Genomic DNA, 144,179 nt, shown 5'->3' with positions numbered 1-144,179 from the left:
ACAAACTCATCCAACACTTCACTTGAGGTCATGAAGTGGAAGTCCGGTCTTTGACGAATGACAGAGGACATGGCCTTGTTGTAGGGCATCATGGCCTTGAGGAACTTGCGTTTGATCAAATTGTCATCCGTGTCCTTGCTCCCATGATCTCGGAGCGAGACCGCAAGTTTGGTTACCCTCCAAAAAAGCTCACGAGGTTCTTCATCTTCCTTCATACCAAACTCATCGGCTTCATCTTGCACCACTTCATAGTTGGAGCGTTGAATGCTCGCACTTCCTCGATATAGAGACACAACACAATGCCATGCATCTTTGGCCATGGCGTAGGGTCGAAGATGAGGGAGATCTTCGGGGAGAATTGCCTCTTGGATGATGAAGAGAGCATTCTCATTGAATTGATTATCCACGGCTTCTCGAGGGGTGAAGTTGCTCGGGTCATGAGGATAGAAACCTTCTTCAATGATTCTCCAAAGATTAGTATTAACATGCTTTAAGTGACGCTTGAAGCGATAGACCCAAGAATCAAAATCCTCATTTTTCACAATCTTAGGAGGAGGACCGGCATGATTTAAATGAGTAGATGGAATCGGTCCTCCATAAACTGGAGGTTCCACATGGGCAAAGATACCGGTGCCATTTCTACCGCTAGAAGAAGGACCCTTTTCACTGTTAGCTTCCCCCTTGTTGGAGGTAGCATCCGTCACCTTGTTAGTGGGATCACCCACTTTCATCAGTGAGGTGGACAGTTTAAGTCCTTCAAGAAATTTAGTAAACATGCTTTCGACCTTGGTCGTCATAGTCCTTCAATGTGTCTAGAGACACATTGAATTCCCACGAGAGACCGAGGTCCACCCATCGGCCGTAGACGAGATAGGATTCACACTGGAGTGTTCCTCCGCACCGTCTGTGGTGTCAACCATACGCTTCGGACGGCAAAGTCCTTAATAAAGAGATGAGGCTCTGATACCAATTGAAAGGATCGATATAGTTGACTAGAGGGGGGGGGTGAATAGGCAAGTAACAATTTTTAAGCTTTTCTTTACCAATTTAAACTTTGCAACAAAATAGGTTGTCTAGATATGCAACTATGTTTGCAACCTATATGATGCAATAACAACTAGCACAAAAGCAAGCAAGGGATACAACACAAGTAAGCTTGCAAAAATAAAGGCACGAAATAACCAAGAGTGGAGCCGGTGGAGACGAGGATGTGTTAGCGAAGTTCCTTCGTTTTAAGGGGAAGTACGTCTCCGTTAGAGTGGTGTGGAGGCACAATGCTCCCCAAGAAGCCACTAGGGCCACCGTATTCTCCTCACGCCCTCACACAATGCGAGATGCCATGAATCCACTATTGGTGCCCTTGAAGGCGGCGACCGAACCTTTACAAACAAGGTTGGGGAAATCTCCACAACTTAATTGGAGGCTCCCAACGACACCACGAAGCTTCACCACGATGGATTATGGCTCCGAGGTGACCTCAACCGTCTAGGGTGCTCAAACACCCAAGAGTAACAAGATCCACTAGGGATTAGTGGGGGAATCAAATTTCTCTTGGTGGAAGTGTAGATCGGGGCCTTCTCAACCAATCCTAAGCAAATCAACAAGTTTGATTAGCTAGGGAGAGAGATCGGGCAAAAATGGAGCTTGGAGCAACAATGGAGCTTTTGGGGGAAGAGGTAAGTCAACTTTGGGGAAGAAGACACCTTTATATAGTGTGGGAAACAATCCAACCATTACCCCCCCCCCCCAAACAGCCACGCACAGAGCGGTACTACTGCTTCGGCAGGACGGTACTAGCACTGATAAGCGGTACTACCACTCCCTCCCAGTGGTACTGCCGCGCTGACGAGGGATGCAGGGTCCTGGCCCCAGAACGGTACTACCACGGAAGTATTGGCGGTACTACCGCTTGGAGTGGTACTACCGCCAATACTGCCGCTACTAGTACCGTAAAACCCGACATGAAAAACAGCGGTCTCGAGTCGAGGCGGTAGTAGCCCAGAACCACTGTGGTACTACGGCCGAACACCGCAAGCGGTACTACCTCTTGACGTTCTTCGGCGGTATTACCACTGAGGACCGCGGTACTACCGCTGGGACAGGACAGGGCAGACACAGATAGGAAAGGTAGCTCCAATGAAGCGGAAAGAAACATCAGGTGTGATAAGGATGTGTACGTGTTGATTCCACCCTAGCCTTACCAAAGCGGATCCCCACTTGATAGTACGGTGACTCCTACGAAACTAGTCCACCAACAGAGAAACAAAGGAGCTACACCGTCTTGAATAAAACACCGAGGGGAGGTAATCGTCTCGTGCCAAAGGATGAATCTCTGAAAGAACTCAACGCACACGATTAGTCCGCAAAAGCATTGTCATCAATCACCAAAACATCTTGGGGATAAATGTGCCCTTACAATTGTGTAGATGGCGATGGTGATGATGACGTCCATGACGTGGAGGGTAATCATCCTCATGTTGCTGTTGGCGTGGAGGAAGTCCATGATCAACTTGCTCTTGTTGAACTTGAGGTTGAGGTGGAGCTTGACGAGCTTGTGAAGGAACTTGAGGAACTTGACGTTGCACACGCAGTTGGTAGTTCCTCTCTTGGATTTCTTCTCGGAGGGCTTCCTGTTGATTGCACCGTTCGCGATTGTGGTTTGCAATGGCTCGACTTGATTCTTGAAGGTCATGTTGCGCCTCAAGAGCTTGCGCTTCACTTTGTTGTTTTTGAAGATGTTGAGCCTCGGCGTCTTGTTCCTCTTGATGGAGACGCGCTCATTCTTCCTCTTGGCAATGTACACATTGTCGTTCTTGAGCTTGACCAAATGCGACTTGTTGTGGTTGAGGAGGAGGTACTTTCTCATCGACTTGCTCTTGAGAATGCTTGTCGTGTAGCGGATTGCGAGATGCATGACGACCTTGACGCGCGGCTCATCGAAGAGTGTTCGATGACGGTGTACTTGAGCCAGAGAAGGTGTCATCGGAGTGTCGACCTGAGTGGCTCCATCGTGAGTATGACAATGTAGAAGGAGGACGGTTCACCAACAAAGCGCGGATCTCATCCATCCTTGCATCGTTCTCTTGCTTGTGCGCGTCGAGCTTGTTGTCGAAGTAGTCCTTGGTACGTTGCTCGGAGAGTCGCAAGTTGGTGGCGAGGTTGTCGATGCATTCGTTCATAGCTTGTTGCTCTTGATGCAACGCTCGTTGTGCACCAAAGAGGTGGCTCTTGGTGACGTATGATGACATGTCATCGTCTTGCTCGATAAAGAGTGGGTTGGTAGAGGTACTTGTCCTATCCATCATTCGAAACAAAAAATGTGAGTGGTAGAAAGGATAAGAACTTATACCAATGTACCTTGACCGATGTTGACGATGAATCAAGTTCACACAAATGTGGACAATGAAATAGCACTATTGGTACCAATTATTGTCAGTTCTCACACCTACACAAGTAAAAGCTTATGGTGGAGCTTGGTTAGGATGGTGGCACAAAATTTGATGCAATTGTAAGTCAGCTTCAATAATGTTGGAAAAGATTCACAAATTTGCAAATGCAACAAGTGGACCATGCAAAAAGTGGTACACGGAAACACAGACGCAAATAGATAAGTGGGATTGTGCAAACCAAAAGTGAGTCAAAATGTGGAATCCACGAAAGTGCTCTTGTTGCACAATACACGAGAGACACTAGCATGATTGCACAATATACGGATACGAAACTTGTGCACAACCTACTAGGAAAAAATGCAACGATCTCTATCCCAAGTATGCTATATGTATGGTATTTCGGTGCTATGATCCAAGATGATCCGATATGGCAATCTTAATGTAGTATGATGCTATGGTTCTTGCTTATAAGCTCTTTGCTTATCTTTCCTCTTTCCTTAAAAGCTTGGGTGGCTCTTTCACTTTTGAGCTCTTTTCTCATGCAATACTTCACGAACCAAGATAGCAATTGTGTATGCGATGACAACTTTGTGACACACACATGGATGCCAAGATATGCACCACTATGGTATGGTATGTATGCTATGGAGTATGATCACTAATGTGCACAAGTCACGTTGCTGGCAATAGTCAATGGCTAGTCTCGATGGGTAAGCTACGCAAAAGTAAGGCCATGTGGGTATCAATGCAATTGCAAGGTTTGACAAAGATGTCGTCGAGGTTACCGTCCTTGGAGATGATGAGACCTTTGCGAAGATGAGCCGCGGTGATGATGATGTCGAATCGTACCTATATAGCCGAAACACAATAGGACACAGGAGCCACAACTCAAAATCTCAAAGACCAAAACGTATCAAAATCGTCATAGGAGGTAGTGGGGAATGATGGTGAAAGTGGGTTCGAAAGATGTGGTGGAAGGTGGGGATGTGGTGATGGCCGAACTGAACAAAATTCAGTTTCGTCAGAGTTGCCGGACGTCTGGGTGGTCACGGTCGTCCGGAGGTCGTCGGATGTCCGGCTGGTTCCGGTCGTCCGTGTCCTGGGTGAAAATCGGGCACGGGATGAACAACACGATTTCGGGGTGGAAGGAAGTGGTGAAGTCGAAATCGAGCGGATTTGTGGATGGAGAAGGGTGGGGAGGGTGGGGAAAGCTAGATCCACATGTGGAAACACAAATCCATGGACCAAATCCAACAAAATTTCAACTCACCAACAAATCACAAAAAAAATTGGGGCTATTTTTGGTGGGGAATTTTCGGATTTAGGAAGAAAACAACAAAATCAAGCTAGAAAACATGGGGTAGGGGCTCCAAAAACGTGATCAACGTGGCTCATGATACCAAGATGATGTAGGGCGGAACCCTAGGGGCCGATCTTTCATGTTTGGAGTGGATCCTACGGGGAAACACGAAGAACGCGCGGAATAACACGAGGGAGATCACAAAGGGAAAACGAGAGAAACAGTCAACCGACAAGGGTTCGATCACACAAGGGCTAGATCACCGAGGCACAAAGTAACACGAGATCCAAAGTCAACAAAGGGCGATACAAGAGTAACCATCTTCTTCATGAGAAGGTCTTGATTGTCTTCTCCGGATGGAGGCCCTGAATCCGGATGGATCTTCTCCGAAGAGGTGCGGTCCCTCACGAGGAGTAGATCTGGTACGGATGAGCAATGCTCTATCTCAAATGAGCTAAACCAATGCTAACCCTATCTAGGAGGTGGGAGTGGTCTCTATATAGTCTTAGTGCAAAAGACGGGCAAAGTGAAGGGGTACATGGGCCTCAGTCCGCAGCTGGCCGCAGCCAGGGTCCGGACGTCCGTGGGGCGCCGGTCGTACAGAGGCTCGCGGGGTCCCGGACGTCCGGGGTTCCTCGGATGTCCGGGGTTCCTCGGATGTCCGCAGATTCTGTTCTGTGGTCGCTGGCACGTTCATCCGGACGCCTTCAGATTTCCATAATTTCCGTTCTGTGGTCGCTAGCACGGACGTCCGTAAGGGCTCGGTCGTCCGGTGCCTGGGAGTGTCCGGTCGTACGTAGCCTGGAGCTCGGGTCTGCCTCTCCTCTCTTGGCTGTAGCACCTTCCAGGGGTCGGACGTCTGTGCCTGGCCGGTCATCTGGGTCCTGGAGCTTCCAAAGTAGTCCTTCCTCTTGATCATCACGCTTAGTGTCAACGCCATCTTGGCCATTGCGTGTAGCTGTCTCATGGCTCTCCTCCAAGTACCTGATCACACACAGAGTCTCCGCAAGACGTAGTAGCCATGTCTCGTGAGTAGAGAGAGGGGGTTTGGAGAGGACCGAGTTCACCTTATCTTCAATAGCCTTTTCTCGAGCTCTTGTGATGCGGAGCATCCCACGGTCATCCCCATGTACACTCCGACTACTCTCCAAGCCCCAAGAGGACATATGACGAGACCTCGAATATACACCATTGGACGGAAGGTGAACTCGCTCCTCTCCGAACCTTCACTTTCTACATGTGAGACATGGCTACTACCTCATGCATGGATCTTGCATATACTCAGGTACAACCAAGACGACCATGGAGAATCCAAGGACCAAGGCCAAGCATGGAAGAGAAGGAGGAAGAGAACCTGGCCGCTCCAGAACGAGCTATACTACCGCCCACTACAAGCGGTACTACCGCCTCTCCAAGCGGTACTACCGCTGAAGCTCTATAAGCGGCACTACCGCCCTGTCTGCGCATAGTGTAATGGGCCGAGCACATGTACCCCTTCGCCCTCTCTTACCCCTTCATGTCTCTAGACTATATATACTCATCCACCTCCTCCTAGTTAGGGTTAGCATTGGGTTAGCTCATATTTTGTGTGAGAGCCTTGCTCATCCACTTGGTTACTTCTCCTCGGAGCTCACGACCTCTTTGGAGAAGATCCCCCAAGCGGATTCAAGACCCCTTCAAGGGAAGACAATCAAGACCTCCTCACAGAGAAGAACGGCTACCTTTGTATCTTTCCTTTGTTGATTTTGAATCTTGTGCTACCTTATGTGTTCGGTGATCTAGCCCTTGTGTGATCAATTACTTGACGGTTGAGTTTCTCTCGTTCCTCCCCGTGTTTTTCCTCGTGTTCTTCCGCTCGTTCGTCGTGTTCCCCGTAGGATCCACTCCAAACGTGAAAGATCGTCCACATAGGGTTCCGCCCTACATCATCTATGGTATCATGAGCCAAGTTGATCACGTTTTTGGAGCCCCTACCCCGTGTTTTCTAGTTTGATTTTGTTGTTTTCGTCCTAAATCCGAAAATCCCCACCAAAAATAGCCCCCAATTTTTTTGTGATTTGTTGGTTTGATGATGTTTTGTTGATTTTGATCTGTGGATTTGCTTGGTTTCGAGTGGATCTAGGATTCCCTCAAGTTTCCCCTCTTCCCATCCACGAAATCCATCCAATTTTGGCCCCGAAATCATCCATTTCCGCCCCAAAATCCCGCCCCGATTCGATCTGCGAAGAATCCTGTCACGAGCGGTACTTCCGCCCCTACAAGCGGTACTACCGCTGAGTACCACAAGCGGTACTACCGCCATCGCAAGCGGTACTACCGCCCCTCTCAGTTTCAGCGTTCTGAGTTTCACCGTTTCGGCCATAACTAATTCATCCGAACTCCGATTTTGACGTTCTTTAGCTCGTTTTGAAGCTATTGACATCCCCCATCCCACAAAAATACTACCAACACCATTTGACTCCATCAAATTTTCGAAAACTTGGCAAGTTTGCCTAGGCCTTCCACCATATCATCCGCATAGCCACCACCGACTTCCGCAACCTAACCCATTTTGTTCTATATAGCATTAGTGGTTGCTTGAGTAGTGATTCGAGTCTCCTAAGGTGTTTCGGCTAGTTAGGGACAATTTCTTCTTCATCAACCATGACCACCACTTCCGCATTGCCTAGTGCAAAACCACCACCGCTTTCCGCTACCACCATTTGACATTTGTCATTTGAGATTTAGAGTTCGCGGTTTTTGCGTTTCCTAAGGTGTTTCGGCTACTTAGGTACGAGTTCCATCATCTTGGTATCTACATCAAGGACGGTAACTTCGACGACACCATTGTATATTCCCCTTGCAAATTGCATTGATAAACCCTAGCCCATTTTGCGTTACTTGCCTATCGAGACTAGCCATTTGAGTATTGCCGGCAAGGTAACTTGTGCACATTAGTGATCATACTTCCCATAGCATACATACCATATCATCGTCGTGCATATATTGGTATCATATCTTGTGTCACAAGTTGGTTCCCGCATATACACAATTGCTATCTTGGTTTGTACATTGTGCAAAAGTGGCCGTAGAAAAAAAAGAGAATAAGCATTTAAGCAAAGAAAAAGAGTGAGCAAAGAGCTTGTAAGCAAGTGCCATAGCATCATACCACATTGCATATAAGATTGTCATATCCGATCATCTTGGGTCATCTTGAGGGAACACCGGGAACCTTACATACATAGCATACTTGGGATAGAAAGTTTATCCATTTTGCATCTTATAGGTTGTGCACAAGTGTCGTATCCGCCTATTGAGCAATCGTCCTAGCGTCTCTCTTGAGTTGTGCAACACGAGCGTTGTCTGTGGATTCCACATTTTGTGCTCATTCCTTGGTTGCACGACCCCATTTATCTATCTGTGTGTGTTTCCGTGTGCCACATATTGTTATTGGTCCATTTGTTTCGCTTGCGAATTTATGAATCTCTTTCAACATTATTGACTCTTGCTAACATTTTGCATCAATTTTTTTTGCCACTATCCTCACCGAGCTGCACTATAAGCCTTACTTGTGTAGGTGTGAGAACCGACAAGGATTGGTACCAATAGTGCTATTTCATTGTCCGCATTTGAGTGAACTTGATTCATCGTCAACATCGGTCAAGGTACATTGGTATAAGTTCTTCTCTTTCTCCCACTCATATTTGCTCGAGTCTTGTGATGGATAGGCAAGGCATTTCCTCTCCGGTCTACGACAACAACGATGGAGTGAACAACAACATCTCCAAAGCGTCCATTTTCGATCTACAACGACAAATGCAAGGCGCACAATCAAGATTGCGAGAGCGCATCGAGAACATCTCCATCGACGTTCATCACTCCGAAGCAAGGAAAAGGGACTACATTGACAAGAAGCTTTCCGCACATAAAGAGGAGAAAGATGCAAGGATGGAGGAGATTAGAGCCTTGATGAAGTCTTCTTCCCCTACGTCATCTTCAAGGCGGCGACATTCAAGAAACAAGTCTTCGGAGCGCAGAAACGATGCAAGTGCAAATTGTCCTCGTCCACATCTACATGGCGATCACCATCACATTCGTGATCAACATCGTCATGAAGGGAAAGTCACCTCCAAGAATCATGTGCACGATCACGACGAACGACATCTACTACGAGCTCAAGCACGATAACGACATCATCATCATGAAGATGCTCCACAAGCACAAGTGCACAAGTCCCAACAAGCGCTACTTCACGCCAAGTCCAAGCTTCAAGAGCACAAAAGAAGACCGCGAGACGACCACCACCAAGACGGTGCTACGGCTACATCAACCACTTAGGCATCTTCGCCAAGTGTTCTCAAGGCATCTTCGCCTTTGGACGTACGGCATCTTCGCCTACTTCCCATGATTTCGCCTACATCGACATCCTCAACAACAAGGCGACCACCTACAAGCGAGGGCGACACTTCCATCTTCGGAAGCCCCTCAAGGAAGATGGCCGAGCATGGGAAACTCCCTTCGGTCATGGAGACGAGCTATGAGGTGCCAAATCATATGGGCCTCCAACACCAAGACGGTGACAAGAAGGTCGACCAAGGGCCATCCCCTTCGACCACGGCGACGAGGGCGAACCTCCTCAACAACATGAAGACGGCGCCCACATTGGACTCATACTCCGAGTCAAGCTACGCGACCGCGCATGTTGACATTTGCACCTATACCTCTCCGACACCCACATATGTTGAGCTGCCCCATTTGTCATGTGAGGAGAGCCACCACCCCATGAGAGAGATGAGTGACTCCACCATACGTGACATTGAGAGCATTTCCTATGAGAGGATGAGTGTGACCACCACTAGCCCCACACATGAGAGCATGCCACACATCCTATGTGAGGTTGAGCGCCATTTGAGTGACTCCACCAACCATATGAGTGAGAGCATCCTTGAGGGAGTGAGTGAGCCACAACACTTAGAGAGTGAGGTAGTTGACACGACACCTGAGGCCACTATGATTTCTAACGAATTAACCTCTACTCCTATTGTGTTTTCTTCTTTGGTGCTAGGTCTCCTACATGACGACATGCCTATCCTCGATGAGTCCATCCCTCCAAAGGAGACACCGAGGGCCATGTTGGACGATGATGCACCCCCACATGGTTCCATCAAGATGAAGATGACAACGAGACGATCTTCAACACCTCACCTACAACACATGAGCGACGCTCCAAAGGTAACATAGGTGATGGTGCTTCTCTTGTCCCACTAGTGGACTATTCTGATGCTTCATGCTAGTGAGACTTCTTCATGCCTTGACTTACCTATTTATGATGAATATGATGATGAGCATGTTGAGTTGCCTAGTTGTGATGCTATGCTCCATAGGATATCATGTGAAAATTCTATTGGTCACATCATGTTTGACAATCCATTGAACTTGTCATATGCTATGAGTGAGATCTCCCATATTGCATCATTTCAATCTCAACATAGTAACTATGCATGCCCCATTAAAATCAATACCATTTGCACTTATGGCATAGATGACGAGATGATGGTCATTGGCTTTTGTTTTTCATGTGATGATATTGCCATACTTCATTTACATGATTTGCGCAATTCATCTACTATGCCATGCCATGATCACATTGAACCAAATATGCATTGTTTTGGATATTGTCAATATTCTCCACGTGATGTTTCTACTCTTGCTCATGAGGAGACCCCCATAGTTTCCCCATACATATTAGGAGATTTTGATGTGTTTCATACTTTGCATGATTCCCATGATAGTGTACACCATATGCATTCCATGAATAACAATGCTCTAGATATTTCTCATGATGCATTACAACCTTTGAGTCTCCATTATGCCATACATAACAACAAACCTCTCATGATGGATGAGATGTTTCTATATCACGCATCTCATTTATTTGAGCATTGGATATTTTGTGCCAACCGACACACGCACGTGCGCATCATGATGGATGATGTGTACATATACCATGCACACACAATTTTTCCTTTGTCTTTGTTTTGTGTAGGTACTCATGTATACACCTCAACCTCTCAATCCCAAGAGTTGACGAAACAAGCTCTTGAGAGCAACTATGCTTTGGGATCCCGTGGACTATCCTTACCACTGTTCCCTTTGCGCAAGGACTACACGCATCTCTTCTACTTGGCTCTCACACGACTATGGGCTATCCACCACTTGTCACCTTATGCCCATTCTAGCGTGTTCAATTTGTATGTTATGCTTGTTTCTATGCCTTTGCCATGCAATTGTGACCCTTGTTTGCATCTACCCATGATTCACCATTATGCTACTTCCATGTGTATTTGCATGCTTGGTGGAGATCCTTGTTGCTATTGCCATGTTTATCATGTGCCCCATGCCATTGATGCTTGTTGTGTTGGGAGAGTCATGATGCCCCATTGCTATTTACATATGGCCTCTCGCCAATACATTGATGATATTTTTCTCATATCTTGCTTTCATGCTTGTGATATGTCATGTGCATTATTCATGCCCACTATTTGCACACATGACATGCTTACCATTATTCCCTCTAGTATGTTGCATCTTCGCACTACTAGCTTGCTTGACTTGATCGCTATGATTGCTTGCTATGTTGCATCACCCATGTTCCACTATCACATGCTTTCTTGGGTTGATGACATATATGTTCATGCCTCTCACTTGATTTGCCATGATAATTGTCTCTTGTCTCCATTAGTTGCATCTCTCATATCACCTTGTATTGAGTGCAACCATACTATGCTTATTGATCCTAGAGACTTTGACAACTTACATGTGCATGCTTGTTTACTTGAGCCTATTGTATTTGGTTGTTCTTGCATCATATGCCTCCATACTATGAAATGCACCCTTGTACTTTCTTATGATGAGCATGATGCATACACTTGTTGGGTATCTTACCACTCGAATGATAGGTTTTGCATTTTCTCTAACCTCATTTGTTTTTCCGAGTGTTTATCATGTTCTTTCATTTTGGAGGGTTCACAAGGTGGTGCCGTTATGCGACATATTGGTTATGTGAAGGCATACATGATGTACAACTCCAACATCTTTGGGAACTTTCTTGAGGTGAACTCCTTCTCTTGGAGCCATCCTCAAATACGCATATTGGATGGGTCAATCTTTCATTGTTGTTTCCTTCTTGTTGTCTACATGATACATCTCGTGAACGGAGGAGCGACATTGGAGATTGGCTACATGGACCTTCACATTGAGGAGCGCTCGCACTTATTGGATGCACCTTAAGAACTCCACTCATGCCTAGACATCGAGATTTGGTACACCAACACCTCCATATTTGTTGATCATCCTCATACATGTCATGCTCGATGTACATATCATAGTCACCACAAGTTTGCACCCCATGCATGGATTGACACTTGTTATGCTTGTCTTGTTGCATCTATTTCCATGTCATCCATGATATATGAGCTTGTGCACTTCCTTAGCAAATTTGTGTGCTCTACCTTGATGGCATATTCATACATCATGATCATTTTGTCCACCATCAATTGCATGATAACATACACATGTTGAGCATCCATTGCCATATTCATGCTATTGATAAACCATCTCACTATGACATCATTTTGCACCGTGGTTGCATTAATCATATTTACAACACATTTGTGTGCACAATGATTGCATTTCCTCCCATGAATGTTTTGCATATCATTCTAGATCATCTTGATAAGCTTCATGCGCTTTGTCACAACCAATCTTGCCGCACGGACTCATTCTTACATGATGGACACTTTGTGTGCGCTAACCATTGTATTTCCGAGTGTTGCTTGTGTTTGCTCTTTTTGCATGTCTATCACTCCGGCGACACCTTGGACTACTTGGATTGCGCCATGTCTTCAACTTCGTCCAACTACAAGTCCGTCTACGACAACCGTTTCCATGGTGATGAGGATCACGATCCGAGGTCGGATCTTTCCCAGGGGGGGGGGGGAGATGATGCGGAGCATCCCACGGTCATCCCCATGTACACTCCGACTACTCTCCAAGCCCCAAGAGGACATATGACGAGACCTCGAATATACACCATTGGACAGAAGGTGAACTCGCTCCTCTCCGGACCTTCACTTTCTACATGTGAGACATAGCTACTACCTCATGCATGGATCTTGCATATACTCAGGTACAACCGAGACGACCATGGAGAATCCAAGGACCAAGGCTAATCATGGAAGAGAAGGAGGAAGAGAACCTGGCCGCTCCAGAACGAGCGGTACTACCGCCCACTCCAAGCGGTACTACTGCTGAGGCCACCCAAGCGGTACTACCGCCTCTCCAAGCGGTACTATCGCTGAAGCTCTACAAGCGGCACTACTGCCCTGTCTACGCACAGTGTAATGGGCCGAGCCCATGTACCCCTTCGCCCTCTCTTACCCCTTCATGGCTCCAGACTATAAATACTCCTCCACCTCCTCCTTGTTAGGGTTAGCATTGGGTTAGCTCATATTTTGTGTGAGAGCCTTGCTCATCCACTTGGTTACTTCTCCTCCGAGCTCATGACCTCTTCGGAGAAGATCCCCCAAGCGGATTCAAGACCCCTTCAAGGGAAGACAATCAAGACCTCCTCATGGATAAGAACGGCTACCTTTGTATCTTTCCTTTTTTGATTTTGAATCTTGTGCTACCTTATGTGTTCGGTGATCTAGCCCTTGTGTGATCAATTACTTGTCGGTTGAATTTCTCTCGTTCCTCCCCGTGTTTTTCCTCGTGTTCTTCCGCTCGTTCATTGTGTTCCCCGTAGGATCCACTCCAAACGTGAAAGGTCGTCCACATAGGGTTCCACCCTACATCATCTTCTCATCAGTCCAAGTGGTGTTGAGGGAGATGTAGGTACGTCCATGGGGATGAGCGAGGGATGCTCCGCATCACACACCAAGTTGTGTTTGTTCAACCTCAAGAACAACAATGCTAGTGCGTCTACATCAAGAGGAACAAGACGCCGAGGCTCAACGTCTTCAACAACAACAACGTGAAGCACAAGCTCTCGAGGTGTAACGTGCCCTTCAAGAATCTAGTCGAGCCATCGCAAACCGCAACCGAGATCGGCGCAATCAAGAGGAAACACTTCACGAATAAATCCAAGAGCGGAACTACCAACCGCGAGTGCAACGTCAAGTTCCTCAAGCTCCTCCACAGACCCGAAGTTCCTCCACAACCTCAAGTTCAACAAGAGCAAGTTGATCATGGACTTCCTCCACGTCAAGAGCAACATGAGGATGATAATCCTCCACGGCAAGGGCGTCATCATCACCATTGCCAACAACACAATGAAGAGCAACGCTATGGCAAGTTCAATGGAAGCAATGATCCCGAAGAGTACCTATCATGGGCATTGAAGGTCGACAAAATCTTTCGTTTGCACAACTATGAGGAAGAGAAGAAGATCGCTATGGCATCACTTTAGTTCCAAGATTATGTCGTCATATGGTGGGAACAAGTCCTTGAGTGTCGACAAGCAAGAGGTGAACAACCAATCACCACTTGGGCTCAAATGAAGGATGTCCTACGCGCACGTTTTGTGCCCACCTACTACAACCACAATCTCTTCAAGAAACTCTAACTCCTCAAGCAAGGAACAAAGAGTGTTGAAGAATACTACAAGGAAATGGAGATAGCCATGATTCGAGCCAATGTCAAGGAAGATGATGAGCAAACTATGGCACATTTCTTGAATGGACTCAATCATCCCATCAAGAAGATTGCCGACTTTCAACCCTACTCCAACCTCATTGAGCCCATGCATCAAGCTACCAAGGCGGTACGTCAAGTGCAAGATGACTTCAAGTACGCCAAGTACTCATCCAAGACCTAAGGCTTATCCAACAACCAAGCTTCAACGACTACTCCAACTTCTACCTCAACAAAGCCATCTACAAGCAACGATGACAAGTCAAGTTGAAAGAAAACTTCGACAAGCTCAAGTCGTCTTCCTCCTACTACAAGCAACTTCAAGCTGCACGCTTCATCATCTACTCCGACCAATGAGACTGTCAAGACAAGCTCCTTCAAGTGTTTCACTTGCGGCGACCGTGGCCACAAGTCCTACGAATGCACCAACAAGTGCACCATGATCCTCAACGATGATGGAACCTATGACTCCATGAGTGAAGAGGAGATGGAAACCTTGAGCAACTGGCCATGCGCCGACGCGTGAACGAGGATGAAGATGATCAACTCTTTTGTGATGAGGATTCGAGCCCCGCTCTCAATGTCTCCAAAGTTTTGACTCTTCAACATCAACAAGAAGAAGACCAATGATGCCACATCTTCCACACAAAGGCCGGCATCAATGGAAGGTCCGTCAAGGTCATCATCGATGGAGGTAGTTGCCACAACTTGGCAAGTAAAGAACTATGCTCCAAGCTTCAATTGGTCAAGATGAAGCACCCGCACCCCTAGAAAGTCCAATGGCTAAATGATTCCGGCACTATACGAGTTGAGCATACGGTCCAAGTCTCCTTCAGGATTGGCGCATATGAGGACACTTTGGAGTGTGACGTCCCGATGTCTGTTTGCCACCTCCTTCTTGGTCGACCAGGCAATTTGACCGAGGCATCATCCACAACGGGCACACCAATCAATATAGCTTCAAGATGAAAGGGAAGGAATATGTGCTATAACCTATGTCTCCTAGTCAAGTGATAGCCGACAAGCAAGCCACCTATCATGGAGAGTAGAGTGAGAAAGTGATCCACCCAAAAGAGAGTTAGAGCCACAAGCCAAAACCGAGTGCCTCCATGATGAACGACAAGAAAAACTTAGTCCTATTTGCCACCAAAAGTGAGATGAGAGAAGTGTGTGAAAACCCATCGAGTGTTATGCACTTTGTCCTTGTGATCTACCTTTAGTGTTTCAATCTCTTTTGTAGGAATTCCAAGATGTTTTCCCCGATGTGCTACCTCCGGGACTACCTCCTCTACGAAGCATTGAGCACCGAATCGACCTCATCCCCGGAGAGCCCCTACCAAACAAAGCTCCATATCGCGTCAACCCCGAAGAAACTAAGGAGATCCAACGGCAAGTAAAATAACTAGTCGACAACGGTCATGTACGTGAAAGCTTAAGCCCTTGTGCCGTTCCCGTTATACTTGTGCCCAAGCAAGATGGTAGTTTTCGCATGTGCTCCGATTGTAGACCCATCAATGCTATTACCGTTTGTTATAGGCATCCCATTCCTCGCCTAGATGATATGCTTGATGGACTTAGCGGTGCCACCATTTTCTCAAAAATTGATCTTAAAAGTGGCAATTATCAAATCCTCATACAAGAAGGTGATGAATGGAAAACCTCTTTCAAAACCAAATTTGGCTTGTACGAGTGGTTGGTTATGCCTATGGGTTTATCGGAAGCTCCCGGAACTTTCATGTGTCTTATGCATTTTGTGCTTTGACCTTATATTGGAGTGTTTGTTGTGGTTTTGATGTAGGGTAGAACCCTAGGATGGATCTTTTCACACTTGGAGGGGAAAAAGGAGAGAAACAACAAGAACATAAAGAGGCAATCACTCTAACAATTCCCGATTACACATCCACTAGGGTAACAACACAAGATTCACAAGTCACAAACACAATCAAAGGAAAGATACAATGGCAAAGTTCATCCCAAATCCAAGGGAGATGGGGTCTTGAAGGTAGTCTTCTCCTTGTGGAGGTCTTGAAATCCAGAAGGATTCTTCCCTAGGGGGTCTTGATCCTCCAAGAGGGAAGGTGAAGGAGCAAAGCTCACAAATATCTCATCTAATCCCTTGCTAACCCTAAACATGGTCCTTGGTACGGAATATATAGCCTTGGGGTCGAAGGAGATGAAGAGGAGCCGAAGATGCCATCTCAGCCGGCCATCCTGGGAGGCCCGTGCGCACGGGGTAAGTTGGGCCCGTGCGCACACGGGTCCCGTGGGCACGGTACAGCCCCGTGCGCACGGGGTGCTCCAGCGTCAACTTCCTGGGAGGCCCATGGGCACGGGGTCTCAGGGGCCCGTGCGCACGGGGTCGCCTAGAGCTTCCTGTGCTGCTGTTGTGTCCTTCTTCTTGGTTCGCACGGCCTTGGGGTGGTCCTCTTGGTGATGCTCCTGAGCTTCTTGGTGATGTTCCTCTTCATACCTAAGGAGGCATAGCATATCTTGGTGAGGTAGTAAACATGTTCCATTCGTGTCCACATGCAAGTCTAGAAGGAAGGAGTTCACCTCGGTTTCCAAAGCACGTGCTCTAGCTCTTGTCATGGGTCCTCATGGGGTTGGATGTGTCGGTGTAGAGTCCATGGAGATGATGGAAGGATGCTCCGCATCAGGTTTACTTTCATGATATTCTTGTGTTTAGCAAATCCATGAAAGAGCATCTAAAGCATGTTAGGGCTGTTTGCAAACTCTTCGCAAAGAACGTCTATATGCCAACATGAAAAAGTGCACATTTGGAGTTGACAAGTTGGTTTTCTTAGGTTTCATTGTCTCTTCCAAGGGTGTCCGTGTTGATGAATCTAAAATTGAAGCAATTAAAACTTGGCCCCAACCCACCAATTTGCAACAAGTGCGTAGCTTTCTTGGCCTTGCGGGTTTTTATCGTCGTTTTGTGAAAGATTTTAGCACTATTGTCGCTCTTTTGCATGCTTGGAGTAAGAAGAATTCTCCTTTTGTTTGGGGATCTTTGCAATCCACCACTTTTGATGAGCTCAAGTCTTTGCTTACTCATGCTCCGGTTCTTGCTTTGCCCAACTTTGACAAAACTTTCGAGGTTCATTGTGATGCAAGTGGTACCGGAATTGCCGGAGTTTTGATGCAAGAAAAACGAGTTATTGCGTATTTTAGTGAAAAACTCTCTGGTGCTCAACTTAACTATCCCATCAATGACAATGAGTTGTATGCTTTAGTGCGTGTGCTACATGTTTGGGAACATTATCTTAGACCTCATGAGTTTGTCATTCATACCGATCATGAAACGCTTAAGTACTTAAAAGGTCAAACTAAGTAGAACAAGCGTCATGCCAAATGGAGTGAATTTATTGAATCTTTCCCCTATGTGATCACATTAAGGGTAAGGAAAATGTAGTTACGGATGCACCTTCACGCATATGCACACTTGTCACTAAACTTGAGTGAATGTTATTGGCTTTGAGCACATCAAAGACTTGTATGCTAATGATCCATCTTTTGCTATTCCTTATGCTAAATGTTTGACGCATACATATTGGGAATGATATTACATCAAGGATGCTTATCTTATGAGAGCTAACAAACTTTGCATTCCCGAGTCTTCTCTTCGTTTGCTCCTTTTGCAAGAGGCTCATGGAGGCGGACTCATGGGACATTTTGGCTGCGACAAGACATTTGCCACGCTCTCCGAGAACTACTTTTGGCCCAAGATGTTCCATGACGTCTCGCGCTTGACCAATCGATGCTCTACATGTCACAAAGCTAAGTCTAAAGCTCAATCCCAATTGAGCTTTAGACTTAGCTTTGCGACATGTAGAGCATCTGGTGGTGAAGCGTGAGACGTCTCGAAACATCTTCGGCCAAAAGTAGTTCTTGGAGAGCGTGGCGAATGTCTTATCTCGTCCAAAGTGTCCCATGAGTCCTCCTCCATGAGCCTCTTGCAAAAGTAGCAAAGGAAGAGAAGACTCGGGAATGCAAAGTTTGTTAGCTTTCATAAGATAAGCATCCTTGATATAATATTGTTCCCAAGAAGTATGCGTCAAACACTTAGCATAAGGAATAGAAAAAGATGGATCATTAGCATACAAGTCTTTGATGTGCTCAAAACCAATAACATTCAACTCAAGTTCAGTGACAAGCGTGCATATGCATGAAAGCGCATCCGCAACTACATTTTCCTTACCCTTAATGTACTTGATCACATAGGGGAAAGATTCAGTAAATTCACTCCATTTGGCATGATGCTTGTTCAACTTAGTTTGACCTCTTGAAGTACTTCAGCGTTTCATGATCGGTATTGTCACGCCCAATATGCGATACTGTCCTAAAGAGACTCGAAGGTCCCACCAAGGATAGAACCGCATATTGATACGCTTTTGCAAGGTGGATATCATTACATCAACATTACATAATAGATGGGGATACATACAAAAGACATACAAGGCCACACGAATACAACATCATCTTACATAAGAGCACCATCCGACTACGGATGAACACAAACAGAAACTCAAACGACATCCACCCTGCTAGCCCAGGCTGCCGACCTGGAACCTATCCCCTGATCGAAGAAGAAGTAGAAGAAGAACTCCAAAGCAAGTAAGCATCGCTCTCGCGTCATGATCATCGCATAACCTGTACCTGCAACTGTTATGGTAGTAATATGTGAGCCACGAGGACTCAGCAATCCCATTACCATGGGTATCAAGACTAGCAAAGCTTAATGGGAAAGGAAGGGGTAAAGTGGTGAGGTTGCATCAGCGACTAAGCATATACGGTGGCTAACATACGCAAATAAGAGCGAGAAGAGAAACAACGGAACGGTCATGAAGCTAGCAATGATCAAGAGGTGATCCTAAACTCCTACTTACGTCAAACATAACCCAAAACCGTGTTCACTTCCCGGACACCGCCGAGAAGAGACCATCACGGCTACACACGCAGTTGATGCATTTTAATTTGGATCTGGTGTCAAGTTATCTACAACCGGATATTAACAAATTCCCATCTGCCCAATAACCACGGGCACGGCTCTCGAAAGTTTATACCCTGCAGGGGTGTCCCAACTTAGCCCGTGATAAGCTCTCGCAATCAACGAAGGATATTCCTTCTCCCAGGCAGACCCGATCAGTCTCGGAATCCCGACTACAAGACATTTCGACAATGGTAAAACAAGACCAGCAAAGCCGCCCGATGCGCCGACAATCCCGATAGGAGCTGCATATATCTCGTTCTCAGGGCAACACCGGATGAGACATCCTACAAGTAAAACCAGACCTCGAGTTTCCCCGAGGGGGCCCCGCAGTCTACTAGGTTCGGACCAACACTTAGAGAAGCACTGGCCTGGGGGGGCTAAAATAAAGATGACCCTCGAGAGAGCGACTCCCAAGGGAAAAGTAGGTGGTGGTGAGGCAAATGGTAAAACCAAGGTTGGGCCTTGCTGGAGGAGTTTTATTCAAAGCAAACTGTCAAGGGGGTCCCATAAATCACCCGACCGCGTTAGGGACGCAAAATCCGGGAACATAATACCGATATGACGGTAACTAGGGCGGCAAGAGTGGAACAAAACACCAGGCATAAGGCCGAGTCTTCCACCCTTTACCAAGTGTATAGATGCATTAATAATATAAGAGGTATTGTGATATCCCAACATAATCCTGTCCACCATGGAGCAATCTTCAACTTCACCTGCAACTAATAACGCTATAAGAGGGGCTGAGCAAAAGTGGTAATATAGCCAAACAATGGTTTGCTAGGAAGGGTGAAAAGGTTAGAGGCTGACATGGAAATTTGGGGAGGCTTGAAGAACAAATGATAGGTAACGCAGCATAGCGATAAAACGAAGCAACTAGCATAGCAATGATAGTAGTGAGACACAAGGTGACGGTCATATTGCCTGAACTCCCGCAAGGAATAAGAACGAGTCCATGAAGAAGACGAACGGATGAAGCCGAACCAAGCGTAGACGAACGAATCCTCACGATCGCAACGAAACAGAACTAACGAGAAGAAGCACACAACATGGTAAACACACCACATAGACATGGCATGATGCTCAACCAAGTATGATGCATGACAAAGCTAGAAGAGGCTACTCATGGCAAGAGATGATGCAAACAAGAGCAACACATCAAGGCAAGTTTAAATGAGGCCGGAAACAACATATAACAAATCCGGTAAGTCCTCATATGCAAATTTAGAAGTTGGTACAGATATGAATAAACCTTATGTTCAAGTTGTTAAACAGCAATTTAAGATGCACCAAGATGATCTACACGAGATTCTAGTCAAATTACATATAAAGTTCATTTAGTTCGGAGCTACGGCCTAGAAGATATGAGCAAAACAAGTTAAACATGGCATTGATGCAAAATGCATACAAACATCAAGAAAACACTCTCAAAACATGGATGCAACATGATAATATGAAACTTCATGTAAAATCAAGAAAGTTTCATATAGAGGACACTCAAAACGGAGCAACGGTTCAACGCATACACTCTATACAAGTTACAACAACAATCTGCCCAAAACAGCAACTAGGCATCCGGCAAGCATCAAAACAATATGCTACAGCATCTCAACGTGAAAACAAAAGGCATGGGCATGAAGTACAGGTGAAGCATGACAAAACATGAACAACTGAGCTATCTCCAGAAAACACTATAACATGCTCAAAAGGACATGGCAAAATGCAACACGCAAGCAAATGACATGGCAACGACGACGAATAACTGGAAGACACCTGACGCATCGGATCCAGGGCGTTACAGGTATGGATGAAAAACTCATGAGGTCTAAGATAATGTTCCCAAACATGTAGCACACGCACTAAAGCATACAATTCTTTCTCATATATGGGATAGTTAAGTTGAGCACCGGAGAGTTTTTCACTAAAATATGCAATGGCTCGTTTTTCTTGGATCAAAACTCCGCCAATTCCGGTACCACTTGCATCACATTGAACCTCAAAAGTTTTGTCAAAATTGGGCAAAGCAAGAATCGGAGCATGAGTAAGCAAGGACTTGAGCTCATCAAAAGCGGTGGATTGCAAAGATCCCCAAACAAAAGGAGCATTCTTCTTACTCAAGGCATGCAAAGGAGCGGCAATAGTGCTAAAATCTTTCACAAAGTGACGATAAAAACCTGCAAGACCAAGAAAACTACGCACTTGTTGCAAATTGGTGGGTTGGGGCCAAGTTTTAATTGCTTCAATTTTAGTTTCCTCAACATGAGCACCCTTGGATGATACAACAAAACCCAAGAAAACCACTTTGTCAACACCAAATGTGCACTTTTTCATGTTGGCATAAAGACTTTCCTTGCGAAGGGTTTGTAAAACAGCCCTAACATGATTAAGATGCTCTTTCATGGTTTTGCTAAACACAAGAATATCATAGACGTAAACCACAACAAAGACTCCAATATAAGAGCGAAGCACATAATGCATGAGACGCACGAAAGTACCGGGAGCATCCGATAAACCCATAGGCATAACTAACTACTCATATAAGCCAAATTTGGTTTTGAAAGCAGTTTCCCATTCATCCCCTCTTGAATGCGGATTTGATAATAGCCACTTTTAAGATCAATTTTTGAGAAAAAGTTGGCTCCACTAAGTTCATCAAGCATATCATCTAAGCAAGGAATGGGATGCCTATAGCGAACGGTGATAGCATTTATAGGTCTACAATCTGAACACAAGCGGAAACTTCCATCAGACTTAGGCACAAGTATAACGGGAACGGCACAAGGGCTTAAACTTTCACGTACATGACCATTGTCGATTAGTTGTTGTACTTTCCATTGAATCTCCTTGGTTTCTTCGAGATTGACATGGTATGGAGCTTTGTTTGGAAGTGGCGCTCCGAGGATGAGGTCGATTCGATGCTCAATGCCTCGTAGAGGAGGTAGACCCGGAGGTAGCTCATCGGGGAAAACATCTTGAAATTCCTGCAAAAGAGATTGAAACACCAAAGGTAGCTCGTGAATGGTGTTAGTTTTTGGTTCTCCATCCTTCCACACAAGGACAAAGTGCATCACACTCGATGGGTTCTCACACACTTCCCTCATCTCACTTTTTGTGGCAAATACTATGAGGTTTTTCTCTCTAGGCGAAGAGGCGCTCAAGTTTGGTTTGTGGCTCTCACTCACTTTTTGGTGGATCTCTTTTTCACTCTTCTCTCTATGGTGGTTGGCTTGCTTGTCGGCTATCACTTGACTGGGAGACATAGGTCGTAGCACATATTCCTTCCCTTTCATCTTGAAGCTATAGTGATTGGTACGCCCGTTGTGGAAGACATCACGGTCGAATTTCCATTGTCGACCAAGAAGGAGGTGGCAAACGGTCATTGGGACCACATCACACTCCAAAGTGTCCTCATATGCACCGATTTTGAAGGAGACTTGGACCGTATGCTCAACTCGTATAGTGTCGGAGTCACTTAGCCATTGAACCTTGTAGAGGTGCGGGTGCTTCCTCTTGACCAATTGAAGCTTGGAGCATAGTTCTTCACTTGCCAAGTTGTGGTAACTACCTCCGTCGATGATGACCTTGATGGACCTTCCATTGATGTCGGCCTTTGTGTGGAAGATGTGGCATCGTTGGTCTTCTTCTTGTTGATGTTGAAGAGTCAAGACCTTGGAGACAACGAGAGCGGGGCTCGAATCCTCATCACAAAAGACTTGGTCATCTTCATCTTCATTCACTCACCTATGCATGGCCACTTGGTCAATAGCTTCCATTTCATCTTCACTCATTGAGTCGTAGGTGCCATCGTCGTTGAGGATCATGGTGCGCTTGTTTGTGCATTCATAGGACTTGTGGCCTCGGTCGCCGCAAGTGAAACACTTGAAGGAGCTTGTCTTGATGGTCTCATCGGTCGAAGCATATGAAGAAGCACGCGGCTTGAAGTTGCTTGTAGTAGTAGGAAGACGACTTGAACTTGACGAATGTTTCTTGTAACTTGACTTGTCGTTGTTGCTTGGAGAAGGCTTGGTTGATGTCGAAGTTGGAGTAGTTGTTGAAGCTTGGTTATTGGAGAAGCCGTAGGTCTTGGATGAATACTTGGCGTACTTGAAGTCATCTTGCACTTGACGTTCCGCCTTTGTAGCTTGATGCACGAGCTTAATGAGGTTGGAGTAGGGTTGGAAGTCGGTGATCTTCTTGATGGGATGATTGAGTCCATTCAAGAATCGTGCCATTGTTTTCTCATCATCCTCCGTGACATTGGCTCGAATCATGGCAATCTCCATTTCCTTGTAGTATTCTTCAACACTCTTTGTTCCTTGCTTGAGGAGTTGTAGCTTCTTGAAGAGATCACGTTTGTAGTAGGTTGGTACAAAACGTGCTCGCATGACATCCTTCATTTTAGCCCAAGTGGTGATTTGAGGTTCACCTCTTTCTTGTCGGCGCTCATGGACTTGTTCCCACCATATGAGCACATAGTCTTGGAACTCAAGTGATGCCATAGCGATCTTCTTCTCTTCCTCATAGTTGTGTAAACGAAAGATTTTGTCGACCTTCAATGCCCATGAGAGGTATTCTTCGAGATCATTGCTTCCATTGAACTTGGGCATTGTGAATTTGAGCTTGCCATAGCGTTGCTCTTCATTGTATTGTTGGCGATGGTGATGATGACGCCCTTGACGTGGAGGGTAATCATCCTCATGTTGCTCTTGGCGTGGAGGAAGTCCATGATCAACTTTCTCTTGTTGACCTTGAGGTTGAGGTGGAGCTTGACGAGCTTGTGGAGGAGCTTGAGGGACTTGACGTTGCACGCGCGGTTGATAGTTCCTCTCTTGGATTTCTTCTCGAAGGGCTTCCTCTTGATTGCGCCGTTCGCGATTGCGGTTGGCGATAGCTCGACCTGATTCTTGAAGGGCACGTTGCGCCTCAAGAGCTTGCACTTCACGTAGTTGTTGTTGAAGACGTTGAGCCTCGGCGTCTTGTTGCTCTTGGTGTAGACGCGATCGTTCTTCTTCTTGTTGGCGATGAAGACGTTGTCGTTCTTGAGCTTGGGCAAAAGCGACTTGATTTGATTGAGGACGAGGGACTTGCTCATCGGCTTGCTCTTGTGAATGCTTGGCGTGTAGCGGATTGCGAGATGCATGACGGTCTTGAAGCGCGGCTCGTGGAAGAGTGTTCGATGACAGTGTACTTGAGCCGGAGGAGTCATCGGAGTGTCGACTTGATTTGCTCCTTCTTGAGTATGATGATGTAGAAGGAGGTCGGTTCACCAACAAGGCGCGGATCTCGTCCATTCTTGCATTGTTCTCTTGCTTGTGCGCGTCGAGCTTGTTGTCGAAGTAGTCTCGAGTATGTTGCTCGGAGAGTCGCAAGTCGGTGGCAAGGTTGTCGATGCGGTCGTTCATTGCTTCTTGCTCTTGATGTAACGCTCGTTGTGCACCAAAGAGGTGGCTCTTGGTGACGTATGAAGACATGTCGTCATCTTGCTCGATGAAGAGTGGGTTGGTAGAAGTACTTGCCCTATCCATCATTCCAAGAAAAATGTGAGTGGTAGAAGGAGAAGAACTTATACCAATGTACCTTTGACCGATGTTGATGATGAATCAAGTTCACTCAAATGTGGACAATGAAATAGCACTATTGGTACCAATTCTCGTCGGTTCTCACACCTACACAAGTAAAAGCTTATGGTGGAGCTTGGTTAGGATGGTGGCATAAAATTTGATGCAATAGTAAGTGAGCTTCAATAATGTTGGAAATGATTCACAAATTTGCAAATGCAACAAGTAGACCAAGCAAATAGTGGAACACGGGAACACACATGCAAATAGATAGATGAGATTGTGCAAACCAAAAGTGAGCCGAAATGTGGAACCCACGAAAATGCTCTTGTTGCACAATACTAGAGAGACGCTAGCACGATTGCACAATAGGCGGATACGGAACTTGTGCACAACCTACTAGGCAAAAATGTAAAAATCTCTATCCCAAGTATGCTATATGTAGTATGATGCAATGGTTCTTGCTCATAAGCTCTTTGCTTATCTTTCCTCTTCGCTTAAAAACTTGGGTGGCTCTTTCACTTTTGAGCTCTTTTCTCATGCAAAACTTCACGAACCAAGATAGCAATTGTGTATGCCATGGCAACTTTGTGACACACAAGTTCATGCCAAGATATGCACCACGATGGTATGGTATGTATGATATGGAGTATGATCACTAATGTGCACAAGTCACGTTGCCGGCAATACTCAATGGCTAGTCTCGATGGGTAAGCTACGCAAAAGTAAGGCCATGTGGGGTATCAATGAAATTGCAAGGTATGACAAAGATGTCATCGAAGTTACCGTCCTTGGCGATGATGAGACCCCTGCGAAGATGAGTCGTGGTGATGATGAAGTCGAACCGTACCTAAATAGCCGAAACACAATAGGACACGGGAGCCACAACTCAAAATCTCAAGGACCAAAATGTGTCAAAATCGTCATCGGAGTTATTGGGGAGGATGGTGGTGTATGTGGGTTTGGAAGATGTGGTGGAAGGTGGGGTTGTGGTGGAGGCCGAACTGAAAAATTCAGTTTCGTCAGAGTTTCACGGACATCCGGGTTTTACGGTCGTCCGGTCGTCGGACGTTCGGCAGGGTCCGATCGTCCGGTGCCTGGGCGAAATTCGGGCACGGGATGAACTGCGCGATTTCGGGGTGGATGAAGATGGTGAGGTCGAAATCGAGTGGATTGGTGGATGGAAAAGGGTGGGGAGGGTGGGGAAAGCAAGATCCACACATAGCAACTCAAATCCATGAACCAAATCCAAAAAAATCTGAACTCACCAACAAATCACAAAAAAAATTTGGGGCTATTTTTGGTGGGGATTTTCGGATTTAGGACGAAAACAACAAAATCAAGCTACAAAACGAGGGGTAAGGGCTCCAAAAACGTGATCAACGTGGCTCATGATACCAAGATGATGTAGGGCAAAACCCTATGTGGATGACCTTTCACGTTTGGAGTGGATCCTACGGGGAACACGACGAACGAGCGTAAGAACACAAGGAAAAACACGGGGAGGAACGAGAGAAACTCTAAACCGACAAGTAATCAATCACACAAGGGCTAGATCATCGAACACATAAGGTAGCACAAGATTCAAAATCAACAAAGTAAAGATACAAAGGTATCCGATCATCTCCGTGAGGAGATCTTGATGGTCTTCCCTAGAAAGGGGTCTTGAATCCGCTTGGGGGATCTTCTCCGAAGAGGTCGTGAACTCCGAGGAGAAGTATCCAAGTGGATGAGCAAGGATCTCACACAAATATGAGCTAAACCAATGCTACCCTAGAAAGGTGGGGAAGAAAGAGTATATATAGTCTAGGGGGGCCAAGGGGTACATGGGCTGCGGCCCAACACGAAATCACCACACAGGCGTCGGACGTTCGGAAAGTGTCGGACGTCCGGAGATTCGGGACGGTCTGGACGTCCGGGGCTGTCGGACTTCCGTAAATTTGGTTCTGGTCCCGGTCGACCAGTCGTCCGGTGGCTTCAGTCTTCCGTTAATTTCTGCTCAGGTGTCCAGTTGCCGGACGTCCGGAGGGCGTCGGTCATCCGTAGCCCTGGGAGTGTTCGGACGTCCGGGCAGGGCCGGTCGTCCGGTGCCTATAGCTCTGTCGTGTCTTCCTTCCTTCGTTGTAGCATATCCCAGGGCCCGAACGTCCGAGATCAGCCGGTCGTTCGGTGCCTGTAGCTTCCCAAACGGCCTTTCTTCGTGATGTCCATGCTTGGCGTCCTTGCCACCTTGGCCATTGGGTGTAGCTGTCCCGTGGCCCTCCTCCATGTACCTGATCACACACAGAGTGTCCATATGAGGTAGTAGCCAAGCCTCATGAGTAGAGAGAGGAAGTTCGGAAAGGAGCGGGTTCACCTTATCCTCGATAACCTTTGCTCTAGCTCTTGTCATGGGTCCAAGTGGTGTTGAGGGAGATGTAGATACGTCCATGGGGATGAGCGAGGGATGCTCCGCATCACATTAGCATGGATTTTGTACTTGGTTTGCCTAGAACTCAAAATGGAAAGGATTCCATGTTTGTTGTTGCGGACCGATTTCCTAAGATGGCACATTTCATCCCTTGTAACAAGATAGACGATGCTTCACACATTGAAAATCTCCTTTCTAAGGAAATCTTGCGCCTCCATGGAGTACCAAAGACAATCGTCTCCGACCGCGACGTCAAGTTCTTGAGTTACTTTCGGAATCAAGCTCTTGTTCTCATCCGCATACCATCCTCAAACCAACGGCCAAACGGAGGTGACGAACCGTACACTCTCCACTCTACTTCGCGTGTTGATCAAGAAGAACATCAAGGAGTGGGAGGCATGTCTACCCATCGCCGAGTTCACCTACAACCATGCAAGCCATTCGACGACCGGCAAGTCCCCTTTCAAGGTCGTCTACGGCTTCAACCTGTTGTCCCCATTGGACATTTTACCTCTTGATAGAGACAAAGGTGTCCCGTCTTTCGATGAGATGGTGGCTATCATTTTGGTGGAAGTCGACTTTGACGATCCGACAACGAACGTGCGAGGATGTCGCGCCTTATCAATCGCTAAACCAACTCCGAGAGGTTATTGACCACGCTGGAGCACGATCAATCTGACCACGAGGGTCTATTTCCTGCAAGCAAACGAAGAACAAGCAAGAAACTAAGGTTGCAATCTGGATATTGCGAATGACAGAGGAAAGATTTATTAATGAAGGTGGGGTTCTGTGACGCCTTTGTCTGGTCGTTGAACACAAACGAAGTACGCGAACTTGCAGCTATGGCGAACTTTAATCCAAACAAAACCCAAAGTCTAAACGACGCCCTAAAGGCAGTATATATCGAGGAAGAGGGGGGAATTTCGTGGCCCTTGGGGAAGGGATCCGAAACCAACCCTATCTCTTGTTTCCCCACACATACGGACTCTAAAAACAACCTATACTCAAGTATTTCGAAAATATATGGGCCTGGCCCAATAATGAGGTGACGCAGCACCTAGAATAGCCTCTAGACGAAATTTATGAAGTGGCATCTTGTATATTTCGTCCAAGGCTTCATGCACTCGTTATGGTGGCTTCAAAGCCCTGAAATCATCACTTGTAACTCCATTCGTGTTCCCCTTGCGCATGCCATCATCTCCATGCTTGTTCTTGCTCCAATGTTCATCCTTCTCCAAGCGAGGCCCTTCATTTCTAAGCAAAACAAATGTATCCAATTTAGGCAGCATCATATTCTCATGAACATTAGAATCATTACCAAGAAATGAAAGTACCTGGTAATTTAGTTGGCGTGCAGGAGCTCTAGTAATTGGTCCAGTATGTATAGCAGTAGGGGTTGTGGGTGTAACAATGGTATTGATGTCCTCATCATCCTCCCCTTCTTGAAATGAAGTTGTCCTCAACGGAAGTTCATCTTCCTCACCCAAATAAGGCTTCAAATCTGCAATGTTAAAAGTGGGACTAACCCCAAAATCTGCAGGCAACTCAAGTTTATCTGCATTATCATTTATTTTCTCCAACACCTTAAAGGGACCATTAGCACGTGGCATTAGCTTTGATTTGCGCAAATCAGGAAATCTATCCTTACGCAAATGTCACCAAACAAGATCTCCAGGTGCAAACACAACATGTTTTCTACCCTTATCTCCAGCAAGTTTATATTTAGCATTCATACGCTCAATGTTTTCCTTAGTTAACTCATGCATTTTTAAAATCAATTCAGCATGTTGTTTAGCATCAAAATTAACCTTCTCCAAAGATGGGAGAGGCAACAAATCAATAGGTGCACGAGGTAGGAAACCATACACAATTTCAAAAGGGCACATCTTAGCAGTAGAATGCAATGAACGATTATAAGCAAATTCAATATGAGGCAAGCATTCTTCCCACATTTTCTTATTATTCTTCAAAACAGCCCTAAGCATAGTAGACAATGTTCTATTGACTACTTTAGTTTGTCCATCAGTTTGGGGGTGACAAGTAGTACTAAAAAGCAGTTTAGTCCCCAACTTAGCCCATAAACATCTCCAAAAGTGGCTAAGAAATTTAGTATCACGATCTGAAACAATAGTATTTGGCACACCATGCAAGCGAATAATTTCACGAAAGAACAAATCAGCAACATTAACAGCATCATCGCTTTTATGACATGGTATAAAGTGTGCCATTTTCGAGAATCTATCCACGACAACAAATATGCTATCCCTCCCCTTCTTTGTTTGAGGTAAACCTAAAACAAAGTCCATAGATATATCTTCCCAAGGAACACTAGGTACAGGCAAAGGCATATATAAACCATGAGGATTGAGTCGTGACTTAGCTTTTTGACATGTAGTGCAGCGAGCAACAAAGCGCTCAACATCCCGTCTCATCTTTGGCCAAAACAAATGTGTAGAAAGTACGTCCTCCATCTTCTTCACGCCAAAGTGTCCCATTAATCCTCCTCCATGCGCCTCCTACAACAACAAAAGACGAACGGAGCTAGCTGAATGCATAGCTTGTTAGCACAGAACACAAATCCATCATTAACGACGAACTTGTTCCATGTTCTTCCTTCTTTACAATTCTGCAATACATCTTCAAAATCAGCATCATGCACATATTGATCTTTGATGGTCTAGAAACCAAATATTTTGAAGTCAAGTTCTGAAAGCATAGTATAGCGACGAGACAATGCATCAGCAATAACATTTTCTTTACCCTTCTTGTGTTTAATGACATAAGGGGAAGTCTCAATGAATTCAACCCATTTAGCATGTCTACGATTCCGTTTAGCTTGACTTTTAATATGTTTCAAAGATTCATGATCAGAATGCATAAAAAATTCTTTGGGCCATAAATAATGCTACCATGTTTCTAAAGTCCGAACAAGAGCATATAATTCTTTATCATAAGTAGAATAATACAGACTAGGCCCACTCAATTTTTCAGAAAATTATGTAATAGGTTTGCCATCTTGTAATAACACACCTCCTAATCCAATTGCACTAGCATCACATTCAAGCTCAAATGTCTTATTAAAATCAGGAAGTTGGAGTAAAGGATCATGTGTCAACTTATCTTTCAACACCGTGAAGGCTTCTTCCTGTGCGGTACCCCAAACAAAAGGCACATCCTACTTTGTAAGCTCATTGAGAGGTGCAGGAATGGTGCTAAAATCTCTCACAAACGCCTATAGAATCCAGAGAGGCCAAGAAAACTCCTCACTTGTGTGGCCGTTTTGGGCTGCGGCCAACTCTCAATAGCTTCAATCTTGGCTTTATCAACTTCAATTCCCTGTGGAGTAACAACATAGCCAAGAAAAGACACTCGGTCGGTGCAAAAGGTGCACTTCCCAAGGTTATCAAACAAATGTGCATCACGTAGAGCAATAAAAACAACACGTAAATGTTCCAAATGTTCCTCCATAGATCTGCTATAAATCAATATGTCATCAAAGTAAACTACAACAAATCGTCCAATGAAAACACGTAAAACTTCGTTTATTAGTCTCATGAAAGTACTAGGTGCATTAGTTAACACGAAAGGCATGACTAACCACTCATATAATCCAAACTTAGTTTTAAATGCTGTTTTCCATTCATCCCCCAATTTCATACGAATTTGATGGTAACCACTATGCAAAACAACTTTGGAGAATATTGTAGAGCCACTCAATTCATCAAGCATATCATCTAGCCTAGGAATAGGATGATGATAACGAATAGTAATATTATTAATGCCTCTACAATCAACACACATACGCGATGTACCATCCTTTTTCAGAACCAGAATAATAGGAACACACAAGGACTAAGGGATTCGTGTATATAACCTTTGTCAAGAAGCTCCTGTACTTGACGCATAATCTCCTTCATCTCCTCTGGATTGGTACAGTATGGCGCACGGTTTGGCAGTGAAGCACCGGGAATTAAGTCAATCTGATGCTCAATCCCTCGAATAGGCGGTAATCCCTGTGGCACATGTTCTAGAAAGACGTCAACGAACTCCTGCAAAATGTTAGTGACAGCAGGAGGCAAAGAGGAAGGCACGTCCTCGAATGAAAATAATGCACTTTGCACACCAAAGAATAACAAACAGATTTGCTGAAATCTAGCTCATCAATATCAGATTTGGTGGCAAGTAAACATGCACTTTTCAATTTAATTTCAGAAGCAACACTATATGGTTTATTATTATGCTTCATCTATTGCTCAAATTCTTTTGCCACAATCTGAATTTCACTCTTATTCTTGACCTGTTTTGCTTTATTAGCTCTATTAATATCATCTTTCAGAATGGAATCAGGAGTCATAGGAAGCAAAGTAATATTTTTATCCTTATGAACAAGAGTATACTGATTGTTTCTACCATGGTGTACACATTTTTTATCAAATTGCCATGGTCGACCAAGTAATAAGGAACATGCTTCCATAGGTACCACATCACAATCAACATAATCAGCATATGTAGAGATACTAAAATGCACACGAACAGTACATGTTACCTTAACCCTGCCGCTGTTGTTGAACCATTGGATGTAGTAAGGATGTGGATGTGGTCTTGTGGTGGGAGATAGCTTCTCCACCATCTCCATGCTAGCCAAGTTGTTGCAGCTCCCTCCATCTATGATGACGCCCACAGAATGTTCCTTCACAACTCCCTTTGTATGGAACGAATTGTGCCTCTGATTTTGCTCAGCTTGTGTGACCTGCACACTCAAAACACGTTGAGCAACTAAACATTCATACATGTCAGCGTCGTGAGGAGCCATTTATTGCATCTCATGATCAGAATCATCTCCACCATGTTCTTCACGTGTAATAAGAGCCAAAGTCTCCTCATCATAGTCACTAGCGGACTCATACCCACCATCCCAAGTGGCAATCATCACACGCTGAGATTTGCATTCTCGCGCATAATGTCCTCTTCCCAACGACGACAAATAATATCATTTGTGTGCCCTGTTGATGCCATGGAAGAAGAAGAGCTCTGTGCACGCCCGGTAGGTGTGCTCTTGGCAGATAGTGGTGGTTGTGCCTGTTTTCTTGTATCACGGCTGGAGGTGGCACCTGATGGAGGTGCTGGTGCAGTTGAAGCAGAAGATGCATGCGGTGTCCATGATGAAGGTCGACCTGCAGAAAAGTTAGTTCACGCCAATGCTTGTCGATCCTGCACTTCACGTTCAGCTTTACAAGCAAGATGGAATAAACGAGTGATATTAGTATACTCCTTATACTCTAGAATGGTCTGAATTTCTCTATTTTATCCACCCATAAAATGTGCAAGCATAGCTTCATTCTCCTCAACAATACCACATCTAATCATGCCAGTTTGTAATTCCTGATAATATTCTTCTACAGAATTTTTCCCTTGTCTTAAACGCTGCAGTTTTTGAAGCAATTCACGTTGATAATATGGTGGAACCCAATGAGTACGCATAGCAGTTTTCAAAGCAGCCCAGGTACTTGGAATAGGATATAATCTACAATGTTCAGGCCACCATACACATGCAAAACTAGTGAAAGCACAAACAACAACAACAACCCGTCTCTCCCCGGGATATTGTAAACATGTAAAATGTTGTTCAGTTTCTAACTGCCAAGTAAGATAAATATCAGGAACATATCTACCCTCAAATGGTGGAATATTCAATTTCAGTTTAGGAATATGGTCATTATCTCATACCTGAGGTGGTGGTGCAGGCCTACCGTGGCGAATATATACCTGAGGTTGACCTGCTGGTGGTGGTGCTGGTGGTTGCACGTAGTTCTAATTTTGATCAACCTCATCCTCGTAATAGTCCTCCACCTCTGCAATAGCAGGAGGAGCTACAGAAGCACCAACAGTAGTAGCAGCGGCACGAGAATTTTGTCCTGGCTCAATAGGAACATGCTGTGCTCGCCCTACTGTATCGCGGTATAGAACTAGTTGTGGGAGACGTTTGAGTAATTCGTCGAACTTGGCGTCCAACTTGGTGTCAATTGTCTTCTCAATGTCATCCATCCTCTCCAATGCCTTTCCAAAGCAGGCCATCACGTCTTCCACCTGTTGACCCAACATTTGATGAAACTTATCATGAAGCTCCTTATTTTTCATGTTCTCCCAGTCAATCTCGTCGGCTTGTGGTCCTACCATAGTTAGTAGAAATAACAACAGACAAGAATATGATCTTACGGACTACTGGAAAATGTTGGTGGTGGGGTGTCACAAATCCGTCAAGCGAATCTCAAATTCTTACCAGTTCTTACCCAGCAGCAGGTGGTGATCGGCAACCGTTGTAATCAAAACTCTCAAAGCTTGGATAGAGCAATTACCAAGGAGAGTCAAACGCACAACGTAGATGTATGTGGAGCTGGGACGGCTTATAATATGGTAGCAAAAAGGGGTCAGCAATAATCAATCCAGAGATGCAAAGTTGAATAAACGCTCAACGACGATACTGTGCTGGTCCTAGGCTAGACCATGCTAGAGACGCGAGCCTAGAACACTAACAAAATCACGGCGTGGCACGTAAACAAGGGAGGAGCACACTCTGATTTTTTTCACTTTTTTTTGCACTTTTTTTCCTCTTTTTTTTTCTCGGCAACAATTTTTTTTCGAAAAAGTCTACAAATGGTCTAAAAACTGCCTAGCCAGAATTTTCCAGACTTAGTTTTTTTTGAAACTGGAAGTATTTTTCTTGTACGAGTGGCATTGATGTTGGGAAGTCCGACTTGTTCACGACTCGGAGTATGGCGTGATCTACAAATCAAGAACAAACCAACAAATACTGGACTCAGACTAGGACTGCTGCCGTAGAGGAATCTGGTGGAAACTCGAACTTGTGGCGGATATATGTAGGGCGGTGGAACACGGACTGGTGGCGAATCTTTGATGGAGGTGGACTCGGATTATCGTGATGGAGGTGAATACGTGGTATATGGCAGCGGTGATGACGATGGTGGTATATGGCAGCGATGATGAAAATGGTGGTATATATCAGCGGTGATGACGATGGTGGTATATGGCAGCGGTGACGATGATGGTGGTATATGGCAACGGTGATGATGATGATGCGGCGGCAGCGTGACAACTTGTGAATAGAACTCGAAACTCTAAAGGACTAGACACTAAGACCAGCAACTAGACACGACGATGCAACCACAAATTCAACAATGCAAATACAGAAAAGATTATGCAATGGCCCAGACTGGTTCGGATATGATGAACTAAGCCTAATTTTTTGTGGCTTTTTCTTGGACTATAGGTATGAAGAACAGACTCGATCTAAACTACGAAAAATTGTAAAATCTCACCGAGCAACCTGGAAATCTGATACCACTTGATAGAGGCTAAGGTGTCCCGTCTTTCGATGAGATGGTGGCTATCGTTTTCTGTGGGAGTCGACCTTGATGATCCGACTACGAACGTGCGTGACGTCGCGCCTTAGCAATCGCTAAACCAACTTCCGAGTGGTTATTGACCACGCCGGAGCATGATCAACCTAACCACGAGGGTCTGTTTCCTACGAGCAAATGAAGAATAAGCAAGAAACTGAGATTGCAATCTAGATATTGTGAATATAAGATGAAAGCTTTAGTGATCAAGATGGGGTTCTGTGACGTCTTGTGTCACACCCAATATGCGATACTATCCTAAAGAGACTCGAAGGTCCCACCAAGGATAGAACCGCATATTGAAACGCTTTTGCAAGGTGGATATCATTACATCAACATTACATAATAGATGGGGATACATACAAAAGGCATACAATGCCACACGAATACAACATCAATACATCATACATAAGATCAACATCCGAACTACGGATGAAACACAAACAATTACTCAAACGACATCCACCCTGCTAGCCCAGGCTGCCGACCTGGAACCTATCCCCTGATCAAAGAAGAAGCAAAAGAAGAACTCCAAAACAAGCAAGCATCGCTCTCGCGTCATGATCATCGCATAACCTGTACCTGCATTGTAGTTGTAGTAATCTGTGAGCCACGAGGACTCAGCAATCCCATTACCATGGGTATGAAGACTAACAAAGCTTAATGGGAAAGGAAGGGGTAAGGTGGTGAGGTTGCAGCAGCGACTAAGCATATATGGTGGCTAACATACGCAAATAAGAGCGAGAAGAGAGCAAGCGGAACGGTCGTGAAGCTAGCAATGATCAAGAAGTGATCCTGAACTCCTACTTACGTCAAACATAACCCAAAAACCATGTTCACTTCCCGAACTCCGCCGAAAAGAGACCATCACGGCTACACACATGGTTGATGCATTTTAATTCGGATCTGGTGTCAAGTTATCTACAACCAGACATTAACAAATTCCCATCTGCCACATAACCGCGGGCACGGCTTTCGAAAGTTTATACCCTGCAGGGGTGTCCCAACTTAGCCCATGATAAGCTCTCGCGATCAACGAAGGATATACCTTCTCCCAGGAAGACCCGATCAGACTCGGAATCCCGGTTTACAAGACATTTCGACAATGGTAAAACAAGACCAGCAAAGCCGCCCGATGTGCCGACAAATCCCGATAGGAGCTGCACATATCTCATTCTCAGGGCACACCAGATGAGCAAGACGTCGGGTTGGCATAGACCCTGGTTGCCCAGGGGGCGCCAGACATCGCTCAGGTTGGACCAACACTCGGAGGAGCACTAGCCCGGGGGGGGGGGGTAAAATAAAGATGACCCTCGGGCTCCGGAAACCCAAGGGAAAAAGGGCTAGGTGAGGCAAATGGTAAAACCAAGGTTGGGTCTTGCCGGAGGAGTTTTATTCAAAGCGAACTGTCAAGGGGGTCCCATAAATCACCCAACTGCGTAAGGAACGCAAAATCCGGGAACATAACACCGGTATGATGGAAACTAGGGTGGCAAGAGTGGAACAAAACACCAGGCATAAGGCCGAGTCTTCCACCCTTTACCAAGTATATAGATGCATTAGTTAAAATAAGAGATATTGTGATATCCCAACATAATCCTGTCCACCATGGAGCAATCTTCAACTTCACCTGCAACTAGCAATGCTATAAGAGGGGCTGAGCAAAGCGGTAACATAGCCAAACAACGGTTTGCTAGGAAGGGTGAAAAGGTTAGAGGCTGACATGGCAATTGGGAGGCTTGAAGAGCAAATGATAGGTAGCGCAGCAAAGCGATAGAACAAAGCAACTAGCATAGCAATGATAGTAGTGAGATCCAGGGTAGCGGTCATCTTGCCTGAAATCCCGCAAGGAAGAAGAACGAGTCCATGAAGAAGACGAATGGGAGTAGTCGAACAAACCCTCACGAACGCAACGTTACCGGAACTAAGAAGCAACACCGGAAAGAAGCAAACAACATGGTAAATGCACAAGCATAAACATGGCATGATGCACAATCAAGTATGATGCATGTCCGGTTTAATGAGGCATGGCATGGTAAAGTGCAACAAGCAGTACTACAAATTAAGTGGAGCTCAATATTCAACGAGTTGCATATTGACGAAACACCACATGACTTATTTAGTTCTCTCTCGGTTATGTACACATCAATATTAAATGTTGGTTAGCATGGCAAGTGGTGAGGCATAATAAAACTACCTATCTAAGCAAGTTTAAATGAGGCCGGAACAACAAAACAATAATTCCGAAAAATCCCCATGTGCATATTTTGAGTTTGGTACTGTTCTGCCCTAAACCATATTTTAGGGTTGTTAAACAGGAAAATAAAGTGGACCATGTTAATCTATGCATTTTTCCACCCCAAATACATATAAAGTTTATTTAAAACCGAGCTACGATTATTTAGTTATGAATTAAAGCATTTTAGCATGGCATTTGAGCAAATTAATGCAAACAGCAATATAAACATTTTAACATGGATGAAAACGGGATATTGTGAAACTAGATAAAATTCTAAGCATGTTACATATAAAGTTTGTTTAATTCCGATGCACGGTTAATTAGTTATTACATGTATGAAGCATGAGGGTTTTTCTGCAAAGCTGCACTCTCTGGAGAAATACTAAAATCGCTGGACAGGGAAAAAAACAGACAACGGACCGAATCTGGCTGGGCCAACAGGGGCAGAGGCGCTGGGGGTCTCACCATGGGCCAAGGCCCGGTCGATGAGGGGAGGAGGCTGGGCAGGCCGCGAAGGGGCGCGCTGGGTCTTGGCACGGAGGAGGCCGACCCACGGTTGCAGCCCACGTGAGCAGCCGGATCGGTCAATGGGAGAAGGGGCGGGCGAGCTGCTGCTGCTCGTATCTGAAGAACAGAGGCAGCAACAGCAGATAAAGCAGGGGAGCCGCAGTGCGATGTAGGGGCTCCGGCGAGGCGGCCTCGGCGGGAACGGGCCGGAACGGGACTGGGGCGACGGGGTCCGACTGCGGGGCCGGATCTGGAGCGAAGGGTGGTGGCTTGAGGCACCGGCGTAGGCAGAGCTCAGCGAGGCCATGGCGCGGGGTGCTCCTGTCGACAGAGAAAGAGAGAACAGAGAGAGATGTGAGGCGATGGAAGAGAGGGGGCTTCAACGAAGGGAACAGGGAAGGGAGTAGGGGCACGGCCTGGGGAACGACTCACCAACGGCGCCGAACGGCGATGGCGAAAAGGGGCTTCGGGAGGAGCTCCTCTCCCTGGGTTGATGAGGAGAGCGGGGAGGCTCAGGCGCAAGCCCCCCTGGAAGGCGTCTGCTTGGAGCTCCCGCGGCAAACGAGGCGGAGGGCGCCGGGAATGGAGCAGGTTTGGCGAGGGGAGGCGGAGCAGAGGCAAGCCGGTGGCGTCCGGATCCTCTTGGCAGCCTTGGCATTCGTCCATGGAGGACCCCTGTCGAAAGGAAACGAGCAAAGGGATGAGCAGAGGGAGAGGAAAACAGAGAGGGAAAAGAAGGGGAAGGGGAACGGGGTAGCAGTCTTGGTCTTGTCGCCGGTGGTGGTCGCCCGCAGCAGGTCGAACTCCTGCTCGAGGAAGGAGGCGCGCGAGGGGCTGGGCTGCTTGGTTGGTCGGGGATGCAAAACGAGGAGGTGGTTGGTTCGGCTGGGTGGGGTGGATGGATTGGATCGGGGATCCCGAGGAATGGGGAGACCAGGTGGAGCTAGTGGCGGCGCAAGGAGGGGAATGGATGGGACATGCCCCTAGGATCTAGGGTTAGGCGTTTATTTATACAGTAAGAGGATTTGGGTAGGGGTTAATTCGGTCCCTCCGATCAAAATCGAATGGCCAAGAATAAATAGGTTAGGGAAGTCAAGGAAGAAACCGAAGATATTTTAGGGATGTTTGAAGATGATCCGGACCCAACGGTGAAGACTGAGCGGGTCGGGTTCGGGTAAGTTTTGGACGCGCGCGCAAGGGGTTTGCGGGATGTGCAGAGAGGGGTTAGGCGGATGAGGTCAAGTGTGTGGTTGGACTGAGAATGGTCAAAGAAGACAAACGGTTTGACGACATGCTACGGAGACAAGGAGAGAGGCGGCAACTACGAACGGTTACGAGTTTTAAAAACAATGACGACAATGAGTGCCGATGCAATGCGGATGATGCCATGATGAATGCAACAAACAAAACAAATCACACGACGAAACTCGGAGTAGTTGGAAGTCTTCTGGAGCGTCAGTCTCGGGGCGTTACATCTTGGTCTGGTCGTTGAACACAAACGAAGTACGCGAAGTTACAGGTATAGTGAACTTTAATCTAAACAAAACCCAAAGTCTAAATGGTGCCCTAAGGGCTGTATATATGGAGGAAGAGGGGGAATTTCGTGGCCCTTGGTGGAGGGGTCCGAAACCAACCCTATATCTTGTTTCCCCACACATACGGACACTGAAAATAACCTATACTTATGTATTTCGAAATTACATGGGCGTGGCCCAATAAAAAGGTGACGCAACACCTAGAATAGCCTCTGGATGAAATTTATGAAGTGGCATCTTGTATATTTCTTCCAAGGCTTCATGCACTCGTTATGGTGGCTTCAAAGCCCTGAAATCATCACTTGTAACTCCGTTCTTGTTCCCCTTGCGCATGCCATCATCTCCATGCTTGTTCTTGCTCCAATGTTCATCCTTCTCCAAGCTAGGCCCTTCATTTGTAAGCAAAACAAATGTATCCAATTTAGGCAGCATCATATTCTCATGAACATTAGAATTATTACCAAGAAACAAAAGTACCTGGTAATTTAGTTGGCGTGCGCGACCTCTAGTAATTGGTTCAGTATGTATAGCAGTAGGGGCTGTGGGTCTAACAATGGTATTAATATGTTTCAAAGATTCATGATCAGAATGTATAACAAATTCTTTGGGCCATAAATAATGATGCCATGTTTCTAAAGTCCGAACAAGAGCATATAATTATTTATCATAAGTAGAATAATTCAGACTAGGCCCACTCAATTTTTCAGAAAAGTATGCAACAGGTTTTCCATCTTGTAATAACACACCTCCTAATCCAATTCCACTAGCATCACATTCAAGCTCAAATGTCTTATTAAAATCAGGAAGTTGGAGTAAAGGAGCATGTGTCAACTTATCTTTAACCAATGTGAAGGCTTCTTCCTGTGCCGTACCCCAAACAAAAGGCACATCCTTCTTTGCAAGATCATTGAGAGGTGCAGTAATGGTGCTAAAATATCTCACAAAACTCCTATAGATTCCAGCGAGGCCAAGAAAACTCCTCACTTGTGTGACCGTTTTGGGTTGCGGCCAACTCTCAATAGCTTCAATCTTGGATTTATCAACTTCAATTCCCTATGGAGTAACAACATAGCCAAGAAAAGACACTCGGTCGATGCAAAAGGTGCACTTCCCAAGGTTACCAAACAAACGTGCATCACGTAGAGCAATATAACAACACGTAAATGTTCCAAATGTTCCTCCAAAGATTTGCTATAAATGAATATGTCATCAAAGTAAACTTCCACAAATCGTCCAATGAAAGCACGTAAAACTTCGTTCATTAGTCTCATTAAAGTACTAGGTGCATTAGTTAACCCAACAGGCATGGCTAACCACTCATATAATCCAAACTTAGTTTTAAATGTTGTCTTCCATTCATCCCCCAATTTCATACGAATTCGATGGTATCAAATACGCAACTCAACTTTGGAGAATATTGTAGAGCCACTCAATTCATCAAGCATATCATCTAGCCTAGGAATAGGATGATGATAACGAATAGTAATATTATTAATGCCTCTATAATCAACAAAGATACGTGATATACCATCCTTTTTTGGCACTAGAATAATAGGAACAACACAAGGACTATGGGATTCGCGTATATAACCTTTGTCAAGAAGCTCCTGTACTTGACGCATAATCTCCTTCGTCTCCTCTGGATTGGTACGGTATGGTGCACGGTTTGGCAGTAAATCACCGGGAATTAAGTCCATCTGATGCTCAATCCCTCGAATAAGCGGTAATCCCGGTGGCACATCTTGTGGAAAGACGTCAGCGAGCTCCCGCAAAATGTTAGTGACAGCAGGAGGCTAAGAGGAAGGCACGTCCTCGAATGAAAATAGTACCTCTTTGCACACAAAAGCATAGCAAACAGATTTGCTAAAATCTAGCTCATCAATATCAGATTTGGTGGCAACTAAATATGCACTTTTCAATTTAATTTCAGAAGCAACACTAGATGGTTTATTATTAGGCTTCATTTGTTGCTCAAATTCTTTTGCCACAATCTGATTTTCACTCTTATTCTTGACCTGTTTTGCTTTACTAGCTCTATTAATATCATCTTTCGGAATGGAATCAGGAGTCATAGGAAGAAAAGTAATATTTTTATCCTTATGAACAAGAGTATATTGATTGTTTCTACCATGGTGTACAGATTTTTTATCAAATTGCCATGGTCGACCAAGTAATAAGGAACATGCTTGCATAGGTACCACATCACAATCAACATAATCAGCATATGTAGAGATACTAAAATGCACATGAACAGTATGTGTTACCTTAACCTTGCCGCTGTTGTTGAACCATTGGATGTAATAAGGATGTGGATGTGGTCTTGTGGTGAGAGATAGATTCTCCACCATCTCCATGCTAGCCAAGTTGTTGCAGCTCCCTCCATCTATGATGACGCGCACAGAACGTTCCTTCACAACTCCCTTTGTATGGAACAAATTATGCCTCTGATTTTGCTCAGCTTGTGTAACCTGCACACTCAAAACACGTTGAGAAACTAAATATTCATACCTGTCAGCATCTTCAGGGGCCATGTATTGTGTCTCATGATCAGAATCATCTCCACCATGTTCTTCACTTGTAATAAGGGCCAAAGTCTCCTCATCATAATCATTAGCAGACTCATACCCACCATCCTCAATAGCAATCATCACACGCTGAGATTTGCATTCTCGCGCATAATGTCCTCTTCCCTTACAATGACGACAAATAATATCACTTGTGTGCCCTGTTGATGCCGTGGAAGAAGAAGAGCTCTGTGCAGGCCTGACAGGTGAGTTCTTGCCAGATAGTGGTGGTTATGTCTGCTTTCTTGTATCACGGCTGGAGGTGACACCTGATGGGGTGCTGGTGCAGTGGAAGTAGAAGATGCACGCGGTGTCCATGATGAAGGTCGACCCGCAGAAAAGTTAGTTCACGCCAATGCTTGTCGATCCTGCACTTCACGTTTAACTTTACAAGCAAGATGGAATAAACGAGTGATATTAGTATACTCTTTATACTCTAGAATGGTCTGAATCTCTCTATTTAAACCAACCATAAAACGTGTAAGCATAGCTTCGTTCTCCTCAACAATACCACATCTAATCATGCCAGTTTGTAATTCCTGATAATATTCTTCTACAGAATTTTTCCCTTGTCTCAAACGCTGCAATTTTTGAAGTAATTCACGTTGATAATATGGTGGAACCCAACGAGTACACGTAGCAGTTTTCAAAGCAGCCCAAGTAGCTAGAATAGGATATAATCTACAATGTTCACACCACCATACACATGCAAAACTAGTGAAAACACAAACAGCACCAGCAACCCGTCTCTCCTCAGGATATTGTAAACATATAAAACATTGTTCAGTTTCTAACTCCCAAGTAAGATATACATCAGGAATGTATCTACCCTCAAATCATGGAATATTCAATTCCAGTTTAGGAACATGGTCATGATCTCGTACCTGTGGTGGTGGTGCAGGCATACCGTTGCGAATATATACCTGAGGTCGACCTGCTGGTGGTGGTGCTAGTGGCTGCACTTAGTTCTGATTTTGATCAACCTCATCCTCGTAATAGTCCTCCACCTCTGCAGTAGCAGGAGGACCTACAGAAGCACCAACAGCTGTAGCAGCGGCACCAAAATTTTGTCCTGGCTCAATAGGAACACGCTGTGCTCGCCCTACTGTCTCACAATGTAGAACCGGTTGTGGGAGACGTTTGAGTAATTCATCGAACTTGGCGTCCAACTTGGTGTCAATTGTCTTCTCAATGTCATCCATCCTCTCCAATGCCTTTCTAAAGCTGTCCATCCCGTCTTCCACCTGTTGACCCAACATTTGATGAAACTTATCATGAAGCTCCTTGTTCGTCATGTTCTCCCAGTCAATCTCGTCGGCTTCTGTTCCTGCCATAGTTAGCAGCAATAGAAACAGACAAGAATATGATCCTACAGACTACTGGAATATGGTGGTGGTGGGGTGTCACAAATCCGTCAAGCGGATCTCAAATTCTTACCAATTCTTACCCAGCAGCAGGTGGTGATCGGCAACTGTTGTAGTCAAAACTCTCAAAGCTTGGATAGAGCGATTACCAGGGAGAGTCAAATGCACGACGTAGATGTATGTGGAGCTAGGAAGGCTTATAATATGGTAGCAAAAAGGGTCAGCAATAATCAATTCAGAGATGCAATGTCGAATAAACGCTCAATGATGATACTGTGTTGGTCCTAGGCTTAGACCGTGCTAGAGACGCGAGCCTAGAACATTAACAAAATCACGGCGCAGCACGTAATCAAGGGAGGAGCACACTCTGAATTTTTTTCCTCTTTTTTCACTTTTTTTGCACATTTTTCTCTTTTTTTTGCTCTGGAAGAATTTTTTTCGAAAAAGTCTACAAATGGCCTAAAAACTGCCTAGCCAGAATTTTCCAGACAGGAACTATTTTTTTTTGAACTACAATTTTTTTTTGAAACTGGAACTATTTTTCATGTATGGGTAGCACGAAAGTTGGGGAATCCGAATTGTTCACGATTCGTAGTATCACGTGCTCTGGAACTCAAAGATAAAGGAACAAATACTGGACTCGGACTAGGACTGGTGGCGGAGATGAATCTGGTGGAACTCGCACTAGTGATGGTATATGATGGTGCTATATGTGGACTCGGATTGGTGTTGGTATATGAACTCGGATTGGTGGTGGTATATGGACTCGGATCGGTGGTGGTATATGGACTCGGATTGATGGTGGTATATGGACTCTAATTGGTGGTGTATATGGACTCAGAGAAGTAGTGGATAAGCGGTGGTGGTATATGGCAGGGCAATGATGATGGTGCGGCGGCGGTGTGACGACTTGTGAATAGAACTCGAAACTCTAAGAACTAGACCTAAGACCAGCAACTTGACATGAAGAAGCAACCACAAATTCAACAACGCAAATACAGAAAAGATTATGCAATGGCTCAGACTGGTTCGGATATGATGAACTAACCCTAATTTTTTCTGTGGTTTTTTCGTGGACTATAGGTATGAAGAATAGACTCGATCTAAACTACGAAAAACTGTAAAATCTCACCGAGCAACCTGGAAATCTGATACCACTTGATAGAGGCAAAGGTGTCCCGTCTTTCGATGAGATGGTGGCTCTCGTTTTCTGTGGGATTCGACCTTGACGATCCGATTACGAACGTGCGTGACGTCGCGCCGTAGCAATCGCTAAACCAACTTCTGAGGGGTTATTGACCATGCTGGAGCACGATCAACCTGACCACGAGGATCTGTTTCCTGCGAGCAAAAGAAGAACAAGCAAGAAGCTGAGATTGCAATCTGGATACTGCGAATATAAGATGAAAGCTTTATTGATCAAGATGGGGTTCTGTGACATCTTAGTCCGGTCGTTGAACACAAACAAAGTACGCGAAGTTGCAGCTATGGTGAACTTTAATCTAAACAAAACCCAAAGTCTAAACGACGCCCTAAGGCTTGTATATATGGAGGAAGAGGGGGGAATTTCGTGGCCCTTGGGGAAGGGGTCCGAAAACAACCCTATCTCTTGTTTCCCCACACATACGGACTCTAAAAACAACCTATACTCAAGTATTTCGAAAATACATGGGCCTGGCCCAATAATGAGGTGACGTAGCACCTAGAATAGCCTCTGGACGAAAGTTATGAAGTAGCATCTTTTATATTTCGTCCAAGGCTTCATGCACTCATTATGGTGGCTTCAACGTCCTGAAATCATCACTTGTAACTCCGTTCTTGTTCCCCTTGCGCATGCCATCATCTCCATGCTTTTTGTTGCTCCAATGTTCATCCTTCTCGAAGCTAGGCCCTTCATTTGGAAGCAAAACAAATGTATCCAATTTAGGCAGCATCATATTCTCATGAACATTAGAATCATTACCAAGAAACGAAAGTACCTTGTAATTTAATTGGATGTGCGAGCTCTAGTAATTGGTCCAGTATGTAAAGCAACAGGGGCTGTGGGTGTAACAATGGTATTGATGTCCTCATCACAAGTACTCATCCAAGACCTACTGTTTCTCCAACACCCAAGCTTCAGCGACTCCCCCAACTTCTACCTCAACCAAGCCATCTACAAGCAACGACGACACGTCAAGTTACAAGAAAACTTCGACAAGCTCAAGTCGTCTTCCTCCTACTACAAGTAACTGCAAGCCGTGCGCTTCATCATCTACTCCAACCGATGAGACCATCAAGACAAGCTCCTTCGAGTGTTTCACTTGCGGCGGCCAAGGCCACAAGTCTTTCCAATGCACCAACAAGCACACCATGATCCTCAACGATGATGGAACCTATGACTCCATGAGTGAAGAGGAAATAGAAGCCCTTGAGCAAGTGGCCATGCACCGGCGCGTGAACAAAGATGAAGATGATCAAGTCTTTTCTGATGAGGATTCGAGCCCCGCTCTCGTTGTCTCCAAAGTCTTGACTCTTCAACATCAACAAGACGAAGACCAAAGATGCCACATCTTCCACACAAAGGCCAGCATCAATGGATGGTCCGTCAAGGTCATCATCGATGGAGGTAGTTGTCACAACTTGGCAAGTGAAGAACTATGCTCAAGCTACAATTTGTCAAGATGAAGCACCCGCACCCCTACAAAGTCCAATGGCTAAGCAATTCTGGCACTATATGCATTGAGCATAAGGTCCAAGTCTCCTTCAAGATTGGCGCATATGAGGACACTTTGGACTCTATGAACTCAAGTGATGCCATAGCGATCTTCTTCTCTTCCTCATAGTTGTGCAAACGAAAGATTTTGTGATGTAGGGCGGAACCCTATGAGGCCGATCTTTCATGTTTGGAGAGGATCCCTACGAGGAACACAAAGAATGCGCGGAAGAACACGAGGGAAATCACGGGGGAACACAAGAGAAACACTCAACCGACACGAATATGATCACACAAGTGCTAGATCATCGAGGCACAAAGTAACATGAGATCCAAAGTCACCAAGGGACGATACAAGAGTAACCGTTCTTCTCCGTGAGTAGGTCTTGATTGTCTTCTCCGGATGGAGGTCTTGAATCCAGGTGGATCTTCTCCGAAGAGGTGCAGTCCCTCACGAGGAGTAGATCTGGTACGGATGAGCAATTCTCTATCTCAAATGAGCTAAACCAATGCTAACCCTATCTAGGAGGTGGGAGTGGTCTATTTATAGTCATAGTGCAAATGAGGGGCGAAGTGAAGGGGTACATGGGCCTCAGCCCGCAGCTGGACGCAGCTAGGGTCCGCACGTCCGTGGGGCGCCGGTCGTCCGGAGGCTCGCGGGGTCTCGGACGTCCAGGGTTCCTCGGATGTCCGTAGATTTCGTTCTGTGGTCGATGGCACGGACGTCCGGACTTCCTCAGATTTCCGTGATTTTGGTTCTGTTGTCAGGTGCACGGACGTCCGGAAGGGCTCGGTCGTCCGGAGCCTGGGAGTGGCCGGTCGTCCGAGCTGGGCCGGTCGTCTAGGGCCTGTAGCTCTGGCTGGCTTCTCTTTCGTTGGCTGTAGCATCCTCCAGGGGTCGGACGTTTGGGCCAGGCCGGTCGTCCGGGGACTGTAGCTTCCAAAGTAGCTCTTCTTCTTGATCTTCACGCTTGGTGTCCTCGCCGTCTTGGTCCTTCCATGTAGTTGTTCCATGGCTCTCCTCCAAGCACCTGATCACATATAGATTTTTCGTATGAGGTAGTAGCCATGTCTCGTGAGTTGAAAGAGGGAGTTCGGAGATGAGCGAGTTCACCTTATCTTCGATAGCCTTTGCTCGAGCTATTGTCATGTGATGAGGACATCAATACCATTGTTACACCCACAGCCCCTGTTGCTATACATACTGGACCAATTACTAGAGCTCGCGCACGCCAATTAAATTACCAGGTACTTTTGTTTCTTGGTAATGATTCTAATGCTCATGAGAATATGATGCTGCCTAAATTGGCTACATTTGTTTTGCTTACAAATGAAGTGCCTAGCTTGGAGAAGGATGAACATTGGAGCAAGACCAAGCACGGAGATGATGTCATGTGCAAGAGGAACAAGACCAGAGTTACAAGTGATGATTTCAGGACTTTGAAGCCACCATAATGAGTGCATGAAGCCTTGGACGAAATATACAAGATGCCACTTTATAAATTTCGTCCAGAGGCTATTCTAGGTGCTGCGTCCCCTTTTTATTGGGCCAGGCCCATGTAATTTCAAAATACATAAGTATAGGCTATTTTTAGAGTCCGTGTGTGTGGGGAAACAAGAGATAGGGTTGGTTTCGGACCCCTCCACTAAGGGGTATGAAATTCCCCCCTCTTCCTCCATAAATACAGCCCTTAGGGCATCGTTTAGACTTTGGGTTTTGTTTAGATTAAAAGTTCTACATAGATGCAACTTCGCGTACTTCGTTTGGGTTCAACGACCAGACAAAGGCGTCACAGAACCCAACCTTCATTAATAATGGTTTCCTCTATTATTCGCAATATCCAGATTGCAATCATAGTTTCTTGCTTGTTCTTCGTTTGCTTGCAAGAAATAGACCTTCGTGGTCAGGTTGATTGTTCTCCGGCGTGGTCAATAACCTCTCGGAGTTGGTTTAGCGATTGCTAAGGCGCGATGTCCTCGCACGTTCGTAGTCGGATCGTCAATGTCGACTTCCACCAAAATGATAGCCACCATCTCATCGAAAGACGGGACACCTTTGCCTCTATCACGTGAAGTAGAGTGAAGAGTGTATGGTTCATCACCTCCTTTTGGCCGTCAGTTTGAGGATGGAATGCGGATGAAAACAAGAGCTTGATTCCGAGCTTGGCGCATAGCGTCTTCCGAAAGTAACTCAAGAACTTGACGTCGCGGTCGGAGACGATTGTCTTTGGTACTCCATGGAGTCACAAGATTTCCCTACAAAAGAGATTGGCGACATGTGAAGCATCATCTATCTTGTTGCAAGGAATGAAATGTGCCATCTTAGAAAATCGGTCCACAACAACAAAGACGGAATCCTTTCCATTTTGAGTTCGAGGCAAACCAAGTACAAAATCCATGCTAATGTCTTCCCAAGGTTGATAAGGAATAGGAAGAGGCATGTAAAGACCATGGGAATGAGCTTTGGACTTAGCTTTGCGACATGTAGAGCATCGGTTGGTGAAACATGAGACGTCGCGAAACATCTTGGGCGAAAAGTAGTTCTTGGAGAGCGTGGCGAATGTCTTGTCACGTCCAAAGTTTCCCATGAGTCCGCCTCCATGAGCCTCTTGCAAAAGGAGCAAATGAAGAGAAGACTCGGGAATGCAAAGTTTGTTAGATCTCATAAGATAATCATCTTTGATGTAATATCGTTCCCAAGAAGTATGCGTCAAACATTAAGCATAAGGAGTAGCAAAAGATGGATCATTAGCATACAAGTCTTTGATGTGCTCAAAACCAAAAACATTCAACTCAAGTCTAGTGAGAAGCGTGCATATGCGTGAAAGTGCATCCGCAACTACGTTTTCCTTACCTTTAATGTACTTGATCACATAGGGGAAAGATTCAATAAATTCACTCCATTTGGCATGACGCTTGTTCAACTTAGTTTGGTCTTTTAAGTACTTCAGCGCTTCATGATCGGCATGGATGACAAACTCATGAGGTCTAAGGTAATGTTCCTAAACATGTAGCACACACACTAAAGCGTACAATTCTTTGTCATAGATGATAGAGGCGGAGGTGTCCCGATCTTTCGATGAGATGATAACTATCGATTTGGTGAAGATGACTTTGATGATCCGACTACAAACGTGCACGACGTTGCGCCTTAGCAATCGCTAAACCAACTTCGAGAGGTTATTGACCACGCCGGACCACAATCAACCTGACTACGAAGGTCTATTCCTGCAAGCAATCGAAGAACAAGCAAGAATATAATAAAATCAATCTGATATTGCGAGTATATATGAAGTATTGATAAAGGTGGGGATCCGTAAGCGGTCTAGGTCTGGTCGTTGGACACAAACGAAGTACACGAAGTTGCAATGGCTAACTTTTAACTAAACAAATCCCAAGCAAAAGGTACTAGATGGATATACTTATATAGGAGCAAGAGGTGACGGCCAAGGAGGTGGGAGAACGTCCCAAGGCAGCCTAAAACCAACCCTAGGTCGTACAAGGCTCATGGGCCCAAGTGGAGGTGATGCAACACCTTTGGACTTGTTGTTTGACTCGGAATCTGCTGCAGCGTCTGATTGTTTCGTTGATGTCTCAACGCTCCGGATGAATTTGAAGGTGAATCCAATTGGGCTGGAAAGAGCACGAAATCTACTTTCCAACAAAAAAAGAATCACCTAATTTGGAGTCCGTATGAAAAACTTGTTGGCATTTTGAGTCAGGTATGTCTGTGCAGTCCGAATCTGAATCCAGAACGTGAGAGAATTGGACTCTATCTTCTCTTGGCCCAAAAGTGACGTGAGAGGACTTTTTGAATAGAACATAAACTTCTCCTTTTCCCTTATCTTCATATGTGGATTGTACAAATGTCCCATACACCTACAATTAGACAAAACATAAAAGTGTGTGAAGTATTTTTGTTCTGGATAATATAAATAGGTTATTGAACAGTTTGCACTAGAAATCACCTGACAAATATGCATGTATGCAATATTTTTGTTCGTATCCAAGGTAGTCGTGTCCTCATCAATAGATGGGATAGTTAAGTTGAGCATCGGAGGGTTTTTCACTAAAATATGCAATGGCTCATTTTTTCTTGCATCAAAACTCCGCCAATTCCGGTACCACTTGCGTCACAATGAACCTCAAAAGTTTTGTCAAAGTTGGGCAAAGCAAGAATCGGAGCACGAGTAAGCAAAGAGTTGAGCTCATCAAAAGCGGTGGATTGTAAAGATCCCCAAACAAAAGGAGCATTCTTCTTACTCAAGGAATGCAAAGGAGCGGCAATAGTGCTAAAATCTTTCACAAAGCGATGATAAAAACCAGCGAAACCAAGAAAGCTACGCACTTGTTGCAAATTGGTTGGTTGGGGCCAAGTTTTAATTGCTTCAATTTTAGATTCATCAACATGGACACCCTTGGAAGATACAACGAAACCCAAGAATAAAAAGTTTGTCAACACCACGTGCATTTTTTCATGTTGGCATAAAGACGTTCCTTGCAAAGCGTTTACAAAACAGCCCTAACATGCTTTAGATGCTCTGTCATGGATTTGTTAAATACAAGAATATCATCAAAGTAACCCACAATAAACACTCCTATATAAGGTCGAAGCACACAATTCATAAGACGCATGAAAGTTTCGGGAGCTTCCGATAAACCCATAGGCATAACCAACCACTCGTACAAGCCAAATTTAGTTGTGAAAGCGATTTTCCATTCATCACCTTCTTGTATGCGGATTTGATAATAGCCACTTTTGAGATCAATTTTTGAGAAAATGGTGGCACCGCTAAGTTCATCAAGCATATCATCTAAGCGAGGAATGGGATACCTATAACGAACGGTAATAGCATTGATGTGATAGAGGCGAGGGTGTCCGATCTTTCGATGAGATGATAACTCTCGATTTGGTGGAGACGACATTGACGATCCGACTACAAGCGTGCACGACGTTGCGCCTTAGCAATCACTAAACCAATCTCCCGATGTTACTGATGATGCTGAAAGCATGATTAGCCTGACTACGAAGGTCTATTCCTGCAAGCAATCGAAGAACATGCAAGAATATGATAAAGCAATCTGAGTATTGCGAATATGGATGAAGTATTAATAATGGCGGGGATCCGTAAGCGGTCTTGGTCTGGTCGTTGGACACAAACGAAGTACATGAAGTTGCAATGGCTAACTTTTAACTAAACAAAATCCCCAGGGAAATGGTACTAGATGGATCTACTTATATAGGAGCAAGGGATGGCGGTCAAGGAGGTGGGAGGACATCCCATGGCATCCTAAAACTAACCCTAGGTCGTACAAGACCAATGGGCCCAAGTGGAGGTGATGTAACACCTTTGGACTTGTAGTTTGACTCGGATTCTGCTACAGCATCAGATTGTTTCATCCATAACTCAACGCTCCGGATGAATTTGAATGTGAATCCAATTGGGTTGGAAAGTGCACGAAATCTAGTTTTCAACAAAAAAAGAGTCACCCAATTCGGAGTCCGTATGAAAAAGTTGTTTGCATTTTGAGTCAGGTATGTCTGTGCAGTCCAAATCTGAATCCAGAACGTGAGAGACTTGGACTCTATCTTCTCTTAGCTCAAAAGTGACGTGAGAGGACTTTTTGAACAGAAACTAAGCTTCTCCTTTTCCCTTATCTTCATATGTGGATTGTACAAATGTCCCATACACCTGCAATTAGACAAAACACAAAAGTGTGTGAAGTATTTTTGTTCTGGATAACATAAATAGATTATTGAATAGTTTGCACTAGAAATGACCTGACAAATATGCATGTATGCAATAATTTTTGGTCGTATCCAAGGTAGTCATGCCATCATCATGATGGGTCTACAATCGGAGCACATGCGAAAACTACCATCTTGCTTGGGCACAAGTATAACGGGAATGGTACAAGGGCTTAAGCTTTCACGTACATGACCGTTGTTGATTAGTTGTTGTACTTGTCGTTGGATCTCCTTAGTTTCTTCGGGGTTGACGCGGTATGGAGCTTTGTTTGGTAGGGGCGCTCCGGGGATGAGGTCGATTCGATGCTCAATGCCTCGTAGAGGAGGTAGACCCGGATATAGCTCATCGGGGAAAACATCTTGGAATTACTGCAAAAGAGATTGAAACACTAAAGGTAAATCATGAGAGGTGTTAGTTTTTGGGTCCCCATCCTTGCACACAAGGACAAAGTGCATAACACTTGATGGGTTCTCACACACTTCTCTCATCTCACTTTTGGTGGAAAATAGGACTAGGTTTTTCTCTCTAGGCGAAGAGGCGCTCAAGTTTGGCTTGTGGCTCTCACTCACTTTTTGGTGGATCACTTTCTTACTCTTCTCTCCACGATGGGTTGCTTGCATGTCGGCTATCACTTGACTAGGAGACATAGGTCTTAGCACATATTCCTTCCCTTTCATCTTGAAGCTATAGTGATTGGTACGCCCATTGTGAATGACACCTCAGTCGAATTGCCATGGTCGACCAAGAAGGAGGTGGCAAACGGACATTGGGACGACATCACACTCCAACGTGTCCTCATATGCAACAATTTTGAAGGAGACTTGGACCGTTTGCCCAACTCGTATAGTACCGGAGTCACTTAGCCATTGGACTTTGTATGGGTGCGGCTACTTCATCTTGACCAATTGAAGCTTGGAGCATAGTTCTTCACTTGCCAAATTGTGGCAACTGATGCATGGTATAAGAACATGTGAGTTAGCACAAGATAAGCATCACTCAAAGAAATTTGATGCATGGTATAAGAACATTTCATCCACCATGAAAGAATAGTTATTATGTATGACACGAAGGGGACACAAATTGAGAATGCAAGTATATGGCACAACAATAGCATGTTTGTTCATGGGGAGCATATGGTGCAGACAATTATGGGGATCATGCAATGGAAGGGATGGATCAAAATCTCCTAACATGTATGAGGAAACTATGGGGGTCTCCTCATGAACAACATTGGAAACATCATATGGAGAAAATGGACAACATCCAAAACAATGCATATCCGAAGCTAGGTGGTCATGGCATGGCATATGAGATAAATGATGCAAATGGAGCATATCAATATCATCACAAGAAAAACAAATGCCAATAACCATGGGCTTGTCATCTATGCCATATGTGCAAATTGGGTTTATTTTAATGGAAAATGCATACTCACTATGAAGAGATTGCAAATAAGACATATGGTTGATCTCATGCATAGCATATGACAAGTCAAGCGGATTATCAAACATGATGTGACCTAAAGAATTGTCACAAGAAACCTATGTAACATGGCATCACAACTAATAGACTCCACATGAGAATCATCATACTCATCATAAATGGGCAAATCATCACATGGGGAAGTCATACTAGCATGAAGCATGGTACTAGGTGGATCAACATCATGAAAGCAATCAATGTCAAGAATGTCCACTAGTGGGACTAGAGCATCACCTTCACCTATGTTACCTTGTTCATTCCACTCAAGTGGTGTAGGTGAGGTGGGAAATACCAAATGGTGGTCATCTTCATCTTGATGGAACCATGTGGGGGGTGGATCATATTCCACCATGGCCATCGTCTTGTCCAAAGGGAGGATGAAGTCGTCAAGGATCGGCGCGTCGTCATAAATGGGACATAGCACCAAATGAGAGGACACAATAGAAGTAGAGGTCAAGTTGTTAGAAATGCAAATGGCCTCACGAGACCTATCAACTATCACACTCTCTCTATGTGGTGGTTCACTCACTCCCTCAAAATAGGTGCACTGAAAGTCGCATATGGTGGAGTCACTCATCTCACTCAAGTGGCGGGGGTTGTGGCTCTCCTCACATGGGAAGTGGGGCAACTCGTCATATATGGGGCTAGTGGTGAAGTCACTCTTACTCTCAATATGCTGGCAAAAGTCACTCAACTCATCATACGTCGTCGTGGTCGAAGGGAGAATCCCATGCTCAACCATCTTGTCGTTGTCGCCGTGGATGAAGGCCGAAGATGGCACATCCTCACTCTCCTCCATGACCGAAGGGAAAATCCCATGCTCGATCATCTCGTTGCAGTCACCGTGGATGAAGGCCGGAGATGGCACATCATCACTCTCGCCTCCTAAGATGGAAGCATCATCCTTGCTCGCCACCTTGTCGCTCACCTCCAAAGCTTGGTCCTTGAAGGTCTCCATAGTCATACTCGTCGCCGCACCGTCTTGAAAAAGAGTCGAAGTAGACTCGGCATCATCAACGCCACAAAGAGGGATGACGGTGAAGTAACACTTGTGAGTATCGTCTTGGAGCTCATCGAGCTTGGACATCGTGGTGGTACTAGCCTCATGCTTGTCATAGAGCTTGATCACCATGAAGTGTGCTTGGGGTGGAGAAGCCTTGGCCTTCATGAGTTCTTCTTCCACCTTTTTGACTATAAACAGTAGGGTAAAACCCCACTGCAATTTTTATTAAAATAAAGTAGAACAAGAAATTAGTCTGAAAGGCTTGAGATAAGCCCAAGAAACAAAAAAAAGGCTAAAGACCTAAAAAGACTAGCAAAATAAAAGAAGAAAGGAAGAAAAAGGAGAGAAAGAAGCTAAACAGCTAAATAGCCTAAGAAGAAAAATTACAACAGGCCATCAAGCCAAACTGAGAATTGCCTCTCATGCTTCTTCCTCATCCTATATTTGAGAAGCTTCAGTTCCTCCAGAAAAATGAACTTCCACCCTTGGAAAGAAGGTGCAATATTCTCAAAGATTTTATTGTTTCTGGTGATCCAAATGGCCCAAGCTCCAAGAATGATTATATCCATGTAAAATGGGTACCTTATCTTGGGAGCACCAATTTAGTAGTCGTCGATGGACTTGTAGTTCTCGAGGAAGATAGTCTTGGAGATGTCGGTGTTCAATCCCATCATGAAGTTGAACTTCATCGAAATGGGGTCGTCCATGCCGGCTCGTCGCAAGGCAATCTTCATCTCCTTGAAGTACACGTCGATGGACATGGATCCTTGGATGGTGTTCTCCAATTGGCGTCGAAGTTGTTCCGTGTAGGTTGGAGGCATGAACTCTCGCTGCAAAGCTCTCTTCATCTTGGGCCAACTCATCTCGTAGTACCCCTAAGGTGTGTGAAGCCACCATGTCGAGGCGTAGTCGTGGAAGTTTCTTGTGGCACACTTCACTTGATCTTCGGAAGGGACTTGATGTAGCTTGAGGTAGTCGTCCATCAAACGCTCCCACTCGAGATACTCCTCGGGTTCTTGAGTCCCATAAAAAGGAATCGCATGGTCTATGTCAAGGTCATAGTAGATCGTGGAAGTCGCGGACTTGAGCTTGGGGAGCTTCTCTTGAGTGTAGCCTTGAGGTTCTTGTTGGCGAAGATGTCGTATGTCCGTAGGCCAAGATTCCTTGAAGTCGCTTGGCGAAGATGCCAAGGGAGATGGTGAAGTCGTTGAGTGGTTGTTGGTGTTGAGCTCTTGACCTTCACGTTCTTGATGATGATGGTGTCGATGCCGATGTGATTTGCCGGAGATGGTAGCTCAGAAGCATGTGCTCTTGAGCGTCTTCTCGAAGATGAGGAAGATCGCTTGTAGGACTTGATGAGGGCTTTGATCTCCTCCATTTGAGCTTGCATCTTGGCGTCGGAGTTGTTTTTCGTGGCATCGAACACGTCGTTGTTGTTGTAGACCGAAGGTGAAATACCTTGCCTATCCATCACAAGACATGAGTAGAGGTGAGTAGGAAATGAGATAAACAATACCAAGTTACGTTTTCCCAAAGTTGAGGATGTATCCCGTTTCACTCAATGTGAATGAAAGAATAGTGGAATTGGTACCGGACTTGTTCACTCACACCTATCAAGTAAAGCTTATGCTAGAGCTCGGTGAGGATAGTGGCACAAAAATTTGATGCAAAATGTTAGCAAGAGTCAATAATGTTGAAAGAGATTCACAAATTCGCAAGCGAAACAAGTAGACCAATAGCAATATGTGGCACACGGAAACACACACACGGATAGATAAATGGGGTCGTGCAACCAAGGAATGAGCATAAAATGTTGAACCCACGAAAAACGCTCGTGTTGCACAACTCAAGAGAGACGCTAGCACGATTTCTCAATAGGCGGATACGACACTTGTGCACAACCTATAAGATGCAAAATGGATAAACTTTCTATCCCATGTATGCTATGTATGTATGGTTCCCGGTGTTTCTCTCAAGATGATCCAAGATGATCGGATATGATACTATATGATATATTTTGATGCTATGACTATTGCTTACAAGCTCGTTGCTATTATCTTTTTCTTAAAAGCTTATTCTCTTCTTCTCTTTTTTATGGCCACTTTTGCACAATGCACAAACCAAGATAGCAATTGTGTATATGCGGGAACAAACTTGTGACACAAGATATGATACCAATATGATATGGTATGTATGCAATGGATGGTGTAGATCACTAATGTGCACAAGTAACGTGGCCCGGCAATACTCAAATGGCTAGTCTCGATAGGCAAGTAACACAAAATGGGTTAGGGGCTAACAATGCAATTTGCAAGGGGAATATAAAATTGTGTCGTCGAGGTTACCGTCCTTGGTGATGATGAGAGGCGGTGTTGCTGATGTTGACCCGTTCTGATGCGGAGCATCCCATGTTCATCCCCATGTACACTCTGACTACTCTCCAAGCCCCAAGGATACATATGATGAGACCTCGACTATGTGCCATTGGACACAAGGTACACCCGAGGAGATCATGGAGAGCCCAAGGACCAAGGCCAAGTGTGCGCGGAACCAAAGGAAGGAGAAGGAAGAAGAGCCAACTGCTACAGCGGCCGGACATTCGGCCCTAGCCCGGACATCCGGTCCCAGCCCGGACATCCGGCCCGACCCCCGGATATCCGGCCTCCATCACAAAATGCATCTGGAAGCCCCCCCGACAGCCCGGACATCCGGCCACATGCCCCGGACATCCGGCTCCTCCCGAAGCCTCGGAGATCCAGCCTCTTTGCCCGGACATCCGGCCCCACCTATCCAGAGAGTACAGGAATCGGGCAACTCCAGCCCGGACGTCTGGCTCTTCGTGAGCCGCCGGACATCCGGCCCTCAGCCCGGACATCCGGCCACCCCTGCGTGCAGTGTAACGGGCCAGCGACCCATGTACCTCTTCACTTCATCCCCAACTTGTACTACGACTATATATACTCCCCCACCTCCTCCTAGCTAGGGTTAGAAAAGGATTAGCTCATTTGAGATAGAGCTTTGCTCATCCATATGGATCTTCTCCTCGTGAGAGACCGCGGCCTCTTCGGAGAAGATCCACCATGGATTCAAGACCCCTTTACAGGAAGATCCCTCGTGGATTCAAGACCTCCTCTCGGAGATGAGCTAACGCCACTTGTATTGTCCGTTGTTGGATTTGGACCGTGTTTCTCTTTGTGTTTCTTGGATCTAGCACATGTGTGATCATATTCGTGTTGGTTGAGTATTTTCTCTTGTGTTCCCCCGTCATTTCCCTTGTTTCCTTTCGCACGTTCGTCATGTTCCTCGTAGGGATCCTCTCAAAACGTGAAAGATCGGCCCCTAGGGTTCCGCCCTACATCATCTTCGTATCATGAGCCACGTTGATCACGTTTTTGGAGCCCCTACCCCGTGTATTCTAGCTTGATTTTGTTGATTTCGTCCTAAATCCGAAAATCCCCACCAAAAAGAGCCCCCAATTTTTTTTGTTATTTGTTGGTTTGATGATGTTTTGTTGATTTTGATCCATGGATTTTCTTGGTTTCAAGTGGATCTAGCATCTCTCCAAGTTTCCCCACTTTCCATCCACGAAATCTCTCCAATTTTGCCCCCGAAATCATCAATTTCCGCCCCAAAATCGAGTTCCTCGAGTTCATCCTCGGATTTGGAGCCCGGACATCCGGCCCGACCACCGGACATCCGGCCAGCCCGGACATCTGCCCATTAGCCCGGACATCCGGCTCCTGGAGTGCATTTCCGTGCAAGGTTCTGGACATCAGGTCCCGGACATCCGGCCAAACCCCCGGATGTCTGCCCGCTGTCATTTCAGCCTTCGGTGTTTCACCGTTTTGCCCATAACTTTCACATCCGGAGTCCGATTTTCGCGTTCTTTAGCTCGTTGAGTAGCTATTGACACCCCCCATCCATATAGATAGGTTGCAACATCCTTTGACTCCATCAAATTTTGTGAATATTGGCATCTTTGCCTAGGCCCTCCACCATATCATGCGCATTACCACCACCGACTTCCGCAACCTAACCCATTTTGCTTGCCATAGCATTAGTGGTTCCTTGACTAGTGATTCGAGTCTCCTAAGGTGTTACGGCTACTTAGGGATAATTGCTTCATCATCAACCACCACCACCACTTCCGCATAGATGTGCCCACAATAAATTTCCACCCCAACTTAACCCAATTTTGTTTGAGTTGTGGCTTGTGTCTCCTAAGGTGTTTTGGCTACTTAGGGACGACAACTTCAACTTCGACACGTGTATAGCCTATCACCTCACTTCCGCATTGCCAAGTGCAAACCACCACCACTTTCCACTACCACCATTTTGACATTTGACGTTTGAGATTTTGAGTTCGCGGTTTTTCCGTTTCCTAAGGTGTTTCGGCTACTTAGGGACGAGTCTCCATCATCTTGGTTTCTACATCAAGAACACCGCCACTCATCATCACCAAGGACGGTAACCTCCATATCATCTTGGTATCGTGGTATCCCTCCATTGTATATTCCTCTTGCCATTGCATTGTTAACCCCTAGCCCATTTGGCGTTACTTGCCTATTGAGACTAGCCATTTGAGTATTGCTGGCAACGTTACTTGTGCACATTAGTGATCTATACTTCCCATAGCATACATACCATATCATCGTGGTGCATATATTGCTATGATATCTTGTGTCACAAGTTTGTTCCCGCGTATACACAATTGCTATATTGGTTTGTGCATTTCGCAAAGTGGCCATAAAAAAAGAATAAGCTTTTAAGCAAAGAAAAAGACAGGGCAAAGCGCTTGTAAGCAAGTGCCATAGCATCATACCATTGACATAAGATTGTCACATCTGATCATCTTGGATCATCTTGAGAGAAACACCGGGAACCATACATACATAGCATACTTGGGATAAAAGTTGCTACATTTTGCATCTATAGGTTGTGCACAAGTGTCGTATCCGCCTATAGAGCAATCGTGCTAGCGTCTCTCTTGAGTTGTGCAACACGAGCATTTTCCGTGGATTCCCCATTTTGTGCTCATTCCTTGGTTGCACGACCCAATTTATCTATCCGTGTGTGTGTTTCCTTGTACCTTTCATTGCTATTGGTCTAATTGTTTTGCTTGCGAATTTGTGAATCTTTCTCAACATTATTGACTCTTGCTAACATTTTGCATCAAATTTTTGTGCCACTATCCTCATTGAGCTCCACCCAAAGCCTTACTTGTGTAGGTGTGAGAACCGGCAAGAATTGGTACCAATTGTGCTATTCCTTGTTACACATTTGAGTGATCATTGATCCATCTTCAACACTAGTCAAGGTACATTTGGTATAGTTCTTCTCTTTCTCCCACTCATATTTTCTCGAGTCTTGTGATGGATAGGCAAGGCATTTCCTCTCCGGTCTACGACAACAACGATGTCGTGAACAACTACATCAACAAAGCGTCCATCTTCGATCTACAACGACAAATGCAAGGCGCACAATCAAGATTGCGAGAGCGCATCAAGAACATCTCCATCGACATTCGTCACTCCGAAGTAAGGAAAAGGGAGTACGTTGACAAGAAGCTTTCCGCACATAAAGAGGAGCAAGATGCAAGGATGGAGGATATTAGAGCCTTGATCAAGTCTTCTTCCCCTTCGTCATCTTCAAGGCGGTGACATTCAAGCCACAAGTCTTCGGAGCGCGAAAAAGATGCAAGTGCAATTCGTCCACGTCCACATCTTCGTGATGACCACCGTCACAATTGTGATCCACATTGTCATGAAGGGCAAGTCACCTCCAAGCAACATGTGCACGACGACAACGAACGCCTACGAGCTCAAGCACGACAATGACATCATCATCATGAAGATGCTCCACAAGCACAAATGCACAAGTCCTACTTCACGCCAGGTCCAAGCTTCATGAGAAAAATAGAAGACCGCGAGATGACCACCACCAAGACGGTGCTACGGCTACAACAACCACTTTGGCATCTTCGCCAAGTGCTATCAAGGCATCTTCGCCTTTGGACGTACGTCATCTTTGCCTACTTCCCACGAGTACGCCTACAATGACTTCATCAAGTCCAAGGCGACTACCTATGAGCGAGGGCGACACTTCCATCTTCAGAAGCCCCTCAAGGAAGATGGCCAAGCATGGAAACTCCTTTCGGTCATGGAGACGAGCTACGAGGTGCCACATCATATGTTCCTCCCACACCAAGACGGGGAAAAGACGGTTGAGCAAGGGCAATCCCCTTCGACTACGGTGACAAGCGTGAACCTCTTCAACAACATGAAGACGGCGCCCATATTGGACTCATACTCCAAGTCAAGCTACGCGATCACGCATGGAGACATTTGCACCTACACCTCTCCGACACCAACATATGTCGAGATGCCCCAAGTGCCATGTGAGGAGAGCATTTCCTATCAGAGGATGAGCGTGAACACAACTAGCCCCACACACGAGAGCATGCCACACATCCTATGTGAGGTTGAGCGCCATTTCAGCGACTCCACCAACCATATGAGTGAGAGCATCCTTGAGGGAGTGAGTGAGCCACAACACTTAGTGAGTGAGGTAGTTGAGACGGCACGTGAGGCCACTATGATTTCTAATGACTTAACCTCTACTCCTAGTGTGTTTTCTTCTTTGGTGCTAGGTCTCCTACATGATGACATGCCCACCCTCGATGAGTCCATCCATCCAATGGGAAAACCAATGGCCATGGTGGACAATGATGCACTCCCCACATGGTTCCATCAAGACAAAGATGACAACGAGTGGATCTTAAATACCTCACCTACAATACATGAGCCACGCTCCAAAGGTAACATAGGTGATGGTGCTTCTCTTCTCCCACTAGTGGACTCTCTTGACTTCGATTGCTCCCATGATGTTGACCCACCCATTCCCATGCTTCATGCTAGTGAGACTTCTTCATGCCTTGACTTACCTTTTTATGATGAATATGATGATGAGCATGTTGAGCTGCCTAGTTGTGATGCTATGCTTCATAGGATATCATGTGAAAATTCTAATGGTCACTTCATGTTTGACAATCCATTGAACTTGTCATATGCTATGAGTGAGATCTCCCATATTGCATCATTACAATCTCAACATAGTAACTATGCATGTCCCATTAAAATCAATCCCATTTGCACTTATGGCAGAGATGACGAGATGGTGGTCATTGGCTTGTGCTTCTCTTGTGATGATATTGCCATGCTTCCTTTACATGATGTGCGCAATTCATCTACTATGCCATGCGATGATCACATTGTTCCAAATATGCATTGTTTTGGATATTGTCAATACTCTCCACGTGATGTTGCTACTCATGCTCATGAGGAGACCCCCATAGTTTCCTCATACATATTAGGAGATCTTGATGCATTTCATACTTTGCATGATTCCCATGGTAGTGTACACCATATGCATTCCATGAATAACAATGCTCTAGATATTGCTCATGATGCATTACACAATTTGAGTCTCCATTATGCTATGCATAATAAAAAAACCTCTCATGATGTATGACATGTTTCTATATCATGCATCTCATTTATTTGAGCATTGGCTATTTAGTGCTAACCGACACATGCATGTGCGCATCGTGATGGATGAATCTTGGTCCACAAAGGAGGTGTCTGCGGGTGAACCAGACAATCGGACTATGTGGCTTTATTACCTTCACTTAGCCATAGTAGTTTTAAATGTGGAGCTAAGTACTAGCCCTAGTGAGTGTGCAACTATCCATACTGCGGTGCCTTTTCCACGCGGCTGGACGAAGACCAGCCCCTCGTATAACACGGGGTGAATCGCTAACGATTTGTAGTATAATACTAAGTCACCGGATCGCCGACCAGCTGTCGCTTATCATGCCAGTCAGTTTTCGGCTTTCTCTACTGAGGTACTTGACCGGACGAACCAGAAATACAATCGCAGTAGTTCTCCCATTACTACCTTAGCCGAACGAGCTAAACGTAAGGTGGTAAACACAGGAGCGAGGCAACCCAACTATGGACCAAAGACATGATTCAGGTCCGATGCATATAATGCAATATCGGGATGCTGAAGAGTTCCCTATAGGTGTTCAGACTTAAAATGTGCAAGGCCGAATACAACCCCCGGTGTTAAGGCCGGACTAAAGCACATGTGGCAGTCTGAAGTAGGGAGGGAATACAGATGATAATATAAAATGAATAGTACCAAACAGAAGTGGTGATCAACTGCTTCCTTTATACCCTGATTAATACGTCAAGACGTGTTATTATAGATGATGCCACGAATATCGAGGCCATGTTACATTCCAAAATTTTACACAAGGGAAAGGTTTACACAGGGCCTAAAAGTAATGGTTTGAAGATCCCAATGGTTCCATGCCGTATGTGTGCGCCGTTTCTCCTTGGTAGGGAATCCTTGGAAAGGAGGAGTTGATGGTCGTCTGCAAGATAGAGGGACCAAGAGAGGAGCCCCCGTACAACCGTAGACTGGGTAGGTTTGTCAATGAACCTGAAGTGAGAAAAAATATTTACCGAATAGGGTCAAGCCGTACTATGGACCTTTTCTGCAGTGTGCCTCCGGCTTTGCCCAAGGTATTTAAAGTGTGTAGTTATGTACATGTGGTACGTATGCAGCAACCTTATGGGGCGGACATCGGAGGCTAAACTGATATTGAAGCTTCGGATCCACTGAGCTACCGGACTGTGAAGTGGGTCGGACTCGCTTAGCAATCTCATGGGTCTTGATCACCGATAAGCTGTTTGGCTTGATGAGGCTGCCCTGTACCTCGGCTGCTAGGGCCGCAGTGTGCTCCTCCGTACGGAGGGAGCACTCCATATTTCCATTTACTAGGATGATGCCGCGCGGTCCAGGCATTTTGAGCTTTAGATAAGCATAGTGCAGGACTGTATTAAAGCGGGCGAAAGCTGTTCGTCCAAGCAGTGCATGATAACCGCTGCGAAAAGGGACGATGTCGAAGATCAGTTCTTTGCGTTGGAAGTTGTCTAGAGAGCCGAATACTACTTCTAGTGTTAAGGAGCCCGTGCAGCGGGCCTCCACGCTGGGTATCACTCCTTTAAAGGTAGTGTTACTAGGCTTAATTATTGATGGGTCGATATCCATTTATTGACAGTATCTTGATAGATCAAGTTGAGGTTGCTGCCGCCGTCCATAAGGACTCTGATGAGATGGTATCAGTCATTGATAGGATCAAGTATCAAGGCCGCCGATCCTCCGTGACGGATACTGGTTGGGTGGTCCCTGCGATCAAAGGTGATCGGACAAGTCGACCATGGGTTGAAGTTTGGGGCGATGGGCTCTACGGTGTAGACATCCCTTAATGCGCGCTTGCGGTCCCTTTTGGGGATGTGGGTGACATAGATCATGTTCAACGTTTTCACCTCGGGGGGAAATTGCTTCTATCCCCCAGTGTTTGGCTGATGGGGCTCACCATCGTCCTTGCTTGGAGGTCCTTTCCCCTTATGTTCGGTATTTAATTTACCGGCATGCTTGAAAACCCAGCAATTTCTATTAGTGTGGTTGGAAGGCTTGTCAGGGGTGCCATGAATCTGGAAAGGTCTCTCCAGTATTTTGTCCAAGTTGGATGGACCATCCTATTGCCTTTGAACGGCTTCTTCCATTGACCGGGTTTGGAATCTCTGAATCCAGTGTTTACTGTCGTATCCTCTGTTTCGTCGTTGATGTTTGGACGCTTGTTTTTTGTTGCGTCGTGGTCTACCATTGCCATCCCTGGCCTCAGAAGTGCCGGGGTCGCTGGAACTGTTGCTTCTATGAGCCAACCAGCTATCTTTGCCCGCATAGAAGTGGGTCATAAGTGCAGTAAGAGGTGCCATGGTCTTTGGTTTTTCCTGCCCAAGGTGTCGGGCGAGCCATTCGTCACGGACATTGTGTTTGAATGCCACTAAGGCTTCGGCGTCTGGACAATCCATGGTTTGGTTCTTTTTAATTAGGAACTGGTTCCAAAGTTTGGGATCCGACTCTTTGGGTTGCTGTAATATGTGACTTAGGTCATCAACATCCGGTGGCCGGACATAAGTGCCCTGAAAGTTGGCCCGAAAAGCGTCTTCTAAATCTTCCCAGCTTCCAATGGAGTTCCCAGCCTCCCTCCATCAATGCAAGGGCCGCCTCGTGCAACTCCACCTGTTGCTCCAGGGAGCTGCTCAGGGCCCGGAGCTCCCACGCCCGCTCTTCTGCGGCCCTGTGATGCTGGTTGGCCTCCTAAGCCTCCTCGACAGCCCGGGAGCAGGCCTCCCGAGAAACTGCCAGTGACGCCTCGGCCTTCTCACTGTCGAGGTCACGCTGGTGGCGTGCAAGGGCAACGGCCACCTTCAGCTTGCGCCTCTCCTCAGCTAGGCGCAGGCCCTCGGCCTCAAGGCACGCGTCCTCGTCAGCAAGCTCTACACCAAGCTGGCTCACCGCGTCCACCGCCCTCCGGAGGAACCCTTGGCGGAGGGCACAGCGCTCCCGAGCACACTCAAGCACGTCTTCCGCATCTCCTTCCGCCTCGGACGCGCGAGGAGGGCCACGGATCAGCACTCCCCCACTGGGCAGGGGGCTGGGGGCTGGCGCCCTCGCGATGGCCGGACGTGCCTCGCCAGAAGCCTGGCCCAGAGCCAGTTCGCCCCTCCGAGGAAGATCGCAAGGCCGACCTCAGCCAGTCGCCGTCCGCAACTAGTCGAAGAGCCCAGGGCAGGCTGGCTATGCCCCGGGAGGGCTCGCGAAAGATGGTCAAGAGGGGTGCAGAACCAAGACGCACCGCAGGATGGCCCGCCTCTCCAACCAGCCTCACCACAAGGGCAGTGCTGGAGCCCGGGACACTTGGGGAAGGTGGAGGGGGCGAGGCCTGGAGGTATGGCTCCTCAGTCACCTCCACGGACTCGGCAAGAAGGGCCCTGCAGGGTAATGGTCAGCTGAAGCAGCAGGGGAATAAGGAGCAAAGGAAGGGAAAGGCTTACACATCGGTGGCGAAGTACTTCCTGCGTTTCAATAGGCGGCAAGGGTAATCATCACCCAAGGCCTCCCTTCTCTTTCTGAGAGCCTCGAAGTCCATGCGAAAGCGACCCAGAAGCTCGTGCAGGGGTCAGCTTGCAACGAGGAAGAAGCGTCAAGGTGCCCGGCGTCAAAGGCCTCGCCCAGAGACACGTCGCCAGATGCCACGTCAAGGATGGTGGCCGGGACCTCGGGGGCCTCTGCCACGGGAGCCACAGGCCGTGGCTTGGTGCCTTCAGCCGCCGCAGGGCGGGCCTCAGGAGCTGCCACCTCAGGAGTACCGTGTGGCGTCATCATCTCGAAGGCGGCCCCCTCAGCCCCTGACGTCCCTTGCCTCCCAACTCCGCCACTCGAGGAAGGGCCATCGTGGGCAACCGGAAGGGCAACCACAACAACTGGGTACTTGTGGAGCCCCCTGAGGCCTACGGGACGCAACCCCCATTCATCGAAGCTGGGCATCTGCTTCACGAAATCGCCCCTATTCGAGCAAAGGTACAGCAGGGCGCCCCCATGCCGGATGCTGCCAGGAGAAGGGTCCCCAGTCAGGATCATGAGAACCTTCCTCAGCACTTCGGGCGTCAGATCTTCCTCTTGGAGCCTCATGCGGTCTTCACGTCTCACGAAGGCCCACATCCGTCGGGAATGACGCTGCAGAAAGGCAATGCGTCTCAGGAGGAACTCCTTCACCACCATGGGTGCCGTCACACCGAGCGACCTCAAGTACGTGAAGCGATGCCAAAGGAAGACGAGTCGGGGGCACGTGAGCGTCTCCTGGCCCCAGCCCGAGTTGGGGATAGCGGGCACGGTTGGTTCCGAAAGCAGGGGGCTGGGCACCCCAGCGTCCACGTACAGCCACCGCTCACGAAACCCGGCCGTGGGCGGAGGAAGGCTGAAGTCAATTCCCGAAGTCGCGGTTTCTGGTGCGGCAAGGAAGCTCACACACCCCGAGCATTGGGTAGGATCGCTGAGACGCAAAGAGAAGAAGTGGCGCAGCAAGGCAATTGAAGGAGGGATGCCCATCATCGCCTTGCAGACAAAAGTGAAAACGGAAAGAAGAGTAATGGATTCGGGACCCAAATGCATCATGTGGATCTGGTAATGAGAAAGCACAGCATTGAAGAAATCAAAAAAGGGGGAACCAGACCCGCCCACAGAGCATCGGCAAATTACCGGACCTCGGTGGCTATTCTGTCAATGGAGAAGTGAGACGCGGGCCAGACCGTCGTCCTCCCGCACTCGCTGAAGATGGTGGCGATAGCGGAATTGACCTTGTCTGAGCCTTCCTGGTTGAGTATGATCGACCGGTCAACAGCGGGAGCCACCGACGGTGACGGGCGAGGCGAGGGCACGGGCTTTGTCCCGTTCCCCTTCTTCATCGGGGCCATGGCGACAGGAAGGGGGAGGTTGCGAGATTGGATTGGAAGCAGAGGCTGGAGCTCGAGATAAGGAAGAGCAGAAGGCGCGCGAGCGGCAAGAAGAGGGGAGAATGTGTACAACGGCGGGTCCGCCTAGCTGAGGCACAAAATAAGGAGGCATGGGGGAACAGGGACACCCACGTCCAATCAACCGCCACGCGGCACCCAAGGCCGCAGGCTATTGGGGCCCGCGGCACTTCGCACTTGCCTCTTCGCTTCTCTGCTAGGCTAAGTCCAAGCGCGCCTTGGGCCCGGGGGCTACTGTCGGCATTCTGGGAACGGGGGTACCCAGACTTGCCTGCCTGCGGCCTGCGGCGTGGCTCAAGGAGTGGCCCAGTATGGCCCATCTTCATCAACACATGCGCAAGACCCTCGCGAGGGGCCAAGCCTCGCGGGGCGGATGATAGGAGGCTTCCTTAGGCACGGCCTCGTCAGGCTGGCACACGAGGAGGCGGAGAGATCAAGGAGGGGTACCTCATGAGGTGCCCGTGACGCAAGCCATGACGACCAAAGCGCAGGCGGGCGCCGGCCTGTGCAGAGTCCTTGTTTCCCCTTTGGTGCAAAGGGGGCAAGCGCAGGCAAGGGTATCAAGCAAAGGCAACCATTTCGGTGCAACAAGACCAAGACCAGCAGGACGGCAGAGCGGAGGTCATCATGGAGCCCAAGCAAGCATCATCGTCAGGGTCTTTTGGCAGGCGAGGACCAACTTTAGTCAGGATAAGTGTACTAGATGTTCCCCTTCAAATTGGCCAATTGTTGGCACCCTTCCCGCTCAATATTAGGGAAGAGGCCCGGGGCCTTCGCCTATAAATAGGACTAGCCACCCACAAGGTAGAGGCATCGAGAGATCAACCAAAGAGAGAGAGAGAGAGGTGACTGAACTCCCCTAGAAGTTCATCGTCCCAACCAAGAACATACCCTCGCGAGGCTGTTCTTCCTTTCTATTGTTCGTCATTAGCCGCAGAGGCAATCCAGACAGCGCAAACTGGAGTAGGGTATTACACCACAATGGTGGCCTGAACCAGTATAAATCTTCTGTCCCTTGTGTTGTCCTTCATGTAGTTTAGATCCTTGCGAGGCGGTGAGACATGGGTAGGCTGAGGGTGTGATCTCCGTGCGCACCCCAGTGCTTGAACCTCAAGGGTTGGCCGGAACCCGAAATCCGATAGAGGCTACACATGAGGGGTTGTGGGAACAGCGGCACATGGGCCGACGTCGAGTTCCCAGCCCCTCGGGTCATGTACCTTCGCCAGGGGTGGAAGACTTTTTCTCGCATCCATAGCCTGACGGAGGGGCTCACTCTCCATTTCAAACTAATGGAGAGCGGCGCCCTCTCCATCAAGGTCTTTGGGCACTTCGGGACTCACATAAGGTGCTGCGTGGAGATCTCCTCTGATGATGAAGATTCCTCCTTGAGCGAGAGTGGCAAGGAGGACAGCGGCGGCAATGACGAGGGTAGCGGGCGGCAGGATGACGGGTCCGACTAAGTGTCGGGCACGCCGCTCCAGGGCGACACCGGCGACCCCATCATCCATGTCGCTGGTTCCTTGAACTTCTCGATGTCGCCTCCTTGGGCGGCTGGCATAGGGAGGCCGGAGAAGGCGAAGAAGGCGGGTAGCAGGCCGTCAAGTCGGAGTATGACGGCACCGATGCCTTCATAGCGTATTGATGGACCCCTGCCTCATCTTCCAGCTCTCCCTCCGGCGCCACCACCGCCAACCCTCTCCTACGCGACCGCCGGCATGTTCTCTTGGTGCCTTCTGCTGCTCGTACCTCTCCTAGGCGCTCCTTCTACCCTTTTGCTTTCTTGTTTCATTTCCTGAGGAGAGGGACAAGAAAGGGATTACGGGCACCTTATCTTTTCTCAATTTGTAAGCCCGCGGGCATTATTTAGATCTAAAACCTATAATCTCCCTGTTCATGTTTGTGTTCCGTACTTACTGTACCTGTATGGAACGTATTAATGGAAAAACAGTGCTTGCTAGGTCTTGTGTGTGCGTGTGAGCAAAGCCCATACCAAGGAACAAGTCCTTGTTATTTTTAATATAAGCATCGTTGCCCGGCAGCAGGCCTTGCCGTTCCCCCACTCCATTCGTCCATACTCACGCCTTTGATGGAGGCAGGGATGAAGCGGGGGTGGGCCCTATGCTTGCTTCCTTGCCGCCGTGGCTACAACCATATTCCGAACCAAGAAGCTCTTGGGTGGTAGGAACGAGGGAAGCACGACAGCCTTGGAATAAAACGAGGTTCCATACATCCCGAGTTTCATACAGAAATGCACGACAGGGGATGGGAAAACTTATCTGAATCTATAGCCCCCGGAAACCTTGACTTCTCGTGGGTGGATCTTTGTGTCTTCTGCCCTCGGTGAGCTCGGCTTGCCGGGCCTGGGGCGCTGGCTTGTTATCTTCCTTCCACTTGGCTTGGCGGAAACATATCATGTACCCTGCGTACCAAAAAGGATGGATAGGAACAAAATGATGCAAACTCGACCTCTACGCTAGGGGTTAGTCGCCGCTAAGCACTATCAACAGTAACCGAGGAAGAGACTCAATCTAGCCTACATGCTATGACTTAGGGCGCCAGCGTTTCGTTTATTTGTGCTCAGGGTCTGCGCCTGGCTTTGTACAAAGGGTTACATGCCTTGCCGGCAAGGCTTGAACAAAAGGTGGCTTGCCGGGAGGCCCCGCAGCCGCGCCTTATGGGTAAAACTTGCGAAGATGCTCGATGTTCCAGGAGTTGCTCACTGGAATGGCATCTTCGGTCTCCAGGAAGACTGCGCCGGGCCTGGTGACTCGTGTTACCCGATAAGGGCCTTCCCACTTCAGTGTCAACTTGTTGGAATTCTTGGCTGACTAAACGTGCCGAAGAACAAGGTCGCCTTCCTCAAAGCTCCGGGTATGAACCTTGCGGCTATGGTAGCGGCGCAAGGCTTGCTGGTAGCGTGCTGCTCTCACAGCTGCCCGGAGACGATCTTCCTCATGGAGCATTGCGTCATCTTGCCGCAATCGGTCTTGCTCAAGCTCATCATAAGCGAGCACTCGAGGTGACCCGTATATGAGTTCTGTGGGGAGAAATGATTCTGCCCCATAAACCAGGGCAAAGGGTGTCTCGCTGGTGGCTCGATTTGGCGTTGTTATGATCGACCAAAGAACCGTTGGCATCTCGTCAATCTAGTGCCTTCCACTCTTGTGCAGCCTATCAAAAGTCTTCGTTCTTAAGCCTCGCAGAACTTCAGCATTTGCTCTCTCTGCTTGGCCGTTGCTTTGTGGGTGTGCCACGGAAGCAAAACAGACCTTGCTGTCGAGATCCTCAATGTACTGCATGAAGGCGTTGCTTGTGAACTGTGTGCTGTTGTCGGTGATGATCCTGTTGGGTACCCAAAAATGGCAAAATAGCCCCTTGAAGAACTTGATGGCTGACTGCGCTGTCACCTTCCTCACCGCTTCCACCTCTGGCCACTTTGTGAACTTGTCGATTGCAATATACAAGTACCCAAAGCCCCCGACGGCACAAGGCAAAGGGACCAATATGTCGAGCCCACAGACCGAGAAGGGCTAGGAGAGAGGGATGGTTTGAAGAGCTTGAGCTGGTTGATGAAGTTTCTTCGAATGGAACTGGCACGCTTCACACTTGGTTACTAGTGTCGTCGCATCCTGGAAGGCAGTGGGCCAGAAGAAACCTTGCTGGAAAGCCTTGCTAGCAAGGGATCCTCGACCCTATGTGGGAGCCACATATGCCTCCATGTATCTCTGCCAACAGCTCCAGTCCTTCCTCCCGGGAGATGCACTTCAATTTCACCCCATTCGATCTTTTTCTGTACAAGACGTTGTCAACGAATTGGCACAGAGAGAACCGGCGGGCTACTCTCTCTGCCTCTTCGTGCTCCTCAGGAAGCTCTCCTATTTGGAGGAATCGGACGGTGTGCTGCGCCCATGCCGGAGCCCGTGGCTCAATGACAAGGATCAAAGGCATCTCTTCTGCCGCGGGAGCGGCCGTCTCTACGGCCATGGCCTGAGGCCCTGCTGGAGTCAGTTGCCCCGCGGCAGGATCGGCATCCACGGCAACATCTTCGCCAGCGGCTCTAGGGAGCTCGGTGGGGAAGTACTTGCTGGGGCCTAGCTTCCTATGCTTGTTCTGCCCGATTGATGGTTTGACGGATGGTTGAGTTAACCGAAGCACAAAAGTACTTGGCTCCACAGGTAGATTGAGGGCAGCGCGCTTTGACAAGTAGTCGGCGATGTCGTTTTCCGTCCAAGGGACATCCTCTGCTCGTATACCGTCAAAGCGCTCCTCTAGTTTCCTCACTTCGTCCATGTAAGCTTCCATTAACGGGCTTTGGTAATCTTTGTTGATCTGCCTGACGACGACCTGCGAATCACCCCTGACGATGAGCTTTTTGACTCCGAGACCGGCAAGCAAGCCATCGTACTCGGCTGTGTTGTTAGTTGACATCTCCCGGGGAAAGTGCATTTGGACGACATACTTGAGGTGTTCTCCGGTGGGTGCGACAAGCAGCACACCAGCACCGGCGCCTTGCAGCGAAAAAGCCCCATCAAAGTACATGATCCAGTTGCGGCTCATTTCCTTGTCGGGGAGAGCGGTCTCCTGTACCCCTTCATCGGGCGTCGAGGTCCATTCTGCAAAGAACTCCGCCAAGACTCTGATCTGAATCATTGAGGTGCTTTTGAACTTTAAACCGAAACTCGACAGCTCCAGGGCCCATTCCACGGTCCTCCCCGTTGCATCTGGGTTATGCAGTATCCGTTGCAACGGGAGGTGGGTGACCACGGTGATCTCGTGCGCTTGGAAGTAATGCCGCAACTTCCTCAAGGCCATAAGGAGGCCGAAGAGCAATTTTTGCACACCTGAGTACCTCGACCTAGCCCCTTGCAAGAGGGAGCTGACGAAGTAAACTGGGTGCTGCACCATTTTCTTCTTCTGCGCCACTTCACTCGGTCCCATGGGCCCTGTCGCACTGGCGTCAGCCTCCGTCGGGGACTCAGTCTTGCCCGGACCGAGCCTTGCCGGGGAGGGTTCCGACTCGCCATCCGTTAACTCTACCGCTGCCGCTGCCTCTTCATCGACCTCTCTTTGTGCCATTAGTGCGGCGCTAACCACCTGATTTGTTGCCGCTAGGTACAGCAGCAACAGTTCTTGTGGTTTGGGCGCAACCAGCACTGGGGTAGAGGAGAGGTACTTCTTCAAATCTTGCAGCGCTGCCTCGGCCTCCGGGGTCCACTCCATTGGGCTTGTCTTCTTCAAGATCTTGAAAAGAATAAGGGCACGCTCCACGGACTTGGAGATGAATCTGCTCATGGCGGCAATGCAGCTAGTGAGCCGACGCATGTCTTTGATCCGTTTAGGTGCCTCAATCTACTCGGTGGCCTTGATCTTATCTGGGTTTGCCTCAATCCCGCGCTACGACACAAAGACCCCGAGAAGCTTGCCGGACGGGACACCGAAGACACACTTCTCAGGGTTCAACTTGAGGTTGATCTTGCGCAGGTTCGCAAATGTTTCCTCCAGATCTTGCACAAGTGTTGCTTTGTCCTTGGTTTTGACCACTATGTCATCCATATAAGCTTCCATATTTCTATGTAGCTGGGGCTCAAAACCAATTTGGACTGCTCTTGCAAAGCTTGATCCAGCACTCTTCAACCCGAAAGGCATCCGTAAAAAGCAATATGTACCACATGGGGTGATGAACGTTGTCTTCTCCTCGTCTTCTTTTGTCATGAAGATCTGGTAGTACCCTGAGTAGGCGTCGAGGAACGATAACAGGTCACACCCATCCGTGGACTCAACAATTTGGTCGATGCGCAGTAACAGGAAGGGATCCTTTGGACAAGCCTTATTGATGTCTGTGTAATCAATACACAGTCTCCACTTCCCGTTTACCTTGCGCACCACTACCGGGTTGGCCAACCACGTAGGATGGAGCACACCCCTTACCAAGCCTGCCGCCTCTAGTTTTCTGAGATCCTCCGTGAGGAACTCCTGCCTCTCCAGAGCTTGCTTCCTAACCTTCTGCTTGACGGGCCGTGCATGAGGACAGACAGCAAGATGGTGCTCAATCACTTCCCTGGGAACGCCGGGGATGTCGGAGGCTTGCCATGCAAATACATCGACATTCACCCGCAGGAAAGTGACGAGCTTGCTTTCCTATTTGCTGTTGAGGGTGGAACTTAGGGTAAAAGCTCCCCCGCGCCGTCCTCCTTGACGGGCACCTTCTCGGTCTCTGGTGGTGCAGCTCTAGACTTCTTGCTCTTGCCTGTGGAGCTCTCTGGCACGTCCTCAACAGGAGCGCAACACCCCAAAGAGGTGCGCTTGCTGGAGTGGGTGCGAGGGGTCTCGCCGGTCTTTTTCCCTCCCGGGACTCTGTTGGCCGGAGCAGGTGCCTTGGCGGCAGCTGCTGCAACTGCTTCCCGGTAGAGTTGGTCGGCGCAAACCAACGCGTCTTTCTTGTCGGAGGGGACGGTGATGTTGTTCATCGGCCTAGGCATCTTCAGCGTGTTGCAAGCATAATGTGAAGCCGCCATAAACTTGGCTAGTGCCGGGAGGCCGAGGATCCCGTTGTAGGGCAAGGGGATCTTGGCTATGATCTCACTCGCCCGCTATGATCTCACTCGCCCACTGCTTGAGCTAGTGGTGGGATGTATGCAGCGAGGCGCCACAATCGACGCACATGGCTTCTGTGGCTTTCTGGAACTCGTGGTCGCCGGACACACCGTCCTCGTCGTGATCATCATCTTCCTGCTTCTTGTCGCGGCCCCGGGCGGGCCTCTCCTGCTGAGTATCTTTGCCGCGGCATCCTCCTTGGCCGCCATGCTTCTTGCCGGATGTCTCGGCACCCTCTTGGCCCTTCTCCTTGTCCCGCCGCTCATACTTGGATTTCTGCTTCTCAGCGAGCAGCTACACTTGCCGACAGTTCTGGAGGTCATGGCCCTTGGTGTGGTGGATCTTGCAATACTGCTTGTCGGAGCCCCCTGGCTTATCGGCAGCCGCCAAGGCCCGACAAGCGACACACCCGGCAACCTCCTTGCTGGGGTCACTCGCCTTGGGTTTCTTGGTGGCACCAGTATCGTCGGACCCCTCGATGGCAAGCACGGTCTTGCCCTTGCGCTTCCTGTTAAGGTGCCGATCCTTCTTTGCCGGTGTGGCGATATCATCCGTGGAGTCGGTTTCCGCGCCGGCATCTTCGTCGGGGTACTTCCTTCTGTCTTCAGCGCGAGCGCACCGATTGGCTAGAACATAAAGCTCGGCCACATCCTTGACCTTGTTCATCGCTAGCTCCTCACGCATCTTGTGGTTGCGCACATTTTGATAGAATGCACTAATCATGACGGCAGGATGAACGTCGGGAATGTTGTACTGCACTCGGCTGAACCTTTGGATGTACTTACGCAAGTTTTCTCCTTCTTTCTGGGGGATGATGTGCAAGTCGATCGCCTGGGAATGAGCTTGGTGGCCTCCAGTAAAGGCGCCAACAAACTCATGACCCAGATCCGCCCAAGAAGAAATGGAGTCCACCGGCAAGTGCATCAACCATGACATAACATTGGGCTTGAGTGCCAACGGGAAGTAATTGGCAAGCACCTTATCGTTGCAGGCCCCAGCAGCTTGCATCGCGACGGTGTAGATGCTGAGGAACTCCGACAGGTGAGTCTTGCCATTGTACTTCTCGCCAACATCGGGTTTGAATGTGTGGTGGGAAGGCCACTGGAACTACCGCAGCTCACGGGTGAAGGCTGGACAACCCACCTTGTAGGGTAGGCCACTGTAGCCTCCCAGTGTTGGGTGGTCCGTAGTGGGCCCTGCCCACCTGTCCGACTGGTGGCGCGCGTCGCGTCGGTGCTCGATGGTGGTTCGAGCTCTTCCTGAGCTCGCTCCCGAAGAACTTGACGTTGGTCGCGGTGGGTTTGCGGGTCGGACGACGCTATGGAGATATCATCACGAGCGTCGTCGCGACGGACCGACACCCGCAGTGGCCGGTGTGGAGGAGGGGAGTTTACCGTGGCCGCATCGCCTCCGGCCCGACCTCCGCTGGCATGCGGTGGCTCGACGGAGTGACGGCCTATGGGTCTTGCTGGCCGCAACTCGTCGTTGTTAGCGATGCCGATGAGGCTCCGGATAGTGGCCCTCCATTCGCCAAGCTTCTCCGCAGCGGGAGGAAAGTCGAGGAGCAGCTGCGCGCGTGCTAGGGCTTCTGCTGGCGTGGGCGGCGGCGAAAGCTGTGTGGACCGCGATGCGCTTCGACTTCTAACCGCGTTATAAGGAGCCCCATCACGGCCCCGCAGTCGTCCGCCACCTCCGCCAGCACCTCGGCGCGCATGCTGGCCCTCCTCATCGAGTGAAGGGCGCATGGGACTCTTCCCAGGGTGGCGCCCAGGGTCACCAGCAGGGTGGCGCTACTCATCACGCACGACCTAAGAAGAGCGCACCATGGGCGCCGGTGTTGGTGTCTTGGAGGTTGCCGCACCGCCGTCTGGTGGCACCACGACGCCCCTAGAGGGCCTCGCGCCGCCTACGGGGGGCCCGACTCCGTCTCTGGAGTTCATGGCGTGTGGCTTGTCGCCTAGCGTACGAACAACGCCACTCACCAGGCCTGGACTGCCAGGGCGTTCTGGATGTTCGTGGGCCGCGCCACGGGTTCTCTGCGCGACTGGCTTGCTACTGGCCCGCACCGGTACTGGCAGTCCGGTACCAGACGAACCGATTGCCGTGGTCGTATTCTTCTTAGGAGCCATGGCAATGAAGAACTGCTAGGCCAACTACCAGACCAGATTCTCACAATTGCGCCCCCTACCTGGCGCGCCAAAGATGTCGGTGGGAAACGACACCTATGGGATCACAAGGATCCCTTTTGTGGTTGCAGGGCGCGGGGTTGTGACAAGAGCATGATTAGCAATCAGCACAAGGATCGTTTACCCAGGTTCAGGCCGCGAGGATGTGTAAAACCCTAGTCCTTCTTTGGTGGATGTATTGAGTGTTCTTGAGCTCTTGAACTAGCTACGGTGGCTGCGTGGTTCAAAAAAGCCGAATCCCTCTCCCGTACGCCACGGGCCTCCTTTTATAGTTGAAAGGGGCTGCCGCAGTGGCACACAGGAGGTGGAAAGGCCTACAGTGCTATGAGCTTATCGCTCGTATTATAGGACAAGGTGCATTTAATGCGTAGCTTAGGTGTCCTCTTGCTTTATCGAGGACGGGAGCGAGGCCCGTCCCGTCCGTCGCCGCTCCTCCTTGCTTCGACACGCGAACTGGCCAGCGATGCATGCGGCACCATGTAGGCAGGCAAGCAGCTGAGGTGGCACGATGGTGGAGCCTCCATGAAGATCTGCATGCCGCCACGCAGGCATGTGCTGAGTTGGCCTGGAAGATGCATGTTGCCACGCAGGTGCCTGCCCAGCTGGTTGGGCTGGCAGCTGCATGTGAACGGCGGTGGACACTTGGTTGGCGCGGGCCTGGCAGCGGCCCCGCTGACGCCCTTGGCACGGGCCTTGCCGGGTGGCCCGGCAAGGGTCTTGCCGTGGCACGCTGTTGTCCCCGGCAAGGATCTTGCCGTGGGTCTTGCGGGTTTCCTCGGCAAGGATATTGCCGAGGATCATTGCCTTCCAATCCTCATCTGATCTTGAATATTCTTTGTCTTCACAAAGATCTGCATGCCACCATGGAGGTGCCTCCCGAGCCCTGGCCCAACGTGGTTGATGGTGTTGGAGACCGTGGGTTCGAGGGTGGCTTACTCCGATGGTGTGGGCGAGCCGCCCCAGCAAGGGGCTTGCCGGGGCTGCTGAGGCTGCCTCGGCAAGGGTCTTGCCGGGGAAACCTGGTTCGTCCATCTGCTTTCTGTGGTCTCGGTCTTTGGCATTGCGCTGATTGTTTTTGTGTTCGTGGCTCTAATTTCCTGTCTCCGCCCTGCTTAAGTGTGGCCATGGGTGCGGCTCTGACTGCCCGTGCACAAATAAGGGGTACAAAAGAGCGCCCCCTATTTTACACCGACAATAGCCCAGAGCCATTGTCTCCTTGACTCTACGGCGAAGGGGCGCGGGCTGATGTTCGGCATGATGAGTCGTTTTGTCCCGTCCATGTGGTGGTTGGTCTGGTTGATCAGCATGATCGTACTTTGTTGGTATTGTCTCAAGGGCATGATCGTCGAATTGTGGCAGCAGTCTGCAATTGGGGTAACTCTTTGTTGGTCGCTTGAAGCCATATTCTTCGGCAGCTAGGACCTTGGTCCATCTGTCATCTAGCGTATCATGTTCGGCTTGAAGCTGCTGCTATTTCCTTTTCAGGCTCCACGCTGTGGCAATGAGGTGTCTCTTGAAGCACTCTTATTCGAGGGGTTCCTCTGGGACAATAAAATCATTGTCACCATGGATAACATCCTCTTCCGAGACAGGTAAGTAGTTACTATCTTCCAATTCCTTGTGATCGGCGTGTTCGGGGCTGTGTTGACCCTCTTCCCTTTCATCCTGCTCGAATGCAGGTTGGACGAGGTGGTCGGGGTCTTCGGTGTTGTCCGGAGTGTCATTATCTCCGGTGCCGGTGTTGCTTTACCTTGCCCGACGCGATCGTGAATGGTGCTGTTGACGCCGGCGCTTTCGTGGTTCATCGACGGGCTTGTCTTTGTCTTGATCTTGAGTGCCATCATCGTCCTTCTTCTTAGGTGTATCCACCATTTATACGTCGTAGGTAGAAGTGGTCGTCCAATACCCAGTGATGGGCAGGTTTGGACCTGGTTTGGCGTTGACATCATCGTCCATGCCATCGATGTATTCGGAGGCGTAGTCTAGCATGTCGGTTAAATCTTGACAGTGGCTATTAAGTGGGTGGTGGGTGGGATGTAAAATTCCCTGCTATCAGCACCCAGCCCAAGTTGGGTGTAGTTCAGAGGTGAAACTTTCGTGATGGCGAGAGATTGTAGTAAGTCCAGTGTTCCGCTTAAGAGTGAAAGCTGGATAGGAGCCTGCAGATCTGCGGAGCCAGGCTCGGTGATAACCACATGATCAGGCCCGATGAACGCAGACCTCGATAGTTCGGAGTTGACATCCAGAGGAGAATCTAGCTTCCCAATAACGAGGAGATCCCTTCGAGTTCGCAGACGACGTGGTCGCATTTGGGTTTCTGGCTGGAAGCTCTGTGACAGGAAAGAGTCTGGCGGTGTTCATCCTCCCGTCTTTGGACGGTGTGGTTCGCCCAGGATCTAAGGCCGAGGCAGATACGAGCGTTGACCCCTGGACGGGATCTGATTGTGGAACCGAAGGGCCACCTTCGTATGGATGGGGAACGGTGGCCGAGGCTACGAACCCTTCGAAGATTAGGTCTCCTCGGATATCTACAATGTAGTTCAAGCTTCCAAACCTGATCTGGTGACCAGGGGCGTAGCTGTCGACCTGCTCAAGGTGACCGGTCGAGTTGGCATGTAGCATGAAATCGCCGAACACAAAGAGCTGACCAGGGAGAAAGGTCTCCTTGGAAACAGCATCGTCGTCGATGACGAGGCGAGCCATCGATTCTTTTATTGACAAAACAACTCAGCTCTCAATGAAAGCAGCAATGTCGGTGTCAAAACCGGAAGATCATGGGTGGGGGGGGGGGCAAGCTATGAGTCTAAGGATCAATGGTAACAAGGGACAATGGGGACACGATGTTTACCCAGGTTCGAGCCCTCTTAAAGGAGGTAAAACCATACGTCCTGCTTGATTGTATTCGATGAGTAGGGGTTACAAGAGTTGATCTACCTCGAGATCATAAGGGCTAAACCCTACTGTCTAGCCTATGATTATTCTGATAGCCTATATGGACTAAACCCTCCAGTTTATATATACACCGGAGGGGCCTAGGGTTGTACAGAGTCAGTTTACAAGGGAAGCAAATAGTACATCCGGACACCAATCTTGCCGTCCATGCATATAGGAGTCCCACCCGGACACAAGGGATGGTCTTCTGCTTTATCTTCACGGCCCATTAGTCCGGTCCATATCAAGTAGGCCGGACACCCGAGGACCCCCTAATACAGGACTCCCTCAGTCACGCATGTCCATCATCTTTGATGAGGAGAATCACCCTGACCGCACCACTGTGGTAGGGTGCCTGTCGTTGTTCGTCGCCCCAACAATCCGCAACCTCAAGGTCTCAAAGATGATGGTTGATGGTGGGGTTGGGTTGAATCTGATCTCCCCACATGTTCTCAGCAAGGTCCAAATAGCAGAGGAAGAGCTTAAGAACAGTGGCACGTTCCAAGGAGTTAATCCCGGCAGGAGCCGTCCTAAGCGAAAGATCATGTTCCAAGTGACGTTTGGGGGTGAGTTGAACTACCGGACTGAGAAGATTGTGTTTTTGTGGTCGACCTCCCCCTGCCGTACAATGGAATTCTTGGGCGCGCTGCCCTGGCCAATTTCATGGCGGCATGCCACTATGCCTACAACACCTTGAAGATGCCGCCCAATGGGCGTCATTTCCATACCATCAAATAAGAAAGACAAGATGATATGCATGGATAAGATGTATCAGGACGCTGTCGCGGCAGAGGCCGCCCAAGCAGCAATGCCCACCAAGGAAAGTAAAGGAAAGAAGAAGGACTGTAGGGACTCTGGCAAGGAATCCGGGAAGTGTGCCCCTACCGAGTGCACGGCACCCATTGATGACGTGCCGGAGTGTTCCAATAGCAAGAGGGCCAAGGCTGCTGCACCCCATGTGAAGAAGGTCCCAGCAGAGCTGGCTGGCGTTGATGGTACCTTTACAGTCAGCGCCACCCTCGATGACAAATAGGAAAGCACACTCGTTGCCTTCCTGTGGGCGAATATTGATGTGTTTGCCAGGCAACCATCTGATATCCCTTGTGTTCCTAGGGAGGTAATCGAGCACCACCTTCCTGTCTTCCCACATGCCCGACCCGTCAAGTAGAAAGCCCGGAAGCAGGCCTTGGAACGTGTCGGATTTCAGGTTCCGACAGACCCTTGAGGTTCGAACTCTGGGGTGCGCACGAAAATCTTTCCCCTACCAACTCGCGTCTCGAAGGCTCGCAAGGAATCTAGGCTAGAGAGAAGAACACACAAGGGACACGATGTTTATACTGGTTCAGGTCACCATTGTGGTGTAATACCCTACTCCAGTGTGTGGTGCAGTGGATTGCCTCAGGGGCTGATGATGGACAATACAAAGGGAGAACAGCCTCGCAAGGGGCTGTTCTTGAGCTGGTGCGATGAACTGTTTGGGTAAGTTCAGTCGCCTCTCTCTAGTCTATGCGCAATGTGGGTCCTCTCCCTCTACTGTGGTGGCTAGTCCTATTTATAGATGGAGGCCCTGGGCCTCTTCCCAAATAATGAGCGGGAAAGGCGCCAACAATTGGCCATTTTGAAGGGGAACATCTAGTACACTTATCCTGACTAAAGTTGGTCTACGGCTGCCAAAGGCTCTGACGATGATGCCGTCTAGGGCTCCACGATGACCTCCATCCCGCCGTTCTGCTGGTCTCGGTCTTGTTTCACCAAAACGGTAACCTTTGCCTAATGCCTTGGCCTGTGCTTGCCCCCTTTGCACCGAAGGGGAAACAAGGACACTGCACGGGCCGGCGCCCGCCTGACACCCGCCTAGTCTCGATCGTCATGGCTTGCGTCACGGGCACCTCGCGAGGTACCCACCTTGATCTCTCCGCCTCCTCACGAGCCTGCCTGATGAGGCTGCTCCTGAGGAAGCTTCCTGTCGTCCGCCCCGCAAGGCTTGGCCCCTCGCGAGGGTCTTGAGCTTGAGCTGATGAAGCTGGGCTGCACTGGGCCCCCACTTGAGCCACACCGCAGGCCGCAGGCAGGCAAGTCTGGGGACCCCCGTTCCCAGAACGCCGACAGTAGCCCCCAGGCCCAAGGTGCACCCGGACATGGCTTAGCAGAGAAGCAAAGGGGCAAGTGCGAAGCGCCGCGGGCCCCAACAGCCTGTGTCCTTGGGCGCCGCGTGGCGATTGATTGGACGTGGGCGTCTCCGCTTACCCACAACGCCTCGGCAACCGCACGACTTGACAAGTCCCTGCGTGCAAAAATGGGTCATGATTACCTGCGATCGTGGTGGCCGACGGTTGGCCTTCTCTGGCTATAAGTACGGAACGGCGTGAGCCCTTCCTGTTCATCCCTTCCTGCTACTCATTTTCTTCTTCTTCCTTGCCCTTGCTCCACCTCACGCCAATGGCGCCGATCCGCCGGTTTTTTGCAGAACAGAAGGAAAGGCCCCCCGAGAGGGTCTCGACCCGCTTCCGCCGAAGAAGCGGCTAGTCCTTTGCCGCCGAGATGAGGGTACTCGTCAGGAGGCATCGAGGCTCTGGTACGAGCGGCCACTACCTGGGTTTCCGTTGCCCATGTATGCCCGAATCGAGGGCCCTGGAGAAGAGAGCACCGAGCGACACCGACGGTGCCACCGTCGACGTCGGCGGGTTACGGAGGTGCGCATCGTTCCCCATGGATTCCACGTCGAGGGCTCCTCTCGCGAGCTTGTGCTTCACGCCGCCATGCCTCCCCGATCTTGGATTCGCCTTCCTCCCTCCTTCACCTTCGAGATCCCGCCGAGGGGGGCTCGGGAGCTCTAGGTGCAGCACGCCGACTGAAATACCCCTGCGACCGGGGCGGAAGTCGAGGTCGTCGCCCCGGGCAAGGTCTTCCTGACCCGTGGCTGGGATGAGATCGCCCGGGTCTGCCAAACAGGGGGCGCCCTCATAATCCATCTCGAATACGATGGGCCCTCCTTGCTGTTCTTCAAGGTCTTCGACGCAGAAGGACGCCGGCTGGAATGCTGCCCCAAGGGAGGCGTCCGGGCCATCGGAGCGGCGTGGACCAGGCCTGCCAACCGCTTCCCCAGCAGCTCCTCAGGCAGCAGTGGGGGAGCCGGAGGATCCAGCGACTCCGCCGAGCTTCACACGACTCCGGAGACGAGCGACGATAGCTACGAGCCTTCGACTTTGCGTTGCCCGGAGCAAGGTAGCTGCATCAGGCCGCCGCGCCACTGATCTGGATGGGGTTGGCTCTGGCGCCTGATGGCCCACTATTGATGATGGCGTCTCCTACGGAGGCGCACATAGTTAACGCTCCTTAGGATTAGCACCTTTTGTTCCCTGCAAGGAATCGAAATGACACCCCATGGGGGTATGTAAGGCGCCTGCCATGTCTTTTGTGAATTGTACATCCTTATCATGAATCGATGCGGGAGGCACGTTCTGCCCCGGCTTAGTTCCCCCTTTCTTTCCTCATGAGGGCTTGGTGCTATACGCCGACAGGTCCCGGTCCCCAGGCAAGCTTCAACCGTCGCTGGTATGCCAGGTCGCGATGCCGTGGTCAAGGCCAGGAGGTGAGCGGCCCAAGGTCCAGTAAGAGCCCCTGAGTCGTGATGCTTAGGAGGTCCCCTTTATCGCTCAAGCAGCCTCCGCTGGACAAGAAAGGAAGGCAACGTTGCCGTGACAGAGCTGCACTAGGCGAGGGTTTAGCGCTGTGTCGATTCAGTCTTGCGTGACTTATCTTGTAGGTTTGGAGTGGTTTTCGGCGAAGTGCCAGGCCTGCGTGGAGGCAGCTGAGGTGTTGCTGGGTTAGGTCCTCGTGAGCTTCTTCCCTCTCCCCCGCACTTTCCTTCATGCTCTACGTCCTCAGGTCCCGGCCGTCGAGCGAGCTCAGCCGGCGCTGGTATGACAGGTCGCGATGCCGTGGTCAAGGCTAGGGGGTGAGGGCTGGAGAGCCAGTAAGATCCCATGAGTTGTGATGCTCAAGCGCCCCCCTTTTAACGCGCGAGCGGATCATGCCGGAGAGAGGGAGGGAGAGATCGCGACGCTCCCCACGTTATTCCTTGAGCGGATCCTGCACACCAATCATGAGGGAAAACAAGGCAGGCCGTTACGGTTGCCAGCCAACCATTGGTTGCTCCGAGGGAGTGATTGGGGCACTGAGGGCCTGGTGAGGTGGCACTATGCGGGGTTGCCGCGGCCAGAGCTCGGCCACTCAGGTTTGTCGGTGTTGCAGGGACGGACCCATGCGCAAGCGCCGTGCCAGAGCGAGCGACTCCAAAGGTAGGTGTCCATCGGGCAGGCGATTATCTCAAGCAGGTTAATCATGAAGGAGCAAATCCATTTAGACAGATACAGAAAAAGCAAACGCCACTGGGTCGGGCCCGAGCGGATTGGGGATAACGCAGCCCGAGGGGCGCCCCCAACAAGGTAAGCAGAGAGCATAAGCAAAACGGATACATGCCGCAGGGACAGACCCACACGACCTGGGAATGATGCAATCCTGTGGGCGCTCCCAGCTGAAAATGGAACTTTGAAAGATGTCACCTGATACCGTTGGAGATGAAGTGATGCTGAAGTAGCGGACGACGCGTGGTGAGGAGGTCGACCCTCATGAGCTCCTGGGACCCGGAGCCTCAGGAGGCTCCGGGGGCACGGGTGGATCCTCGAGGGCCATCTCCATCTCCGCCAGGACCGTGCGGTGCTCGACCTCCTGAGCCTCCAGGATGCTCCTCATCAGGCGCTGATGAGCAGCAGCCGCGTTCGGCAGGCCGAAAGGCATGCGAACATAGTTGTGAGGTGGACCTTCACAACGCCCCAAGCGCCAAGGCCAGAGGCGCTCTTGAGACGCGGCTCGGTTGAGCCCTGGCACGTCGATGCAGACGTGCAACCCCCCATCCTCGCCTGGATGGGGGGCTGCGGCGGGTAGGCGGCAGCTGCCACGCATGAATCTTGACTCCTGTAGCTCCTGAGTGTTCCTCGCGATGAACTCCTGAGGGTTTGGCCCTCCTTGCCTCATACCTTCCTGAGGGAAACGTCCTTTGAAGCACGCCTCCAAGTGGTGCCCGAGCGCCTCCCTCGTGACCTTGGCAAAGTCGATGGCCCTCCAAGAAAGAGCCCCCGAGCCCTGCCCGAGGAGGGCGCCGGGCGCGTCTTCCTATGCAACAGAGGGTGGCGCCCCCTGAACGGGCGTGAATCCTGACGCAACGCCTCCGGAGGTACCTGTCTCCTGATAGTTTGGGCCAGGTGAAGCCTTCTTCTTCTTTGGGACCGCCTTGGGAAGTCTCCCGATCCTGTGCTCTGGGTCTTCGATTGCCACGGCCTGGAAGGCACGCTCAAGAGAACACAATGCATCCCTTTCCTCACAGGGGACTGTGATGACTCCACTGCTTCCTGGCATCTTGAGGACATTGTAGCCATGGTGAGTCATTACCATGAACTTGGCCAGGGCTGGGTACCCGAGGATGGCATTGTATGGCAGGAGAATGTGGGCGACGTCGAAGTCAATGAGCTTGGTGCAGTAATTGTTGCGCTGCCCAAAGGTGACAGGAAGGCGAACTTGCCCTATCGGGACGGTGGAACCATCAGTGACTCCTGAGAAAGGATTGGTCGGCTGAAGCTGATCGTATGGCACTTCGAGCTTGTTGAACGTCTCGACGGATAGGACGTTGAGTCCTGCCCCTCCATGAATGAGGGTCCTGGTGACTTGCACGTTGCTGATGACTGGGGAACAAAGCATCGGGAGGACTCCGGCCGTTGCCGACACTTGAGCTGATCCGCTGAGCTGAACGTGATAGCGCACGCGGACCACCTGAGGGGGCGCGTGGCCTCAAGATTGGGGAGGACTGCATTCACCTCACGAGCAAACTGCTTGAAGATGCGCTATGAGGCTGGGGCCTGGGCGCCGCCCAAGATGCAAGCGATTGTGCATGGCTCCTGGAATCCCCCAGCCCCCTCGTCCTGGTGATGGTCTTCATTCCTCCACGGCGGCGGTGGCAGAGGAGGGAGACCTGCGTTGCCGTGCGGGCGGTCCTCGCGAGGCTTATCCCTCCAACCTCCCTCGCGAGGCTGCTCCTGCCAGCGGTCCTTGCGAGGTCGGTCACGCCACCCTTGGCTAGGGCCACGGTCTTCCCATCGTCCTCCACCTCTTCCTCCTCCTCGGCCATAGCCCCGATCGTTGCACTCGGGGCGTCGGCCGATACGCCCATCTCGCATGGCCCTGAGCTCTCGGCATTCATTGGTGTTGTGGGTGTGGAGGTCGTGGTACACGCAGTACTGGCTACCCTTGGATGACTCAGGCTGATCCCTACCTCGCTTGGTGTCTGGCTCTGCTGCGAGCATAGCAGCTCCCTTGCGCTTCACGTCCTTGACCTTGGGCTTCTTCTCTTCTGGATCGGCAGCCGGAAGCTCGAGGAGGGAGAGGCGCCCTTCCTCAGCCCTGGCGCACTTGGTCGCCAAGTTGAACAGCTCCAGGGATGTGCACAGGTCTTCATGGATTGCTAGCTCTTCTTTCATCTTGATGTCACGCACGCCATCGGAGAAGGCTGAGATGATGGCTTCCTCAGTCACCCTGGGGATCTTGAGGCGAGCGTTGTTGAAGCGTTGGATGTACTTCTGCAGGGTCTTTCCTGGTTGTTGTTTGATGCGGCGCAGGTCACTCATGGCCGGGGGCCGGTCGCGAGTGCCTTGGAAGTTGGCGATGAAGCGAGTGCGCATCTCGTCCCAGGAGGAGATCGTGACAGGAGCCAGGTTCAGGAGCCAGGTGCGGGCAACGTCCTTGAGTGCCATGGGAAACCAATTCGCCATGACCTTTTTGTCCCCGTTGGCGGTTTCGATGCCCAGCTCGTAGAGTTGTAGGAACTCCGTGGGGTCTGCAATGCCGTCATAGCGAGGGGGCGGGTCCGGCTTGAACTTGCCGGGCCATGCGATGCTACGCAGCTCGGCGGTGAAGACGCGGCAGCCTGTAGTGGCCACCGGAGCTCTCTGCTGATGCGAGGCTTGCTCCTGGAAATCCCCACGCGCCGCCGCTTGGAGCAGCGCCGGGTCTTGACGTGGTGGCGCAGGGATGCGGTCATGGCGCACCGGTGCCGGGAGCACGCGGGCACCTTCTTGGGGACGAGGAATTTCTTGGCAGCTCCTTTCTTGTCGCGCGGGCGCTGGACACGGTGGGTCTCGCCCTGGGGCCGTGCGCCTCGGAGCCAAGGCACCTTCTTGGAGAGGAGGTGGCGGAGGCACCTCTTGATCCACGCCTCCTGCGCAGGATGGAGGGCGTGGCAGCAAGAGAGAGGGCATAGGAGAGCCCCCTGCGGCGCTGACGAGATCGGTGATGCGGGCGAGCCAGTCCTCGTTGTCGGATTTCGGGTTCCGGCAGACCCTCAAGGTTCGAACTCTGGGGTGCATGCGGAGATCACACCCCCTACCTACCCATGTCTCGCCGCCTCGCAAGGATCTAGAACTACACGAAGAACAACACAGAGGACACGAGGTTTATACTGGTTTAGGCCACCATTGTGGTGTAATACCCTACTCCAATGTGTGGTGTGGTGGATTGCCTCTGGGGCTGATGATGAATAGTACAAGGAAGAACAGCCTCGCGAGGGTCTGTTCTTGGCTGGAGCGATGAATTGCTAGGGGAGTTCAGTCGATTATCTCTCTCTATGTATCAGATGCCTCTAGTCTCCTCCGTCTACAGATGCGGATCCCCCTACCCTGTGGGTGGCTAGTCCTATTTATAGGCAGAGGCCCTGGGCCTCTCCCCAAATATTGAGCGGGAAGGGCGCCACCAATTGGCCATTTTGAAGGGGAACATCTGGTACACTTATCCTGACTAAAGTTGGTCCTCGCCTGCCAAAGACCCTGACGATGACGCCGGCTTGGGCTCCACGATGACCTCTATTCTGCTGTCCTGCTGGTCTTGGTCTTGTTGCACCGAAATGGTTGCCTTTGCTTGATACTCTCGCGTGCACTTTCCCCCTTTGCACCAAAGAGGAAACAAGGACTCTACGCAGGCCGGCGCCCGCCTGGCGCCTGCTTGGCCTTGGTCGTCCTGGCTTGCGTCATGGGCACCTCGCGAGGTACCCCGCCTTGATCTCTCCGTCTCCTCGTGAGCCAGCTTGACGAGGCTGTGTCCAAGGAAGCCTCCTATTGTCCGTCCCGCGAGGCTTGGCCCCTCATGAGGGTCTTGAGCATGTGTTGATGAAGATGGGCCGTACTGAGCCACTCCTTGAGCCACGCCACAGGCCGCAGGCAGGCAAGTCTCGGTACCCCCGTTCCCAGAATGCTGACAGTAGCCCCGGGCCCAAGGCGCGCTTGGACGTGGCTTAGCAGAGAAGCGAAGGGGCAAGTGTGAAGCGCCGCGGGCCCCAATAGCCTGCGGCCTTGGGTTTCGCGTGGCGGTTGATTGGACGTGGGCGTCCTGGCTCCCTGCATGCAAAACGGGTCATGATTACCTGTGATCTTGGAAGACGACTGTTGGCCTCCCTCGGCTATATGTACGGAACGGCACGAGCCCTTCCAGTCCATCTCTTCCCGCTACTCTTCATCTTCCTCTTCGTCCTCGCTCCTCCCTACGCCAATGGCACCGATCCGTCGGTTTTCTGCCGAAGAGAAGGGGAAGGCCCCTCGAGAGAGTCTTGTCCCGCTTCCTCCGAAGAAACGGCCCGCCTCTTGCCACGGGGAAGGGGGTGCTTGGCAGGAGGTGTCGAGGCCATGGTTCGAGCGGCCGCCGCCGGGATTCCCATTGCCCTTGTACTCCAGGATCGAGGGTCCTGGAGGCGCTGGCACTGAGCGGCATCGCCAGAGGCGCCGTCGCCGTGGGCGGAACATGGCGGTGCACGTCGTTCCTCCTGGAGTTCATGCCGAGGGCTCTTCTTGCGAGCTCGTGCTTCACGCCGCCATGCCTCCTCAGTCCTGGATTCGCCTCCCTCCTTCCTTCGCCTTCGAGATCCCGCCGAGGGGGCCTATCGAGCTTTGGCTGCAGCATGCTGACTGCAGTACCCCTGTGATCGAAGCGGCGGTCGAGGTCGTCGCTCCGGGCAGGGTCTACCTGATCCGTGGCTGGGGCGAGATCGCCCGGGTCTGCAGGACGGGTGGCGCCCTCACAATCCACCTCGAGTACGATGGCGCCTCCCTGATGTTCTTCAAGGTTTTCAACACGGAGGGACGCCGGCTGGAGTGTTGCCCCGAGAAAGGCGGCCGGGGCCCTGCCTCGGCGAGGACTAGGCTCACCAATCACTTCCCCAACAGCTCCTTAGGATACGGAGGTGTCAAAGGATCCAACGACTCCGCCGAGATCCTCGCGACTCTGGAGACGAGCGACGACAGCTACGAGCCCCGGAGCTTGCGTCGCTCTCGGAGCAGGGCGGGCTCGTCAGGCCGTCGCCGCCACTGATCTGTATGGGGTTGGCGCCGGTGGCTGACGGCCCATTTTGATGATGGCGTCTCTTGTGGAGGTGCGCGTAGTTAGCACTCTTTAGGATTTTCCCCTTTTGTTCCCTGTGAGGAATCGAAGAACACACCCCGTGGGGGTTTGTAAGGTGCTTGTAGTTCCATTTGTTAATATGATCCTTATCGTGAAGCAGTGATGGATGCTCGTCCCGTCTTAGCTTAGTTCCTCCTTTCGAACCTCGCGAGAACTCGACGCTCTGTGTTGATAGGTCCCGGTCCCAAGGCAGGCTTCAGCCATCTCTGGTATGCCAGGTCGCGATGCCGTGGTCAAGGCCAAGAGGTGAGCGGCCCGGGGTCCAGTAAGAGCCCCTGAGTCGCGATTCTCAGGAGGTCCCCTTTAGCGCTCAAGCAGTCATCGCCCGCGCACTGATAGCTGAGGAGTTGCCTGGCGAGGTCCCCACGTGCATCTTCCCTCTCGCCTTTGCTCCCCCTCGTGCTCTACGTTTTCAGGTCCCGGCCCTCGAGCGAGCTCAGACGTCGCTGGTATGCCAGGTCGCGATGTCGTGGTCAAGGCTAGGAGGTGAGGGCTGGAGAGCCAGTAAGAGTCCATGAGTCGCGATGCTCAGGTACCTTCCTTTAACGTGCAAGCGGTTTGCGCGGACGAGAGCGAAAGAGGCGCTACAGATGCCTCGCCCGACGCTGCTCCTTAAAGCGATCCTGCGAGTTCATCATGAGAAAAGCGAGGGTTTGCCGTTACAATTGCCGGCCAGCTGCTGGTTGCTCTGGGAAGGTGACGAGGCACTGAAGGCTTGGCGAGGTGGCACCCTGCGGGGTTCCCGTGCCAGAGCTCAGCAATACAGGTTTGTCAATGTTGCAGGGACGGACCCATGCGCAAGCGTCGTGCCGTTAGCGAGCAGCTCCATCAGTTGGTGTCAATCGAGCGGGCGATTAAGTCAAGCACGTTAATCATGAAGGAGCAAATCCATTTAGATAGGCGCAGAAAAAGACGATCACCGCTGGGTCGGGCCCGAGCGACTTTGGGGATGATGCAGCCCGAGGGGCACCCCCAATAAAGTAAGCTAAAGAACATGAATCAAAGGGATACATGCCGCAGGGACGGACCCACGCGGCCTGGGAATGATGCAGCCCTGGGGGGGCGCTCCCAGCTGAAAATGAAACTCGAAGGATGTCACCTGATGATGTTGAAGATGAAGGGATGCTGAAGTAGCGGACGGCATGCGCTGCCGAAGCCGATCTTCACGAGCCACCAGGCCCAGGGGCCTCGGGAGGCTCCGGAGGCGCTGGCGGCTCCTCGCGGACCATCTCCATCTCCTCCAGGACTGCGGAATGCCTGACCGCTTGAGCCTCCAAGATGATCCTCATGAGGCGCTGATGCACAGCAGCCGCGTTCGGCAGGCCGTAAGGCATGTGAACATAGCTGTGGGGTGGACCTTCACAGCGTCCTGCGCGTGAGGGCCAGAGGCGCTCCTGAGAGGCGGCTCGGTTGAGACCTGGTATGTCGATGCAGACGTGCAGCCCACCATCCTCACCTGGATGGGGAGCTACGGCGAGCAAGCGGCGGCTGCCACTCATGACTCTTGACTCCTGCAGCTCCTGAATGATCTCGCTGACGAACTCCCGAGGATTTGGCCCTCCTTGCCTTGCTCCTCCTGAGAGAAACGTGCATTGAAGCATGCCTCCAAGTGGTGCCCGAGCACCTCCCTCGTGATCCTAGCAAAGTCGATGGCCCTCCAGGAGAGAGCCCTCGAGCCTTGCTCGAGGAGGGCGCCGGGCGCGCCTTCCTATGCGACAGAAGGAGGCGCCCCCTGAACAGGCCCCTGAGGGGCATGCCTCCAAAGGGGTCAGACCAGGTGATGTCTTCTTCTTCTTAGGAGCGGCCTCTGGGAGCCTCCCGCTCCTGTGATCTGGGTCTTCAATTGATGCGGCTTGGAAATCACGCTCCAGAGAACACACAACGTTTCTCTCTTCACAAGGCACCGTGATGACTCCACCGCTCCCTGGCATCTTGAGGAAATTGTAGCCGTGATGGGTCACGGCCATGAACTTGGCCAGGGCTGGGTACCCGAGGATGGCATTGTACGGCAGGCGGATGTGAGCGACATCGAAGTCAATGAGCTCGGTGCGGTAGTTGTCGCGCTTCCCGAAGGTAACGGGAAGGCGGACCTGCCCTATCGGAACCGTGGAACCATCAGTGACTCCTGAGAAAGGCTTGGTTGGCTGTAGCTGATTGTAGGGCACTTGGAGATTGTTGAACGTCTCGACGAATAGGACATTGAGCCCTGCTCTGCCATGAATGAGGGTCCTGGTGACTTGCACATTGCTGATGATTGGAGACCAAAGCATCGGGAGGACTCCGGCTGTGGCCGCGCACTTGAGCTGATCCGCTGAGCTGAATGTGATGGCGCACTCTGACCACCTTAGAGGGCGTGTGGCCTCAAGCTTGGGGAGGACTGCATTCAATTCGCGAGCAAACTTCTTGAAGATGCGCTGAGAGGCCGGGGCTTGGGCGCCGCCCAAAATGCAAGCGATTGCGCGCGGCTCCTGGAAGCCTCCAGCCCCCTCGTCCTGATGATGGTCTCATTCCTCCTCGGCTGCGGTGGCAGAGGAGGGAGGCCCACATTGCCTTGTGGGTGATCCTCGCGAGGCTGATCCCTCCAACCCCCCTCGCGAGGTGGGTCCCTCCAACCTCCCTCGCGAGGCTGGTCCTGCCAGCGGTCCTCGCGAGGTCGGTCACGCCACCCTTGGCGAGGGCCACGGTCTTCCCATCATCCTCCACCTCTTCCTGCTCCTCGGTCGTAGCCCCGGTCGCTGCGCTCGGGGCGTCAGCCGACACGCACGTCTCGCACGGCCCTGAGCTCTTGGCATTCGTTGGTGTTGTGGGTGTGGAGGTCGTGGTACACGCAGTACCGGCTGCCCTTGGATGACTCAGGCTAATCCCTGCCGCGCTTGGTGTCTGGCTCTGCTGCAAGCACGACAGCCCCCTTGCGCTTCACGTCTTTGGCCATGGGCTTCTTCTCTTCTGGGTCAGCAGCTGGCAGCTCGAGGAGGGATAGGCGCCCTTGCTCAGCCCTAGCGCACTTGGTCACCAGGTAGAACAGCTCCAGGGAGGTGCACATGTCCTCATGGATCACAATCTCCTCCTTCATCTTGACGTCATGCACGCCGTCGGAGAAGGCTAAGATGATGGCCTCCTCAGACACCTTGGGGATCTTAAGGCGAGCGCTGTTGAAACGCTGGATGAACTTCTGTAGGGTCTGTCCCTGCTGCTGCTTGATGCGGCGCAAGTCGCTCATGGCCGGGGGCCGGTAGCGGGTGCCCTAGAAGTTGGCGATGAATCGGGTGCGCATCTCATCCCAGGAGGATATCGTGCGAGGAGCCAGGTTCAGGAGCCAGGTGCGGGCGCCGTCCTTGAGCCCCATGGGGAACCAGTTTGCCATGACCTTCTCGTCCCCGTTGGCGGCTTCGATGCCCAGCTCATTGTGCTGGAGGAACTCCGCAGGGTCAGCCGTGCCATCGTAGCGTGGAGGCAGGTCTGGCTTGAACTTGCCCGGCCAGGCCACGCTGCGCAGCTCGGTGGTAAAGGCATGGCAGCCTGCAGTGGCCACGAGAGGCCTTGGGTGACGGAGAGCTTGATCTTGGAAGTCCATGTGCACTGCTGCCAGGTGCAGCGCGGGGTCTTGATGTGCTGGAGCAGGAGCGCGTTCGTGCCGGGCCGGTGCGGGAAGCACACGGGCGGCTTCTTGGGGACGAGGGATCTCTTGGCAGCTCTTCTCTTGTTGTGCCGGTGCCGGACGGAGTGGGTTGCGCCCATGGGCCACGCGCCTTGGGGCCAAGGCGCCTTCTTGAGGGGGAGGCGGCTGAGGCGCCCCCGGACCTTCGTCGCCCGCACAGGGCGGGGCACGGTGCAGTGAGAGGGATGGCGCAGGGGAGCCCCCAGCGGCGTTGACGAGCTCGGTGATGCAGGCGAGCCATTCGTCGTAGAGGTCGTCGACGGGATGGTAGTGCAGGAGTTCCCACGCCAGGAGCAGCACGGCGTGCACGTCCGTAGGGGCGCGACGAGGAGCCGGCTGGGGTCAGCGACGGGGTGGCGGTGCGGCCTTCTCGCTGCACCGAAGGATGCAGGGACGACGCCTGCTGCTCGTTCCCCACCGGGCCGGTGGCGGCGTTGACGGCAGGCGACGGGGAACGGCGAGGACGACCGCCAACAGGGGCCGTCTGGGCGATGCGAGTGGCGAGAGCGGCCCGACGCTCGGCACGGGCTCGACGAGCGTCTGACATGGATGCAACGGGCAGCGAAACACGAGGCGACGAAAGGCGGATTTCAGCGCACCCCTACCTGGCGCGCCAAATGTCGGATTTCGAGTTCCGGCAGACCCTCAAGGTTCAAAGTCTGGGGTGCACGCGGAGATCACACCCCCTGCCTACCCATGTCTCGCCGCCTCGCAAGGATCTAAAACTACACGAAGAACAACACATAGGACACGAGGTTTATACTGGTTCAGGCCACCATTGTGGTGTAATACCCTACTCCAGTGTGTGGTGTGGTGGATTGCCTCTGGGGCTGATGATGAACAGTACAAGGAAGAACAGCCTCGCGAGGGTATGTTCTTGGTTGGAGCGATGAACTGCTAGGGGAGTTCAGTCGCTTATCTCTCTCTCTGTGTATCAGATGCCTCTAGTCTCCTCCGTCTACAGATGCGGATCCCCCTACCCTGTGGGTGGCTAGTCCTATTTATAGGCAGAGGCCCTGGGCCTCTCCCCAAATATTGAGCCGGAAGGGCGCCAACAATTGGCCATTTTGAAGGGGAACATCTGGTACACTTATCCTGACTAAAGTTGGTCCTCGCCTGCCAAAGACCCTGACAATGACGCCGGCTTGGGCTGCATGATGACCTTCGTTCTGCCGTCCTGCTGGTCTTGGTCTTGTTGCACCGAAATGGTTGCCTTTGCTTGATACTCTCTCCTGCGCTTGCCCCCTTTGCACCAAAGAGGAAACAAGGACTCTGCGTAGGCCGGCGCCCGCTTGGCCTTGGTTGTCATGGCTTGAGTCATGGGAACCTCGCGAGGTACCCTGCCTTGATCTCTCCGCCTCCTCGCGAGCCAGCCTGACGAGGCTGTGTCCAAGGAAGCCTCCTGTCGTTCGCTCCGCGAGGCTTGGCCCCTCTCTAGGGTCTTGAGCAAGTGTTGATGAAGATGGGCCATACTGGGCCACTCCTTGAGCCACGCCGCAGGCCGCAGGCAGGCAAGTCTGGGTACCCCTGTTCCCAGAATGCTGACACTTGTAGAGGTCGTCGATGGGACGGTAGTGCAGGAGCTCACGCGCAAGGAGCAGCGCAGCATGCGCATCCGTGGGGGCGCGACGGGCGTGGGACGACGAACCGGCTGGATTCAGCGATGGGGTGGCGGTGCGGTCTTCCCGCCGCACCGAATGATGCAGGGACGAGGCCTGCTGCTCGTTCCCCGCTGGGCCGGTGGCGGCGTTGGCGGCAGGCGATGGGGAACGACGGGGGCATCCGCCGATGGGTGTCGTTTGGGCGACGCGGGTGGCGAGAGCAGCCCGACGGTCGGTGCGAGCCCGGCGAGCGTCAGCCATGGATACGATGGAAGATCAGATGCGACCAACGGAAGAAAGATTCTGGCGCACCCCTACCTAGCGCGCCAAATGTCGGATTTCGGGTTCCGGCAGACCCTTGAGGTTCGAACTCTGGGGTGCGCACGAAGATCTTACCCCTACCAACTCGCGTCTCGAAGGCTCGCAAGGAATCTAGGCTAGAGAGAAGAACACACAAGGGACACGAGGTTTATACTGGTTCGGCCACCATTGTGGTGTAATACCCTACTCCAGTGTGTGGTGTGGTGGATTGCCTTAGGGGCTGATGATGAACAATTCAAAGGGAGAACAGCCTCGCAAGGGGCTGTTCTTGAGCTGGTGCGATGAACTGCTTGGGTAAGTTCAGTCACCACTCTCTAGTCTATGCGCAATCTGGGTCCTCTCCCTCTACTATGGTGGCTACTCCTATTTATAGATGGAGGCCTTGGGCCTCTTCCCAAATAATGAGCGGGAAGGGCGCCAACAATTGGCCATTTTGAAGGGGAACATCAAGTACACTTATCCTGACTAAAGTTGGTCTACGGCTACCAAAGGCTCTGACGATGATGTCGTCCTGGCCTCCACGATGACCTCCATCCTGCCGTTTTGCTGGCCTCGGTCTTGTTGCACTGAAACGGTAACCTTTGCCTAATGCCTTGGCCTGTGCTTGCCCCCTTTGCACCAAAGGGGAAACAAGGAAACTGCGCGGGCCGGCGCCCGCCTGGTCTCGGTCGTCATGGCTTGCATCATGGGAACCTCGCGAGGTACCCTTCCTTGATCTCTCCGCCTCCTCGTGAGCCTGCCTGATGAGGCTGCTCCTGAGGAAGCTTCCTGTCGTCCGCCCCGCGAGGCTTGGCCCCTCGCAAGGGTCTTGAGCTTGAGCTGATGAAGTTGGGCTGCACTGGGCCCCCACTTGAGCCACGTCGCAGGCCACAGGTAGGCAAGTCTTGGGACCCCCATTCCCAGAACACCGACAGTAGCCCCCGGGCCCAAGGTGCGCCCGGACTTGGCTTAACAGAGAAGCGAAGGGGCAAGTTCGGGGCTAACATCATCTTCCAAGACAGGTAAGTAGTTACTATCTTCCGAATCCTTGTGATCGGCGTGTTCGTGGCTATGTTGACCCTCTTCCCTTTCATCCTTCTCGAACGCAGGTTGGACGAGGTGATCAGGGTCTTCGGTGTTGTCCGGAGTGTCATTATCTCCGTTGCCTCTGTCGCTTTCCCTTGCCCGATGTGATCGTGAGCGGTGCCGCTGACGTTGGTGCTTTGGTGGTTCATCGACGGGCTTGTCCTAGTCTTGATCTTGAATGCCAACATCGTCCTTCTTCTTAGGTGTATCCACCATTTATACGTCATAGGTAGAAGTGGTCGTCCAATGCCCAGTGATGGTCGGGTTTGGACCTGGTTTGGCGTTGACATCATCGTCCATGCCATCGATGTATTCGGAGGCGTAGTCTAGCATGTCGGTTAAATCTCGACAGTGGCTATTAAGTGGGTGGTGGGTGGGACGTAAAATTCCCTGTTGTCAGCCCCCAACCCGAGCTGGGTGTAGTTCAGAGGTGAAACTTTCGTGATGGCGAGAGATTGTATTAAGTCCAGTGTTCCACTTAAGAAAGAAAGCTGGATAGGAGTCTGCGGATCTGCGGAGCCAGGCTCGGTGATAACAACTTGATTGGGCCCGATGAACGCAGACCTTGATAGTTCGGAGTTGACATCCAGAGGAGAATCCGGCTTCCCAATAACGAGGAGATCCCCCATTAACTTCGGGTTCGCAGACGACATGGTCGCATATGGGTTTCTGGCTGGAAGCTCTGTGACAGGAAAGAGTCCGGCGGTGTTCATCCTCCCGTCTTTGGACAGTGTGGTTCGACCCGGATCTAAGGCAGAGGCAGATACGAGCGTCGTATGGATGGGGAGCGGCGGACGAAGCTGCGAACCCTTCGAAGATTAGGTCTCCTCGGATATCTGCAATGTAGTTCAAGCTTCCAAACCTGATCTGGTGACCAGGGGCGTAGCTATTGACCTGCTCAAGGTGACCGGTCGAGTTGGCACGTAGCACGAAGCCGCCGAACACAAAGAGCTGACCAGGGAGAAAGGTCTCCTTGGAAACAGCATCGTCGTTGATGACGAGGCAAGCCATCGATTCTTCTATTGACAACACAACTGAGCTCTCAATGAAAGCAGCAATGTCGGTGTCAAAACCGGAAGATCATGGGTGGGGGGTAAGCTATGAGTCTAAGGATCAATGGTAACAAGGGACAATGGGGACATGATGTTTACCCAGTTTTGGGCCCTCTTAAATGAGGTAAAACCCTACGTCCTGCTTGATTGTATTCGATGAGTAGGGGTTACAAGAGTTGATCTACCTCGAGATCATAAGGGCTAAACCCTAGCTGTCTAGCCTATGATTATTCCGATAGCCTATATGGACTAAACCCTCCGGTTTATATATACACCGGAGGGGCCTAGGGTTGTATAGAGTCAGTTTACAAGGGAAGGAAATAGTACATCCAGACACCAATCTTGCCGTCCATGCATATAGGAGTCCCACCCGGACACAAGGGATGGTCTTATGCTTTATCTTCATGGCCCATTAATCTAGTCCATATCAAGTAGGCCGGACACCCGAGGACCCCCTAATACAGGACTCCCTCAGTCACGCATGTCGATCATCTTTGATGAGGAGGATCACCCTGAACGCACCACTGTGGTAGGGTGCCTGTCGTTATTCGTCGCCCCAATAATCCGCAACCTCAAGGTCTCAAATATGATGGTTGATGGCGGGGTTGGGTTGAATCTGATCTCCCCACATGTTCTCAGCAAGGTCCAGATAGCAGAGGAACAACTTAAGGCCAGTGGCACCTTCCAAGGAGTTAATCCCGGCAGGAGCCGTCCTAAGAGAAAGATCATGTTCCAGGTGACGTTTGGGGGTGAGTTGAACTACTGGACTGATAAGATTGTGTTTGATGTGGTCGACCTCCCCCTACCGTACAATGGAATTCTTGGGCGCGCTTCCCTAGCCAAGTTCATGGCGGCATGCCACTATGCCTACAACACCTTGAAGATGCCGCCCAATGGGCGTCATTTCCATACCATCAAATAAGAAAGACGTGATGATATGCGTGGATAAGATGTATCAAGACACTGTCGTGGCAGAGGCCGCCCAAGTACCAGTGCCCGCCAAGGAAAGTAAAGGAAAGAAGAAGGATTGTAGGGACTCTAGCAAGGAATCCGGGAAGCGTACCCCTACCGAGTGCACGACACCCATTGATGACGTGCCGGAGTGTTCCAATAGCAAGAGGGCCAAGGCTGCTGCACCCCATGTGAAGAAGGTCCCGACAGAGTTGGCTGGTGTTGATGGTACCTTTACAGTCAGCGCCACCCTTGATGACAAATAGGAAAGCACGCTCGTTGCCTTCCTGCGGGCGAATATCGATATGTTTGCATGGCAACCATCTGTTATCCCTGGTGTTCCCAGGGAGGTAATTGAACAACACCTTCCTATCTGTCCACATGCCTGACCCATCAAGTAGAAAGCTCGGAAGCTGGCCTTGGAACGTGTCGGATTTAGGGTTCCGGTAGACCCTTGAGGTTCGAACTCTGGGGTGCGCACGAAGATCTTTCCCCTACCAACTCGCGTCTCGAAGGCTCGCAAGGAATCTAGGCTAGAGAGAAGAACACACAAGGGACACGAGGTTTATACTGGTTTAGGCCACCATTGTGTGTAATACCCTACTCAAGTGTGTGGTGTGGTGGATTGCCTCAGGGGCTGATGATGAACAATACAAAGGGAGAACAGCCTCGCGAGGGGCTGTTCTTGAGCTGGTGCAATGAACTGTTTGGGTAAGTTCAGTCGCCTCTCTCTAGTCTATGCGCAATCTGGGTCCTCTCCCTCTACTGTGGTGGCTAGTCCTATTTATAGATGGAGGCCCTGGGCCTCTTCCCAAATAATGACCGGGAAGTGCGCCAACAATTGGCCATTTTGAAGGGGAACATCTAGTACACTTATCCTGACTAAAGTTGGTCTACGGCTGCCAAAGGCTCTGACGATGATGCCGTCCTAGGCTCCACGATGACCTCCATCCTGCCGTTCTGCTGGTTTCGGTCTTGTTGCACCGAAACGGTAACCTTTGCCTAATGCCTTGGCCAGTGCTTGCCCCCTTTGCACTGAAGGGGAAACAAGGACACTGCACGGGCCGGTGCCCGCCTGGCACGCACCTGGTCTCGATCGTCATGGCTTGCGTCACGGGCACCTCGCGAGGTACCCTGCCTTGATCTCTCCGCCTCCTCACGAGCCTGCCTGATGAGGCTTCTCCTGAGGAAGCTTCCTGTCATCCGCCCGACGAGGCTTGGCCCCTCGCGAGGGTCTTAAGCTTGAGCTGATGAAGCTGGGCTGCACTGGGCCCCAACTTGAGCCACGCCGCAGGCCGCAGGCAGGCAAGTCTGGGGACCCCTCTTCCCAGAACGCCGACAGAACGACAATAATTCATTCCCGAGGAGATCAAGAACTTGAAGTAGCTGGTTTGGTCAGAGGAGTATTACACCCAACATGGTTAGCAAACCCAGTGGTTGTACGCAAGGCCAACGGGAAATGGAGGTTGTGCATCGATTTCATGAACCTCAACAAGGCTTGCCCAAAGGATCCACTCCCATGCCGCGCATCGACCAGATTGTGGATTCCACTTCAGGTTGTGATTTGCTTTATTTTATGGATGCATACTCTGGATATCATCAGACCTTCATGCCCAAGGAAGACGAAGAGAAAACCTCCTTCATCGCTCCATGAGCTATGTACTGCTTTCCGCGCATGCCTTTTGGGTTAAAAAGTGCCGGGTCTACTTTTGCAAGGGCAGTCCAAATTGGTTTTGAACCACAGTTGCACAGAGATATTGAGGCTTATATGGATGATATTGTGGTCAAGACCAAGGAGAAATCCACCCTCATCCAGGATTTGGAAGAGATATTTGCTAATCTGCGCAAGATCAACTTGAAGCTAAACCCAGAGAAGTGTGTGTTTGGAGTTCCGTCCGGCAAGCTACTTGGTTTCTTTGTGTCCCGTCGCATGATCGAGGCTAATCTAGATAATATCAAGGCTATAGAGCAGATCCGGGCACCCAGGACAGTTAAAAATGTGAGGCGTTTGACACAGTGTGTTGCCGCGCTTAGCAGATTCATCTCCTAGTCTGCCGAGCTCGCCCTGCCGTTCTTCAAAATTTTGAAGAAGGCGGGACCCATGAAATGGACCCGAGAGGCAGATGTAGCACTGCAGGAGTTGAAGACCTACTTGTCCTCTGTGCCCACTTTGGTAGCCCCTAAACCACAAGAGTCGTTGCTGCTATACTTGGCGGCAACCAATCAAGTGGTTAGAGCAGCCCTAGTAGCACAGCGGGAAGTAGAGGAAACAGAGGATAAGCAAAGCCCGGCAGGACCGGATGAGGATCAAGATAGAGTGGACCACGGCAGCAGGGCGACCCAAAGGACGCGGCAAGGAAGAAAGTGGTGCAGCGCCCAGTGTACTTCGTCAGCTCCTTGCTAGAGGGGGCTAGATCAAGGTACTGTGGCTTGCAAAAGTTGATTGTTGGCCTCATCATGGCCTCAAGGAAACTGCGCAACTACTTCCAAGCCCATGAGATTATAGTTGTCACACGCTTTTTGTTGCAAAGGATACTCCGGAACTCTGAGGCTACCAGCAGAATAGTGGAGTGGGCTTTGGAGTTATTCAGCTTTGGCCTGAAGTTTGAGAGCACCTCAACAATCCAGAGCAGGGCATTGACAGAGTTTATTGCAGAACGGATGCCAACCCCTGACGAAAAAGTGATGTAAAAAGTTATTCTCGGCAAGGAAGCACCCCAAGAATGGATCATGTATTTTGATGGTGCTTTCTACCTGCAAGGTGCAGGGGCTGTGAAAGCACAAGTGCTCCCTGGGTGATTTTGGTAATTAATGTCAACATATCTCTTGTTGGACTAATACTTTCATCCAGTATATTTCAGATGAGGTCAACATTGGAGTGGCAGGACAAGAGGATGTGGAACCCCTTCAAGATGCTAAGGACAAACATTGGCAAAATGTCAAGACTCTTCATTTCTATTTTTAGTGATCCAAGAACACATTGAGTCCATAGGAAAAGCCAATACTATTAAAACAGGATGAGGTGTTGCTTAATGGCTTGCTTGCTCAAAGTGCTTAGTGATATGCTCCAGTGCCCTCAACCACTTTCTCATTTCCACATATGTCCGAAACCTAAAGTCAAACTCGGCCCCATCGATTTCATTCATCCGACGCTATTGAGTCCTCTTGACATAGCCACTGCCAAAAACCCTAATCAGCTGGTCTCACTGAGATAGCCCTGCAAACTCTTTGTTGTCTACTGCAATTATTTTGGTCTCACAGAAATGTGCAGTCGGTCCCACCGAGTTTGCTTGACCAAGTCTCTATTTGCTTGTTGCTGAAATCGGTTTCATCGAGTTCATGCAATCGGTGTCACCAAGATGAGGTTTTGCCCTAACCCTAGCACATCGGTCTCACCGAGTTGCTATTGTCGGTCCCACCGAAAAGCCTAACGTTCACATTTTGAACCAGGTCGGTCCCACCGAGCTTCACTATTCGGTCCCACCGAGTATGGTAAATTGTGTGTAACAGTTAGATTTTGTGTGGAGGTTATATATACCCCTCCACCCCCTTCTCCATTTGAGAGAGAGCCATCAGAACATGCCTACACTTCCACTACTCATTTTCTGAGAGAGAACCACCTACTCATGTGTTGAGACCAAGATATTCCAATCCAACAACAAGAATCTTGATCTCTAGCCTTCCCCAAGTTGCTTTCCACTCAAATCATCTTTCCACCATATCCAAATCTATGTGAGAGAGTTGAGTGTTGGGGAGACTATCATTTGAAGCACAAGAGCTAGGAGTACATCGTCAACACACCATCTATGACCTTTGGAGAGTGGTGTCTCCTAGATTGGTTAGGTGTCACTTGGGAGCCTCCATCAAGATTGTGGAGTTGAACCAAGGAGTTTGTAAAGGCAAGGAGATCACCTACTTCGTGAAGATCTATCCAAGTGAGGCAAGTCCTTCGTGGGCGATGGCCATGGTGGGACAGAAAAGGTTGCTTCTTCGTGGACCCTTAATGGGTGGAGCCCTCCGTGGACTAGCGCAACAGTTACCCTTCGTGGGTTGAAGTCTCCATCAACGTGGATGTACAATAGCACCACCTATCGGAACCACGCCAAAAATCTCTGTGTCTCCAATTGCATTTGCACACTCCAATCCTATCCCTTTACTTTCTTGCAAGTTGCATGCTTTGCTTTCCGCTACCCATATACTCTTGCCATGCTTGCTTGAATTGTATTGTGAATGTTTGAAATGGTGCTAATCTCCAACCTCAACTTGAAAACTTAAAAATTGTTACCTTTACTTGTTGAGGGTCTAATCACCCCCCCCCCTCTAAACACCTCTTCTCGATCCTTTTAATTGGTATCAGAGCTTTGGTCTCCATTGCTTTGGTTTAATCACCATTGGAGGAACATGGATGAGTCTTCGATTGGGAGTATTAGACGTAGAGTGCCCATGCTTGATGGAGAGTTCTATAATGCTTGGAAAAATGAGATGCTTGAGATATTCAATGAATATCACTTAAACAAGTACATTACTAGCCCTTGTGCAACCCTTGTTGACCCATTGCATTCTACCCCCAATGAGTCTCTTGACATGATTCGCAATCTTAGAACTATCACTCTTGAATGTGCTTACACCATATGGAGATTTCTTGAGGAACGATTTCCAAACTACTCCTTGAAAAACTTAGATGAGATTCTTCACAAGTCCATTGCTTTAAATAAGATGAGTCCTGATGATCCTAAGTTTGGTGATTGTCTATTTGAGCTTCATGACCTTATGCGTGCCAAAGGAGATGTTTGAATCATTAGCAACATCATTTCTGAAGTCATTAGAATTCATAGAGATGCACATTGTCATGATCACAAAAGTAATGAATCACTCTCTCTAGGAAATGATCAATCACAAGATGATGTTGAACATGGATACTATGACGAGGATGAGGATAGTGACCATGATCTCGATGAGTCTATGAGACACTTTGGTCTTATGGCTAACCTTCGCGGCTACGTGGCTGGAGGAAAGGAATGCATTCTTGATAGTGGATGTACCGATCACATGACCAGAGACAAGGAAATGTTTCGTGAGCTTGCTGCAAACGATGGCCCTCGAAAGTATGTCACTTTTGGTGACAACTCAAAGGTTAAGGTGGTTGGCCTTGGTAAGGTGGCCATCTCACATGACAGCTCCATGGAAAATGATATGCTCGTTGAATCTCTTGGATATAATTTACTTTCTGTATCTAGACTAGTCGATTTCGGTTTCAATGTCCTATTTACTGAAGTAGATTGCCAAGTGTTTTGAAGAGATAATCATAATATGGTCTTTACCGTCATACGTAGAGGTGATCTATACATTGTTGATTTCACTAAAAAGGCTCAACCTAGAACTTGTTTAATTTCTAAATTTTATAAAGGTTGGTTGTGGCAACATGGTTAGGTCATGTGGGCATGTGAAATCTTGACAAGCTTATTAAAGGTGATCATATCCTTGGTTTTAAGGATGTTATTTTTGACAAGGATAGACTTTGTAGTGCTTGCCAAGCAGTAAAACAAGTTGGAGGAAGTCATCTCGTGAAGAACATCATGACCACGAGAAGACCACTCGAGCTAGTTCATATGGATCTTTTCGGTCGCAGTGCCTACAAGAGTCTTGGTGGTAACTCATTCGGATTGGTCATAGTTGATGACTTTTCAAGATTTACGTGGGTGTTCTTTCTTGATGATAAATCGCAGGTCCAAAAGATCTTCAAGAACTTCGCTAGGAAGGCCCAAAATCAATTTGAAGTGAAGATCAAGAAGGTTCACAGCGATAATGGAATGGAGTTCAAGAATGCCAATGTGGACACCTTTCTTGATGAAGAAGGGATTTCACATGAGTTCTCGGCTACGTACACGCCTCAACAAAATGGAGTGGTTGAGAGGAAGAATTGGACGCTCATTGAAATGGCGAGAATGATGCTTGATGAGTACAAGATGCCAAAACACATTTGGGCGGAAGCGGTTGAGACAGCTTGTCATGCAACGAATCGTCTATATCCTCACAAGCTACCCGGCAAGACGGCATATGTGCTTCTCGCCGGTAACAAACCTCATGTTGGATACTTTCGGGTATTTGACTCAAAGTGCTATATTCTTGATAAACATCGTCGTTCAAAGTTTGCTCCTAAATCTCATGAAGGTTTCCTACTCGGTTATGGCTCAAACTCTCACACTTACCGTATCTACAACAATTTCACCCGAAAGGTTAAAGAGACGGTAGATGTGAAGTTTGATGAATCTAACGACTCACAAGTAGAGCAATTGCCAATTGATGTAGGTGACAAAGATCCTTCGGAAGCAATACAACACTTTTGTATTGGCAAGATTCGCCCAACGAAGGTGAAGGAGAGTACCTCGTCTGTCCATGTGGAATCCTCAACTTCACGCGAAGGTGAGCCACAAGTCGACTTGGAGGCATCCACAAGCGGAACACATCAAGATGATGGAAACGAGGATGTACAACAACATGAACCTCATCGACCTCCTTCTCCACCATCACAAGAGAAAAACAACGCCAACGACAATGAAGGAGACAAGAAGAAGAACAATACAATGAAGCGGATGTTCCACCCCGACCCAAACAAAAGCTCTCATGAGTTCGAGCAAGAGTATCAAGAGATCATCCCGTCAAACAAATCTTTGATGATATTCAAACTAGGAGAATTACTTGCTCTAAAACTCGTTTGGCTAACTTTTGTGAGCATTACTCATTCATTTCTAGTATTGAACCTATGAAGGTTGAAGATGCTCTTGATGATCTGGATTGGGTGAATGCCATGCATGAATAGCTACACAATTTCGAGAGGAACCAAGTGTGGACGTTGGTTGAAAAGCCCGATGAGAAGAACAATGTCATTGGAACCAAATGGGTGTTTCGGAATAAGCAAGATGAAGATGGACAAGATGTGTGCAACAAGGCTCGTCTTGTTGCTCAAGGTTACACTCAAGACGAATGTATGGACTATGGTGAGGAATATGCCCTCGTTGCTAGACTTGAATCCATTCGCATCTTACTTGCTTATGTCAATCATCATGATATCACTTTATATCAAATGGACATTAAATGTGCTTTTCTTAATGGTGAAATTAAGAAGGAAGTTTATCTTAAACAACCTCCCAACTTTGTTAATCCCAAGAAAGCCGATCTTGTTTACAAACTTCACAAAGCTCTTTATGGTCTTAAACAAGCTCCTAGAGCGTGGTATAAATGCTTGACTAAGTCCCTTATTGAAAAAGGCTTTGACATTGGAAAAACTGATTCTACCCTTTTTACTAAAAGGGTTAATGGTGAATTATTTGTGTGCCAAATTTATGTGGATGATATCATATTTGGTTCGACTAACCCTCATTTTAGTGAGAAGTTTGGAAGGCTTATGCCGGAGAAGTTTGAGATGTCTATGATGAGTGAACTCAAGTTATTTCTTGGTTTACAAATCAAGAAAACTAAGGAAGGTATCTTTGTCTCCCAAACAAAGTACACCAAGTACTTATTCCAGAAGTTCAACATGCAAGAATGCAAATGCTTGAATACACCCAGGCCTACTAGTGGACATCTTGACTTGACTAAGGATGGCGAACCGGTTGACCAAAAGGTTTACCATTCTATGATTGGTTCATTGTTATATCTGTTTGCCTCCCATCTCGATATTATGCTAAGTGTGTGCATGTGTGCACGACATCAAGCGACCTACAAAGAATGTCATGTTAAGGATGTGAAAAGGATAGTGAGATACTTAATTCATACACCAAACTTTGGCATTTGGTACCCTAAGAGGTCTTCTTTTGATCTTGTTAGCTACTCCGATTCGGACTTGTAGCGACCAGACCTCAAACAGTCTGATCTCTGTGCATCAGTGTCATCCCTGGATCGGTAATGCTGACACGTACAGTGCTTGAAGGATTTATAATGGAGTAGCAATCACACACATATTACATCGAATGTCTCAAAAGAGAACCTATTACAATAAATATGGCTTAAGGCCATCTAAAAACGATAACAGCGGAAGGCTTGGAAGATAAAGCGAGTCCATCAGCTCCAACGGCATCACTGAGTGAAAGATCACGACCTAAGGCACCTTGCTCGTCGTCTGAAAACTCTACAACATGAACGTTGTAGCCCGAAAACGGGTCAGCACATGGAATATGCTGGCAATGTAACACATAGAGAGTAATGTATAGAATAATGCTATCACTACATGCATATATGGCTGGTGGAAAGCTCTATGGTTACAGTTTTGCATAAAGCCAATTTTTCCCTACAACAAAGCAATAAATTTTACTTAACTATCATGGTGGTTGTTAAACATTGAGAAGGTTCACCCAACTCAATCCCAAATTAAGCATCATCATTAAACCCAATCAAAATTGAATTAAGTAACATGTTGAGATCCACATGATAATCCAAGAACTAGATACTCAAAATGACCATAACCAGGGACACGGCTAACCATGATTAGTTTTGTACACTCTGCAGAGGTTTGCGCACTTTTCCCCACAAGACTCGATCTCCTCCGTTGGATTTCTCGCACTACATGGTGTTTGAGTAACGGATGACCGAGACACAATCTTTTAGAAGCGTTAGCACCTTACGATGGGTAGACAGTTACACCTACTTTCCCCTACACCTGATAGTCTACCACTGTAAGAGTTCACACGACTTAATCAACTATGCTAGAGCCCATAGTAGCTTGTGGCTGCACATGGAAGTTTCTAGCATGAATAATCTTATGACGAAAAGGCTAACGAACGGAGGTTCATTGTCTGCGGCTAAACGGTGAAAACTCGTTCATTAAAACGAATGAACAAGCGGACGCTCACTAAATTAATAAACCAAAAAAATAAATCGAACTAAAAAAATAAAACCTAGGGTTTCTAAAAAAATCGGCTCGGTTTTCTAAAGAAAACCGGCGGCGGCGGCGACTACCTCATCGGATCCGGCGAGGCTCGGGGCTCCGGCGGGGCTGGGTGGCGTCGGCGGCGGCGGCAAGCAGTGGCGGCGGCTACTGCTGCTGCTGCTGCGGGGCTAGACGGGGTGGTGGCGGCGGGGTGGGGCGGTATTTAAAGGGGGAGGGGGCGGCTCGGCTTGGGGAGGGGGCCAGGGCGGCGGCGGGCGGCTCCCGGACTCCTGCCGGAGTCGGGCTCGGCCACGGCGGTGCAAGCGAGGCGGCGGGGCGGCTGGGCCGGCTGGGCCTTCGGCCTGGTCGGTCCGAACAGATTTAAAAAAAATCCGCCGAAAATTAAATAAATCCTAGAAAATAAAATAAAAATCTAAAAATGTCAAAACAAATTTTCGCTGTCTAAATAAAATATTTAGAACAAGATGAACATTTTCTTGACCCTAATATGCAATTTTGAAAATGTGCAATTTTTCTAATTCAAATAAAATTGCAATAAAACCAAATAAAATAAATAAATTTATTTTAACATTTTTCCTCTAATATTTCATTTATTTTTGGAGAAGTCATTTTATCCCCTCTCATATATTTTGATTTTAGAAATATTAGGAAGAAAATAGTCAAAACCAATTGATCCTTTTTTTCAAAATTTGAGAAAAACTCAAATATGAAAATAACGAAATTCCCAACTCTCTCCGTGGGTCCTTGAGTTGCGTGAAATTTCTAGGATCAAGCCAAAATGCAAATAAAATATGATATGCAATGATAATCTAATATATAACATTCCAAATTGAAAATTTGGGATGTTACAAACCTACCCCCTTAAGATGAATCTCGCCCTCGAGATTCGGGTTGGCTAGAAAATAGGTGAGGGTGGTCCTTTCGTAGGTCTTCTTCTCGTTCCCAAGTGGCTTCACCTTCGGTATGGTGACTCCACTGAACTTTGCAGAACTTGATAACCTTGCTACGCATGAGTCAGCTGGCAAACTCGAGAATATTGACTGGTTTCTCTTCATAGGTCAAATCGCTATCCAACTGAATTGCTTCCAGTGGCACCGTATCTCTCAGAGGGATATCGGCCATCTCTGCGTGGAACTTCTTCAGCTGGGAAACATGGAACACATCGTGAACTCCTGAAAGTCCTTCAGGCAATTCCAACTTGTAAGCAACTTCTCCCATACGTTCCAAAACCTTTTATGGTCCCACAAAACGTGGTGCTAACTTTCCCTTAACTACAAAACGCTTCACTCCTTGAAGTGGGGATACTCAAAGATAAACTCTGTCTCTGACTTTGTAAACTGTATTCTTGCGTTTAGAATCCGCATAGCTATTTTGCCTGGACTGGGCTACCTTGAGTCTATCGCGAGTCCGCTTAACCTTCTCTTCAGACTCTTTAATCAAATCTGGTCCAAACAACTGACAGTCTCCAACTTCATCCCATAACAATGGTGTTCTGCACCTCCTTCCGTAAAAAGATTCGAAAGGGGCCATCTTCAAACTGGATTGATAACTGTTGTTGTAAGAGAACTCTGCATATGGCAAATTGTCGTCCCAACTAGATCCATAGTCTAGCGCACAAGGTCTCAACATCTCCTCCGGAATCTGATTGACTCTCTCAGTCTGTCCATCTGTCTGTGGATGAAAGGTTGTACTAAACTCTAGCCTGGTACTCAATGTTTCGTGCAACTAATTCCACAACTTTGAGGTAAACTGGGTTCCTCTATCTGATACAATGGTCCTCGGAACTCCATGCAGACATACGATCCTGGTCATGTATATCTTTGCCAACTTAGCACTGGTATAAGTGGTCTTCACTGGGATGAAATGTGCTACCTTCGTCAAATGATTGACTACAACCCATATCGAGTCATAGCCTGATCGAGTCCTGGGCAATCCTGTGATAAAATACATGCCTAGCTTATCCCACTTCCATTCGGTTATCGGCAATGGCTATAGCAATCCTGCTGGCTTCTGATGCCCTGCCTTCACTCTCTGACATACATCACAAACTGCTACATACTCTGCAATATCCTTCTTCACTCCGGTCCACCAGAAACTGTCCTTCAAATCCAGATACATCTTGGTATTTCCTGGGTGAATCAAATACGGCGAATCATGGGCCTCTTGCAGAATCAGCTTCCTGATCTCCGGGTCATTAGGCACAGAAATGCGGTCGTCAAACCATAAGGTATCGTGCTCATCCTCACGAAATCCCTTAGCTTTTCCTTTATCTCGACAATTTCCTTGTCTGTCTTTTGAGCTTCTCTCTTCTTATCCATCAAAGTAGACTTAATCTCCAATGCTGCTACATAGCCTCTCAGAACTATCTCCAAACATAGCTCGCGAAGATCCTCGGCTAAATCCTTGGGTAACTCTCCGGTCATGAGGGTGTTGACATGACTCTTGCGGCTCAACGCATCGGCTACTACGTTAGCCTTTCCTGGATGATAATGCAACCTCATATCATAATCCTTAATGAGCTCCAACCATCTCCTTTGCCTAAGATTTAACTCCTTCTGCGTGAAAATATACTTCAAACTCTTGTGATCCGTGTACACCTCACAGTGGTTTCCGATAAGAAAATGTCTCCATGTCTTCAACGCATGCACTACAGCTGCTAACTCCAAATCATGTGTAGCATAATTCAACTCATGGGGTTTAAGCTTTCGTGAGGCGTAAGAAACAACTCTTCCCTCCTGCATAAGCACTGCTCCAAGTCCTCGTCGAGAAGCATCGCAATATACTTCATAATCTTTGCACTGATCTGGCAGAATCAACACGGGTGATGTAACCAAGCGTTTCTTCAATTCCTGAAAACTGGCCTCACATTCCTCAGTCCATTTGAACTTGGTGTCCTTCTTCAACAACTCCGTCATGGGCTTTGCAATCTTCGAGAAATTATAAATGAACCTCCGGTAGTATCCTACGAGTCCAAGAAAACTCTGGATCTCTCCAACTGACGTGGGTGCTTCCCAATTTGTCACAGTGACAACTTTGGTGGGGTCTACTGCTATTTCTTCTCCGGATATCACATGTCCGAGGAATCCAACTTCCTTCAACCAAAACTCACACTTGTTGAATTTGGCATACAACTAATGTTCTCTGAGCTTTCCAAGTACCAAACGCAAATGCTCCTTATGCTCCTCTTCATTCTTCGAGTAGACCAGAATATCATCAATGAACACCATGACGAACTTATCCAAAAACTCCATAAACACCTTGTTCATCATGTTCATGAAATAGGTAGGTGCATTAGTCAGACAAAATGACATAACGGTATACTCATATAGCCCGTACCTTGTGGTAAAAGATGTCTTAGGTATATCCTGCTCTCGAATCTTCAGCTAGTGGTATCCTGATCGCAGATCGATCTTGGAAAATACTTTAGCTCCTTGCAACTGGTCAAAAAATCATTGATCATCGGCAGTGGGTACTTGTTCTTGATTGTCACTTCATTCAATCCTCGATAATCAACAACCATCCTCAACGATCCATCCTTTTTCTCCACTAGAAGCACTGGCGATCCCCAAGGTGACGAACTTGGGCGAATATAGCCTTTATCTAGTAACTCCTTAATTTGCTTCTTAATTTCCTCCAAACCCTTTGCGGGCATCCTGTATGGTCTCTTTGATATTGGCCCTGTGCCTGGCAAAAGCTCAATCAAAACTCAATGTCTCTCTCCGGTGGCATGCCTGGCAACTCATCTGGAAATACATCGGGGAAATCCTTCACCACTGGTACTCCCTCATGTACAACTCCTGATAAGGAATTCACTTGAGTCCTCTTCGGCTCATGCCAGGATACATACTTAATCCTCCTTCCTTCTCGGGTGGTGAGCAAAATCGACTTACTGGCGCAATCGATGTTTCCTCCATACATCGATAGCCAATCCATACCCAGAATCACATCCAAACCTTGTGACTCCAAAATTATCAGGTCTGACGTGAAAACATGCCTTCCTATGGTCAACGGCATCTGAAAACATCCTTGACTTGCCATATATTCCGCTCCTGGTGAGATTACTAACATAGGTGTTCTAAGAACTTTGGTGGGCAGTTTATACTTATCCACAAATCCCTTTGATATGTATGAATGTGATGCACCAATATCAAAAAGAACGATTGCAGTAAATGACTTAACCAAAACTTACCTATTACTGCATCTGGCTGGGCTTCAACCTCCTCCATGTTAACGTGGTTCACCTGTCCTCTGTTGAAGGGGTTCGACTTCTTCCCAGAGCTTCCATTGCCATTTCCGTTCTTAGCTTCAGGACATTCATTGGCATAGTGTCCAGTCTTCTGGCACTTGTAGCAAGTCACGTGGCTCAAATCCTTCTTGGTTGTGGTTGCTGGGTTGGAACGGTTCTGGCTGTTGTTTCCTCCATTACCATTTCCATTCCTAGGGCCACTATGGTTGTGCAAACTTCTTCCATTATGGTTGTGGCCCCATGGTTATGTTGAAGGTGTCCTCCTGAGTCAGGGGTAAAACAGGGCTTCTGATGAGCTCCAGAATTGTACTTCCCTTGTCCATACTTCCTCTTGCGGTTGTCAATCTCCTGCTGCTTCCCTTCAATCATGAGAGCTCTGTCTACCAACTCCTGGTAGTTGTTGAAGGTTGCCACCATCAACTGCATGCTCAGCTCATCATTCAGTCCTTCCAGAAACTTCTCCTGCTTAGCTGCATCTGTAGCAACGTCATCTGGGGCATAACATGCTAATTTACTAAAATCCTCCACATACTGGCCAACAGTACGTCCTCCTTGGCATAAGTTGCGAAACTCACGCTTCTTCATGGCTATAGCTCCTGTTGAAACATGGGCAGTACGGAAAGCCTGTTGAAACTGGTCCCATGTGACAGTGTCGATGGGGTAAGTGGCTGTGAAATTCTCCCACCATGATGTTGCGGGTCCATCAAGCTGATGTGCGGCAAAATGCACTCTCTCCGCATCTGTGCATCCTGCAGTGGTCAACTCCCTTCCAATCTTGCGGAGCCAATCATCTGCAACTATCAGCTCGGTGCTACTAGAGAACACCGGGGGATTGAGCCTCAAGAAACGGGCTAAGTGATCAACAGGTGGTGGTGGTTGTCGGTGTCAAAACCGGCGGATCTCGGGTAGGGGGTCCCGATATGTGCGTCAAGGCTGATGGTAACAAGAAGTAAGGGACACAGATGTTTACCCAGGTTCGGGCCCTCTCGATGGAGGTAAAACCCTACTTCCTGCTTGATTAATATTGATGATATGGGTAGTACAAGAGTAGATCTACCACGAGATCATAGAGGCTAAACCCTAAGAGCTAGCCTATGATGGTATGAATGTAATTGTGATCGGCCTTCTAAGGACCAACCTCTCTGGTTTATATAGACAACGGAGAGGGCTAGGGTTTACATGAAGTTGGTTACAAGGAAGGAAATATAATATCCGGATCGCCAAGCTTGCCTTCGACGCCAAGGAAAGTCCCATCCGGACACAGGCCGAAGTCTTGAGTCTTGTATCTTCATGTTCCAATAGTCCGGACGTTGTACACAGTCCGGCTGTTCGGATACCCCCTAATCCAGGACTCCCTCAGTAGCCCCTGAACCAGGCTTCATGACGATGAGTCCGGCACGCAGTATTGTCTTCGGCATTGCAAGGTGGGTTCCTCCACCGAATACTCCAAAGTAATCACAGAACACTCAAATCATGTCCGGATCTGAAAAATGATCTTCGCATACCACCGTAGAAAGGAGGATATTTCACAAATGCAATCTGCTGACAACCTTTCCTGATGACGTGACACGTTATTACGATCGGATCCATTATTCGAACCGTTTCCACACAACCAGCTACAACACATATCACGAGGCGGTTTCTGTGACATGTCTTGTCAATGCAGAGATGGTGTCCCCTTATTACGGGATTCTCATCAATACGGGTATGGGTAATCTCACCACGCCATTAATCGTGGCGCTTGGGAAACAAGCGATTCCCAACGGGCAAGTGGGGAGGCGCACCACTTCCGGCGCCTCTATAAAGGGATAAGATTCTCCCATTTTCACCCACGCCTTCTTACTCCTTTGCCCACTCTTGCCCCCTCGAGCTCCAGCACACAAGCCCAAGTCTTCCCCGCACAACTAAACATGTCCGGAGCAGGAGGCAAGTGGGTGGCTCCCACCATCAACGAGAAGCACATCACCAATCTTCGGGCGGCTGCATACTTGGCCGCGGACATAGCGCACCGTCTACCAGACGTCGGGCAGGTCATTCCGACCCCAGGACCCCACGAGAGGGTCGTATTCATCGCCCACTTCGTCCGTGGACTAGGATTCCCACTCCATCCCTTCGTCTGCGGGCTTATGTTCTACTACGGGCTAGATTTCCATGATCTAGCCCCAAATTTCGTCCTCAACATCTCGGCGTACATCGTCGTGTGCGAGGCCTTCCTCCGCATCCGTCCTTACTTCGGCCTATGGCTGCAAACTTTCTGCGTGAAGCCGAAGGTGGTAAGAGGCCAACAGGCGGAGTGCGCAGGGGCCATGGTGGACCGAATGCCCAACGTCACATGGCTCGACGGCTCCTTTGCGGAGACCGTAAAAGGATGGCAATCGGGGTGGTTCTACATCACCGAGCCGCGCGGCGCCAACTGGGCGGCGGCCCCCGAGTTTCGATCTGGAGCCCCCACGCGGCTCACCTCCTGGGAGAGGAAGGGCATGTCCTGGGGGATTCCGTGGAGTTGGCCGGACTCCAAACATGTGTCAAGAGCATGAAGGACAAGAACATCAAGCTTTTCAACGTGATCCAGGTCATGCTCGTTTGCCGAATCTTGCCCTTCCAGAAGAGGGCAGTCAATCTATGGGAGTTCGTCTCCACTGAGCACCGGACACTCCAGAGGCTCTACGACATGACGCACAAAGGCACATGGAAGGAGCTGTTCAAGGCCTCTGAAGTGCCTCCTCCGACATCCGAGGACCGCGGGCTTCACGTCGCACGGGCTCCTAGGCCGGTGAGTTCTTAGACCGACATCGGACCCAGTTCTTCCCGATATATTCACGGGAGTGCCTTAAGTGGTTGTGCATATTTGTTTCAGGATTACGTGGAGACAACGGAGCGGGTTTACTGCACGGCTCCACTGCCAGAACACCCAGCAGATGTTCTCCTGACGGAGATGCTGGTCCCGGCACCGTACAAGGTGCCGGACAAGAAGGCCCCGGGGATCCGAAAGGGTCTCCGACGCAAGGTTGTGCCGGAAGCCTCGTCCGAGGACGACGAGGTGGACTCCTCCCACGAAGGGAAGGAGGAAGAAGAAGAAGATGCCCCATCCGGAAAGGATGAGGGGTCCGGGGAGGCGGACCCGGGGGCCGGAAAAGGTCCTCGGCGCAGGGCCGTCATTCCCCTGTCGTCCGACGATGACGAGCCGGATTCCTCCCGTGGAGGCAGGGGGAATAAGGAAGAGATCCTACCTTCCCCCACCGGAGGGGAGAAGAAGAGAAAAGCCGCCCCAGGAGGGGAGGCTGGGGCGTCAAAGAAGGGGAAGAGGCCCCTTCCGGACTACTCCACCACAGCCGCTCTCAGCGAGGAGGGGTGGCTGCCCAGGGGGAAGCCCCTAGCGCGATCGTAAGTGTTTGCACTCTATCATGACTTCACTTCACAGTTTTTGTATTTACAATGCCGAACATATGTGCAGTCCGGCGAGGGATCACCCCGAGGTATCCTCCTCTGGGTCTCTGAGCAATTCGGAGATGAATTCGCTTCCGACGGCCACCACTCCTCAACCCGCGGACGACACGGAGGTGTTGTCCCAAAGGCTCCCAGAGCAGGGGAGGTGACCCTAGAGACGCCCCGAGGCGGGGTCCTAGTCGTCGGACACGCGGGGTTCAAGATCCCCGCAGATCGTGTCGATGAGAGCCAGGACCAGCCAGGCTCTCAGCCGAACACAATTCCGGAACCTTTGATGGTTCCCGACTCAGGTAGGCGACCCCTCGCTAAGGAGGGCAAGTCGCCTGTGTCGCGGACTTCTGTTGCACATGAGGCGCCAGACGTTCTGCTGGAAGCGCTTTGCGGCGCTTCCCTGGACGAAGGGCACCGTACTCTTATGAGTACGGTGATTCAGAAGGTTTTGTCCGCCAAGAGCGGACTAACCGAAGCTTGCACCAGCCTCCTAACAGGCTTCGATGTAAGTAATAAATATGTGCAAAAATACCACCCGATAGGTAGTAGCCCCTGATACTCTGTTTGGCGTTCGGAAGGAAAAGCCGAGCAGAGGGTCAATTCAAATCCGCAGGAGTCTAATCTTGAGTATTATTTTGAATAAGCAGGTTGTACTGCTTGCTGTTGTTGCCCGTACTGCCGAGGTTGCCGATCTGAAGCGGGACCTGGAGTAGGCGCAGGGAGAGCTCGACCTCACGAAGAGGCAGCTCGAAGAGAACAAGCGTAAGTAATTCCCGTTCTGATGTATTTAAGGATAGGCAGAATTGGTGGGTCTAACAACTAAGTTTCGTGACCGTGTAATAGGGGACCCCGCCGAAGTGGCGGCCCTGAAGAAGGCGCTGTCCGAGGCCGAAGACAAGGCAGCCTTGGAGTGTGAGGAGCGCGAAAAGCAAAGTGCTAGGGTAGGTGAGGTACAGCAGGAGCTCCAGGACCTCGACAAGAAATGCAAGTCCGTGGAGCATGATCTGAAGGCCAAAGAGGACGAGCTTGCGAAGGCCCTTATGAGCTTAAAAGACGCCAAGGCCGAAGCCGAGAAAGCACAGCAGGAGATCCAGGAGGCCAAGAAGATAGCAGCGGGTAAGAAGTTCTTTATGCAAAGCAAACATGTCGAGGAGTTGTTTATATTACTTACTCGAATTCAGAGCTCTCCAGGGGCATTCGCAGATCTGCCATGCAGCGTATCAGACGCTGTGGAGTTCTACCATGCGTAGGAGGGGAACTCAATAGAGAAGTTGTTCTGGTCCCAGTATCCTGGGGCCGAACACCCGATGCCTCTGAGTGACCAACTGAAGTAGTTGGTCGAACTCCACAGGGCGGCCGAACTGGCTATGAAGGGGTTCATAGTCCGGATGTGGCCTGGTGAGCTCATGCCCAGTAGCTACTTCGGCCTGATCAAGCGGATGATGGATGCCTGCCCGCGGCTTGAGATGATCAAGTGATCCATGTGCATCGAGGGTGCCCGCCGGGCCCTTGCCCGTGTCAAAGTGCATTGGGGCAAGATGGATGCGGAGAAGCTGGTCAAGGACGGACCGCCGGAGGGCAAGGCGCATCGCCATCCCGAGCTGTACTATGATGGCGTTACGAAGGGTGCTCGCCTTGTAGCTAAAGAATGTACCAAGGACACCATTTTTGAATGAATTCGCTTCTGTCATGGTTGTATTTTAAGGACGAAGTTACTTGCGCTATGTAGCGCTTTTGTTATTTAAAATATTACCTTCTGTGCGGCTGTTTATAAAATCCTAAAAGTAGGCCAGTCGTCGACTTCCGCCCCCACGCGACTAGCACTGGGGTGTTCGTGGAAAACCCAGACACTCTTTATCCAAATATTTGGTCCCTTAAGGAGGTGTCTAGCGCAGCGAACGAGGCAATCGGACTATGCGGCTTTATAACTTTCAGTTAGCCATAGAAGTCTACAATTTTAAATTTTGGCGAAGCCCCTAGAATCCGGAAGGCCGAATTGGGGCGCTATATACGCCTTGATCGGACAAACCCGATTTATCGCCTAAAGTGGAAAATCTTTAAGGATTTTAGTACCTCTCAAACAGCGACCAGCTCTCGCCACATCATGCCGGTCAGTTTTTAGCTTTCTCTACTAAGGTGCTCGTCCGGAAGAACCGGGACACAATCGCAGTAGTTCTCCCTGCGCTACCTTAGCCGATATAATGGAACGTAAGGCACCAAAACAAGGGAGCCGGGCTATCCCAACTATAGACCCAAGACATGATTCGGAGCTGATGCATATAGTTCTATAAGTTCGGGGTGCCGCACTATTGAAAGTGTTCGGACTTTTAGTTGCCATATTACGGGGCGTCGTAAGAAGCCCCTGGCAAATTGGCCGTACCAAGGTGTACGGATGCAATACAAAATAAACATTTATAAGAGAAAAAATACTCAAATAAGGATAACAAGCTGACGCTATATATAATCTCCATTTGACGAAAAATACGTTTAAGCGTATGTTTACAATGGATGCATTAGGCAGAGATAAAAATAGGACTATTTGACATGTCCTATCCAGGGGCAAGCCGTGTGCAGATAGATGAAGCAGGTATAATGATCATAAATAGATTCCACCTGGGTATTTCCTTCTGCGCACAATGTCTGTTGCCTCCATGGGTGTTTCTTCCATATGAATCCGGCAATTCGGCTCTTCTGAGGATGCTGCACTAATGCGGTGTCCTGAAAGGTAAAAGGGAAAGAGTATGAAGGTTTTTAGCGGTTACCCGCATTATCGACCGAGTCATTAATGCGCCTCCGCCTTTGCCCAAGGTATCTTGAGTGCGTAATTGTGTACGTGTGGCACGAATGCTACTTTGGAGGGGCTTAAGCGGAGGCCAAACTGCTAATCACGATCTTTACATTCGTGTTGATCCTGCTGCGGGGTGCTCCGGACTCATTTGACAGTGCTCGAAGTCGTCGCCGGATTGGTTCGTCGGAGGAGGCCGCATTGTACTTCTGCCGCGAGGGCTGCCGTATGCTCTTCTGTTCGAAGGGAGCGGTCCATATTTCCGTTGACAGTGATGAACCCGCGTGGTCCCGGCATCTTGAGCTTGAGATATGCATAGTGTGGCACCGCATTGAATCTTGCGAATGCGGTTCGTCCGAGCAGTGCGTGGTAGCCACTACGGAAAGGGACGATGTCAAAGATCAGCTCTTTGCTCCTGAAGTTGTCTGGGGATCCGAAGACCACTTCCAATGTTATAGAACCCGTGCAGCGGTCCTCTACTCCAGGAATAACACCTTTAAAGGTGGTTTTGGTGGGCTTGATCCTTGAAGGGTCAATGCCCATCTTGCGCATGGTGTCCTGATAAAGAAGGTTCAGGCTGCTGCCGCCATCCGTAAGGACCCGCATGACGTGGAACCCGTCGATGATTGGGTCTAAGACCAATGCGGCTGAGCCGCCGTGACAGGTGCTGGTAGGGTGATCCCTACGATCAAAGGTGATCGGACAAGCCGACCATGGGTTAAACTTGGGGGTGACAGGCTCCATCGCATAGACGCCCCGTAGGGCCCACTTCCGTTCCCGCTTGGGGATGTGGGTGGCGTAGATCATATTGACCGTTTTCACCTGGGGGGAAATTTCTTTTGCCCCCCCCCCATATTCAGACGCCGGGGCTCATCGTCATCATTGCTGTGCAGCCCCTTGTCCTTGTTTTCGGCGTTTATCTTGTCGGCCTATTTGAACACCCAGCAGTCTCTATTGGTGTGGTTGGCTGGTTTGTCCGGTGTGCCATGAATTTGGCACGAGCGCTCTAGTATGCAGTCCAGACTGGACGGTCCCTGATTATTTATTTTGAACGGCCTTTTCCACTGTCCGGATTTAGGTCCGCTGAATCCGGCGTTGACTGCCGTGTCTTCCGTGCTGTCGCCGTTGTTCCATCTCTTATGTCTATTGTGCCGTGGCTTGCCGTCGGCATCGCGGCCGTCCGAAGTGCCGGAATGTGGCGTGGTGCCACTACAAGCCAACCAGCTATCCTCACCCGCACAAAAACGGGTCATTAGGGTTGTGAGAGCAGCCATAGACTAGGGTTTTTCCTGGCCGAGGTGTCGAGCGAGCCACTTCTCACAGATATTATGGTTAAAAGCCGCCAGGGCTTCGGCGTCCGGACAGTCAACTATTTGGTTCTTTTTAGTGAGGATCCGAGTCCAGAATTTCCGGGCTGACTCTCCGGGCTGTTGAGTAATGTGGCTCAGGTCATCAGCGTCTTGTGGTCGCACATATGTGCCCTGGAAATTGTCAAGGAATGCATCTTCCAGGTTTTCCCAACTGCCAACGGAATTTGCTGGCAGGCTGTTTAACCAGTGCCGGGCTGGTCCTTTGAGCTTAAGGGGGAGATACTTGATGGCATGTAGATCATCTCCGCAGGCCAGGTGAATGTGGAGAAGGAAATCTTCGATCCATACTGCGGGGTCTATTGTGCCATCGTATGATTCGATGTTTACGGGTTTGAACCCTTCTGGGAATTCATGATCCATTACTTCGTCCGTGAAGCAGAGGGGGTGTGCGGCGCCTCTGTGCCGGGCTATGTGGCTATGCAGGTTGGATTGGTCTGGCTTGCTATGTTCAGCCCGGCCGGATTTATTGATGATGTATCTGGCGTGACGGTCATCGTCACGCGCTGGGGCGCGCCCCCTCGATCCGTAGATCGATCTTGGATGTCCTGCTTTATTGTCCAGAATATCTTGTAGGTCATGCATGTTGTCCTGAGCCATAGTGTATCAGCGTGGGGGAGCGGACTGGTATCCGGGTTGGCATCCCATTTTGTCCCGGCCACGGGGTGGCCGGTCAGCCGTTTGGCGTTCGAGTCCATATTCCTCGGCTGCCAGGACTTCAGTCCATCTATCTGTGAGCAGGTCTTGATCGGCTTGTAGTTGCTGTTGCTTCTTCTTCACGCTCCTTGTAGTGGCTATAAGCCTACGCTTGAAGCGCTCCTGCTCCATGGGATCCTCGGCTACGCCGAACTCGTCATCGCCGAGGCTGATCTCGTCTTTGGAGGGGGGCATGTAGTTGTCCTCCTCCGGGTATGCGTTTGTCGCCTGTTCTTCTGGGATGACCTGCTCGTCTTCCTGTTCGGCCTGCTCAAAGGCGGGTTGATCAGGGTCATATTCTTGTTCGGCGCCATCCGGATTATTTTCGCCTCCAGGGCCGGTGCTGCTATGGCGGGGCTTGGAGCGGCACTGACGACGCCCATTCTTTGGTTTTCTTCCCGAGGGGTTGTCCTCCATTGCCTCGTCGCCATTTGTTTCCTTCGGAGTGTCCACCATATATATATCATATGAGGAGGTGGCCGTCCATCGCCCGGTGAGCGATGGCTCCTGTGATTCTCCTACATCGTCATCCATACCGTCGATGTCTTCGGACTCGAAGTCAAGCACGTCAGTTTGATCATTGATCGTGGCAATGAAGTGGGTGGTGGGTGGGCAACGAATTCTGTCGTTGTCTGCTTCCCACTCGAGCCGGACATAGTTCGGCCCGGAATCTCCTAACAAGGAGAGAGACTTCAATTAGTCCAGCATGTCGCCAAAGGGCGAGTGCTGAAAAACGTCCGCCGCGGTGAACTCCAACACCGGAGCCCAACCAGGATCGGCGGGCTCGAGGGCGTGCGGACTGGAACCTGCGTCCGGATATGAATCCGAGGGTCCGGAGTCACAGATCCCTCAGAGGTGAAACCTGTGTTCGGCTGCATCGCCGATGAAGGTACAGCCTACGGGGCTGGGTCCATCCCTCCGTCCTTAGGCAAAGCAACCTGTCCTGGATTTATATCCGAGGCTTCTGCGGGGACGATATGCCGAGCAACGTCTGGCAGCAGGTCTAAGCCGTGCTCGTCGCGACTGTTCGGCGCTGGCCTGAATCTGTCGAAGATCAGGTCTCCGCGGATATCCGCCGTGTAGTTCAGCTTTCCGAACCTTATTTGATGGTCGGGGGCCAAGCGAATTGGCCCACAGCGCGAAGCCACCGAACACGAAGATCTGTCCGGGGAGGAAAGTCTCACCCTGGACCGCGTCGTTAATGACGATTGAAGGAGTCATCGAGCCTGACGGTAACGTCACAGAGGAACTCTCAATGAAAGCACCAATGTCGGTGTCAAAACCAGTGGATCTCGAGTAGGGGGTCCCGATCTGTGCGTCAAGGCTGATGGTAACAAGAAGTAAGGGACACAGATGTTTACCCTGGTTAGTGCCCTCTCGATGGAGGTAAAACCCTACTTCCTGCTTGATTAATATTGATGATATGGGTAGTACAAGAGTAGATCTACCATGAGATCGCACAGGCTAAACCCTAAGAGCTAGCCTATGATGGTATGAATGTAATTGTGATCGGCCTTCTAAGGACCAACCTGTCAGGACCCCGACTCGATGTCACATCGATCTAGCTTGTAACACCTCATATCACTTTGCGGCCTCACGCATGGTATCCCCACGGGAGTCGCCTTACCTTTGCCCGGGACTGTTTGCGCCTTTTGGCTCACGTATATGAAAGTGTCGCTAGCATCCATATGATAAGGAGCCCGGGCTGACATGACTAGTCGTAAATCCAAAGTGGCACAGGCTTACATGGACAGGCATCCATGACCCAGCTTCGAACGTGTCGTTCATCAGCAAGTGGGTCCGGGCTGTAGCACTGGGCTAGCAGGACTCCGGTAAACCGGGCTGTAGCGGGCTAACAGGACTCCGGTACTCAATGCGTGACATTTCCCCGAAGGGACAGACACAGGAACGAAGAAGGACACATGCCGGCCAGCCTAAGTGTTCCGGAGCAGTAGCAAGCTACCACGGCTCAGTGGAGACACTAGGAGACATTTCCCGGTAAGAGAGGCTACTAAAGATAAACAACTAGATAGTCAGATCCCACACATACCAAGCATTTCAATAACATACACACAATATGCTCGATATGTGCAGATACAACATGGCATCACAACATGACTCTACGACACAAGTACTTTATTTAAGGCTCAGGGAGCCATACATAACATACACATAGGTACGGGTCACACGACCCAGCATTCAAGTCATACAGTCATACAAACCAGCAGCGGAAGTAACTTGTCTGAGTACAGACAACTAGTAAAATAAAAGAGGCTTGGAAAGCCTAGCTATACTACGTGGTCCTTCACAAGCTCAGGATCACCACCTGGGCCTTAGCCTACTCATTGATGTCAACGTCTACGTAGAACCCATCAGAAGGGGTTGCAGCGTCTTCTGTAAAAATGTAAATTATAGCAACATGAGTACAAAGGTACTCAGCAAGACTTACATCAGATCCTACATACATGCACATTATCAAGAAGGGTTGGTGGAGTTGTTGCAGCAAGCCAGCTTTGACTCTTGGCTAGACTATCCTACGAGACTCCAACTTGAAATGGTTTTTCACACACGAGTCCACTACTCACCACTTCAATACACTACCGAGGATCCACCTCCGTCTTCCTACGGAAGAGCCATCCTCGGCACTCACGCTTATCTTGAGGCTTTTAGTAGTTTCCATTTACTTGTCTATGAACTGTATAGGCAACCAAGTAGTCCTTTACCGCGGACGCGGCTATTCGAATAGATCATGTTAACCCTGCAGGGGTGTACTTCTTCATACATGTTTCCACCACTTAGCGTCTGCACACGACATGTGCTCGGCAAACTTCAAGCGAAAGACGACGTGGGTGTAGACCACGACCTACCTAAACACCTAAGTCTCTAGTCCAGGTTTATCGCCTATCCAGGTTCCATCCGCAGGGAGTCCAGCCGAGGTTTCCCATACGGCCCCGAACGATGTGAACAGGGTTCCCGAGATACCTAACGGGTATTCGGTACACCCGGCCACGTACCTACCGCATCACAGCCCACCCCTATGGTCAGCGCTGTCCACGGCCTCCAGTAGGCTACAAACACCAGAAACTACTTGCAACTCCTGGACAAAGAGCTAGGGTGAATAAGAAGTTGAGCGGGGTCATATTTCAGGGCCCAATGCATGGTAGTAGCTGTATCTTAAATCACACATACAGATCTCAGTGCTTAAGGTCGGCTTCAATGAAACAACCCACCATGTACTCCTACATGGCCTCTCATCGATACCTTTACCAAATCGTGTTCACCACACCACTCTCATTATCGACATAATCATTTCACTCTAGCCCATCACCCAGATGAACCAGACCTGACACGACTCTAAGCATAGCAGGCATAGAAAGGTAGGAACAACACATACATATGGCTCAATCAACTCCTACACATGCTAGTGGGTTTCATCTAGTTACTGTGGCAATGACAGGTCATGCAGAGGAAATGGGTTCAACTACTGTAACACACAGCAGTTTCAAACGCGTTGTCTTAATGCAGTAAAAGAGAGCAGGAGCGAGAACATGGGATTGTATCGATATGATCAAATGGTTGGTTGCTTGCCTGATGATTCGATGCACTGATACGGTTCTTTGTTAGGGTAATCACGGTACTCCTTGGAGGCAGAACCTGCCGCAAAGAACACCGATACACAACCATCACTAAACAATGTGCGACAATATGATGCATGCATGAAACATGGCAATATGAGTGTGTTGGGCTAATGCAACTAAGACCAGAAGGGTTTGAACCAATTTGAACCAAAGATTCAAATTTCAAACTCATACATGGCCCTTTAAAGTGTTTTACCTTGTTCTGTAATAATCATCAAGTTAACTTGTTTAATCATGCATGAGAATAGTACAGATGGATAGATTGGATTTTTCTGATCATTTTTCATATATAATTTGTCTGATTTGGAGTTACAGAATAAAAGTTATGAATTTTTGAAATTTAAACTATATTCTGGAATTTTCCATATTAAAATAAATCCAGAAAATCAATTACTGCGTCAGCCTGACGTCAGTGTGACATCAGCAGGTCAACGGGACACGGTCCGGGTCAAACCTGACAGTGGGTCCCGCTTGTCAGGGTAATTAGCTAAACTAAAATTAATTAAAACTAATCCTAATTAGTTAACAGGGCTGGGCCCCACCTGTCATAGACTCAGGGGAGTCAACCAGGGCCCACCCGTGGTCAAACCCGGGTCGGCTGCACCGGCGTTTAGCCGCCGGCGAGCCCGACGCGGTGGCGGAAGTGGTTTTTGCCGTTCCGGCAACCAAACGAGCCGCGGAGGCCACCGGAGAGGAGCTGAGGACGAGCCGCAGCTCTTGGTGGAGTCCGTTGGGGTCGGGGTGGCCGGAGTTGGCGCCGGCGATGACTTTGGCGGCCACCGGAGTTTGCTCGAAGACGAACTTGACGTTAGAGGGGTCGGTGAGGTGCGGGGAGTAGCTAGTTAGGTGCTATGTGACGCGGTGAGCATGATGGACTCCGTGGAGTGGCCGGAGGGTGACTGGGAGCACGTCGGCGACGAGCTCCACGGTGGTGGGTGCGGTTGAGCTCCGGGAGGTCGCTACACAGCTCGGGAGCAAGAAAAGAAGGGAGGGGAAGATGGCTAAGCTCACGGGGAGTACGACGAAGCCCTTGGTGCGACCAGGGACGGACCGGAGCGACGACGGCGTTGAAGGGGATCTCCAGCGACGGCGGACTCGGGCGAGGTCGATGCGGTGGACTTGGGCGTTGCGAGCGCTCGGGGCTCGGCTTGCTCGATGAAGTGGACAGCGGCGGAGCTCCTGGACACGACGAGAGGACGCACGGGCGGCGGGGAGCGCGGCTACGACGTAGGCACGGCGGCGGTAGCGTCGGCCATGGCTGGGGGGGCGCGAGGGGGAGGAGCTGGAGAGGAGAGGGGGTGTCTGGGGGGTTCGGGGGAGAGAGGGAGAGCGATCCATGACGTTACAGGGCGAGGGGAGCGGTGAGGCGGCGAGCAGGTGCGTGGCGCGCGCTGCGGTCGCCGTCGGGCACCTGCCTGCCTGCTTGGCCGGCAAGCAGCTCGCTGGAGCGGCGCTGGGCTGGGCCGGCAGGTGGGCCGGGTCCTGGCGCCAGGTAAGTTTTTCTATTTTTCTCTGTTTTCTGTTTTTTTAATACTTCTGCAACTTTGTTGATTTATTAAAAATACTTAGGCAACTCCTAAAATCACGAAACTACTCCTGGTCCATAGTTGGATTATTTCCAACATGAAACATTTTAGTTTGGAGATATTTGAGCATCTGAATATTTTATATAATTTTAAATGCCCAAATTCAAATATCTATGATTTAATTCAAAGACCCTAAGATGACCTAGGAAAATGAGCATCACTTCTGGCAGAGGTTCTGAACCAAGACAAAAATGATGGGCATTTTAGAAGGGCATTTCAGGTTCATTGAAAAAGTTTTTAGTAAACCCTAGTTGGTTTCAGAGGGGGCTGGGGGTTCTGTCATCCCCATTTCAGGTTTCTGATGAAAGAATAAACATGATGCAACACTCTAATGCATGACTAGCTAGGGTGTGACAACTCACCCCCACTCAAAAGAATCTCGTCCCGAGATTTGGGTTCCTCCGGGAAGAAGGCGGGATACTCGAGTCGAAGACGATCCTCCCTTTCCCAAGTTGCTTCATCCTCAGAATGGTGCGACCATTGAACTTTGAGAAACTTGATATTACGACGTCGAGTGGTACGCTCGGCCTGGTCGAGGATACGAATGGGGTACTCTCGATACGTGAGATTATCTTGAAGATCAAGTGTTTCGTGGTCCACTCCACGGATAGGATCCGAGAAGCAACGCCTGAGTTGGGAAACGTGGAAGACATCGTGGAATCTGGAGAGATGCGGAGGTAGTTCCAACTGGTAGGCAACTTCTCCTGGTTTGGCGAGAATTCGAAAAGGTCCAATGTAACGAGGAGCCAATTTGCCTTTGATACCGAAACGATGGGTTCCCTTCAGAGGAGTAACCCGAAGGTAAGCCTTCTCGTCAATCTCGAAAGTCATAGCCTTATATTTTCGGTCATATTGACTCTTCTGACGAGATTGGGTTGTTTTCAACTTTTCACGAACGATGCGAACTTGCTCTTCTGCTTCCTGAATCATATCCGGGCCAAAGAATTGTCTTTCCCCGGTCTCTGGCCAGTTAAGGGGTGTTCGACACCGTCGTCCATAGAGAACTTCAAAAGGGGCTTTACCCAAGCTAGATTGATAGCTGTTGTTATAAGCAAATTCGGCAAATGGAAGGCATTTCTCCCACTCCATTCCGAATGAGATAACAGAGGATCGAAGCATGTCTTCTAGGATCTGGTTGACGCGTTCTACCTGACCACTCGATTGAGGGTGAAAAGCGGTGCTAAAGGAAAGGCGGGTTCCCATAGCATTTTGGAAGATTTCCCAAAATCGAGAGGTGAAAAGACTTCCTCGATCCGAGTTAATTTCCAAAGGAACACCATGGAGAGACACTATTCGGGAGATGTACAGGTCTGCTAACTGACTAGTAGTTATACTCTCACGAACAGGTAAGAAATGGGCCACTTTGGAAAGACGATCGACAACGATGAAGATAGCATTATTCCCTCTCTTGGTCCTGGGAAAACCGGTAATGAAATCCATACCAATTTTATCCCATTTCCATTCAGGAATAGCTAGGGGTTGAAGGGTGCCAGCAGGACGTTGATGCTCTGCTTTTACACGACGGCAGACGTCGCAGTTAGCAATATACTGAGCAATTTCTCTCTTCATCCTAGTCCACCAGAACCTCTGGCGTAGGTCCTGATACATCTTGGTACTACCGGGATGAATGGTGAGAAGAGATTCATGAACCTCCTTAAGGATCAACTGCCGTAGATGCTGGTTCTTGGGAACCACTAAACGGTTCTCAAAGTACACAACACCATGATCATTTGTGGAGAAACAACTAGCACTTCCGCTAGCAATGTTCTCCTTGATCTTAGCTATTCTGTCACATCCCTAACTTCTGGTTTGCTCTGAGCTAGCTAGTCATGTGTTGCATCATGTTTAAATTTTGCCTAAAATTGGAATGGGGATGTTCAAACCCTAGCATTAAATCAACTCAACTAGGGTGAATTAAAATCTTTTCAATAAACCCAAAAAGTTCCTAAGAAAAGTTCATGATTTCTGGTTAAGGTGGAAACCTCTGCCAAAAATGATGAATATATTCTTAGGTCATTTTTGGATTTTTGAATTAAATCATATTGTATTTGACTTTGGGCATTTAAACACTATAAATAATTTAAATGTTCAAATAAATGTTGGAAATTGTTAAGGGTCACTGAAATAATTCAGAAAGCACCCATAATTGTTTCCAGGATTTTATTAAATGATTTGGTATTTTAAATCAAATCAAAAAAAATAACATAAATAGAAAAGATATAAAAGAGAGAGAGAGAAGGAAGTTACCTGGCGCCCACTTACCTGGCCCAGCACGGCCCAGCCCATCTCCACTCCCCCTGTCGTCTTCCTCCTCGCCAGAAGGACCGAGGCGTGGCGCGCGCCCGAGAGGCCTCGGCCACCTCCTGCTTCTCCTGGCCACCTCCTGCTTCCTCTCGTCGCCCTGGACCCCGTCCGCGATGCCACGCACCCTCCCAGGCCTCGCACTCTCCCCGTGCCTTCTCCCCCCCTTCTCTGGCTCCCTCTCTCTTCCACCGAGCGGAGCCCCGTCGCCACCGACGCCGTTCGCCGCGGCCACAACCACTGCCTCGCCTCCCCGACGCCTCCCAAAGCTCTGCCTCGACCTACTCTTCCTCCCCACCGCTCCAAGCAACACCAGGAGCCCTGCAGTGACGCCATCGCCGCCATCTTCACCGACGGGCATCGAAGATCGCCGGCCCGATTCGCCGTCTCCGCCGCCTCCCCGAGCACGCCGACCCTCTCTTCGAACTCACCGTGAGCCCCTGAGCATTTCCCCTTTGCCCCCCTGCTTACTCCCGCCCTCTAGCCGTAGCCCCGAGGTCACTCGAGGCTGCCGTCCGCCATGGCCGGCGAGCCCGCGTTCCCGAGCCTCTCCTGCTCGCTCTAGGGGCACTGACACGCTCCTGGCGCCTCTAGGAGGATGCCTCTCCACTCCGCTTGCTCGCTCGAGCGCTGCAGCCGCGTCCCTGCCCTAGCCCGAACTCCGGCCACCGCAGAAGTGCTCGCCGCCGTCGTCTCCGGCCACCCCGTGGCCCCTCGTGCAGCTAGCTAGGTGCGGCCGTGTACGGGCTACCTTCTGGTGGCCTTCGCGCGTCCAGCCGCCGCCCGTAGCGCAACCCCGGTGAACATCCGCCGCGTTTCGGGTCGCCGCCGGCCGAACTCCGGTGGACAGTGACGTGGCGCTGTCATTAGCCACTAATGACGCACTAACCAACCCCCTAGGCCACTGACTGTGGGCCCCACCCCTGGTCAAACCCCAGTCAGGGCTGGGTTTGACCGGGATTAGATCCTGTGTCACTGACGTGTGGACCCCGCACGTCAGGTTTGACCTGGACCTGGCCGTTGACTCGCTGACGTCATGCTGGCGTCAGGCTGACGCAGCTAAATCATTTTCTGGAATTATTTTAATTCTAAATATTCAGGAAATTTCAGAAAATGATTAAAACTTCAATAAATCATAGAAATTCAACCGTAACTCCAAATTAAATAATTTATATATGAAAAGTGATCAGAAAAATCCAATCTATCCATCTGTACTATTTTCATGCATGATAGAACAACTTATAGGTGCTGTTTAGCACAAATCATATAAATGGCATCTGAATAATCACATATGGAGTTTGAATTTGAATCTTATATTCAAACCAACTTCATTTAATCTGTTGCTAGTTGCAATAGCTCAAAACACATTCATATTGCCATGTCATGAGCATGCATCATATTGCGCATTGCATTGATTGTATTTATTCTTTGTTGCCGGTATCTGTTCCCTCCCGGTAGAGGATGTTCCGACGTTGTGATCGTTGACACTGATGAAGACTCAATGTTATCTTCAGAAGTGTCAGGCAAGCAAAACCCCCTTGTTCATTCCGATACAATCCCACTCTCTCGCTCCTGCTCTCTTTTACTGCATTAGGACAACATCGATTCATCTGTTACCTGCTGCGGTAGCTGAACCCCTTTATCCTCTGCATGACCTGTCATTCCACAGTAATTAGATGAAACCCACTAGCATGAGTAGGAGTTGTTTGAGCCCTGATGTGCCTACTCATTCATGCTTGTTTGCCATGCCTGCTACTGCTTAGAGTTGAGTCAGGTCTGATTCATCCGGGATGAATCAGAGGTGTTTGAACATGTCCTCCAGTGTGTGAGCTAAGCGTGTGAACACGATTTGGTAAAGGTAGCGGTGAGAGGCCATGTAGGAGTACATGGTGGGTTGTCTCATTGCAGCCGTCCTCAGGAACTGAGTTCTGTGTTTGTGATCCATGATTCAGCTACTACCACGCATTGGGCCCGAAACCAATGGACCCTCTCAGCTTCTTAATCACCCTTGTCCTCTGTCCAGGAGTTGCAAGTAGTTTCTGGTGTTTGTAGTATGCTGGAGGCCGTGCGTAGCGCTGACCGGAGGGGTGGGCTGTGATGCGGTAGGCACGTGGCCGGGTATACCGGGCGCCCGTTTGGTGTCACGGAACCCTGTTCACATCGTTTGGGGCTGTGAGCGAAACTCCGGCCGGATCTCCTCATGGATGGAACCCGAATAGGCGATAAACCTGGACTAGAGACTTGAGTGTTTAGGCAGGCCGTGGCCGACACCCACGTCGGGCTTCCGCTTGAAGGTTGCCGAGTACATGTCGTGTAAACGGCGGTAAGTGGTGAGAGCGTGTGTGAAGAAGTACACCCCTGCAGGGTTAACATCATCTATTCGAATAGCCGTGTCCACGGAAAAGGACTTCTGGGTTGCTTATATCAGTTCATAGACAAGTGAAAGTGGATACCCTAAAATACGCAAGATAAGCGTGAGTGCTATGGATGGCGTTCTCGTAGGGAGACGGGAGCGGATCCATAGTGGTGTATTGATATGGTGAATATGTGGACTCATGTGCGCCACCTCAAAAGAGTTACTTGCAGTCGTAGTTCAGGATAGCCACCGAGTCAAAGCTGGCTTGCTGCAGTTAAACCCCACCATCCCTTTGTTGATAATGATGCATATGTAGTTAGTTCTGATGTAAGTCTTGCTGGGTACATTTGTACTCACGTTGCTTAATTTATGTTTTTTGCAGAGAGACCTCAGTCTCGCTAGTAGTTCCGTATGGTCTTCGACGTTTAGCTTGTTACCTCAGCTACGATCTTGTGCCCTCGGCAGGATTTGGTAGATAGTCAGGCTTCTCAGCCTTTTTCATTTATAGATGTCTGTACTCAGACATGATAGCTTCCGCTTGTGCTTTGACTTGTATGCTCTGATTGTTGGGTCATGAGACCCATGTTTGTAATATCTCGCTCCTCGGAGCCTATTTAATAAAATACTTGAGTTGTAGAGTCATGTTGTAATGCCATGTTGTATTTGCACATATCGAGCATATTGTGTGTATGTTATTGAAATGCTTGGTATGTGTGGGATCTGAAAACCTAGTTGTTTATTCTTAGTAGCCTCTCTTACCGGGAAATGTCTCCTAGTGTTTCCACCGAGCCATGGTAGCTTGCTACTGCTCCGGAGCACTTAGGCTGGCCGGCATGTGTCCTTCTTCGTTCCTGTGTCTGTCCCTTTGGGGAAATGTCACGCGATGAATACTGGAGTCCTGTTAGCCTGCTACAGCTCGGTTCACCGGAGTCCTGCTAGCCCAGTGCTACAGCCTGGATTCACTCGCTGATGACCGACACGTTTGATGCTGGGTCATGGATGCCTATCCCTGTAAGTCTGTGCCACTTTGGGTTTACGACTAGCCATGTCAGCCCGGGCTCCTTATCATATGGATGCTAGCGACACTATCATATACGTGTGCCAAAAGATGCAAATGGTCCCGGGCAAAGGTAAGGCGACACCCGTGGGAATACCGTGCGTGAGGCCGCAAAGTGATATGAGGTGTTACATGCTAGATCGATGTGGCATTGAGTCGGGGTCCTGACATATTCCCTTATCTCGCTTCTGGGCAGCGACGATTTGATCCGTAAGAGTAGGTTTTGCCACCAAGGTGGAAAGAAATCCTTGAGGAACAATGTGAAGGTTAAGCTTCCGAAATTCCTCAAGGAGAAGTGGTTGACTTTGTTGTAACATCAGGTTGTTACAATAAGATTTACGACTTAGCGCATCAGCCATGACGTTGGCTTTCCCTGGGGTGTAAGTTATTCCTAAGTCGAAATCTGTGATCAACTCAACCCAATGTCTTTGCCTGAGATTCAAATCCGGTTGGGTGAAGATATACTTCAGACTTTGGTGATCAGTGAATATTTCGCAACGATTACCGAGGAGGTAATGTCGCCAGGTCTTAAGTGCATAGACTACGGCTGCAAGCTCTAGATCATGAGTAGGATAATTCTCCTCATGTGGGTGCAATTGCCGTGAAGCGTAAGCAATTACGTGTCGATCTTGCATGAGAATGCAACCTAGTCCTTGTCGCGAGGCGTCGCAGTAGATAACAAAGTCCTTAGAGAAGTCTGGCAGTACCAGTACGGGAGCAGAAGTCAGGCGTCTTTTCAGTTCCTGAAAGCTGTGCTCACATTGTGGAGTCCATTCGAACTTTTTATCTTTCTTGAGGAGTTCAGTTAGAGGTTTAGCAACTTTGGAGAAGTTCTCGACAAAGCAACGGCAATAGCTCGCTAAGCCCAGAAAACTCCGAACTTGCTTGACCGATTCAGGTGGAGTCCAATTAAGGACGGCTTGAACTCGCTCAGGGTTAACAGCAATACCTTTACCAGATATTACATGACCCAGATAGGTCACTTTTGACAACCAGAATTCACATTTAGAAAATTTGGCATAAAGGCGATGCTCTCGAAGTTTCTTCAACACTAGCCTTAGATGTTCGGCATGTTCTTCCTCGTTCTTGGAGTAGATGAGTATATCATCGAGGTAAACAACGACGAATTTATCCGAATACTCCATGAAGATTGAGTTCATTAACCGAGAAAAGGTGGCTGGAGCGTTGGTTAAACCGAAGGACATGACGGTGTACTCGTATTGGCCATAACGAGTAACAAATGCCGTTTTAGGAATGTCCCCGTTCCTGATTTTGATTTGATGGTAGCCCAACCTCAAATCCATTTTGGAGAAGATTGAGGATCCAGCGAGCTGATGATACAGGTCGTTGATCCTGGGGAGCCGATATTTGTTCTTGATTGTGACCAAATTGACAGGTCGATAATCTACAACCATCCGGTCCGTACCATCCTTCTTCTTGACGAAGAGGACGGGGCAAGCCCACGGAGATGAACTAGGTCGGATGAAACCCTTTTTCAAGGACTCATCGAGTTGTTTCTTAAGCTCGGCTAGTTCTAGTGGTGCCATCTTATAGGGTCTTCTAGCAATCGGGACGGTTCCTGGAATAAGGTCTATTACGAACTCAACATCCCTGTCAGGTGGAACACCTGGCAATTCCTCTGGGAAGACATCCGGGAAGTCACGGACTACCGGGATGTCCTCAAGGTCTGGCAAAGGGCTGGCGTTAAGAGAATATAACTGTCGCTTAGCTATTCGGGTCAAGACATTGACTATCTTCCCCGAAGGATGGGTGAGTTGAACAGTCCTAGAGAAGCAATCAATTTTGCCATGATGAGCTGACATCCAGTCCATACCCAAGATGATATTAATATCTGAAGATTTGAGAGCTATCAAAGATGCAAGGAAAACAAGTCTGTCGACTTGGATTTCATTTCCATAACTTACCCTGGAGGTTTGCCATCTAGAACCGGGAGTAGAAATTTCCATAGTGGATGGCATGTCACAGAATGTGGTCTTATGCAGACGAGCATAGTTCTCGGATATAAATGAATGAGATGCTCCTGTATCGAAAAGAACAGATGCCGGGTGGCAATTAACAAGGAGCGTACCGAGAACGACGTTGGGATCTTCTTGAGCTTCTTCGGCAGAGATACAGTTGACATGGCCACGTGCAGCGGTGGCCGGCTTGGCGTGGAACACTTTACCTGTCGGCTTGCCACGGCCAACAGCTTTAGCAGATTGGTTGGGGTTGGTTTGGGGACACTCACGCATATAGTGGCCAGATTCCCCACACTTAAAGCAAGTCACGGAACTGGTACGTGGAGGAGCACTGTTGGTTGGACCACCATAGAGTTTGGCTGGTGCAGACTGTTGAACGGGACGAGGCGCCTAGAAGGATAGCCTCGGTGTGAACCTGGGTGGCAGGGCAGTGTTGGGCACCCACACGCGGCGCTTCTGAGGACCAGCACCGGATGAGGAACCCACGTCACGGCCATGCTTGCGTGTTGCGTCATAATCAGTCTGACCAGTCTCAGCACTGATGGCCTTGTTAACAAGCTTCTGAAAAGATGTGCACTCATGCAGACGGAGGTCGCGGCGAAGCTCAGGACTAAGTCCCTTACGGAACCTTGCTTGCTTCTTGGCATCAGTAGAAACTTCCTCAGTGGCATATCGTGCGAGGTTACCAAACTCCCTGCTGTAAGCATCCATAGAGAGTCGGCCCTGGGTGAAACTGCAAAATTCCTCACGTTTACGGTCCATGAGACCCTCCGGGATGTGATGTTCACGGAAAGCCTCGCTGAATTCAGCCCAAGTAGTGACATGGCCCGCTGGGCGCATAGCTCCATAATTCTCCCACCATAGACTGGCGGGGCCTTCAAGATGATATGCAGCAAAAGTGACCTTGTCAGCCTCAGCTACAAGCGCGGAACGCAGTTTGTGAGAAATACTGCGAAGCCAGTCATCAGCGTCGAGAGGCTCGACGGAGTGGTGGAACATGGGTGGATGTAACTTGATGAAATCACTGAGTGACACCACGTTATCTCTCTGATGGTGTGCTGTGTTCTGTTCAATATGCTCCAACAAACGGTTGGTCTCCCGCTTGTTTCTCTCGGCTTCCAGCATAACCTCGGCTAGGGAAGGAGGATGAGGCAGATTTGCATTCCTGACTTCACTGCCTTCGGCCGGCTCTTGAGGAGCAGGGTTATTGCGCGTGTTGACCATCCTAGGTAAACAAGACAATGATTTAGTCAGAATGATAAGATTCCGACATAGGATACAGAATGTAAGGAATAACTCGGAATGCAAGATGATCATCCGTATGACATGGTAGATACAGAAACTGCTTCTTTATTCCATCGTCATACACACCATACAAGGTTTAGTACAAGACCAAACAAGGTACTATTACGGTGAAAGGAAGATTACATCACATCGGAGGCATCCCAAGCTACTATACATTATTTTTCTACACCTCCGGAAGTGGTACGAACTAGGTCATATCCCACGAGTCACGCAGGACGATAGACGACACAGCTAGTACGAACTAGTGATACTACCACTAACTCAGACCGATCCGTAGTAGTCCTCGTAGAAGTTACCTCCATAGCCTGGAAGCTCAACATGATCATCCGGAAACAGACGATCTCGCGGAGCTTGTGGACCATAGGGGCTAGGATGAGGTCTTGGACCAACAGACGGTGGCCTGCGGGGACCGCGAGGTGGGGTGATGCCTCCTACATCACGCCAACCCATCACGTCTGGCAAAGCAGATCTCACAGGATAGAGATCGCGCATATCCGAATATCCAGCTTGCACCGCCGGTGCAAACCGAGTCAATGTGGCCCAATGGTCAGCACGGGTATTGAAGAGCTCTAACCTCAAGGCCCGATTTTCACGGTCCTTATCCTCGAGCATCTCAGCAGTGGTGCGAGTCCGTGAATCCTCCTGAGTGGGGTCAGCATAGATAGCCTGGAGATACCCTTGTGCTCCCGGAAGTGATCCTGGCATATACCGGAAATCAGAGTCCCGAAATAGGCCAGACCTGACTCGCATGATGGTCATCATAGAGTAGGCGGCGTCCTGCACAGCCATCTCAATAGTAACCCCGAGTCCATAGGAACAGTGAAGGGGCTCGGTGGATCCAGGATAAGATGGAAATATCCTGACAGTGAAGAGGTACTGGCTTTGATTAAAGTCTCGAAATTGCTCTTCGACCGTGTACTCAGGATACCAACGGTATCCAGCCTCAGTCATTACTCTGACCAACATGGCGGTATGGCCGGGTACATCTAGGCATCGAGTCATGCAAACCACTTGATTGAGGTTGCGAGTGGCCATCTGAAAGCACAACCATAATGCAAAGGCATTAGAATTTCTAGCAAAATTTCGGCAGCATAACAGCTGTAAATGCTCAAAAAGGATTTTGAGACATTTGACAAAGGATTTCATACACACTCAACAACATCATATCAAGGTTCTGAGTCCATCCTGGCAACATAATGTGGTAGTAGAACTGATCTAGGCTTGTATCCATCAAACCTATAAGGTACTACTGATTAGTAACACGTGATCCTGATAGAGAGAAAAGATCCTAATTCCTTAACCCCCGGTGGAAGAATAGACTGACTCAGATCAGAATGTCATAAGATAAAGAAGTAAAAAGAGCATTACGTTCCAACCCACAAACAATTCCCCTACATATAACTAAAGAATTTCTAGACTCAACATCGACCAGTTTGGCTTGGAGAACCTACAGGCAGTCCGGCTCTGATACCAACGCTGTCAGGACCCCGACTCGATGTCACATCGATCTAGCTTGTAACACCTCATATCACTTTGCGGCCTCACGCACGGTATCCCCACGGGAGTCGCCTTACCTTTGCCCGGGACCGTTTGCGCCTTTTGGCTCACGTATATGAAAGTGTCGCTAGCATCCATATGATAAGGAGCCCGGGCTGACATGACTAGTCGTAAATCCAAAGTGGCACAGGCTTACAGGGACAGGCATCCATGACCCAGCTTCGAACGTGTCGGTCATCAGCAAGTGGGTCCGGGCTGTAGCACTGGGCTAGCAGGACTCCGGTAAACCGGGCTGTAGCGGGCTAACAGGACTCCGGTACTCAATGCGTGACATTTCCCCGAAGGGACAGACACAGGAACGAAGAAGGACACATGCCGGCCAGCCTAAGTGTTCCGGAGCTGTAGCAAGCTACCACGGCTCAGTGGAGACACTAGGAGACATTTCCTGGTAAGAGAGGCTACTAAAGATAAACAACTAGATAGTCAGATCCCACACATACCAAGCATTTCAATAACATACACACAATATGCTCGATATGTGCAGATACAACATGGCATCACAACATGACTCTACGACACAAGTACTTTATTTAAGGCTCAGGGAGCCATACATAACATACACATAGGTACGGGTCACACGACCCAGCATTCAAGTCATACAGTCATACAAACCAGCAGCGGAAGTAACTTGTCTGAGTACACACAACTAGTAAAATAAAAGAGGCTTGGAAAGCCTAGCTATACTACGTGGTCCTTCACAAGCTCAGGATCACCACCTGGGCCTTAGCCTACTCATTGATGTCAACGTCTACGTAGAACCCATCAGAAGGGGTTGCAGCGTCTTCTGTAAAAATGTAAATTATAGCAACATGAGTACAAAGGTACTCAGCAAGACTTACATCAGATCCTACATACATGCACATTATCAAGAAGGGTTGGTGGAGTTGTTGCAGCAAGCCAGCTTTGACTCTTGGCTAGACTATCCTACGAGACTCCAACTTGAAATGGTTTTTCACACACGAGTCCACTACTCACCACTTCAATACACTACCGAGGATCCACCTCCGTCTTCCTACGGAAGAGCCATCCTCGGCACTCACGCTTATCTTGAGGCTTTTAGTAGTTTCCATTTACTTGTCTATGAACTGTATAGGCAACCAAGTAGTCCTTTACCGCGGACGCGGCTATTCGAATAGATCATGTTAACCCTGCAGGGGTGTACTTCTTCATACATGTTTCCACCACTTAGCGTCTGCACACGACATGTGCTTGGCAGACTTCAAGCGAAAGCCGACGTGGGTGTAGACCACGACCTACCTAAACACCTAAGTCTCTAGTCCAGGTTTATCGCCTATCCAGGTTCCATCCGCAGGGAGTCCAGCCGAGGTTTCCCATACGGCCCCGAACGATGTGAACAGGGTTCCCGAGATACCTAACGGGTATTCGGTACACCCGGCCACGTACCTACCGCATCACAGCCCACCCCTATGGTCAGCGCTGTCCACGGCCTCCAGTAGGCTACAAACACCAGAAACTACTTGCAACTCCTGGACGGAGAGCTAGGGTGAATAAGAAGTCGAGCGGGGTCATATTTCAGGGCCCAATGCATGGTAGTAGCTGTATCTTAAATCACACATAAAGATCTCAGTGCTTAAGGTCGGCTTCAATGAAACAACCCACCATGTACTCCTACATGGCCTCTCATCGATACCTTTACCAAATCGTGTTCACCACACCACTCTCATTATCGACATAATCATTTCACTCTAGCCCATCACCCAGATGAACCAGACCTGACACGACTCTAAGCATAGCAGGCATAGAAAGGTAGGAACAACACATACATATGGCTCAATCAACTCCTACACATGCTAGTGGGTTTCATCTAGTTACTGTGGCAATGACAGGTCATGCAGAGGAAATGGGTTCAACTACCGTAACACACAGCAGTTTGAAACGCGTTGTCTTAATGCAGTAAAAGAGAGCAGGAGCGAGAACATGGGATTGTATCGATATGATCAAATGGTTGGTTGCTTGCCTGATGATTCGATGCACTGATACGGTTCTTCGTTAGGGTAATCACGGTACTCCTCGGAGGCAGAACCTGCCGCAAAGAACACCGATACACAACCATCACCAAACAATGTGCGACAATATGATGCATGCATGAAACATGGCAATATGAGTGTGTTGGGCTAATGCAACTAAGACCAGAAGGGTTTGAACCAATTTGAACCAAAGATTCAAATTTCAAACTCATACATGGCCCTTTAAAGTGTTTTACCTTGTTCTGCAATAATCATCAAGTTAACTTGTTTAATCATGCATGAGAATAGTACAGATGGATAGATTGGATTTTTCTGATCATTTTTCATATATAATTTGTCTGATTTGGAGTTACAGAATAAAAGTTATGAATTTTTGAAATTTAAACTATATTCTGGAATTTTCTATATTAAAATAAATCCAGAAAATCAATTACTGCGTCAGCCTGACGTCAGTGTGACATCAGCAGGTCAACGGGACACGGTCTGGGTCAAACCTGACAGTGGGTCCCGCGTGTCAGGGTAATTAGCTAAATTAAAATTAATTAAAACTAATCCTAATTAGTTAACAGGGCTGGGCCCCACCTGTCATAGACTCAGGGGAGTCAACCAGGGCCCACCCGTGGTCAAACCCGGGTCGGCTGCACCGGCGTTTAGCCGCCGGCGAGCCCGACGCGGCGGCGGAAGTGGTTTTTGCCGTTCCGGCAACCAAACGAGCCGCGGAGGCCACCGGAGAGGAGCTGAGGACGAGCCGCAGCTCTTGGTGGAGTCCGTTGGGGTCGGGGTGGCCGGAGTTGGCGCCGACGACGACTTTGGCGGCCACCGGAGTTCGGTCGAAGACGAACTTGACGTTAGAGGGGTCGGTGAGGTGCGGGGAGTAGCTAGTTAGGTGCTATGTGACGCGGTGAGCATGATGGACACCATGGAGTGGCCGGAGGGTGACCGGGAGCACGTCGGCAACGAGCTCCACGGTGGTGGGTGCGGTTGAGCTCCGGGAGGTCGCTACACGACTCGGGAGCAAGAAAAGGAGGGAGGGGAAGATGGCTAAGCTCATGGGGAGTACGACGAAGCCCTTGGTGCGGCCGGGGACGGACCGGAGCGACGACGGCGTTGAAGGGGATCTCCGGCGACGGCAGACTCGGGCGAGGTCGGTGCGGTGGACTTGGGCGTTGCGAGCGCTCGGGGCTCGGCTTGCTCGATGAAGTGGACAGCGGCGGAGCTCCTGGACACGACGAGAGGACGCACGGGCGGTGGGGAGCGCGGCTACGACGTAGGCACGGCGGCGGTAGCGTCGGCCATGGCTGGGGGGCGCGAGGGGGAGGAGCTGGAGAGGAGAGGGCGTGTCTGGGGGGTTCGGGGGAGAGAGGGAGAGCGATCCACGACGTCACCGGGCGAGGGGAGCGGCGAGCAGGTGCGTGGCGCGCGCTGCGGTCGCCGTCGGGCACCTGCCTGCCTGCCTGGCCGGCAAGCAGCTCGCTGGAGCGGCGCTGGGCTGGGCCGGCAGGTGGGCCGGGTGGTGGCGCCAGGTAAGTTTTTCTATTTTTCTCTGTTTTCTGTTTTTTAATACTTCTGCAACTTTGTTGATTTATTAAAAATACTTAGGCAACTCCTAAAATCACCAAACTACTCCTGGTCCATAGTTGGATTATTTCCAACATGAAACATTTTAGTTTGGAGATATTTGAGCATCTGAATATTTTATATAATTTTAAATGCCCAAATTCAAATATCTATGATTTAATTCAAAGACCCTAAGATGACCTAGGAAAATGAGCATGACTTCTGGCAGAGGTTCTGAACCAAGACAAAAATGATGGGCATTTTAGAAGGGCATTTCAGGTTCATTGAAAAAGTTTTTAGTAAACCCTAGTTGGTTTCAGAGGGGGCTCGGGGTTCTGTCATCCCCATTTCAGGTTTCTGATGAAAGAATAAACATGATGCAACACTCTAATGCAGGACTAGCTAGGGTGTGACACAACCTCTCCGGTTTATATATACACCGGAGAGGGCTAGGGTTTACATGAAGTCTGTTACAAGGAAGGAAATATAATATCCGGATCGCCAAGCTTGCCTTCCACGCCAAGGAAAGTCCCATCCGGACACGGGCCGAAGTCTTGAGTCTTGTATCTTCACGTTTCAATAGTCCGGACGTTGTACATAGTCCGGCTGTCCCGATACCCCCTAATCCAGGACTCCCTCAGTGGTGGTGGGTTGTTGTTATTGTTGTTCCCCTGATTCTGATTCTGGACTAGTATCTGCATCAATGCATTCTGCTGTTGGATCAACTGAGTGAGCTCTGGTAGGAAAGCAAATCCATTGTTGCGTCTCGGAGGCATCTGAGGGTTTAGAAAGGATGAGAATACAAAATAGAAATGAGGTCTAGAGGGAAAACACTACCCATATGCACATGAGACAAACACAAAATATCATGTCAATCAATTCAAACAAGGGCATACATTTGTCTAACTATCGTTTCAAAAGTGCTCAGACTATGCTATATACATGGAAGAATACTATGGTGGTCGACTAGAAAAATTGATCGGTCGAAGACTCCATGATATCTGCTCCAGCTTCATCAACATAGTCATCATCACTATCGTCAAGGTCCGAGTCGGTGTCGTCAATGATGATGTAGTTCTCCGGGCAAGTGGGATTGTCGTCTTCTCCTCCTGGCACAGGGTATCCCATGAATACTTTTAGCATCTTCTTCACGTCACCATTCTTCTCCACGAGTGTAATCATTTCCTCCTCATATCCATCGCGTGTAGTCTTGAGTTCTTCTTCCAGTTCTGTGATCCTGGTCATAGCCTTCTTCAGATCTATCATGCCTGTGCACATTTGGTTCTCCTGGCGTCGAATGTGCTGGTTTAATTCCTGGATGAAAGATGCAATACATGTATCCATCCGAGTGCTAATCATCTCCCATTGCTCATCTCGGCGCTCACAAATCTGGTAGATAGTATCCTTGAGATCCTTATGGTAAACTTCTCCAATGCGTCCCATGGTGATGTGGGTTGCCATGCTCTTTCGTAGACGCCAGGTTGGTGCATCAAAGGAAAACTCTATGGGCTCAGTGACGGGCATGGACGTCCTTCCTGGAACTTGAACTCAAATCATCCAACGCTCTTCCTCTGGCAAAGTGGCGATGTAGGTCCCGGTGAAGCTTGGTACTCCGATGTTCAGGTATCTAGTAACTTCCTTCAAGTGGCGTCCAAAAGGGGTATCTTCATCCGGTTGCGTGAACTTGTTGCTTGCATCCTCCATCCTAAAAGAGTAGAAAAAGCAGAGGAGTCAGAAATGAGAAGAGAGTAGTGATCTAGGGCTTTAGCTTAGTGGTCGTGTCCTACAGTCAGCATGGGCTCTGATACCATCTTGTAGCGACCAGACCTCAAGCAGTCTGATCTCTGTGCATCAGTGTCATCCCTGGATCGGTAATGCTGACACGCACAGTACTTCAAGGATTTATAACAGAGTAGCAATCACACACTTATTACATTGAATGACTCAAAAGAGAACTTATTACAATAAATATGGCATAAGGCCATCTAAAACGATAACAGCGGAAGGCTTGGAAGATAAAGCGAGTCCATCAACTCCAACGACATCACTGAGTGAAAGATCACGACCTAAGGCACCTTACTCGTCGTCTGAAAAGTCTGCAACATGAACGTTGCAGCCCGAAAATGGGTCAACACATGGAATATGATGGCAATGTAACACATAGAGAGTAATGTACCTAATAATGCTATCACTACATGCATATATGGCTGGTGGAAAGCTCTATGGTTACAGTTTTGCATAAAGCCAATTTTTTCCTACAACAAAGGAATAAATTTTATTAACTATCATGGTGGTTGTTAAACATTGAGAAGGTTCACCCAACTCAATCCCAAATTAAGCATCAGCATTAAACCCAATCATAATTAAATTAAGTAACATGTTGAGATTCACATGATAATCCAAGAACTAGATACTCAAAACGTCCATAACCGGGGACACGGCTAACCATGATTAGTTTTGTACACTCTGCAGAGGTTTGCGCACTTTTACCCACAAGACTCGATCTCTTCCGTTGGATTTCTCACACTACATGGTGTTTGAGAAACAGATGACCGAGACACAATCTTTCAGAAGCGTTAGCACCTTATGATGGGTAGACAGTTACACCTACTTTCCCCTACATCTGATAGTCTACCACTGTAAGAGTTCACACGACTTAATCAACTATGCTAGAGCCCATAGTAGCTTGTGGCTGCACACGGAAGTTTCTAGCATGAATAATCTTATGATCCCTTTGAGCCTGGGCGGCGGTGCATAGGAGAATCACACGGTACCCCGGGATTTCCAAAAATACAGGCAACACTCGGTTCCCCAGGTGCCTCAATCCACCCAGATGTGTATTAAAGTTGCCACCTTAAGTTAACCATTAAACATCAATACTCACATCTATCATGGATACACTCACCCAATCCACGTCTACAAGCATAGCACAACAATATAAGCAAACGTAGAAGTAACTCCCAAAGGTTTGATAATAAATAGGGCAATAGGTACTACCTCATCTACTTCTCGAAACCCACATATTAAATCAGATCCTAACCATGCAATTGTTTGAGGATTGGTCTAATGCAATAAAACTGGATAGTAAAAAGGTATGATCAAAGTGTTACTTGCCTTGCTGATGATCCGTGAAAGCTAGAGACTCGTAGTAGCATGCTTCGCACTTCGGGTACTCTAACACAAACAAGCAAACAAACAATAAGCACTCAACTAGAAGCACGGGTAAAACTCAAATAAGAGATCTAACCAGAAAGTTCAACTTAAGAACTCCAGTTTGCAAAAAGAATCAAATCCAACGAAGCAACGAAACTCAAATAGCAAAAGAAACAAGCTTCATTTACAAATCTGGACCTAAGTCAAATTTTACAGTAGCAAAACTTGTTTGAGTTGGTTAAAAGAAAGAGGGTTTCGAGACGAAACTCTAGGCGCTTGAATCACCTGATTCCGATAAACAAGCGAAAAATTTAAACTAAAACGAAAATCAGGGCAGAAATCGCGATAAAAAATAATCACGGAAAAACCCTGGAAAAAGAAAACTGACGAACAAGCTAACGAACGGACGTTCGCTGTCTGCGGCTAAACGGTGAAAACTCGTTCATTAAAACGAATGAACGAGCGGACGCTCGCTAAGTAAATAAACCGAAAAAAATAAACCAAACTAAAACAATAAAACCTAGGGTTTCTAAAATCCGGATCGGTTTTCTAAAGAAAACCGGCGGCGGCGGCAGCTACCTCGTCAGATCTGACGAGGCTCGGGGCTCCGGCGGGGCTGGGTGGCGTCGGCGGCGGCGGCGAAGGGCGGCGCACGAGCGGGCGGTGGCGGCTACCGCTGCTGCTTCTGCGGGGCTGGACGGGGTAGTGGTAGCAGGGTGGGCGGTATTTAAAGGGGAGGGGCGGCTCGGCTCGGGGAGGGGGCCAGGGCGGCAGCGGGCGGCTCCCGGACTCCTGCTGGAGTCCGGCTTGGTTCCCGGATATATTTAAGTTTCGGCTCTCTCCGTGGGTCCTTGAGTTGCGTGAAATTTCTAGGATCAAGCCAAAATGCAAATAAAATATGATATGCAATGATGATCTAATATATAAGATTCCAAATTGAAAATTTGGGATGTTACAGGACTATACCAGTGACATGGTTGATAGAAAGTCCACTTCGGGTACTTGTCAATTTCTTGGTAGATCCCTTGTGTCTTGGTCCTCCAAGAAACAAAACTCGGTATCCTTATCCACCGCCGAAGCAGAATACATTGCCACCGGTTCATGTTGTGCTCAATTACTTTGGATAACCCAAACTCTTAAAGATTATGGGATACATGTGAAACATGTTCCATTGCTTTGTGACAATGAAAGTGCTATTAAGATTGCTCATAATCCGGTGCAACATTCTCGAACTAAGCACATTGAAGTTCGTCATCATTTCATTCGAGATCATGTTGCTAAAGGAGATATCGATCTCAAACATGTTCGTACCGATAAGCAATTGGCGGATATATTCACCAAACCACTTGATGAGAAATTATTTTGCCGTTTGAGAGGTGAATTGAACATCATTGATGCCTCAAACTTGGAGCAGAAACTCAATTTGGATGCTTGCAAGGCATGAGCCTTTATATGACTAATCCTTGATATTTCTCTCATGATGATGATTATATGTCTTGGATCTATATTTGTACCCTTGCATGTTATCTAACCCTTGTAGGTACTTGGATAAGCTCATTTCTATGAGATTGCAACTCACTCACATCCTAAGCAATCTCCACATCACCAAGTCTCTACAAGATGATGGTTGAAGACAAGGAAGCATGAATCCTTTCAATATATCCTTTGACAATTCTATATATCAAATTTTATTAGCACTCAAATTTCATGATTGTCATTTTGGATACACAAGTGCTCTTCCTTGCAAAACTAACCTATGTAGGAAGATGAACTCAAACTACAAGCTGTGCTCCAAACTCTTCATGAACTACATCAACCTTGAGCATCCTACAAGTTCAACTACATGGTCAAGATCAACACCACCACTAAGGTATGTCATTCCATTTTAGAGAAGCTTTACCCCAAGACATGGGTAAAAGTAGCTCAACAAGATGTGAATACATGAAAATGCTTAAACGAAAAATGGCAACCCCATTTTGAGCTTAAACAATGAGTATGACCTATGATCAAGTGACTTCATTTGACTCCTAAGTCAATATACTCTAACACAGGTGACTTTGTCGCCGACCAATTATAGATAAAGTTCTCTAGTGTTTCTCTGTGTTTTTGCATTTGTCTCTTGCATGCTTGTTTCCCCTTTCAAAGAAAAAACTTCATCCGGATTTCCTTTCTTTTCTTTGTTATTTTGTGCATTCCCTGCATTTAATTCATTGCAAATCCTTCAGTTTATTCCCTGCAAATCTTTGTGAGATCCTATTTGCCTAGTGAGCTGAGATGACAAAAAAAATTTCCTCTGCGTTGAACTCGGCCTCACCGATCTTTTCTTATCGGCTAGACCAAACCAACTCGGTGTCACCGATGTAAAAGATTTGGTGTTACCGATTTCACTACCGAGAAAACTTTTTGCCATTTGCATCCTGCATATCTGTTCCATCTCCACTCGATGATTCTTATCCTCTACCCGCATCACAAGCTACATGCTGCTTTGTCATGTGACTCAAGGACCAAACCTATTTGACTTATGATCCAAAAGATCCCTTCTTGGAAATTGATGTCAAAGGGGGGAGAGAGATCACATCAAAGCTTAACTACATCAAAGGGAGAGAGAGACCCTATGGGAGAGAAAGACTTCTTAGCTTTCCCTGATGCTTGGTATACAAAGAGGAGAGAAGTCACATGTCTTTAAGAGGGGAAAGACATGTTAGTAGATGTTTCTTTGTGTCTGTTGCTCTGATTTTCTTTGCTCTGATTTTCTCTGACCCTATCTTCTCCCATTATCCAATATCAGATTCAGCGGGAGAAAGAGTTCTTGTCTAAGGCAAGAAAATCTTTGGAATTCATTGCATATCTTAATTCCTTGGGGACATGTCTATATCCAAATAGAGTACTAAGTACTCACTCACTACATGTCATCCTAGTCTTGGTACTATTGTGGTTTCCTGTTCTTGCTCTGATTAGTAGATGTTCCTGTGTTATCTAACCCTGTTTTTTCAGGTTCATCTCTTCCAAAGTCAGCTCAAGACCACAAGGTAAGTATATGCATCACACTCATTGCATGAGGATCTCTTGCTAATGTACATATTGTTTGCAAGAAGGACTCATGAACATGAAGGTACATTCTCTGCATTTTACATCATTTGCTCTGATGCATATAGCTAAGATACATGTAACTCATTGCTTGTTGTGACATGCATACGCATTCACATGCCTTCTAATCTATCTTCACATGATTCCATACATGTAGGGGGAGCCAATGCATGTTACATGTCCTTCCAAAGATCTACTTGTTACTCTTCATATCTTTATTTAAAGCTTTGATGTATGTTGTCATCAATTACCAAAAAGGGGGAGACTGAAAGCACAAGTGCTCCCTGGGTGATTTTGGAAATTAATGCCAACATATCTCTTGTTGGACTAATACTTTCATCTAGTATATTTTAGATGAGTTCAACATTGGAGTGGCAGGACAAGAGGATGTGGAACCCCTTCAAGATAATAAGGACAAACATTGGCAAAAGCTCAAGACTCTTTATTTCTATTTTTAGTGATCCAAGATCACATTGAGTCCATAGGAAAAGCCAATACTATTAAAAGGGGATGAGGTGTTTCTTAATGGCTTGCTTGCTCAAAGTGCTTAGTGATATGCTCCAAAGCCCTCAACCACTTTCTCATTTCCACATATGTCCAAAACCTAAAGTCAAAATCGGCCCCACCAATTTGATTCATCTAGTGCCACCGAGTTCCCTTGACATAGCCGCTGCCAGAAACCCTAATCAGTTCGATCTCACTAATGGGATCTCGGTCTCACTGAGATGGCCCTGCAAACTCTCTGCTGCCTATTGCAATTATTTCGGTCTCACCAAAATGTGCAGTCAGTCCCACCGAGTTTGCTTGACCAAGTCTCTGTTTGCTTGTTGCTGAAATCAGTTTCACCGAATTCATGCAATCGGTCTCACCGAGATAAGGTTTTTCCCTAACCCTTGCACATCGGTCTCACCGAGTTGGTATTGTCGGTCCCACCGAAAAGCCTAACGTTCACGTTTTGAACCAGGTCGATCCCACCAAGTTTCACTATTCGGTCCCACCAAGTATGGTAAATTGTGTGTA

Source organism: Triticum dicoccoides, chromosome 3B (assembly GCF_002162155.2).
Source record: "Triticum dicoccoides isolate Atlit2015 ecotype Zavitan chromosome 3B, WEW_v2.0, whole genome shotgun sequence".
NCBI classification, from domain to species: domain Eukaryota; kingdom Viridiplantae; phylum Streptophyta; class Magnoliopsida; order Poales; family Poaceae; genus Triticum; species Triticum dicoccoides.
Note: the sequence above shows the minus strand (reverse complement) of the source record.